Source organism: Hirundo rustica, chromosome 18 (genome assembly GCF_015227805.2).
Source record: "Hirundo rustica isolate bHirRus1 chromosome 18, bHirRus1.pri.v3, whole genome shotgun sequence".
Lineage (NCBI taxonomy): Eukaryota > Metazoa > Chordata > Aves > Passeriformes > Hirundinidae > Hirundo > Hirundo rustica.
Genome location: NC_053467.1, coordinates 3,561,856 through 3,677,931, shown reverse-complemented (window position 1 = coordinate 3,677,931; position 116,076 = coordinate 3,561,856). Strand labels below are relative to the sequence as shown.

The window sequence follows — 116,076 nt, the reverse complement described above, 5'->3', positions numbered from 1 at the left end:
AGCTGCTTTACTCATTTTCTTGGAGGCTGTTGCAGCTTCAGAGGATTTTGATGGACCAGGGGAAGCTCAGCAGCTGTGATTCCTTGTGGGATGGCTGCTGGCCCCATTGTCACTGCCCTCAGGAGGGAGGGGAGACAGAGGGGTCCTGCCCATCACCTTCCCCTTGAGGCTGAGCCCATGGCCATGGCCAGCTGTGGCGGTGTTCCTGCGTGCTGTCACCCTGAGCCACATGAGGACAACAGGTCAGGACCATCCAGAGTGAGGAAATCTGTAAGCCCCCCACTTGGCTTATTTCCAGAAGGAAATAATCTGATTTTCCCCACTTGTTAAAATTTGATTCATTTTTGAACAGCTTTTTTCAAACTGGAAAAGGGGGGGAAGGATCCTGAGCTCTTCCAGAGCTGGGGGTGCTCAGGAAATGCTCTGTGTAATGTGGTGAAAGCTGAGAGCTGCTTTCCCTGGAGCTCAGCTGGTGCCCTGTGAGCAGCAGAGGATGGGGAGCCCTTCCCTGCAGTTTCCCCAGTTTTACACGAAGCCTGGGATGCTGCAGCAGACAGTGATGGTGCCCATGGCAGTGTGCACAGTGCTGGTTTGGCAGCTCCCACAGGATCCCCAGCTAGAGGGCTGGGACCCATCACAGGAGGAAAAACAAAATCACGTCTGTGTCAAAAGCAAGAACTGAATCTGCTCTGCTGATTTCCCAGGTGAGATCTCTGCCAATGTTTAAAAAGGATAAATGAGACGACCTGGATAATTACAGGCCTGTCAGCTCCACTTCGATCCTGGGCAAACTGATGGAGTGGCTGATGTGGGAATTGATTAATAAAGAATTAAAAGAGAATAACATCAGTTAATGAAAGGAAAGGCCTCAGTGTCTATCAACAGGTTGAAGGCAGTAGGATTTGCAGCAGCGGCTTTTCGGGGCTGAGCTGCCTGCTCTGGAGGGAGTGGGTTTGTGTGAGGTTTTCCACTTGGAGCACAAACAGAGTGGACATGGGAGTGACCAGCCCAGCAGGGCCACAGCTGGATGTCACCATGGCCTGCCAGGTCCTTGTGCCTGTATCTCCATCCCAGCTTCGGCCAAGCCGAGCTCCTTCCAGCATTGCCACATCCTCCTGTGTGTGAACACAGCAGAGCTGCTCCGAGGTGAGCAGGGGACACAAAACACCAGGAAAACCTGTTCCTGCCCCACTTTTTCCAGCACTGTGCATCCCCCAGCGCTGTTGTGGCCTCCTGGCAGGCGGGAGGGATCCATGCATCCACGCAGGATCCATCCCAGCGCTGGCTGCAGCGCTTGCCTCCTTTTGCAGTTGCCATAGGAACAGACGAAGGCCTTTAAAGCATCACTGTGGGGTGCGTGTCTAGGTCACGCTGTGGAGCAGGCAACCATTTTATGGTGATAATAAATTCAGGGAATTGGGAATTTGGCCGAAGTAGCACGCAAGGAAAGGACTTGAAAAGGCAGAATGGAGATAAATGAATGAAAATAATTTTATGACGGATGGCCGTGCGTTGTGCTAGACTTGACTGAAATCCTTCTCTGGAGTTCAGGCGAGAGGAGCTGGGAGCACAGACTGGAAGGAATTATTTGTCCCTGAAGCCTGAAGATAGAAAGGCAAAGGCAGCACCTGAAAGTGTTTAGGGACTATTGGATTTCAAACCCCTTCGTTATCTCCAGTCCCTGCTCTGTCTGGCTGTGAATTACTGCTGGTCAAAGATTTACTATCCCTACATTTGCATGACAGGAACCCGGGAGGCTCCAAATCATCTGGGACCGGAGCTGGTCAAGCAGAGACAGCCCTGTGAAGGTCATCAAGAATCTGCTGAAGTGTCTGCACAGATGGCCTGGGTGAGCTCTACAGCTCCCTGAAGGTCTCTCCAAGCAGTGCCGGGCTGGGGGCTCTGGGATGTCCCCCTGGGATCCTGGGGAGCTCCTGGGTCAGCTGATGGTGGGAGCAGGTTGGATTCTGGAGCTCTCCCCACGTGCCCATGGTTGGCTGATGTTCTCCTGCAGTGTGGTGTGGAGCTGCTCTCCTGCTCCAGCCTGGGACTCTCTGTGGGTGCTTCCCACCATCCTGGCAAATCCCCTCCCTTTCATACCAGATCCATGTGTGTGCAGCATCTTCCTGGCTTTTATTTTTTCCCCTGCCTGGCGAGGCAGAAGCAAAAACTCTGCCAAAATGTTCTTTGTTGACAAGAGCCCAACCCGTCTGTGTTAACAGCAGCTTTAATGCACCCAGTTTCTGCTGCACAAGCGTGGCAGCAGCAGAACATGTGGGCAGTGGGTGTGGGAGGGGGTGGCAGGTCACTGACCCATGGCAGCAGTGTCCTCGCGCACCCTAATGAGCTGGGGGGCTGAAAGTGGGTGGAATCACGCATATCAGGCAATCTTTGTGCTTTCCTAGCCCTTGGAGCTGTGGGTAAATGCAGACCCCCTGTTTGCCCCAGTCTGGCACGTTGAACCCATGCAGGTGTCCCCCTCCCCAAAACCCTCTGCATCCCTCCCCTAGCTGAGCTGAGATTTGGATCTGGTTTTAGGTCACCGTGTCCTGCTGGCTTCGGGCGGCAGGATTTCTCACGCTGATTTAATCACCTTGTTATGTCAAACAAGTTTGGGTTATTTTGGGGACGGCTAAAAGATGGCAATTTGTACCTCCTGGCAGCACGAGGCCTGTGCTTTGCCTTAGCACTTGTTCTTGGCAAGACAATGAAAGCCTTGAGCTGGTGCCTCATACGGCAAACAAGGCTCATGTGGGACCTGGGACATCTGGTGCCGGTGCTGCTGCTATCACTGGTGCCCAGTTTGGTTTAACAAGGCGATGGGAAGAACTTGGAAGTGACTGAGCTGGGATGTGGCCAGAGCCCAAGTCAGGCAGGCAAGGGCTGCAGCAGCTCCTCGAGCAGAGGAGAGCTGGCTGCGGGCTCTGCTCCCCCCGGGAAGGTGCAGAGGGGCCTCTGAGCCCTCCCAGATGCCAAACCTCTGCCTGGCTGCTCCAGCAGAAGGAATGAGACTCTCCTCATGCTTCTATTAACCCATCCACAGCCCTGGTTACTGGGCACCTTTCCCTGTGCTGGCTGGAGACATCTCCTCCCTTTCCTGGGTGCAGGAGGATGATGAGGACAAGGGATGAAGCTCAGATGCTCAGGTCTCCTTTTGGGGCCATGGCAAGGGGCAGATGGAGGGGACAGGGCAGGCACAGCTCTGTGGTCCCACTGCAGGCTCCAAGTGGGGCTGGAGAGTGGCCCTGGCTCCCCTGGGCGTGAGCACAGAGCCTGGGCACACGGTGCCTGCTGTGGGCATGGGTGGCCCTGTCACTTGGCTGTCCCCAAGCAGGGAGGCTCTGGAGCACTCCTGTGCCAGCCATGGAATCGTTAAGGTTGGAAGAAACCTCTGAGACCCTTTTGTCCTAAAGTTAGTCCAGCAGATGCTCAGCGCCTGGAGCCAGCCTGGCTGTTGGAATGTGGGTGCCTCTCCCAGGGGAGGAGGCGGCGGTTTTTGGGATTTCTCTCTCTGGCCCTGGTGACTTGCTCAGAGATCACCTCTCCCCCATGCCCAGCATCTCCCAGAGCCCTGTTCAGATGCAGCAGTCGATGTCAAGACAGGAGGCTGTGCCACGTGGGGGTGGGCGACAGAAGTGTCCCCACTTCCCAAGCAGATGTGACCCTGGGGTCTCTCAGCTGGCTGACGATGGGAAATGCCCCTCTGAATCCTCCTGCCCCTTCCCAGCAGGTGCTGGGAGCTATTCCCAAACAAACAAAAACATAGGGCACCTCACAGTGCTCTCACCCGAGCCCTTTCCTTGGAACAGGGACAGGGAAGGGGAATGTTTGCTCTATTTCGGGATTTCTGTGCTCCGGAAAGCTTCTCCAACTGCACAGAGTGTCTGCCGCTATTTTGAGGTCCCTTTCCTTCCCTGCCATCCCCAGAGGCTCCTCACTGAGCAATGGAATAGAAAACAACACATTATTGCTACATTTTGCTGAGTTTCTCTGTTTCAGAGGACAGAAAGCTGCTCTGGCTTGCTGGGCAGTGGGGTGTGCTCTGAAAGAGAGTCAAAGCCAGAGATGCCAGGAAGGAATTGGATTTTTTTTCCTGAGTGTCTTCCCAGGATGCTGCCACCGCCAGTGGCGAGGTGCCTCACCATGACCCTGAGCTGCCCCAGGTCCTGCTAAAAGCCAAAATTCTCCCTTCAGACTTCTCTCCACCCACTGCTCCTGAGGAAGAGGAGTCCCTTTGGAGTGGAGAAGACCACAGCAGCCTGGCGTGGAGGCATGTGAAACCTTCATTGCTTCACAGTCGTGGCAAACCCCCAGGTGGTGGCAAATCCAGGTGCCAGGGGGTCTTGGCACGAGTGGCTCTGTGAGACTTTGTGCAGCCCTGGGCTCCCCACAGCATCCTGCCAGCCATGGCAGCAGGAAGGTGGATCCATCTCCATCCAGGAGGGATGGATTTCCAGCTGGGGCACTGCAGTGGGGCTGGCACACAACTGCTGCCCCTTCTCGCCTCATCCTGCTTGTGGGATGCCTACTTGGGAGGATCCCTATGACCATTTTCCTACAAAACTTGCCCATCCTACCCATAAAAATCTCAGGAAGGGGTGGATTCAGTGTCTGCAGGGGCCAGGATCCCATCTCCCCACTCCAGGGCTCTGGCCCACCCGTCAGTGCCTGAACACCACGGGATGTGCAGCAAAACGGAGCATCAGCCACGAGTCTGCTGCTGTTGTGTGCCCCTGGCTCTGCCCAAATCCCAGCGCTCTCTCCTTGACCCGGGGATTCAGGGAGAATCCAAGCATGGCTGTTTGATGGAGCTGGGACTGGGGAGGATTGAGTGACCTGGTCAGCTTTGGGCTCTTATAACTCAGATTTTTTTAATCCATTCTAGGCCCTTATCATTTAGGTTTTTTTAATCCATGAGAGTTCAGCACCATCCTGAAGTGCCCTGCCACTGTCCCACCACTTCCAGCTGCGTCCCTCATTCTGCCAGGGCCGCCTCTCACCCTTCCCAAGCTTTTCCTGGGGTGGAAGGAGTTGAAAGCTGAAAACTCCAGAGATTATTTATTTCAGCCGCCTCTTTTAATGATGTTTTGAATGAGCAAAGCAGAGAGCTTGGTTTAAATTACCAGCTTTTAATCTTGTTTCTCATTTGTATGTTTTATTTATTCCCATAATTTGATTCTTTATTGGTAACCACCAACCTGCAGCTTTGATTCTTCTAAAATTCCTGTTTTGCTAAACAGAAGAAAACACTTTGTATGTGGGAGGTTACTTAAGCAATTATGTAGCTTAATGTACATTTACAGCAATTCTTTGTGTTTGCATTTTATTGTATTATAATATAGGGAATGATGCATTTCTTCTTTATGAGATGCTTATTAAGTTTGGACTCACACCGTGTGCCATGGTCTGTTTGGACAGAAATCAGTTTTCGATTTAAGATGCCCAAAAACCAGTAAAAAAAAAAGGGTTTTATTAGTTAAATAAAACCATTTAAAATGTGCTAGCAGCAGATGAAAAAAAATTAGCTTATCTGAGCTTTCATTTAAAGCTGATTTCCTAAACAAGATAAGCAGTATCTGCCAGGAGGGAGCTGAATGCTTTGTTCCCACTTTTCATATTCTTTATAGGTTTAAAATTAATATAATACTTAGGATTTATTTGCAGGCAAAAAAAAAAAGGCAGAGGAGCTTTGCCACTTTTCCTCATCCCAAATTCCTAGGGTTTGCAAAGACTGAATTACTGGGGAATGTTTATGCAGAAGGAATTTATTTTGCCTGCAGTTTCGGAGGGTAGGGATGCTGGGAGGTGCTGGATCCACCCCTTCAGCCACTGAAACTTCCATGGTTTTAGAGCTTCTCTATAGAGCTGACAGCACCCATGTGCTGCCTAATGTTTTTATACAAGCCACTTAAATGACAGGTGGGTACTTCTCAACAGCAAAATCAATTTTTAATTAAAAAAAAAAAAAAAAAAAGTGCATTTCAGGTAAAGAGAAACCACTCCTTAACTGGAAACACTCCAAAAATAAATGTGGAGAGCTGTGGCAGAGCAGGCAGGGAGCACTTCAGCCCCCGATCTTTTCAGGCACAGAGAATTATTATTATTTGCCTTGCCACAGCGCTGAGTCCAGTCCATAACTTCTCGTTCTCCTTCCCGGGAAGGGGAATTTTTCCCCATTTGCAGGTCAGAGCCGACAGTAATTGCCCACTACCGCCTGCTCGGGGTTCTCACTGTAACAATCCCGCACAAAATAAATGGCCCTGTGCTGTTATCAGCACTTTTCCGCCCAGCAGATCCAGGGGGGGATTTTGTTATCTCAAGGAAAAGAATTCCGCGGATTGCACATAAACAGGGACAGGGCCGTCCTAATAAAGATAACGGATGATGCGCATCGTGCCGGTAAAAACGCCCCCAGGGTGGGTGAGATGTCCTGTTTGGAGAGGCTGGAGCTGCTTCAGGGCACATTCCTGATGCTGGAATGGCCTCTGGGTGAGGGGGAATTATTTGGCATTTCCAGGCATGCAATTCCAGTGAGCTCGGGGATGCCAGAGGAGCAGCCCCGGTCCGCACCATAACCTGGGGATGTTTTGGGAGCTCCTCGTGGGTCTGTCTGCAGAGGAACCATCTGCCTCCCTCCCTGGGCATCGCTCCCGCCGCAAGAATTTAATAATGAGGAAAGGCGAGAGAAGGAGAACAGGAAAACAAGGCACTCCTGTGCTTCCAGTTCTCCGGCAACTGGCAGCGGTTCCGTGTGTGTGTATCACTGATGCTGCTTCGTGGGCTCCAGTCCTACTGGCATCATTCTTTTAAAAATCCCTTTTCCAGAGTAATTGCTGTTTGTTTTGTCATTTCTCAGCGGACAATTACAGTTCAAAAATGAGAGTGCCTTTGAAGATTGCGGCGGCGGGTGAGGCTTCATTAACACGCGATTAATGCTCCATCGAAACTCACTTGAACTCCACCTGCCTGGGGCCTGGGACAGAAAAATCTGGCTTTGCAAAGCGAGGTTTATTTGATCTGTTTAAAACACTCATAGTACGGTCTCCTGGATACATTTCAACGTCAGCAGTTTGGGAGGCTGAAATATCTCCTGTGGGTTTGTGCTGTTACTTATCATTCAAAAAAAAATCATTGCGAAGATTTTTTTTTCCCCTGAAGAAGGGGAACAGAGCGACTAATCTGAACCTGGTTTGTCTCAGGATGGGGTCCTTTACCTGGGATTAAAGTAGTAAGAAGAAGAGAACAATTTTGATTCAAACAAGCAGCTCCCCAGCCAAGAAGAGCTGGGGTCACCCCACCGAGGTTGTCAGGGACTTGATCCTTTTGGGAACGTATTGGGAGAGTTTCCAAGGCCTGATGGTACAGTGATGTCAGGAGTGAGAAGAGCTGTTAAAAATTTAAAAAAAGAGAGAAAATCAGGAAGTTTCCTGCTTAGCTCATTTTTATGATTTTTACTGAAAGGGAAACTCTGGTAAATCAGGCCTTTGTGGTGCTCACCACCCACCTGTCCATTCATCCATCTGAGGTTACTCTGGTGTTTCACTGCTCATCAGGAATGTTCTTCCTTAATTAGTATTATCCATCATCCATGAGTGAGGCTGTTTGCTGGGAGCTGGTGCTCGGTGCTGCTGCCAGAGCTGGGCTCCTGACTCTGCTCCCAGCAGGGTTTGGGGAGGTTCCATCACCCCAAGCTCCAGCCTTGACTGGGAGCTCAGAGCTCGATGATCATTTCTATTAAAGATGCAAATGTGGCTCTGCACTCATGGCCCAGGGCACAGAGATTCTCCTAAAGGGAAGGAAGGGTTTTCTTTCTGCTGTGCCGATGCTTTAGGATTTCAGCTTTTATATTTTTCAGATATATTCTATATAGAGTGTTGGTTATTGTCTTCAGATTTTGGTCAGACAAAGCAGTTCCTCTGGGCCTGACATTCAAGGACATCCTCAAACAAAAGGGAATTGGGGGAAGGAGCAGAATGGGGGAATCTGACTTCATTACCTGAACCTCTAATTGGAGGATTAACCCTTGATGTGTAAATGGACCAAACTTATAATTGTCTGAAAAACTCATGACCGTTGTCCATCTTGGGTGTGGCCTCGGGGAGACTTTTGGCTGCCCAAGGTGCATCTGTTGAAGGCCTTCAATAAATACCCACTTTAATAAATGCCCACTTTTATTCTCTTAATCTTGTCCAGCCTCTGTTCTAGGTAGCCCCTCCGAGGCAAGCAGGGAAGGTGGCCCTGAGCAGGAAGGTGTTTGCCCAAGGCCTTGGAGCACCCAGCGCTGGTGGGAGCAGGGCAGTGAAGGGCTGCATCCCTGGAGGTGCCGGGCTGGGATCTTTGTGTCAGCCCTCCAGGGGAGCTGGGGCACGATGGGACAGCAGCACCAGGGTTGGATTTGTGCGTAGGCACAAGATTTTGGCCACTTTCTTGTGATTTCCAGCCCGCTCCTATTGCAAAGTGCAACCCTGGAGCCTGCTGAGCATCGCTGGGCAGGGGATGGAGAAGGAGGAGGGAGAAGGGAGCTGCTGGAAACAGCTGCCATTAAGCCAGTCTTATAAACCTGGAGAAGCTTCCTCCAGCCCACCTGAGGAGGCTTAAGAGACTCTGTGTAGCAGGGAGGCAAGCAGCCCTGGAATTATGCCCTGGAATTACGGCACAGTAATTGCTTGGTGCTTACAGTCCGGGTCTAGAAGATCTCCAAGTCATAACTCATTGGAAAGATATTGAGCTCTCATCACCAAGAGGAAATATGGTCTCTAAACAGGCAGCTAATGGTGTGCAATTTATCTGATGGCAAAGCACCCACGTTCATTACTCTGCAGCACAGCCAGAAAGAGAAATACAAAATTAGCTGAAGGAGAGGGAAGGAGGGAAGGACACATTTCCTTCCAATGTTCCTTCAAGGTGGCTCTTGGAATTAGGGTGGCAGCTCTTTATATCCAGGGCTGCTGCCAGCACAACCCAGCCAGGAAAACTCCCATTATATGCATCTTCCTCCCTGGAGACGACAAAAATGTTTTCTGTTATTATTTTCACACTATTCAGAGTTCTCACTGAGAAAAGCCTTAACACTCATACAGGAAAACCCGGGGACTGGTGGAATTTTTATTGTTCTTGCTCAACTTTGCCAGCACTGTGGCTCCAGGGGTGAACAAAGACCAGATACTCTTTTATGCCTTTCCAGCTCCTGAGCATCACGGTGTCGAGGTTGGGAATGCCTTCCAGCTTCCTCTGCTTTACAGCTTCCTTCCTCTCCACTTCTTTTACTCTCTTCCAGGTATTTCTGGCAGAGGAAACGGCTTGCTGGCTGCACCAGGCTTTTCCTGAGGGGTGGGTAATGTTTTCCAAGCACTGCAGTGGGTGCCTGGTGAGGGCACTGCTCTGCAGGAGGTGCTGGGTGAGGAACAGGAACACCCCCAGGAAACAGCCACGGTGTCTCCTTCCATCATCCTTGGTGTGATGAGCACACATCTAACTCACCCCTGCGTGTCTTAGGAGCTGTGGTTTCCCTTTGCAGCCTGCAGCAGATGGGGAGCAGGGGGGATGTGCAGGGTTTTTCAAAGCTGCCAGCGATGCAGGACTGGCAGACTGCGGACACTTCTCCTTCCTTCTGCCTCAGGGTGATGCTTAGGGTGGAATCACAGAACTGTTAAAGTTAGAAAAGGTCTCTAAACCCATGGAGTCCATCCAGCACTGCTAGGTCACCACTAACCCACGTCCCTCAGCATTTTTGGAGCTTTTGCAGGGATGATGATTCCACCACAGGCCTTGGCAGCCTGTTCGAATGCCTGACAACATTTCCCATCGAAATTGTTCCTGGTATTGAAATAAACCTTCCCTGGCTCAACTTGGAGCCTTTTCCTTTTGTCCTAGTGCTTGTTATGTGGGAGAAGAGACTGACCCCACTTGTCCACAACCTCCTTTCAGGGAGTTATAGATCACTTGGAGCTGAAATGTAGCAAAACTGATCCGGAAAATCCTCCTTTGTTCCACGAGCTACTGTGGAAAGGCCTGAAGGACTGACCCCTGCCCAATACCTGCCCAGGATCCCTCCCCCAGCAGCAGCCCCTGGGATCACTGAGAGTTTGCAGGTTGCACACACTGAAAGAAAAAAAAAAAAAAAAAAAGCTAATTTTAGTTTGCAGAGCAAGCGCCTTCATCAATTAATTATCCTTCATTGTGGGGTTATGGAGGAAGGTTGGGAAAAAAAGCTGTAGCACTTCTTAACTCTTAATTTGCCTTCTCTAGATAATCAGAGGGACACAGTGGCTTGGGGGATGTTTGATTGAGGTTGCTGTGGATTTTGCCTCATTTTTTGATGGCCAGCAGGAAGTTATAAACCCCTGAAATAACCTTGATTTCTTTGGAGGGGATGCTTTGCTTCAAAGAATTCCTTCCACTTCCTCCCAGGGTGACTGTGAGAACAATCTAGAAACAAGGTGAAATCCAATTTTCTGTTAGTCATACACAAAGCACATCCAAGTCATCGCTTCATGCTTGGAAATTTGTCATTTTAATGCGACTGGAGATCCTGCTGCAGTTCTGAGCCGTCACCTGCCGGTGCCAGGGCCAAATCCTTGCTGGGACTTTCATTTCAGCCTTGAGCCCCTCTGGAACCCTGCAATTCATCTGATCCTGTGCCTGGAAAAAAAAAAAAAATGAAGGCAGGCACCTTTTCTTTCCTTTGCTTGGCCACCATCTGTTTTGCACCTCTCCAGAGAGGTGGCTGCTGTTTTCCACTTTTCATCCCCTTTCCTCAGATTCCCAAACAATTCCTACCCTCTTCCCCTGGGACAGGTGCATTTGGGTGATGGACAGTTGTCCTTGGAGTCCGGAGATGGGAATTCATTTGAGATCTGTTTTGGTGATGGACAGATTCCCTCAGAGTCCAGAGCTGGGAATTAATAAATGAGGTTAAATCTGGGGGCAATTCTAACAGTCTTTTCTTGGAGATTTTCCTGGCAGGGCTGGCTGCTGGCAGGAATCCTGCTTGACTCGGGTCACCACCAGCTGTGGACGTGATGATCCACATGACACCAGCAAAGCTGCCCCAAAGACTTCCCCACCCCACCCCAAAGACCTCCAAATTCCATCCCCATCTCAAAAATCCCTGCATAGCTTTTAATCCCCCAGGGCTGGGGCTTGAGAAACATCAGCAAGGGGGGATGCCCTGGGCCTGTGGGGAGCAGAGGGACAGCCCAGGCGCTCTCCTGAGGAAGGCAGAGGGATGCTGGCACCCGTGGTGGCCGTGTCCCCTGGTCCCAGGAGAGCTGGAGTGGTTTCACAACGGGAGCAATGATTTGCAGTGTATGCCAAGCCAGGAACATTAAGAATAAATCACTCATAACTGGGAAGACGATAATAACAGAAGCCTCTGGGGAAATCTGTACTGCTGAACAGCATCTTTTCTTATTTTTTTTTTTTTTTTCTTTTTTCACTTGAAGTCACTTAATGAACCCTCATGTTGAAATCTTCAAGAAAGACTCACCTCAGGAGGTATTGGGAAACATTGATAAATAGTGTTTGGCGCTCCCGGGGCTCTCAGCGAGCGGCACCGACGCTGTCACAGCAGATGGACTGGATGCCTCCAGTTTTTGTTTTCCCACCCTCTGTGGCTCTTCCTACCTGCAAGGGGCGGGCAAGGTCCAGCAAGAGGTCAGCAACCCCACACAGCCTAATTCCCAGGGAAAGGGGCTGTTAGCTCAGCAGGAAGATCCATTTAATCCCAAACTTTCCCGAGAAACAATATATTAGCTGTAAAACAGCTTCCACACTTTATTTGCTGGTAATTTACAGCCCACACCGTGAGACAGTGCAATATTTGCAAGCAATTAAAGAGAGGATGACTCAACAGCAGCCACCCCGGGTCAGATTTTCAAGTGTTCATCGTTCATAATTAAGAAGGGATTTGGGAAGCGGCGGCTGCTGCCCCGCTCCCTGGCACTGCCGTGTCCCCGGAGCTCCTGCCATCGGGCCTTGGGGCCTCGGGGCAGATCCGGCACTGGAGGGGAAGGAAGAGCTGGTTAAAGACGGGAGGGATGGTCCCAGGGAGCCGTAGGCAGGGATGATCGGTACAGGGGGAGTTTGGGATGGGGTCGGGGCTGGTTCAAGCCAAACCTTGCCGGGGCAGGGGGGATGAATTTAAGGGGCTGTGCTGGCTCCGGCGAGGGAATTTCCATGAAACCTTTGGGGCAGTTTCCTTCTCTCCTCCAGCCCGGCAGCCCCGAGCACCCTCCGGTCTCCTCCCGCCCGGCTCGGCTGCAGGCGCCGCAGGGAAGCGGGGAGGGGCTGCTCTGGGCTGAGCGGCCGGCAGAGCCCTGCCGGCAGACCCTGGGCTTCTCCGGCCTGGCCGCGGCGGACACCGCGGGGCTCCGGAGCCGGGCCCGGCTCTGCCTCCCCCCGGCTGGGTTCTGCTGCCGGAGCTCAGCAGCGCCCGCTCTCCCGGGAGACGCGGAGGGGGAGCGTTTGACTGGGGTTTGCATCCCTCACCAGAGACTCTGGCTGCGCTTTGGACGTGTGACGAGTCACCGCCGAGGCTGTGACAGCGCAGAGCGGCCGTGGGGGCCGAGCTGGGAAACTGAGGCACGGCACTGAAGCGGCACCTTGGCGTGACCCAGCAGAGCCGGTGGCTGTGGACCACATGGAGCGATGCTGAGGAGAGCTCTGGCATGGGGGAAGCTGCCAAAGCCTTTCCCGGGCTGTGGCATCCCCCTGGAGCTGTCCCGGGATGCTCAGGGCAGTCTCAGGGCCAGGAGGGCTCAGCTGCACCGGGGGCTCCTGGGTTTCAGCGATCCCTGGGTGTCCCCAGGGCCACTCCAAGCTCAGGACTCAGGGCAGTTTCGCTGCTGGGTGACATCCTCCTGGCGGGGCGGGGTGATCCCGGACTGCTCCTCTTCCACCCGAGGGATGCTGTTCCCTCCCTCCCTGCCCATCACGTCTCCCACAACTCCTCGGTGCTTTAAACAGCTCCCTTTGCTCCTCTGATGTTCGTTCTCCCGCTAAACTTGCTCCAGAAAATGACTTTGTTTACCAGCTGCTCTTCCTCATCACTGCCTGCAGCAGCCAAACAACACCCTGGGAAGAGATGGGGGGGCTGGAAAGGGAAGAAATGGGGTGGTGCCAACATGGAAACACAGCTGGGGGAGGCAGCTGGACTGCAGGGGAGGGTGTCTGGGTGGGGAGGGGTTAGCGGCCCCTCCCTGGCTCAGAGAGCTGTAAAAGGGAGGGAGATGGGGTTTGCATCTCCTTTGTGTTTCGGGGGAGGGAGGAGGCCAAAGGCAGGTGCTGCTGGTGAGCGGGGCGGGGTTAAGGATTCTCCAGCAGTTTTATCCCCCCTGCCCAGCCCCACGTTCCCGAGGAGTTTTGGTGCTGCCGGAGATACCCTGGTGCCGTCAGCTGGAGCCACCGCTGTCCCTGGCACACATCTGCCTCTGGAAACTGGAAACCTTTCTCTGGAAACGTGGAAAGAGCCCAGGGTGACGCTGATGGCTCAGGCACAGGGGAGGAAGCAAACGCACACACAGAAGTGAGGCCGCCTTGCTCTGCCTCGTGGCCCCTTCTGTAAACAAACAGCATTTCACAGCCAGGGATAAAATGCTGGAATAAATCACACAGCCACCAGAGTGGGTAGAGCTCCCTGGCCACGGCAGGTGGGCAGGGACATCGTCACCCCTTGAGATGGCTTCGTGCCACTCTCCTGGAGCCCCCTGCTTTCCAGCCCGCTGGTGGTCCGTGGCACTTCCAATGATTACAGGAAATCCCAGAGCCGGTGCATACAAGAGCTGCTGATTTAACAGTTTTGCCACAAACCATTCTTCATTATCTGGGTTTCACTGGATGACCCAGGTCCTGCTGAAGAAGTGCTATTTCTTCTGCAGTCAGCTGTATTTTAATAAGTTACGTCGTGGGTAAAACACCCTCGGAGGAAATCCATGCATTGTTCCATTCATCGGCCACAGCAAGTTCAGAATGAAAATATTCCGAGGTGAGGTAATGTACTGTGACACTGTGTGAGTTAATTTATAAGATAATTAACTATGTTTAGAAAAGAGGATGAAACTTTCTCCAGTGAGCCAGGATTGGAGGAGCCCTAAAATGAAACGTGCTGGTAGAAAAAAAAACCAGCTCTTCCTTAAAAGATGGGTTGGTTTGGGCACGTTTTTTGGGTTTTGCTTTTTAAATTTTGAGTGCTAGAAGTGTAAGTGGACTGGAAGTGCAGCTCCCTGAGCTGATTGAGCTGGGGAGCTTCTGCTGCTGCTTTGCTGATTCCCATCAGCTGGAGCACTGCTGCCCTGCCTGGTCCCCTCCTGGCTGTCACTTAAGCAATGCTGAGGAGAGCCCTGGCATGGGGGAGGCTGCCAAAGCCTTTCCCAGGCTGTGGCATGCCCCTGGAGCTGCTCTGGGATGCTCAGAGCTGTCTCAGGGGCAGGAGGGCTCAGCTGCACCGGGGGCTCCTGAGGTCCAGGCTTCTCCCAGCCAAAGTTTACAGGAATTTGGCCACCATGAGCTTCCATGAGCATTGGCTTTGAGGTCCCTGAGCAGGGAGGGGACACGAGCACCGCTGTGCGTCCAGTCCAAAGGGAGCTGCAGGCTGTGGGTGCCAGCTCTAAAAGGCCTGGGATCCCATTATCCCAGGAGATTTCCATGCTGCTTTTTGCAGCTGCACTTCCCTGGGTGCCTTTGGGACACGAGATCTCCGCTGTGAAAGTCCTGGCACCTCCTTGGGCTCCTGTCCCCTCCCCATCAGATCCTGATCGCTGCAGCCAGAGACTGGGACACATCCCGAGGTGACAGCGGGTGGGACACACATCACACCTTGCTGGGGATGACCCCCATGGCCTTTGGGTCTGGCTGCAGGGATTCCCTGGTGCTGCACTCCTGATCTCCCACCAGCAACGATGGAAGGACCCTCCAGGCCTTTTATTCCGATGAACATTTGCAAATTCTTCCCCCTTATCTGGCAGCTTTCGCCTCAGCTTTGCAGAAGCAGCGAGGAGTCTCTATTCTGTAGCTATTTCTCACCATAATGATTTATAATAGATGACGAAAATGAAAGTGCTGGAGGAAGAGAGGCCCAGCCCGGGCACACGGATGGCCCTAATGAAGTCCCATCCAAGTTCCCATTTGTTGTCAGCTATTAATTCTCTCCCCAATTCAGTCCCCGAATTACTTTCCCTAGAACTGAATCTAAATATGAAAATCAATTAAGAAGGGAACGAGTAGCTACATCTGGGAGAGGAGGCAAATATAATGACAAATCACCTGGTTCCTTTCGAGCATGCAAATTAACATTTAGAGTGTATTTTGAGGAAGGGGAGCTTGGAAACGCTGCTTCACAGAAACTGCTAGATCAATTTTCCAAGCCTGAGTGCTGGAGATTCTTCAAAGTTACTGAGGGCTCTGTCTTGGGATAAAAATATAAAAAAGGCAAGAAATCAATGCTGATAATTAATTTAGCAGAATCTATTCGTTCTTTCTCCTTCCAGTCAATGCAAAGAGAAAATCATGCAGGCGCTGAATTTTACATTTCCACAGAGATTGTGCCGGGACAAAATGGATAAATGCTCATAAATTAGTTCAAAAGCTCTGCTATGTTGTTGAAGTGGGTTTTTTTAATTAACTGGAGGAATTTGTCATCACTTTTCCCCCTGCCCTTGCAAGGGGAAGCGAGTGCCATCCAATATGCCTGGGCAGCCCTGCCCTCTGGAGAGCCACACTGGAATGTGGAAGAGCTTTAAGCTGTGATTTTTTGTTGTTGTTGTTGTTGTTTTAGGTCTTTGATGTGCACCTGATGCATTGCAAAGCCCAGAATCCACACTGGGAGCTCATGTCCCAGCCAGGATCCTGCTTGTGTCCTGCAAACAGGAGCTGGCTGGGAGTTTGTGGGATTCAGACTTTTGAGAAGGGCTTGTGATGGGACAGGAATGATGTCTTTAAACTAAAAGAGGGTTGATTCTATGTAAGATAGATAAGATAAGATATAAGGAACATATTTATTTATGGTGAGAGTGGTGAAACGCTGGCACATTTTGTGTTTCTGTAGATAGTTTGGGGTTTTGTAGGGTTCCGAAATTGTTTAGAGGAGCCTCGGTAAATGTTTAGGGAGGTTTCAGGGTTGGTAAATAGTTCAGGGGGGTTGCAGGGCTGGGATCCTGGAGCAGAGGCAGAGCAGCAGCACATCCTGTGCTCTGCCCAGCAGCAGGCAGAGAGGAGCCACGCTTTAATTATTCAAAACTCATCTTCCCTCCCATTAGCAACAAATGGGAAGTGGATGGATTTTGGTAATGAATCCTCAGGAGGGTACTTGAGTTCAAAGCAAAACCTGTCCAGTTAAATCCATCCTGTGGAAATGGATTTAAACACTCTGATCCTCCAAATTCGGTTGGGTGGGAGCACATTGTCAGAAAGAAGGGCTGGGCAAAAATGTGAAAGTGGAAAATAGGAGGGGGAAATGGTCCTGGGCAAGTTTTACCTTTGGTCTCAGCCTCAGCAGTGACGGGGGATGAGGGGGGCTGGGGACACGGGGCTGCAGCACCCTGAGCCCTGGCAAAGGGAAAGGTCTGCTTTGGGGTTTCAAACCTGTTTAGGGACAGCCTCGGCCAGGCTGGGGCTGCGCAGGGACGCGTCCCTGCAATGCCAACAGGGACAAAGCCCGGGGTGCTGGTGGAACAGGGGATGTGTAAAAACCAGGGCTGGTGAGAGGAGTTTGCCGCGGTTCTTGCGGGTGTTTGGCCCTTGCTCCATCTGCAAGTGATTCATTTCCATGCAGATATCCTGAATATCTCGGTTAATGCGTGGCAGATTCGGGGGGTTTGCTGTCTGTGGAGCCCCAAGAGTGACATCCCTGGGATGCTGGCCCACACCTCCAGCAAATCCAGGCTTTGCCCCATGCTCAGGCACTGAAACACAATATTTTGCACATATGCAAACAAAATTTATGGTTTTCACTTTGTGTAAGAACACAGGGATTTTCCCCCTGCAGCCCAGCGATGTGGGATGTGCTTCTGGATCCCAGCTTACTGTTATCACTTTGATAACATCCAGGAAGAATTAATACAAAATATCAAAACCAAATTCCTCAAAACAGTTTTTTTTCAGCCTGGATGTCCCAGTGAGGAGTGACAGCTGCTCCTAGATTTACACCCTTTGGAAGGATCCAGTCCCTGAGATCAGATTCAGATGCTTTGCTCCAAGCTGGGAAAAAAAACTCCTGCAGTGCCAGACAGCTGAACTTTCTCAGTGTTGGAAAAGAGAAAAAATTCACTGGTGCTTTAGAGCAAGGGATGGTTTCTGGGGCAGGAAGGACAGCTGAGGAAAGGTTCATTTGTTATCCTTGTCATGGATTTTATTAGCAAAGGTCTATTGTAGGCATTTTTCTCTTTCTGCTTGCTCACTGTTTTTCCGTAGGAGTGGCTGAGCTGTCCCCCCTGAGCAGGTAATGAGGTGCAGGGAGCAAACCCCATTAATCAGAGCTGGAGAATGGGAACAGGGACATTGCCCATTCAGCCTCTTTTAACCCTCAGTGCTCCATCAGCCCAGAACAAACCATCACTCCCAGTCCAGCCTGAGCCTCCAGGACTGGTCCCTGTGCCCCCTGGTCCCAGTTCACTCTGTGAAATCCCCACGAGCTCCAGGGCCATGTTTGGCAGCAGAACCGAGCTATTTTCCCTCCCTCATTAACAAATAAATCTTGTGGATGATGTTTCTGTGCTGGGTGTTGGCCAGGATCCGAGTAGAGCAGACAATCATGTTCAATTATTTCATTAGCAGGACGAGGCTCATCCCGGTGACTCCGTGCATCGGCTCAGGCTGGGGCAGCACCTTGGTGCTCCAGAGGGGTTGGATGATGTCTGCTCCAGGTTTTCCAGCCCTGTCCACCCTCCCCAGAACTTCTGAGCTGCCTCTGCCTTACCACTGGCCTGGGCCACGCAGCAGCTGTTTGAAATGAAGGAATTTCTGTTTCCTCCGTACATAAATGATCTATCGAAAGGATGATCAAGGGTTAAGATTTTATTGGACATTTCGGTTGCTGTGTCTGTGTTTGGAGCTTCCGTGGGTTCTGCCCCCAGTTTGATTATCATCAAACCCCAGCACGTTTGTCATGGGGAAGGAGAACATCAGCTGACATTTTTAGGCCAGGGCCAAATTCATCACTTGTCAGGCAGCTCTGCAGCTGTGCCTGTGCATTTGCTGGGGATGTGAGGGGCATGCTCACAAACCACGCAGGTTCCTGAGGGGAACAAGCTGCTCCCACGCTGCCTGGCGTGTTCCCTGTCCCTTTGTCCAGTCTGTGTCCCAGCACATCTTGTCCAGACAAACCTCTGAGCCAGAGCCCTTGGGAGCTATCACAGACGTTACTGAGCTGGATTTCTGCAGCCTGGGAGGGATCCTGTCCGTGCACAGGGATGCTCTGGGCTCTGCAGGGAAAGGCTGGTGCCCAGAGGCTTTGCACGCTCTCCATGGCCCCAGCAGCAATGGAAATGTGTGTCTGAAGGTGGAGCCAGCTCGGGCTCTGCTCTCCCTGCACGCAAAGCCAAGGCAAAGACAAAACCCGCTCCGGGGGTGTCACAGGGCTGGCTGAACCCACAGGGCAGGACCCTCCCCAGGTATGCTTCATCCTTTTTTTCCTGCACCACCCATCCCAGAGGGCTCATACAAAGCAGTTTTTGTCCCTTGCCACCCTCAGAGGAACCCAAGGTACTTCTGAGTCCCACGAAGGGCCCTGCTGCTCCCGTCCTGACCTCGACTGGCTGGAGGAGCCACACGGGGCAGGAGCACATGCAGACCTCAATATTGCCCTGGAGTGAGCAGCAGGAGAGGAAAGCAGGGATGGAACATCCTCTTAACAGCCTAAGGATTACATTCCAGACAGCACAAGGCCTGGAAAGCCAGAGAATTTATTGGAAAAGACACTGTCAAGCTGAATAGCATCAGAGGGAGAGGCATCGGGGCTTGGCATCTCGGTAGCAGCAGCAAAGTCTTTGAGGGAGCTGCTGCTCCTTCACTTGTATTTTGGCAGGTCAGATCCCACTGATCTGGGGGAGTGTTGGAGGGTGTTTTGTCCAGGCCTGCAGCCTGGCTGGATCAGCTCCTTCTTGGGCCGCAGAAAGTGGCAGCTCTGGGATCTGTCCCCAGGTGTGTGACACTGGCAGCTCTGGGATCTGTCCCCAGGTGTGTGACACTGGCAGCTCTGGGTGGGATCTGTCCCCAGGTGTGTGACACTGGCAGCTCTGGGATCTGTCCCCAGGTGTGTGACACTGGCAGCTCTGGGTGGGATCTGTCCCCAGGTGTGTGACACTGGCAGCTCTGGGTGGGATCTGTCCCCAGGTGTGTGACACTGGCAGCTCTGGGATCTGTCCCCAGGTGTGTGACACTGGCAGCTCTGGGTGGGATCTGTCCCCAGGTGTGTGACACTGGCAGCTCTGGGGTCTGTCCCCAGGTGTGTGACACTGGCAGCTCTGGGGTCTGTCCCCAGGTGTGTGACACTGGCAGCTGTAGGATCTGTCCCCAGGTGTGTGACACTGGCAGCTCTGGGATCTGTCCCCAGGTGTGTGACACTGGCAGCTCTGGGATCTGTCCCCAGGTGTGTGACACTGGCAGCTGTAGGATCTGTCCCCAGGTGTGTGACACTGGCAGCTCTGGGATCTGTCCCCAGGTGTGTGACACTGGCAGCTGTAGGATCTGTCCCCAGGTGTGTGACACTGGCAGCTCTGGGATCTGTCCCCAGGTGTGTGACACTGGCAGCTCTGGGATCTGTCCCCAGGTGTGTGACACTGGCAGCTCTGGGATCTGTCCCCAGGTGTGTGACACTGGCAGCTGTGGGATCTGTCCCCAGGTGTGTGACACTGGCAGCTGTGGGATCTGTCCCCAGGTGTGTGACACTGGCAGCTCTGGGATCTGTCCCCAGGTGTGTGACACTGGCAGCTCTGGGATCTGTCCCCAGGTGTGTGACACTGGCAGCTCTGGGATCTGTCCCCAGGTGTGTGACACTGGCAGCTCTGGGATCTGTCCCCAGGTGTGTGACACTGGCAGCTCTGGGATCTGTCCCCAGGTGTGTGACACTGGCAGCTCTGGGATCTGTCCCCAGGTGTGTGACACTGGCAGCTCTGGGTGGGATCTGTCCCCAGGTGTGTGACACTGGCAGCTCTGGGTGGGATCTGTCCCCAGGTGTGTGACACATCCTCCCTCGGCGGTGATGGGTGGAGGGGTGAGTGCTGTTCACACTCGAGAAAGCAGAATAAGAGACGTGTAAAGACGTGGTAAGAGGTCAGCTGTTTCCCTGAGAGGGGTTTTAAGCAGAGCTTTGAACCCCAGCAGCACTTGTTTAGCCCGTGGTGCTGGTCAGGTTTATCCACCTCCCATCCTGTCCCAGCAGGATCCAGCTTCACCACGGAGCCAAAACCCACACCCAAAACACCCTGCTGACAGGGATGGGGATCTGGGGCCTGCCTAAGGGTGTGTGGGGTGAAGGGGTGAGTCCTTGGGACAGGGAAACACCAGCATGCCCGAGCATCCTGGCAGAGCAGTGCCCTGTCACCTCACCCCCCGCAGGACAGACCTTCCCAAGGGTGGAGGAACAGCTCAGGGAGCTTGTGCACTCCAGGATTTTATCACTTCAGGCCTAAGGTCTGGGGTGGTCTTTTGGATGGTCCTGGGAGACCCCTGGCTGCTATTCCAGAGCAGAGGGAGCTCACCTTTGGGGGTTTGCAGGGATGGAGCTGCAGGTTCCATACCTGGTGTGGCACACGGGGAGCCCACACACCACGGACCCTCCCCGCCTGAGTCAGCAGGAAACACGGGCACAGCTGAGCAAATGCCATCTCCACACGCAGTTACTAATTGGGTGAACCTCATCTTGTGCTGTTTGCAGAGCTCTCTCAGGGAAGGCTCAGCAGCTGGGGGGTTATTCCTCCTCACCCAGCTGCTCTGGGTGCTGCAAGTCGTGTGGGGACCTTGCTGCACCAGGAACTCAGAGAATGAAGGATCCCCATGACCCTGGCAGGCTGCATCCTGCTGCCCCCAGTATCTCCCAGTCCCCTTCCCAAAGGGCTGCTCCAGCCATTCCCAGTGCTGCTCCCTGTTTGCCCAGCATGGTTTCCCAAGCACCAGCCCAAAACCCAGCTTAAGTGACCCCAGAGGGTGTCCTGCACGTGAACCCAAATCATCTGCACCCAGTCCGGGTGGAATGATGGAAAACCCTGGGGCTCACAGATCCCACCCGGACCCAGCGCCCACCGTGGCCTCACACCAGTCACTTTCCTGGCTGTTTGTCCTGCCTCCTGCTCGGCTTTGACTCAGGAAATGCAACTCCAGGCTGCAACGCTGTGACCCCTTCTCAGCGTGTCTGTCCTGCACCGCAGCCAGAAATTCCCATTTTCCCCCACTATAAATAGCATTTATGTATATGTGTGCATTTATAGATATGGAGACAGCCTTGCGAGCTGCAAACCCAATCCTGCAGTGCTGGGTTAGCAGTTGGACTCGATGATCTTTAAGGTCCTTTCCAACCCTAACTTTTCTGTGCTTCCATAATTATACACATTTTTACACGAATGAAATAGATTTGCAAGCTGGTATCCAATCGTGCAGTGCTGGGTTAACAGTTGCACTCAGTGATCTTAAAGGTCCTTCCCAAGCTAAATGATTCTCTGCTTCCATGATTAAATCTGTATCTATCTATATATCTATATCTATATATCTATATGTCTATCTATAAATAGATATCTGTGTTTATTTAAATAAGCCCAGTTACAAGTTGATACCCAGTCATGCGGTGCTGGGTTAATGGTGGCACTTGATTTGAAAGGTCTTTTCCGACCTAACGGATTCTGTGCATCCATGCACCGAAGAAAACAGCAGTGGGATTTTGCAGCAGGGGAAACTGAGGCCCAAGGTGGCTGTCATGTGCCTGAAGAAATCAGCGTTCCTCACATTAATTCAGTAATTCAGGGAAGGGATGGGTCACCCTGACTGCTTTTGTGCCAGCCCTGCTCTGGATTTCAGAGCAAACTGCTCATTTATTCCCCAAGTATTCTCCAATATATGAAAAAAGGAGATCTGCATTGGGCTCTTGTGGGGGTGAAAGGCACCGGTGTGAATTGGGATTAAGGTTTTGGTTTGGTTGGTTTTGCTTCTTCCTTTATTTCCATGAGAGATGACAGCACTAGCACCGTGGCTGCAAAGGCAGAGCTTGCTTGGAGAAAATCCAGCCTGCTTTGACACTCTGCTGCCCTGAATGACAAGAATGAAATTAAAACGGGAGGGGAAAAAAAAAAAAAAAAGGAAAGAAAGAAATTCCAGCAGCCACCACCTCTGGCATTGCTAATCCAACAGCCAAAGGTTTATTTGTACTGACTAAGCTGAAGTGAGCAACTTAATTCCCTTTTAATTCCCTTCAGAGAGCTTCAAAAAGCCTAATAGCTGTTTTCCTGCTTGCTGGGAACTCTGAGGCAGCCCCCGGCCCTCCCAGGCTCTGGGGATTCCAGGATGGTGGCTGGATTTTCATCAGCCCTTCCCAAGAATGAGTGGGATTGGAGCCTGGAGCAGGGCTGCTGGAGCTCTGGGATGGAGTTGTTATTCCTGGTGATTTATACATTATTCAGCCTGGGCTGCTCCGGAGGCTCTGCCAGGGGGCCCAGGGGTGGCATCGCTCTGTCCCCCTGCCACGGGGCCACCCTGAAATGTGTCAGCCAGGACTTGGCCAAAAGTATCTCTTAAAGCCTCCCCTGGCCCCTGGGGCTCCAAAAACATCTTGGAGGGGAGTTAATACACTGCAAATCCCTCTCATGGTTTACAGCATCCCTGTGTGCACCTCCAGGCCTGGGTGTGGATGTGGCAGAGCTGCTCAGGGCTGGTTTTACCCTGGCAGCTGTCTTGGGTTGCAGTGTGTAACCACAAGTGTGTATTCTGTTTGCCATCTGTTGAAACCGGTTGGGGAGGTGTTTTATTTCTTTATCTCTCGTATAACCCATTCCTCATAACTCCAGGGGGAGGGGGCGGCTGTGTTCTGTTAATGGCAGCTGTTAATCCAGCTGTGGCAGTGTTCTTTATCCCTTCCAGGACCCATCCTCCCTGCAGGGATATCTGCTGTTCATGGGCCATCCAGGCTCACTGCATGGCTGAGACAATTCCAGCACCCATTGGGAGATGCTCCAGCCAGGGGGGGAGCCCGGCATTCCCAGCTGGATAAAACCTGGGATTGGGAACAGCAGCACAGAGGAACACCAGACCCATCCCACCACCACTGGTAACATCCCCATTCCTCATTTTCCGTGAAAACAAGGCGTTTGCCATTTATTTGTTAGGTGTCAATGCCGTGAGGGAAGCCCAGCCTGCTGGAGAGGGGACAGCAGCAAAGCTCCTGGTCCAGACCTGAGGAGAGGGAGGATGCAGGCTCATCTTGGAGGGGTGGGGATGGGGGCTCTGGCCTGGAGCATCCCAGCCTGGCTCGGCACTGTGACGTGTCTCATCCTCTGGGAGAAAGCAAAATAATCCTTCATGTGTGGGGAAAAGCCTATTGCAAAGGAAAGCAAAGGATCTGGCAGGCTCAGAGGATTTATGAGGGTTTTTAACAGGGGTGGGTGATTTTAGGGGGAGGTTAAATGGCCAGCTCATTCTTGCTGGTGACAGGAGCTTGGGGACAGTGCAGAGCTCAGGCTGGGGGCACAGCTGACCCCACAGCTCACTCCATGCCACAGGGTGTGTGCAGCACACCCTTCAAAGAAAGGCCCTGATTTCTTTCCCCGGCTTTTTCCACACCCCGTTTATTGCCTAACCAGGAGCAGTTGAGCTCGGATGAGGGATGCTCAGTGCCAGGGATGGAGAGCTGGGACTCCTGAACCTCCAAACCAATGCCTGGGGGTGGCAGGTCACACGAAGTGTCCCCGAGCACTGCAGGAAGGGGTACAACAGGATGACCCCTTCCTTCCTTCCCTCCTTCCCTCCCAGCACAGATCAGCCTTTCCCGAGCCATCCCAGCTCCAGTCTCCGCTGACATCTAGCGGCAGTGCCACAAGGAGGGCTCAGCCTTTCCTGCGGGCTCCCATCCCGGCTGGGATGTCACCTCCCCCGGGGACAGCCACCCTGTCCCTGCCATCACCTGGGCTCTGCAGGTGGGGACATGGGATAGGGAGGGGTTGCGTGGCTTTGAGCCCCGATTCTGTCCTCTCGTCCCAAGATTAGGGGGAAATGATGGGAGGAGAAGCCTCAAACCCGCTCGTGCGAAGGATGTTTGCTAATCTGAGGCGCTCAGCAGGAGGATTAAATATTCCAGGGTGAAAAGGCTTTTCAAATTTATGGTCCAGGACGAAAACGCTTGGTGCAGAGCTTTTTAAATACCTCGGCAAACCCCTGCTGGCTGCAGTTCGCCTGCTGTGCCGCCCTTTTTCCAGCTCCTCAGCAGTGGGAGCACGGCTGCTCTCCTGAGCCAGGGAGGGTTTGAAACGTGCTGCTGGAGGCATCAGTCCTGAGGGTGTCTCACATCTTTCCCATCTAAAGGAATGAAAGTTTTGGCAGGATGGGTCAGCTTTGATCTGCTCGAATTGAGATAAAAGCTGTAAAATGGGACGGGGGAGGGGGGGCAGGTGTAAAAAAAAAGAAATAAAGAAAGAAGTAGCAGGAGAGGGACCTGTGAAGAGGATGTTGAGGACAGAGAGGGATGGAGGTGGGTGGCACATCCCTGGTCTTGTCACCCCACCAAGGACAAGGGATGCACCTGCAGACAGAGTTTGTAGAGCCTGAGCTGGGGCAGACAGCAATGCAACCCACCCTCAGCACCTGCACGGGTGGAAGGGCTGGAGCTGGCCCTTGCTGCCTCATTTTAGCACTTCCTCAAAAATAAAAATATAATAATAATAAAAGAAAGCAGCTCCATAGACTTTGTTGCTGCACAAACAGAATTTTATGCTCTGTTCAGAATTTCCCTCCCAAAGTGCCGCGGAGCCCAGCGCGGCCTCCCCACTGCTGAGAATCGCTCGTACAGGAACACATTATTTGATAGAGATCTCCCTGGGTTCTTGTATTTTTTTTTTTCCCTTCCCACCGAGCATCCTTATCGCTGCCCGGCGCTGCGTGTGCGCGCAGGGAAGCGCTCCCTCCCCGTTCACCTGCTGCAGATCGTGTCGGTTCGCTGCCCTCCGAGGACCGTCAGAGCACAATGGTCCAGCCATCCCCTTCTCTGCAGCACCAGGAGAGGAATTAGCAGCTCAAAAGCTCCGCTCCCAGCTCCACGGCAGCGAGGGGCAGAGCAAGGAGAGCCTGGCACGATTGTAAAGGGGAAGGTGGAACTTTAGCAGAGCTGGAATTCCCTCCCCTCTCAGGACTCCCCATCTACAGAGGAACCTCATCTAATTTGTTGGTTTTGAAGTAAATTAACTCCCGGGCAGGTCTGTCGCTGGCTCTGTTAAATAATTTCTGCCCCAGGAGGGAATGGTTTCCCAAGGAGGCAGGAGCAGTTGGCAGGCTCCGATGCCCCTCGCTCTCCACAGCCAGAGCCCGGCATCCTGCGGCTCGAGGTGTTCAAAGCTCGGAGCTAAATGCTTTTTTAATGGGATAACATAGCCGTGGTATTTATTTGAGCATCATGCTTTGCATGCAGGATGGGCTTTTTTTTTTTTTTTTTTTCCTGTTTACTGTTTGTGTGGTTTTTTTTTTTTTTTTTTTTTTTTTTTTTTTTTTTTTTTTTTTTTTTTTTTTTTTTCTTTCTCTCTCGCCACTGGAAAGAAGAAAATTAAAGCCTGTAATCTGCAGCTGGCAGAGGCCGAGCAGATGAACTTCAGGTGCCTCCCGGGGCTCTTGGAGGAGTTTTGTCCTCCCTGCTTATCTCCACCTGCAGGTCGCATCATCCCGGGGATCGGCGCAGCTCCTGGGGGCGGCGCAGAGGCTCCCAGGGTGGGCTGCGATCCCGAGCCAGGCAGGCAGCAGCGTGTTTCCCGATGATAACCCCGGCCCCAGCTCAGGCACCACGCGCAGACACTGCCGGTGACAGCACAGAGCCTGGCTCCCAGTCCCAGCCTGGCAGGAGCATCCCTGGAAGGGCTTGATGAGCATGAAGAAACCAATTTTCCTCATCTCCTCAGGTATTGGAGCTTTCAGTGCTAATCATTGTGTGTTTTAATTCATCCATAACTGATATGGTCTTCAAAGCTTAAATGTCTTGCTCTAATGTTTTAAGGTTTTTTATTCTTTTTTCTCCTTTGAACTCCTGCAAGGGAGCCTCTGGGACTCCACAGCTCTTAACTTTTTGTTTGCTTTTAATCAGCTGGCTTTTCTTCCCAAAAACAAAGACAAATAGCGCTGCCACGGTTTCTCCTTGGAAATTTCTCCACAGTGAGGAGAAGAGAGAGGGAAAGCGTGACTTGTTACAGGCTGAGTTTCCTGATGTCTTTCCGTGTTTTTATCTGGCTGGCTGTAAGACAAATGACTCTCTTAATTTAGCTGAGAAATTGAAGGGCACACATATAATTTGGGAATGACCCAGCCTGTGGGAATGTGGTGGAAATGAGGGATCAGCAGGCCAGGGAGCCTGGTCCTTGTGGCAGAATCATCGTGGCAGGGGTGCCACTGGTCCTGGTGTGAGGGAACTCTGGTCACTGGTGCAGTGAAACAGCTCTGCAGGTGCTGGGAGGTTGGGGTGTGCTGCTCTCTGTGGGCTCAGGTGATGCTTGGAGAAAGCAACCATGGGTGCTGTTCCTCCTGGCTGAGTTTCCTGGGGTTATTCCAGAGGATGGATTTGATGGCCAAAAGCACAAACCCTGTGCCAGGCCTGAGGACGGTGCCGTGGCAGTGCCTCCTCTCCAGGCAGGAATGAGGAGTGGCTGCTGAGTGCTCCCCTGCCACCAGCCAGAGAGCAGCCCCCAGCCCCTCCACAGCTCTGGGGGACAAAACCTCCTCATTCCGCAGCCCAGGCGGGCTCCAGGGGGACGGGGGGCTCATGTGGGCACTGACAAAAGGTGATGGAAGGAGATGTTGGAGGTGACTGTCCAGGCTCATGTGGGCACTGACAAAAGGTGATGGAAGGAGATGTTGGAGGTGACTGTCCAGGCAGGGCTCAGAAACCACAGCACAGCCCCAGGGCGTGTTCAGGCCAGCCCACACAACCCAGGAGAGCATTTTTTTGCCTTCTCTCTCCTCCTTCCAAAGGATCCAAGCAGAATATTTTGGGTCTTTTTTCTTCTTTTCTCATCTTTGCTCCCTGCTGGAGCTGATTTATCCCTCCGGCTCGCAGAGCTCCATCCAAGAGGGACATGTTTTGCCTTTGTAGTACATGAGATTGCTATAAATTATTGGCTGCTTTGTGTCAGCCAGAGCCCGACACAGCCCATAAAACTTTCTGGCCATGATATTGCTCTTGAACCTGGCTGCTGGTGCTGAGCAGGCACAGAGCCAAAGGAAGGGCTTGGAGCTCCAGGGATGTGTTGTTCTCCAATGTGACAGCCCAGCCTTGTTCCTGAAGTCACCCCTGGGCTTTAGGAGTCCATGGAGCCTCAGAAGGAAGAGCTCTGTCCTTGCTGTCACTTGTGCCTCTGGACAGCCACTCTTGCTCCATTCTGCAGGGGATGGTGCAGGGAACACTCCCAGACTCTGTTCAGGGGTGCCCAGTGACAGGACGAGGAGCACTGGCCATGAACTGAAACACCAGGAGTCCCACCCCAACGCGAGGAGGAACTGTTTCCATGGAGTGGGCAGCTGCCCAGGGAGGTTGTGGAGTCCCCAGCTCTGGGGACATTCCAAACCCACCTGGATGTGTTTCCACGTCCCCTGCTCCAGCTGACCCTGCCTTGGCAGCAGGGTTGGACTGGGCGATCTCCAGGGAGCCCTTCCAACCCTAACTATTCTGGAATTCTGATTCTGTACCTCCACTGTGGACAGGTGGACAAAGAATCCAACAGCGTGTGTCTCCAAAGCTTGCAGGTGTAGAAGTAGTAGTAATAATAGTTGTTATTATTACTACTATTATTATTAGTTGCCAAGCACAGAACCAGAGAGGTTAAAACTCAGCTGTCTCAAGGCGAGATTGCTGCCTGTTCACTTCATTATCCGTAAGTGATGTGTGCAGGAGGGCAGTGGGAAGCAAAGGGGGCCTCCTGAGCACCACAAAAACTGGACTTTTAATTTAAAACTACCCTTTCCTGTTGGAGTGTCTCTCCTGCCAGTCCATTTTTTATTCCTGCTACTCAGCAGTGATCAGCAGGTAACAGGGGAGAAAGGAAACCGACGGCTTTGCAGCGCTGTCGGGCCGGTTCCAGTGCTGTAAATTTTAGATATATATGGCACAAAGGGGTGCTGGGATATTAATTTCTGTTGTTGAAAATCACAGACCCTCTACTTTAATTTACTGCTAAATAATAAATGACTTTGCGAGATACTTGGCGAAGATAAAGACACCTCGGTAAATCAAACAGCTCATAAGCACTTAGGGCTCAGTCTGTCTTGCATGTGTACTTAAGTGGTTTATATTGTTCTCAGAAAGCAGAAATAAGCGGGCGTTTAACTGATGCTATCTGCCAAAATAAAGGATGAACCCGTGAATCAAATGGTTTCCTGCAAATCCTCATTTGCATTTGAAGAGCGGAACGAAGAGCGGTGCTGCAGGGATCTGGAAATATTTAGGTACAAGGCTCAAACGTGTCCCGCAGGAGCCATGGGATGCAGGCAGCGGGGCCGTCACGGGGAGCAGCAGGTGGGTTTATATAGGATTTGTATGGGGTTCATCCACAGCTCAGCAGGACGAGCGCAGGATTTGAAGCCGTCTCTCCTCACCCTGGCACCTGTGAAAACGCATCCACGTGATTCCATTCTCGTGGCACTTGACACGGTGCAGAGCAAGGTGAGACAATGGTGAGACCGGGGACCTCGACCTGCGGCGTGGATCTGCCACAAAGAGCCAGGCCCCCGTCTGGTTCTGCCTCAGTTTCCCTCTTGGCATGCCGAGGAGGCCCTCCACCTCGCCAGGCTGCTGTACAGCTCTGCCTCCTGGCTCAAAGCTTTCCTCCCTGGGCCCGCTTGTGCCAGGCAGCAGTGACAGAGCCGCTAAAATTGCATCTGCAGGGAAGGCAGGAGCTCTGGGGTGGCCCGAAGGAAGCTGGATGTTGGGCTCTGGCAGCCCAGCCCCACGGATCCAGGGAAGCAGCAGCCACGGAGTGCCAGGCTCCAGCTATTTGCAAAGGCAAGTTGGAGTCAAAAAGATGCAATCAGAGTCTGAACCGAAAATAAGATAAGGATGTGGCCGATTTTGACATTTATAGCTCATGTTTATTATGCAAATTGGCCACACTCTATAGGAATGCAGCAGAAGGAGATTGCAAAGGGCACCAACTCATCCTTGACGTCTGTGTTGGAAGCGCCTCCCGTGCATCTGTGGCCCTGTTAAGCAGATTTTTGGGGTGGTGGGGAGGCAGCCAGGGGTGTGGGGGCTCTGTGAGTGGTGCCAATGCCTGGCTGAGGCTGCGGGATCTTTAGGGATGTGGGTTTGGTGGAACAAGAGGGTGTCAGGGCAAAGCATCTCAGAGCTGATCCCCAGGATGCAATACAGAGGCATTTCCCTGGGATAATTTCAGCAGCCAGAGCTCTGGCTGTGCCTCGCTCTGAAGGGTACAGGAAGCTCCCAAGTGCTTTGGAGTGTTTTAGAGCGTGGCTGCCTGAGCACAGACTAACAGAGATTGCCATGGCCCTTTATTGAGTCACTTGAGCAGTGCCCAGCCTTCCCCCTGCTCAGGGTCTGCTGTGCTTGGAGATGGATGTTGACCCCGAAGTGCAGACACACTGAACACCCCACTGTCATCCCACAGGTGCCACAGAGCCAGCAAACGTCATCTCAGGGATCCCAGGGGCCAGCACCCTGTGGCATGGACAATGTGGGTTTGGGGATGGACTCTCCAGCCCAGCCAGCTCCATGGAGAGCCCTGAGGATGCTGCAGTGCAGGTGTTAATCCATGTGCCTGACAGCAGAGAGGAGCTCAGGGTGGGCACAGGTCTGTGACTGAGGAGTTTGTCCATCTCCATGACACACTGCCTGCTGCTGGCTGTGGAGAGGACAAACCATGTTGGAGTCCAGGGCATTCCTTTGTCTGCCCTGGAGGGTCAGGGACCTGGACAGGGGGGTCTGGGACCCCAGCCCAGAGCCCAGAGGGACACTGGCTTTGATCTCAGTCCATGGGAAAAACTTCCTACACTGAGAGAAGGTTTACAGGCCACAAGAATGTGAAAAATAATAGTTTAGCTTATCACAGGGTGAGAAAATAGTAATTTTAGGTTCCTAGCATTGAAGTGAATGGGGACAAGATGGAGAATCTGGAGCATTGTCTCCTTCTCCTTCCCTCACTCCATTGCTGCATTGACGTGGCACAAAGTAGTTAGTGAGGATTGGGTCAGAGTAAAGATGACCTTTTTAGTAATAGTGATAGACATTGGTAAGAAATAGTAAACAAGAAATACGTAGTAATTAGTATAAAAGATAAGGACAACCCAGCTCGGGGGGAGACGTGAGGAATCCATGCAGCTGCGAACATCTTGTCGGACTCCAAGAAAGTTGTAAGATAAGAAAAAATAAACGAAGTATGCAACATTGAAAAATCTAAACCTGAGAACTCCGTCTCTTCCTTCGGTTTGGCTCAGAGCTGTGCAGGGGAGCAAAGGACCCTGAAACCACCTGAAAAACGGGGAAAGCCCCTGACATCTGGCGTCCCTGAGTGAGCAGAAACAAAACCACACCTGGTACAGCTGATGTAAGGGGAGCACAGCCACACAGAGCTGGATCTGGAAGAAATTTTGCCACAATGAGTTATTATTCAAGAAAAGGAAGCCCCTGGTAGGTGGGAGGCAGCAGTGGGGATGTGCTGCAATCAGCACACTCCTGGCCACAGCAGTGCTCCTCAGCAGGTCACCAGCTCTTGGATTTGTCATCTTTGGAGTAGAGGACACCAGCCCAGCTGGCTCCACTGGCTTGTGCACACAAACTGCCCAGCTGGCAGGCTGAGAGGAGAGGAACCTCCAGCTGGGGACAGCGACAAGTGCCTGAGAGAGAAAACATCTTTCCCCAGCGCAGCTGGATTTGGTCAGGGATGTTTCCCTACAAGCAAGTCAAGCAAATGTGTTTGAATAACAATTTATTAGATACACAAACCTCTTCAACCTTCTCTGCAGCAGGGGGCTGGGGACAGAGGAGATGCTGATGGGAGTAATTCCAGATACAACTGAGTTCTGTGGAGCAGGGAATTTTCACTTAGTTTTTCTGGAGAAGGCAGAGATCCCTGAGCTTTCAGCTCATCACTGATGGGAGGGATGCATGTTCTTCGAGTGCCTTGGGCTCAGGTGTCCAGGTGACATGACACTCTTTCCCAAGGGGGGACACCTGCTTTTTGGTCTCTGCTGGATGTGCTTTCCAAGTTGGAGAAGGGCCAGGGTTGCTCACAGCCCATTTCCGAGGCAGCAGGAGCTGGAGCACAGTGATGGTCCCCAAGAACCAGGGCACTACAAGATGGTCACTACAGAAAGGACATTGAGGGGCTGGAGTGGGTCCAGAGAGGGCCAGTGGAGCTGGGGATGGGTCTGCAACCACAAATCTTATGAGAGGGAGCTGGGGAGGCTGAGCCTGGAGAAAAGGAGGCCCAGGGTGACCTCCTGGCTCTGCACAGGTCCCTGACAGGAGGGTGCAGCCAGGGAGGTGCCAGGCTCTGCTCCCAGGGAGCAGGGACAGGATGAGAGAGAACAGCCTCAAGTTGCACCAGGGAAGGTTTAGATCAGCTGTTATGGAAAATTTCTTCACTGAAAGGGTTGTCAAACCCTGGAACAAACTGGCCAGGATGGAGGGGAGTCACCATCCCTGGAGGGATTTAAAAGGTGTGTGGATGGGGCGCTTGAGGACATTTCAGTGGTGAACACAGTGGTGCTGGGTTAATGGCTGGACTCGGTGATCTTAGAGGTCTCTTCCAAGCTTAACAATTCCGTGATCCTCTGAAGTCCCTCCGTGTGAGCAGCCGTGGGAGAAGCAGGAGTTTGGGTGGTGGGAGGAGGCCAGGAGCAGCTTTTCACGTCAGAGATACCCAGAGTACAAACGTGGACGGGCCAAGGGCTCAGCTTTATTTCAGACCCTGGTAAAAAAAAAGCTTTACCTGTGTTTACTTACTTTTACCTGTTGAACTCCACACCTGAACACGTGAGACCAACTTTCTGGCACAACTGGCACACCCTCAGCATTTCTGACCTTGCCAAGAGGAGGACCCAAAGGGATTTTAAGGGCTCGATGCACTGAGATGCTTTGTCCTGTGCAGATCTTCTGGCAATGCTCTGGTGGCAGCAAACCCTCTGCTCTGTGCATTCATTCTCCCCTGGTGGATGAGCTGCAAACCCTCCGGTTGATGGTGCATCCCAGGCTTTGCTCCCAAGGAGGCAGAAAGGTTCCACTCCCTGCCCCCAGGCGCTCCCACCCTGGAGCCAGTGTCCCCTCCTCCCATGGGATATTCCACGGGGGGCAATGGATCAGCTGGGGAAACCAATGACCCCATCCGGAATATCCGTGATCTGACACATCCCACACCACAACAGTGACCCCGAAGGCAGCAGGATCCAGCCCCAGCAGGACCAAGCTCCCAGATCCACGTTCAGTTTTTTCCTAACACTGTTTGAAAGCCAGGGCAGCTCCAGTGTGCCCGCAGCTGCCCAGGTGTGACGTGGCACCGTGGGCAAGTGCCAAGCCCCATGTCTGACAGTGAAAGCATTCTGCTGGAGCGCGGCACGAGGAAAGAAAATGACTGTGGAGTAAACGAGAAAATCCATCATTGGTGGGAAGAGGAGGAGGGAACTGGTTGAAGGATCCACGTACAGGAGTGTGACAGCAATCAAACAGCAGCCTTTTAAATGTCAAGGCGGGGGGAGCGTGGTTTAACAGCAACCAACACGCTGCCAAGCTGGTGACGAGGAACAAAGCAGAGGGATGGAGACATCCACCTATTATCTGCTCCCTGGAGAAAGAGAGGAGCGAGATAATTCAGGTTGATGCTTGATCTGCTGTGGAAATCTCGGAGAAGTAATGTTTTCCCTTATCAAAAAGGAAAAAAAAACAATGTTTGTTTTCAGCGCCGTGCCTGCCATCAGCCAGGCAGCTCGAGCTCGGCTGTACAAATGAGATACACAAGGTTTGCAGCCGGCCAGAGCTGGGCAGGATTGCACCCAGGAGGGATGAAATCCTGCGGGGTGTGGCTGCTGGCCAGCCCCTGGCTCCCTGGGAGGCAAAAGACAGAGTATGAGGGGGGCACAGGGGGATCAGCAGGACACACTGGCTTGCAACAACGGCCTGAAATGCTTTTACCTTCACAAACAGAACTCGTGGGAGGGTGTGAAATGCTTTTGTTCTGCACGCACCTGCCCTGGAGGGAACGGGTGGCTGTCCCTGCCCACAGTGGCGTGGTGGGATTGTCCCTCACCTCCCTGCCAGGCCGGTGGCAAACAAGGCTGTGAGGTGTCCTAGCCCCTCTGGCTCGGGTGTTAAAGTCCCTTTCTCTCCTGAGCGTGCCTGGGGAGCCAGCACAGCCCGGCCAGCTCATCTGGTCACTGCACATTTGGCTCCAGGGCTCTCCCTGGGTACCCAGCACCCCTAAAGGATTTCACTGCAATCACAGTTGGATTTGATGATCTTGGAGGTGTTTTCCAACCTCAAGGATTCTATGAAATCTGTAAGGAGAAAAAGAACACTGAGCATTACGACTTCAGCATTAAACCAGCAATGCATGAAAAGCGGGGCTGTGCTGGGAGAGGGGATATCCCTCGGCATGTGAGCGCTGCTAAGGGGGCAGCAGGGATGGGTTTTGTGCTCTGAGAAACACAAAAGCAGCTTTTGCAAAGTCAGCTCCTCATATCTGCAGGTATTCGTGTTTTCATTCATCCCCCTGCATCACAATTCTTTGTGCAAAGTAGGGATCATGCCCTCTGCTTTCACAGGGACCGGGAAGATGTTCCCCGGTATTTGTAGAACACTCCTGCTGTGTATTTACAAGTGGCAGAAGGAAAAAAATCACAAGGAAATGAAGAGTTTAGCATTCAGAACAGGCTCTGAGCAGCACAGGCACCCACTCCTGGGGAACCTGAGTGTGGAATTACCAGCTCAGCTGGCTCTGGTGGCACAAACCTGTCCCTGTGTCACTCAATCCCTGTGTTTGGATGTGCCAGCACCCAGGGGCCACACTAAGCTTTAATGGGCAAAAGTGAGTTTTTGTTTGTTGGTGGTGCGGTGCTTGGTTTCCCCAGCTGCTCCTCCCATCCAGTTTTTGCACAGCTTGGAGCTGTATGTATATTTTATAAGAGGTCTGCTAAAATGTGTTATTGCAGAAATAAAACTAAACACTGCTTCATTTTTAATGAGCCATTGGGGAGCGAGTTATTGCTTGTGTGTTGGAGTGGTTTTCTGCTCCCAGGCTGTTTATACCAAAATGTCTTGGAGGGAAAATTGTGATTGAATTTCTTGAGAGATACCTGTATTTGTGCTGAAAGCCTCTCTCCCAGCCGGGAGTGGGGCTGTCAGTCACTGAAAGTGAAGCACAATTCAACATAAACAGGCAGCCTTGAGAACCATCAGCAGAATATTAAACCAAAATACTGATTTACTCTGTATTAACTGCTGTATTAACTGGTGTGGTTTCAGCTCCAGCCAAGAACGGCCTCTGAACTCCCTGTGTGCAGAGATTTTGCCTTTTGGGGGGATTATAATAACAGAATCGTGGAATGATTTGGGTTGAAAAGGATCTAAAAGCCCATCTCATTCCACCCCTGCCATGGGCAGGGACATCCTTCAGTGTCCCAGGTGGGACAGCCTGGCCTTGCGCACTTCCAGGGATGGGGCAGCCACAGCTCGGGGCAGCCACAGCTCGGGGCAGCCTGTGCCAGCGTGTCAGCATTCTCCCAGGGAGGAATTTCTTCCTCACTTCTTTTAGCGTAAAATTATTCTGTCTCGTTCTATCGCTATGTGCATGTGTAAAAAGTCCCTCTCCGTCTTTTTATAAGCTGCCTTTAAGCTCTGGATGGGGCTCTGAGGTTTCCCTGAAGTCTTCTGCAGAACACCCTCAGCTCTCCCAGCCTGGCTCTGGAGCAGAGGGGCTCCAGCCCTTGGAGTATCTCCGCGACTCCCTTTGCACCAGCAGCTCCAAAACCGAACCCCGCCCGGTCGGGCCGTTCCCGAGCTGCACGGGAAGTGCTCTCTGCCGGTCCCGAGCCCCACAGCGCCGGGCTCACTCCCGGCAGATCCCGCCCCGTTCCCGGGCTCACTCCGGGCAGTTCCTATCCCGTTCCCCGGCTCCACTCCCAGCAGTTCCTGTCCCGTTCCCGGGCTCACTCCCGGCAGTTCCCGGAGGATCCCCGGGCTCACTCCCGGCAGTTCCCGGAGGATCCCCGGGCTCACTCCCGGCAGTTCCCGGAGGATCCCCGGGCTCACTCCCGGCAGTTCCCGGAGGATCCCCGGGCTCACTCCCGGCAGTTCCTATCCCGTTCCCGGGCTCACTCCCGGCAGTTCCCGGAGGATCCCCGGGCTCCACTCCCGGCAGTTCCCGGAGGATCCCTGGGCTCACTCCCGGCAGATCCCGGAGGATCCCCGGGCTCACTCCCGGCAGTTCCTATCCCGTTCCCGGGCTCACTCCCGGCAGTTCCCGGAGGATCCCCGGGCTCACTCCCGGCAGTTCCCGGAGGATCCCCGGGCTCACTCCCGGCAGTTCCCGGAGGATCCCCGGGCTCACTCCCGGCAGTTCCCGGAGGATCCCCGGGCTCACTCCCGGCAGTTCCCGGAGGATCCCCGGGCTCACTCCCGGCAGTTCCCGGAGGATCGCCCAGCTCGCACCGCACGAGGGCGCTGTCCCTGGCGGGCCGTGCCCCGCGCGGCGCTCTGGCCCGCTGCTGCTCTCGGTGCCCTTCCGGCAACGCTTCCGCTCCGCGTGGCGCTGAGGGAGGGTCGGGGAACATGGCGGGCACGGGGGAACTTAGGGAAGGTTGGGGACGTGGCGGGCACGGGGGAACTTAGGGAAGGTTGGGGACGTGGCAGGCACGGGGGCGCTGAGGGAGGATTGGGGATACGTGGGGTGTTGGGTGCGGGGGAGGTGGAGTAGGGAGGGATCTGGAGCGCCGGGGGTAGTGAAGGTCTGGGGGGCAGAGTGTGGGTGCAGGAGGGGCTGTAATGGGGGCTCCGGGTAAGCAGGGGCTGGGGGTGGTGTGGGAGGTGGGGGGGGGCTCGGGGGACTCGGGGTTTGGGGGGGCTGGAGCGCTGCAGGGGTGCGGAGCGGGGGGTAAGCGAGGTGCTGGAGTGCAGGGTATGGAGGTTTGGGGGAAGCTGGGGGCGGCTGGATCCGGGTGGGGGTTTGGTAAGCAGGGTGGAGGGTATTGAACGGGTGGAAGGGTGTGGGGCTGGAGGACGGTCCGGGGGGGCTGGAATGCTGGGGGCCATGTGGGGGGCTTGGGATGCAACGAAGGGGGGTAGTGGGGGCATGGGGGGCTGCAGTGGGGGCTGGGGGAGGCAGGGTTTGAGGGGCTGGAACTTTGGGGACCACAGGGTTTGGGGCTCTGTGGGGGCTTTGGGGCTGTGTAGGAGGTCGGTAGGAAGGCTGGGGTGCTGTCCAAGGACAATCCTGGGGTGTGGATATTCCCTGGGGAGGTGTTGGGCCCACAGCAGGGTAGGGGAGCAGGGGGAGAGCTGAGTGGGGCCCGTGGGGTATAAGGAGTGTAAGTGTCGTGGGAAGGGGGCTGCAGGGCCAGCCCCAGGGCCAGCAGGCAGACCAGGGCTTTGTTTTTGCTGTGAGTGTCCCAGCACTTTGTGTGTCACAGGATTTCCTGCTGGGGCTCATCCCCAGAGAAGCTGCACCCCAGAGGGTGACACAGGTGGGACTCGGTGCTTCCATTCCTGCGGTGAGGGAGCACCAGGTGAGTCGTGGGAGCCCCGTGTGCCCCTCCTGGGCTGGGTTACAGGGTCTGTGGGCTGGGGAAGGGCTGCTGGGTGGTACCAGCCAGCCTCACCCGCGCCCGAGAGCAGCTCCCAGGTGGGCTCCGTGCTGGGCCTCACCTCTGCAGTAACAGGTGTGAACATTCATGAAGCATTTTGATGGTCATGTATGATACTGCATACAACAGCTGCATCCCTAATCCAAGGGAAAACGAGTTAGACTGGGTTTTTTTAATGTATACTGATTCTTCCTTTGAAAATGTTTTGCAAAGTCAAACTGGTGCTCTCTCAGGTGTGGAAATGAGAGCCTTGGTACTTGATTTATCACGAAATACTCTTTGAATTGCAACTTTGTTCTCCACGTAGCAGGGAATAGTGATAAGGTTGGTTTCTGCACTTGAGCAAATGTAAAGCTTTGTTGGAAGCTGTGTACTTTGCTCTCATTACATGTTTGGTTTCTCTCCTGCAGCGGGGGGTTCACCTGGGGACAGCTCAAGGGACTGTGTGCCCTGGCAAGTGTGGGAAGGGAGAGGGGAAGGGCTGTGCTGGGAACCTGGCACTACAGTGATCCCAGCTCCTGGCAAAATAAGAAGTCCTTTTGTTGTTGCTGGGGTTGGGTGATGTGGCTCTGGTGTGCTTTTGGGAAGGATTTTATGGAGAGCTGGGGTGGGATGGTGCTTCAGTTAACACTGATCCAGGCAGTGGGTCTGTGTAGCATGGGGGGCTCTGGCTTTAGCTGCATTCCTGGCTGAACATCCTGGTTATTTATTTTCAGGTGCCTGGAGCAAGAGGTGATTCTGCAGTGCAGGATGGTGAGAGCTGCTCTTGCAGTTTGGTTATACCTGTGTGGTCTTTTTGGGTTATCACAGAATCAGAGAAGGGTTTGGGCTGGAAAGGACCATAAAGACCATCTCCTTACACCCCCTGCCATGGGCAGGGACACCTCCACTATCCCAGGCTGCCCCAAGCCGTGCCCAGCCTGGCCTTGAACATGTCCAGGGATGGAGCAGCCACAGCTTCTCTGGGCAGCCTGTGCCAGGGCCTCCCCACCCTCCCTAATTCCCTAATACCCCATCTAACGCTTCCCTGTGCCTGTTGAAACCATTCCCCCTTTCCTGGCACTCCATGCTCTTGTAAAAAGTCCCCCTCCACCTTTCCTGCAGGTTATAGAAAGTTGTGCCTGATTGGATGGTGAACATGAATAAAATCCATTTCTCAAAGTTGACTTTCTTTCTTCTTATTTAAGGCTTTTGTGCCCGAGCACAGCAGGCATGTGTCGAAGTGCTGCAGGCGGCAGAGAACTCTCACACCCTGCAGATGTGCACTGCCACAGCCCTGCTTGGGGAGCTGTTGGCAATCCGATCCCGACCTGAGCTCAGCAGTGCTGTGGGGTTTGGGAGCATCTCGGTGTGCCGAGCTCCCACCTCCACTAGAGGGTGTGGAGCTCCGCACAATCCTTTGTTTTCACGGAAATGGGAAAGCTGGGAGCCTTTGGATGCGCAGGCAGCGAGGCCACGGCAGGATTACATCCCTCGGCAGATCCCTGCTCTGCACCCTGGCAGCAGCCCAGGCTGCTTGTGCATTACACAACTGGCAGCAGGGCTTGGAGCATTCCATGGGATGTCCCTGGCCAGCCTGCAGCCAGGAAGAGCCGCTGGAGTGTGCAGGGGAGGCAGCTCTGCTCTAGGCTGGATCAGGTCGTGCCCAGCTCCTGGACGAGGTTTCCTGAAGGGAAAACTTGCACATTCCAAGTTACCTCTCCTTCCTTGGGCATGTATCTAAACAGCAGGGACAAATGTTTCACTTGCACAATAGCCTGGCTCCTAGATTTCCCTTCCTAGAGAAAGCTTCCACTTGGACTGCAACATTCCTAAGCCAAGCCCAACACCAGTGTGCTGTGAAATTCCGTAAGCCCGAGCTGCTTGCTGGGCTCTGTGTGCTCGCTGTGCTTTCTGGATGTGCTGCTCAGCTCAAGGTGCCCACGCTGGCTGCTTGGCCAGGTACAGGATTTCTTCCTTGCTAAATTCTGCCTCCAGGTGTCTCATTAAGAATGAAATCCAGAGCAGAGCTGGACCCAGCAGTGCTGCCTTTGCTCCAGCTCTCCCAGAGGAGAGATGAGTGGGTGAGCAGGTGATGCTGTGGCTGGGCATGTGGAGGAACACAGGCTCCACTCCAGCTGCTGGTACTGCAGACATTTTGGAGTTGGATCCATCTGGGAGGGGAGCAGCTCCACAGGTGGGTGGGATGTGCAGCTCTCTGGGGTCAGGAGGGCCTGAGGCCTCTGTGTGTTGCCAGGGATGTCCAGTCAGAGCTCCAGGCATGGGAAGAGTTAACTGGCCTCTCCAGGGACCTTCTTGGAGGAATTCTATGGAAAATGTCATAGAGGGAAGAGGGGTCCCAGAGAGCAGGGTTATATCCAAGGATCACTTCTTCCAGACTCAATAACATCTCTATGGGCAAGGAATGGCGCAAAAGGGACAGGAGGGCTGCAGGGATGGACATGGAACTCTGTCAGGAGCGACAATGAGGTGGAAGAAGGGTCAGGATGAACACAGGGATGGTGTCTGAGTGTGCTCTGGTGTGCTCATCCATGGCCAGGAGTGCTGATGGGAGGGAGATCAGGGACCGTGACCCCCTGGTACAGAGCCAGCTGTGGAGCAGCAGCCAGGATCATAACCCAGCCAAACAAATGCTCCATCAGCTGAGCGTGAAATGGATATTTATGTGTTAACGAGGAAGGAGGCAGAGGTGTTTGCACCTGTGTTACATCTCAACTGCACCCAGGCCAAATTCCCAGCGCTGGGGCTGTGCTGGGATCTGGTCAGAGCCTGTGGGAGGGAAGCAGGTCCTGTGTGGACAGGGGAGATGCCCAGGCTGCGGGGAACAAGCCGAGGGCAGCTGCCAAGGTGGAGCGGGCTGCTGAGCAGTGGGGAAATGCTTTGTCCTCCAAAGCACAGCCCTGGCCGTGCCTGTGGTGTCTCCCCTCACCCTAAACCTGGCCCTGCTCCAGGGCTGCCTTCTGCTCTGCCTCGCTCTGCTCCTGATTTGTGCTGAGGCTGGAAGAGCTCTGAACTCTGTCCCTGGCTGGACCTTGAGCTGGGGCAGCAATCAGCTCACACTGTCTGTGTTATGTAAGGGTTTGAACTTTGCCTTGTTGGAAGCGGAAATGTCTGGCCTGCTCTGATCTCTGCAGGAATTGTGAGTGGAGATTAGGGGCTGTGGCCACTTCTGCTGGGTAAAGAGCCAGAGAACTGCCTGTTTGCCACCCTTCCTCTCTCTCCACCACTCACTGAAGCTGCTCTGATATCTCTTTTGGAGTGTGACATCTGGGAATAGCGCTGGAAACCCGCAGTGCAGCCCAGACCCTTCCACTCAGCATCGCTCAGCCTTGCTGAAAGCTCACCTCTGCTAAGAGGCTGCTTTTAGCTGCTCCCTCGAGAGCTGTTTTTAGGTCTGGCTGTAGCACTGCTCTTCCTTCAGCAGCAGCTGAAGTCCTTAGGGCACAGGCTGCAGGAAGGACAACGTCTGGTGTCTCACTGCCCTGACCCTCGGGAAGGATGGTGCTGAGCACAGCCTGAGCATCCTTGGAACTCACAGCTCCCACCAGAGCCAGGATTGCATGGTAGGAGTTGATGCCAATCACTGTGCTGTGGTGATGAAGGGAGGGGGCAATCAAAGAAAGCTTAAAAAAAAGATATTTTTAAGCCATAGCTAAGAAATCTGCCACAGCTCCAAGTTGGACCTTGCAGTCAGAGGTGAGCAGGCTTAATTTGACAGCTATTTCTTAAATATTTTAAAAGCTGCCTGGAATAAACTGAATGCTTCCGAGTAGTGACCTAAATTCCACTTGCTGTAAATTTCATTAGAAAGTGGATTTGTGTGCCTGCCAGGCTGCTTTGCAGCTTCATTGATCTGCCCAAACCATGTGCTGTGCAAGTGCCTTCCTCAGCAGATTTTTAAAGAGCTCACTGCTGCATGCTGCCAGCCCAAAATGTGACTCGTTTTCTTTCTTTTCTCTCCTCTTCCTTTTTTTTTTTTTTTTTTTTTTTTTTTGTTTGTTTGTTTCCTGGTGCAAATGCATCATTTGTTTACTAATCACGTTGCATCATTAGTTGCACGGAGTCATCCCACCGCCTGTGTGGGCACGGATGGAGCAGCTGGGAAGGAAAATGTCGCTCTCCTCAGCTTGCTTGTTGTGCTTTGCTCCCAAATCCCCATCCCACGCTACGAAGGCCAAAAGTTTCACAACCCTGGGAGCTGCAAGCAGCTCTCTGCTCCTCAGCACCATCACCTGTGGGTCTGACACCCCCTGGAAAAAGCCTCCTCCCTTCCTGCTGTCCCCAAAGTGCCGTCTATCCCTGTGCAACCACGGCTTTGGATCTTGTGGAGAGCTGTGATGGTAGCACAGATGGCACAGGCTGAGCCTTACCAGGGAAAATAGCCTGGGGAGATGTGGGACTGCCGCACCTGTGGATGCAGGAGCAACATGCACCTCCCCAGGCCTGAGCAGGGTCACACAGGTGATGCTGAGCTCCCTTCCCGTGGCGGTGCTGGGGTTAAAGGGAGTGGAGAGGGGCTCTGGGCAGCACCACAGGGACTCTGAGGGCGGCTCTGCAGGCTCGCCCGTCTGTGGCTGGCAGAGAGGCACCAGGACTGTGCCAGCCTGGCCATGACTGGGTGCTGGGATGGCACCAGGAGCTTCCCTGTGTCATTCCCCTGTCCAGTGCAGTGAGGCTGGAGCAAGTGCAGCTGCATTTGTGAGTGCTGAGCAAGGGTTGGTCGGGGGGAGCTGCCAGGGACAGTGGGATTTAAGTGTTGGGAGTGCCACCAAAGCAGCAGTTTCTCTCTGCAAGCCATGGGGGCTTCTGTGAAAAATGAAATTTCTGTCTATCTCCTTCCTTGTGCTTTCTCATCTCCGCCAACGGTGCTGAAGATGAGAGAGGATTTTTTTCCCTATATTTAGCTTTAGAGAAATTGCTATAACTAATCGGCTTTTGGATTCTGCGTTCTCTCTTTTATTTTATCTTTTTCTGTCACTAAGACCTTGTCATGTGGCTGTGGAGTGCAGCTCGCTGGCTCTCTGTTTGCTGGGCTTTCATGGAGTCAATTAATAACCCGTAAAAATAACACCTCCAGCTGTTCCACTTGCAGCTGCCAGGCTGGAGTCTAATTATGGGGCCTTGAATCCCAAATCCTGCTTTGCATGTAAAAGTGCCAGTGAATAGGAAGAGGCAGAGGAGGTGGCAATGCAAAAAAGGAATGTGGTTTGGGGTCTATTTTTAGCCTTTTCAAGCCAAATGTAAAAAGACCCTTAGGCTGCTTGTGTCCTGCTGAATGTGATCACATGCACAATATTGTTCCCATGGCAAAGCGCAGCAGCCAGGGAGGGTTGGGGGTTATTTTTGGCAATTAACTTGCCTACATTGCAAACCTCCTTCTGGGTTAGTTTGCACAGTGCCATGTTGTGGCTCACATCCATGTGCTAATGGGTTTATTGCAATCAGCTCCAGTTCTCTCTGTGCTCCTGAACGTGCCAGTGCAGTGATGGGGAGGGGAGGCACACAGCTGCTCACCCAGGGCGTCTCACAGAGTGGTTGGTGGTAAAGGGGTGCTCAGCCTCCCTCAAAAACTCCTTTCCTGGTGACTGTGACACAAAATTAATTTAGCTGGGGCTCTGGTGGACAGGTGATGGTCTCTCATATCATCCTGTCTGTTGTGCACCCTCCTCTGCTTTCCAAGCTGGATGTTGTCTCTGGGTGAACTGCTGGGCAGATTTGTCCTCTGCTTCTCTGGAGCCGCTGCTGGGCTGGTTCTGCCTCAGCTCCCACCACTGCCATATTCACCTGCCTCCTGCCTCCTCCCGGCTGCTCCAGGACACTCTCTTTTCTTGCTCCCCACAGAAGTGGTGCAGCAAAGGCCCACAAGGGCCCAGGAGCAGAGGGGGTGTTGGGGATTTGGCATAAGGAAAGCATGGGGCTCATTTCCAGTCTCTGCCCTGGGAGCTGTCTGGGGGTATTTCTGTCCTTTCCATCACTGGGCTCTGGTTTAATTCAGACTCAGCCTGATTGTGACCAAAAGCAAATCAAACAGCTATTCATTAGATAACTTAAATACTTAGTGGTCACATGTTAGTCTGTAGTCACCAGTTTGAAACCATGGCTGCAAATAGGCTTCCTGTGCTGAAGACCATCCCCTTTGTCAAAACAAGTTATTTGGAGACTGATACTGAAACCTGCCCTCAGAAAAGACACCTCCCACTTGCACAGGGGTTGCAATGCCACCGCTGTGACAATGCCACCTCTTCCCTGTCTCCTCAGGCTCCCCCTGACAATCTCCAGAGGCAGGAGGTGTGAAACATCTTCTCTCTCAGCCCTTGGGGGATGGAGCCACACTCTCAGAGCGTGTCTCTCCAGTGGAGCTCTGCTATGACTTCTCTTAACCAGGGAGAGGATGCCATCAATCCATCCAGCCTCGCCTGGCAAAGAGATTGCAAACGTGGCTCTCCATCACGCGCTACATTAGCCAAATTAATTCCAGGACAGCCAGCCAGCGGTGCTCGAGGCTGCGACAGATTAATGCTGCAGCCGTGTCAGAATCAGCAGAGCTGCTGCCTGCACTGTGCCAGCTCCCCGGCTGCAGCCAGCCCTCTGCTCAGCCGTGCCCTCCGCCTCACACCTCTCCGGAGCGCTGAACTCTGCAATCACTGACACAGACAATTCAATTGGAAGGAACATCTGTCTCGGAGTTGTGCTCCCATTCAGGCTGCCGCTGCCGCCACGGGGTGACATTTTTCATGCGTCTTGCCTGCTTTCTTCAATCTCCTAAGCACAGGCACGCCTGTGGAGCACAGGAAGGTTCCTCCCCTGTGAGAAGGAGAAAGAAATTAGCCAGCAGATCGAGTGTGTATAGCAAATAATGAGATTGCCTTGGATACAGGACCGGAATTCATGCAAAGCATGATGCTGATCAGAGACGATAAGTAGCATTTCTGGGGTCTGCAAACGGCGTCACGAAACTTGCATTTCTCGAGTTCTGAGGCAGCATGGACGAAGGCTGCCAGCACAGGCCTGGTCCACAAACTGCAAGTTAGAAAATAAACCCTAAAATAGTAATACTGGTAGTTATTTTGGTGTGCAAGTGCCTCATAATGCCTCGTTTTCCTCCAGGCACAGGAATAAGCTGTACAACACAGGCACTGTGAGGCTGGAGGAGAAGGAGTCACAAAAGCAACTTGTCCTGACAGAGCTCCACTGGAAGGTGCTGTGTTTATCCCCACAGGGTGCAGACCCAGCTCTAGTGGAGTCAGTGTGTCCTTTAAAAGGAGATGGATTTGTGCAATACTTTTAATAGTAAGTAATTGTTTCTTATTACTCCTCTTTTATTTAAAAAAAAAAATAGTAATTATCAACATGTTAGAGGCAAACAGGGACAAAGTCTCTACCCGGTGAGTGACCCAGCAGCTTGATTCAGTGCTTGTTGAAGCAGTTGAGAGTATTTGTACTGTCAGACTCATTAAATGGAGGGATGGTAAACAGCCTTTGTTTTTATTTTTATAGGAAATTTACTCATCGTTTCTGCTGAGCCTTTGGCTGAGACTCCTCTATTTCTAAGGAATGAGTGATCAGATCCTGGCAGTGCTTTAAGACATTTAAAGAGACAACTGGAAGCAGGCTGTTCTCTGGGAGGCAGGTACCAGGCAACTCCCAAGGAGTGGCACATGGACACAGGGGCTATTTCCAAAGGCAAGTAGAAAAGCTGAGCATTCCCAACAGCCCAGTGAACCCTTCCTCACTCACAGCTCCAGGTCCCTGTATTACAAGCTTGACATCTTCAGCATCAATAAAACACCTCAGCAAATTAGTTATTATCCAAGTGTTTTTCCCTTTATTCCCTTTACCTTTATTTCCTTTACTGGAAAAAAAGTCATGAGGGTGAGTTCTCTTTAACCTGTGCCACATCCTGATGTCTGGGGGATAAAATAACCTATTGGGAGCCCCTGCTCCTCACAGTCCCCTGAGAAAACACTGCTATCGGGCTTTCAGGTGTTACAAACATCCAACACAGGTATTGGAATAAATGTTGGATCTGATTCTTCATCCAGAATATCCACTCCACCAGCTCCTCACATTTAATTATCTCTGCACAAGCAGCCCCCCCTGCACCACCTGCTCACTTTTGTTTCAGCATTGCAGGGCTCCTGAGCAGCGACACAGAACTCAAGGCAGGGAGCCTTGGACGGGTACAGGCTTTGCAGGGAGAGCATGGGAATAAGGGCTGGGACATGTGCCACAAGCTCATCCTGACTCATCTATTTTATGAATTAGGACTTGGTCCTATTTGCTAATGTTTGTCTGCGTAACCTTTGCTGTCAATGGGCCGGTGCTCTGATGTCATCTGCTGGACTCCGAGCGCTGGCAGCTGGTGTTCCTGGCCAGCTCCCAGCCTACAATTCAATTTTCCTACCAGTCACTTGAGAGGACAGAAAAAAACCCCATGTTTCTGCCTGTTTGTGGCATCAAGACATAAAAGGCTCCAGTCTACAGGTCATTTAGGGCTTTTCTGTGGGAAAGCTCAGATAAATTAAATAGTGGTATAAAGTTAATACACCTTCACTTGTGGTGCAATAAACTACGGTAAACAAAGGCTGGTTTAATCCTGAAGAAAATCTCATCACGGAGTGTAACACCTTCTAGGGATCATACATTAACATCCCCGCTCTGAACACAGGCCAGTCTGGAGATATTTTACCCTAATCCCAATCTTGCGAATAGTGGAAAATTACTGCAGAGCTAAAAGGCAGGGATAGCTGGAAATAAGGGAACCACCCAGGAAGTGAGGAGCTCTGGTCTCCTTTCTCTGACTTAGTGTGTGACTTTTCCTATGGCATTTTGTGAGCCTCAGTATTTATACTGCGTATTGGGATTACTAGTGTCTTCCCTGCCGTTATGAAGGGCTTTAAGATCTCTAGAGATACGTGGAGAAATTTTTCCTCCTGTTCATTGTTTCCCCAGCACGGACTGTCCAGGGAGCTTACAAAAATATGTACAACTGTAATATGGACACGTTCAGGTCTGAATCTGGAGGGCTGAACTTAGGGGTCACAGTTACTTTTGAGAGAAGTTTTTCTCTCCCTAGACTGACAAGGGAAAGCAAAAACGGTGACACCTAGTGAAATACATTAAATAAAAACTGTGCAAACCAGAATCAATGTCCCCAGGGCACAACTCTGTTCCATTAACTGTTTGTCACTCATCATGCTTATTATTATTTCCATCATGCTGGCAGTGTTGTCATTTGGGACCATTTCCATGGTTTAAATGTTTAGGAAGCAGGTATTTATTTCAATGCAGCCAGTAGTTCTTAAAAAATTCCACTGATTCAGACAGGACTGATTTGTTAGGGAATGGCTCTTGAAGCCCTTCAGTGTGTCTGAACCCGAACTTTCATCCCTTTTCCACATATTTTAATAAATGTACAGATTAGCAGCAAGACCTTGAGTGAACACGTTCTCTCTTGTCATGAACTGCTGACAATCTCCTCTCTTTAGCACAACAGCTCTGAAGATGAGACTTGATGGACAGTAAGAAGTCAGGATCGCTTTACTGCCTGGGATGCAAACAAAAAAAACCAGAGCAAGTTCCTGCCTGTTGAAATTCCAGGAGCTTGAGCTGCATTCCAGCACGGCTGAGAGGGGTTTTGAATCTTTTCTCATATGCATCAGCCCCGCACTGCTCCCAAGCAACTGCACTTTCAGTTAGTTATTATTAATAGTAAAGGATTGACTACCAATAGTTCTCATTAATTTCCATGGCAATATTGCCTGAATCAAGATAACAGCTGCTTTGAGTTGTGTAACTAAAGTTCATAACGTGAAGGAATGCAATCCAGGGAAAGTGCTCAGATGGAGGGAAGTGACCTACCTTGCATAACCTCCCTAAGGCCAAACTTCCCTTCGTATCTAGCAGGCTGTGTTCCTAATTTTCCAAAAATATGGAATGGTTTGCACTTTCAGCCTGTGTCCTCTGGGCTTCAGTCTCCAGCACACCTCACAGCTTTCCTGAAACATTTCACCCACACATTTATTCATTATATTCCTCCTAACGATGGAAGCTGGAGCTTCCATAAGAGAAGATGTAACCGGAAAATAAACAACAGTAGAAAAATTTAAACCCATATTAATTTCCTCTTCTTCATCTATCTTGTTAAGATTGTTGTTTCTGCAGAAAACACCTGAGACTATGACTGATTTAGACATTAAATTATGGATTTTCACTCTATCAGTAAACTCCAAACACCTTTAAAATTCCAAATAAAGCTTTTCTGGTTACCTGGCCATTTGATGAAGTAGAATAGAGGCAGTCAGTAAGAATTAAAACATTTCTCAGAATCTAAAGAGGGAAATGTTATGAACAAAGAGGAATCTGAGTGGGCGTAAATTCCTCACCCTGCTACACCGGTAGGATTATATCTCAGGCTTTCAGAGCAGGAAAAGGATGTTGCAGGCATAATGGCATGGAATATCAATCAGATAACTAAATCTAATTACAGTTAACTAGTTAACTCCTGCTACACGAAGACAACTGGCCAAGTGCCACAACCGAAACAAGATTCAGAGGAACAATTTCTCAACACATTAAACAACTTCTTGTAAGGACTAGTTCAGATCAAACAAGAGGCTATGCTTGACTAACTTTAAAAGACACAAGGTTTGTATAAGAAAGAATGGTAGCTTAATCCCTCATTAGTGGTAACCAAATTCAGCTTTCCGAGGGAAAGAATTGCATCAAAATGTCAGGACATGGCTCTGAATTTTAGCAGATTTATTTTCTGAGGGAGTGAGCCATTAATAAAAGATATTGTCGGTAAACAAACTGTCTCAAGAGTGCTGCTGAAAGGAGCGGAGACATGGGTCCCTAGCTTCCAAGTCCTTATTTTAACACCATTTGTGATACTCTGGTACTGTAAAAACCACAACTGTACTTCTTGCTTTTAGTACATCCCAGTTAAGCCACACATGGTGTGAGACAGAGCTCTCTGAGGCATCCCAGGCTGCAAATACCCTGAGCTGGGTGAATGTTGGCTGATTACAGAGACAGAGAAGATGCTCCAGCAGTGACCGAGCTGGGTCTCTGCGCTCCCATGGCACCATGGCCCTGGAGCACCGTGCTGTGCTATTGCTCTAGGCTGATCTTGCCCCTGATGGTGCCTGAAACCCACCCAGAGCCGCCCAGGCTGAGGGAGCCATGAGGGGTGTGGGACCACAGGATGCTCAGGGGGCTGAGGAGATGGGAGGTACCTGCAGAAGGTGCCATGTCCCACTGTCCCTGCCCTCCTGCACCCAGGGTGTGTGTACATGACTCTGTGTGTTACAGGGGGACGCTGCCCCTCTGCTCCACTCAGGTGTGACACCACCTGGAATGCTCTGGGGCTCCTGCACAGAACATGGACCTGTTGGAGCCAGTACAGAGGAGGAACCAAGATGTTTGGAGGGTTGGAGCAGTTCCGAAATGAGGAAAGGCTGGGAGAATTGGGATTGTTCAGCCTGGGGAAGACTTTGGGATGACCGAATTGCAACCTTCCAATATAGAATCACAGAATCACAGAATCTGCTGAGTTGGAAGGGACCCAGCAGGACCATTGAGAACTCCTGGCCCTGTACAGGACACTCCAAGAATCCCACAGTGTAAGAGCATCATCCAAATGCTCCTTGATCTCAAACAGGCTCAGTGCTGTGATCACCTCCCTGAGGAGCCTGTTCCAGTGCTCAGCCACCCTCTGGGTGGAAAACTTTTCCTCATATCCAACCTAAACCTGCCCTGGCTCAGTTTCATGCTGTTCCTGAAGGGAGCCTACAAGAAAGACGGGGGGAAGAGTATTTACCAGGGCATGTAGTGACAGGACAAGGGGGAATGGCTTCACAATGAGAGAGGAGGTTTAGATTTGTTTAATCTCATTCCTGGAAAGTTTAAAGGAAAGACTGGATGTGGCACGTAGTGCCATGTTCTAATTGGCAAGGTGGTGTTAGTCCATAGGTTGGACTCGGTGATCTCTTAGTCTGCTCTATCCTAACTGACCCTGTGATTAGAGACCTGGAAGAAATTCTTTGAGGGTGGTGAGGTAGTGGAACAGAGCCAGCTGTGGCTGCCCCATCTCTGGAAGCGTTCAAGGCCAAGCTCGAAGCAATGTGGCCTAGAGTGAGCTGTCCCTGCCCACGGCAAGGCGTGAAACTCGACGACCTTTCGGATTCTTTTCCACGAGAACCGCTCCACCGCCTCACCACCGCCTCACCACCGCCTCTCCCCTCACGGCCGGCGGGCAGCCCGCGCCGCCCACCGCGCATGCGCCCCGCCCGTCCCCGCCCCCGGCAGCGCGCAGGCGCCGGGCCCGCCCCCGCCCGGCTCCGCGAACGACGGGCGGCGGCGCGCGCGCCCCCCCCGCGCAGGACGGCGCTGCCCCGGCGGCATGAGGGGAGAGCGCGGCCGGCTCCGAGCGGTAAGGACGGCGCGGAGCCTCCCGGGGCTCCCGCCCGCGCCCCGCGTTCCCCGGCCCCGCCGCTCTGCCCCGCGGCAACTTTCCCATTGTCCGCCCGCTCCCCGCCGGTTCCTCTCGGCGCTGGCTGCGGGCAGCCCCGAGGAGCGGTCGGCGCTGCCCGTGGTGGACGGGGGTGGTGGTGGTGGTGATGATGATGATGATGATGATGATGATGATGATGATGGTGGGGCGGGGGTCGCGGTCCTCGGAGGGGTGATGACGGCGCCGCGGCCGCTGCGCTCCGGCCGCCCCGGGCAGGCGGCTCTGGCCGGGTCCCTCCGGGGCTGTCACAGGTGTCCCGTCCCTCCCGGAGTGTCCCGGAACCCTGCGGGGCAGCGCGGCGCTGTCACCGGTGTCCCTCCATCCCGTCCCCTCCCGGAGTGTCCCGGATCCCTCCGGAGCGGCGCGGAGCTGTCACAGGTGTCCCTTCCGCTCCCGCGGTGTCCCGGTCGCTGCGGGGCTGTCACCGGTGTCCCGGAGCGTCCCGGATCCCTCCGGGAGAGCTCAGGGCTGTCACAGGTGTCCCCCCCATCCCGTCCCCTCCCGGGGTGCCCCGGTTCCGCCGCGGCCGGAGGAACGCGGAGTTTCTTTGTTGTGTAACTCTTTTTGTCCGGGGATTAGAGAGGGTTTGAGGCTGTTTGTGCTGATTCAGGTGGTTTTTTAAAAAAAATTAAAAAAAAAAAAAGGCGGGGTAGTCACGGGTAAATTCTTCTCGAGGCTGGGATGTCGGAGAACTTTCCTGTGGCTCGGGGGGTTGTTCTTGGCTCCGGCCGGAGCCGGGGAGCTGCCGAGCCGCGCTGCCTCAGCTCCGGGACCGGGAGCGCTCCCGCAGCGCCTTACGGGCAGAAAAGTGAAGCGAACTTGCTGTAGCAAACCCATTTCTCGCTAAAATGAGGCTGGCTCGCAGCCCGCGATTCATATGCGAGTGCTACTGCCAGAATTTTTCAATAAACGTAGATTGCGGTCGAGAGAGTTCGGGTCAAGCACTTTGCTGGGTAGAGCAGGCACGAAGCCTTTGGAGTAATTCCTGTCCGTGTTGCCAGTGAATCTTTTCTGGCTGTGTAGTGGAATTTCTCTCGAAGCTTTTTCCCCCCCATCTATCTCATAAGTTTCTCTACCAAAAGTTTAATTTTTTTTGGAGATGATCAAGGAATCCCCTTGATCCATCAGTGTGCGTTAATAATCCATTTTTTCTTCCTTCTTTTTGCAAACAAGCATTTTTAACACTTATTTTTTAACCTCTTTTTGTACTTTCTGTATTTCTTTCCTGTTTTGTTTATTTTTTATTTTTTCTTTTTTTCTCTCCTACCCAGTCCCTGCTCTGAGTAGGGCAGCCCACATACTGTGCTGGGGGACTGGGAAATGCTTCTCTGCCTGTCGCTGGGATGTGTCAGTGTTTGGTTCTCAGCAGCAGCACAGGAAGTGTCACCATCCTGACAAAGAGTCATAAAATATGCTGAAGATTTGTTACTAAAAGTGGATTAAAAATGTGCTAATTTTATGTTGTCTTTGGAAGAGATGATAAGTCATTTCTGACAGAAATGTATATATATAGATTTTCAGGGCCCCTCTTGGGTCTTAAAAAAGGTTGTCAGGGAATTGTGAAGGATTTCCTGTGGAATTGCTAGCGTGGTACCACGCACAGACTAATTGTAAGAGAAAATTGAAAATGGCTTCCTACGTCTGACAGATGGTTTTAAACATTTCTTTTTCAGGTTTGAGTTGATCTCACTAAGCGGCAACCATGGTGCAGAAGTACCAGTCCCCCGTGCGGGTGTATAAACACCCTTTTGAGTTAATTATGGCTGTAAGTATTAATTTTTGCTGTAATTTCCTTCTTGATAGTTCCTTATGTAGCTGAGTACTTGCTGGGCGTTGTTTGATAGATGCTGTAGAACATACAAAGCTGAGAACAAAATATAAACTATGGGAGCTGTGTGTTTCAATGATTTCTTCTCTGCCCAGAGTGGTTTTTTTAAATGTAATGTGCTTTCCTCTTCTGCCAAAGTTTAGATAAGATTTACAGATGTATTTGAAAGTCAGAGCAGAAGTAGGATTGAATGAAGTATACTGGAGGTTGGTTAGTGGGGGCAGACTCTTCTAGAACAGGAGGAAATGTCATATATACTGATTAAAACATTGCTATGGTGGTGTTTTCACACAGAGAGAGTACAGAGTAGAAAGTACAGAGAAAGCCATGAAAGCAAGGATTTGCCTGAATGAAAAGGGAGAAAGGACACTGGAAACATTTTGAGGGAAGGGAAGAAAAAGCGTGGTAGGAAGACCAGAGAGATGAACAAAAAGCCTTTTGGGTGCATTTTGCTAATTGGTGTGATAGTGGTACAAATAGTAATGAAAAGAATGAAATTTAATTAGGTTCCCTTTTTTTTTTTTTTACTCTCTCCTCCTCTCCCTCCCTTTTCTTTCCTTTTAGAAAACAGAGTGGAAGTAGGTATTTGACATTTTAAAGTATATTCAATTTAAACCACAGCCGTGGGGCTCTTATGAGTTAGAAAGAGCAATTAAAGAGCTTTTCCTTGATAAAAACAGTTAAAAGTGAACCGTAATCTACATAATAATTGTTTGATTTCACTTGCTGAAAATACCATGTTTAAAGCCATCGGAGGAGAGTTTTAATAGTGCTCATAGTGTAAATATTTAGATAGATCACGTGGTTTGGAGTGCTGGGTTCCTTACAGAAGTGATTCTTTGCAGTCACAGGGTAAAAAAGGATTAGATCACTCTACAGGGAATACTTGCATTTCTTTTTATCTCATTGCTAAGGCTGCCTCCAGTGTTACACATTAGGTCTTGCTCTTGCAGACACTTCAAGGCAGAGTTGTTATTTTGCTGAGCAGTGAAGAAGCCAACTCTGATATGTGTAAGGTCTTTTATGACTTCAGTAACTCTGACAGCTGGGCTTCAGGTGGTCTCTCAGTGAAATTGGATGGTGTCTGTAACTTTAGCCTTCAGGGAAGTTGTACTGGCTCTTAGATCAATCAGCCAAAATTGATTTCTTAAATTAAATTCCCTGGCTGTTTGCTAAACTGATGAGTCTTTACCTTGCTGCTGAATTGAAGGCAGAACTTCTTCCCCTGAGTTATTTCTTCAAGGGTATGTTGAGTCAAAATGCTGACATCAAAATTGTCCACAACGCTTTGCTGGGTGTAATTAAAAACACTTCTGACTATTAGTATTAACTGAGAGTTCTCCAGCTGTTCAGTGTCTTTGGGGTAATATCTGAAGAATAATATTTAACAAATATAAAGTCTTCCCTCACATTAAAGCTTTTCTTTTGGAAGCAAGCGGCTATAGTAGGTATGCAACTAGGTTGCAAATAGTAGTTAAAAATTAAAAGTGAACTCAGAGGAGAAGAATGCTTATAAAAAGAAAGTCAAACGGGATTCTTTCTGAGACTGGAAGCTTAGCTGAGCAATAACACATCTGATTTATTTAGTCTGTGTCAGAGCAGTGGGTTATCACTTGTACTTGTTCAGAATGTGAGCGCTGGATGAACATTTTCTCCCTGCCATGTTGCTGCTGTTGCAGATTTTTAAAACTTGTAACATTCCTGCTGGTGATCCATCAAAACTGTCCATGCATTTTCGAAGTGTGTAGAGGAGTCCCTGAGCCAGTTCTGTGAGGAATATAAACAGTATATGCAAGCTTGATGCTTTTTGTTCCTGTTTTGTTACTGTTTCCTCTTGGTTGAACAGTGATTGCATAAGTTGATAAAGTATTTCTGCAAGGAATACTTGTGTCAGATTCTATGCTCGCTAAAGTGGAAGCACTATGTTGCATATTCTCAATTTAAAAAAAAAAAAAAAGCAAAAAAAAGCTATAATGTTATTTTAATAGTGCCAGCAGCTCTTCTGAAAGGAGGAACAGCCTGACGTATACCAGGCTTGGATTTAAAGCACCCAATAAATGACTTACGTGTTGTATTTGTTTTTCCTCTGTCCCTCTCTTTTATTTGTGCCTAGCCCTTGAGAGAATGTGTCCTCAAACAGAGGTTTAAACCTACACCCGGGGATACTCATCTGTCAGTAAAAAATCTCTCAAGAAAACTTTGGTCAATGGGGCAGCAGTGTTCTGTGTGCTGAATTGTCTTAACAAAAATCACTGTTTCTAGCCTGGCTCTTGTATGAGATCTCAACTTTGTGTTCAGGTGCTGAGTACTTTTAAAATTTTTATTTGGCCAGTTGTCTTCTCTTCCCTGGGTGTTCTGTGGAACTCCAGAGATGATTCTTTGGAGTAGTTATGAAGTTCACCAGTGTCAATGAACCCCTTGTGCACTGGGAAGATTCCCTGGATTGATACGCGTTTCAATTGCGAATTGGAACTCATTAAGTCAAACTAATATTTAGCCTTCAGATAAAGAAATCAGTGTTAATTCTTTTCTAGAAGCCACTGGGTGAATGCCGTTTGCAGAGTGGGTCATTTACAGTGCAAACTTCCGATTTGCCCACTTTCCCCTTCCTGGCTTTCCAAGAGGTACTTGAGGGAGAATGGAGCACAATCAGCATTCCATTCATGCAGCTCCAGTGTGTTCCCAGGGAACTTTGTTCTCTGGAAAGGGTGACTGCAGCTCTATATTAAGACAAAAAACTGAATTTAATTCCACTTTGATCTAAGCCAAGATTGTCAAGGCAAAAGTGTTTTGCAGGCAATTAAAATATAAAGACTTTTAAAATAGATGAGTAAAAATTCTTTTCCTAAGTTGAATTCGTGTTGAAAATAAGTTTCTCTGTTATGCTTCCTCCACTGACATCTAAAACTCATCTGTTGAACCCTAACATAGCTCTATGACGATATCCTTAAGGCATGACCCCTTATCTCCCAGCTGGGAATTGGTGAGGTGCTGAGGCTGGGAGGGAGTGGCGACATCCATTGCTTCAAAGCTTCCTACCTTCCCTCATCAAAGTCCAGCTTTGTAAAATCTAATATAAGCTACTTCTCTTGAAGATTTCCTTCTACTGGCAAATCGTGTGGTTCCAGATAATGTTTAAGATGCAAATCTTTTAATGCAACCATTTCCTAAACTTGAAAAGATTCTAGAATCATAGGCTAGAAATTACCACACTTCATTCTGACGCACCTAACCCAGGCCAGATGATTTCACCAAATAGTTTCCAAAGCTGACATGATGATTTTTGGCTGCTCTGTGGAATATCTGTCATAATTAACTTCTTGGAATTTCTGTGTGTTAGTGGATATGTATTTAAAAAAGCGCCCAGAGCAGCAGCTTGCACAGCTGCTCAGGAGACTGAAGAGGATCTCGCTTCTCCTCCTGTTCAATGTTTACATAACGCTGGAAGCAGCTGAAATGTGGAAAAATGGCTGTTTACTTAGACTCACTTGTCAAGTTACCAAGGTTAAATATACTGGAGAAAAACTGAGAAGCTGCTTTTAGAAAACTTCTAAAGATTACAGATTTAATTTTTTTTTAATATTAGCTTAAAGAGGTTTACATTTAAAGTAATACAGGGACTTTGCTGAATAAGTAGTTCTTAATATTAAAAGGCAGTTAAGAACTTGAAGCTTCCTTAACACACATGAAGCTAAAATTAACTTTGGAGATTTGCAACTCATTTTCAGTCTGACATACTTTAGATAATTCTCCTTGAGTTTAATTTCCAAAGTAAATTTAAATAATGAATAATCAGTTGCAATGGCATTTCAAGGGTGAAATTTATGCAAATGGAAAATAAATAAGATGTTTGAAAAAGCACATATTGGATTGAACCATTGACCAGTGGGATTTTTCTTTTTAAGTTTCTGAAAGCTCGGTGGAAAATGTATTGCTCTTCAGCCCATTTAGAAAATGTCCTATTTACAGTCACAAATTACTTAGTTTCAGAAATAATGTGAATTTAAAAAAAATCGATCTCACATTTTGCCACTGTTCTGATGGAATATCTGAAGTATCTCAAGCATGAATCTTTCATAGTAAGTATAATGTGTAGTGCCTTTGATTGTATTATCATTTTAATGGTTCGAATTTGCTGCTTTTGGACATCAGGTTGACTGACTCTCTTTGGCAATATAGATCTAAAAAGTAGTTCTAAAGGTATATCTCATGAATTAAAATATCCCTAAATTACAGGTAAGCAGTAACATTGTAAATGGGATAAATACACTTCAGTGATTAGAGTAGATTAGAAAAAAATTACCTGTTTTTACAGATTGACAAATCAAAGTATAATGCCTTGATCTAGGTTGTAGTGAGCTTTCTGATCAGCAGTACATTATTATTTCACTATAGAAGTTATTACTTTAAAAAGTAATTTAAAAAAAATTCAAATTGTATCAAGCTAAGTGCCTCACCTGGTCATAAAAACTTGCCATTTTCATTCCTTCCAGTCTCATTTTGTTTTCCTGGAAAAAATGCATTTCACATATCATGTGAAGAGGGCCTGAGAGGCTGATGAGAAAAAGGAACCTCTTCTGCAAGTGCTTTTGAAAGCGCAAAGTAGGCTTTAAATATATAGGGAAGTATTTTATTCCCCTGATTTAGTGTACTTTGCTGAGAATTTGTCTTGGATACTTAAATCCTCGGGAAGGGAATGAACTTGAGTGTCTGCTCCCAAAACCTCTGAGCTGTTTTCCCTTCTGTTGTAGAACTTCCAGAATCTCATCTGTTTGCTTCCTGTCTTTGTTGAAAACTTAGCCTTATTTGCTGTTGGAAATGTATTGGTAAAGCCATGGTGGAACACAGCCTTGTGTGGAATTTCTGAATTTATATTCACTGCTGGTTGATGGTGGTGGTGGTTCCTGTGTTAGCACACGGTGTAAGAACAAATGATTATTTGGCCACTTGTTTGGAATGAGCTGTGGGGAACAAATGGAAGAGTTCACTTAAGCACTAGGGGAAAATATTGACTTAGCAGCCTGCTAACAGTGCAATTTATGTGTTATTTCATGACTTGCTTAGCTATTTCCATGCTTGGTTTCCTGGGTTTTTTTTTTTTGTTTGTTTGTTTGGGTTTTTTTGGTTGTTTTGGTTTTTTTTTTTCCCTTGGGAAAACACATGACCTGACTGTAGCTGACAGCTGCAGTTCTCTTGTTCACCGAAAGCTTTGAGTCAGTTTTTAACACTTTACACTTTAAAAGCTAAGCCACCGCTACTGTCACACTCTGAAAGGTGTCAGAAGAAGGAAAATATGTATCAAAACAGTTGCTGTGTTTTGTTCTGAAAGCACTCCAAGCTTTTCACCCTTTGCAGGTGTTTTAGCTCTGGTGTGAAGTGCTGCTCCAGGATCTGTTGATCCAGCCAAACCATGCTGCCTTTGAGTTAAAACTCTTAAAATATGTGGGGATCTGGCAGAAAAGAAGTGGTTACACATCCTGCAGAGTCCTGGACACTCAGGGTTCTACAGTTACAGTCTGGAGAAGGTATAACGTCATGCTCATGGTCTAATGTGTGGTTAGACAGTAAGAAGCATGTGTAAAAGCCTTCAAAACCTTGCAGGAAGGAGATAGGGTGAATGTTTTTGGGGATTGATTAAAAACCATATCCAGTGGGAAGCCAGAAGTTGCTTAAGAGATCAGAATGAGGTGTTTCCCTGTTTCTTGGGCTGTCTGCTGCCTGAGGACTTCCTGTAATGCACCTTCAGTCAGAGTCCAGAATCTGGAATCAAATTTGAAGGGGTATTTGTTGTAACCAGGGTTGCTTTTGCTTTGAACGTCATTTGGACGTTTTGTATGTTCTTGGCGGGAGGCCAGCGATGGAATCTTTAAACTGTTGCATTCTGAATGTAGAATGAATCTTCAGAGAATATGCAAGGAAAGCTGTTAATTAGCTCAAGTTGAAATTAATTACAGGTTGGTCTTAAATGGTCTATTTCCTTTTCTCCCAAGTGAATTAGTCTTCCAGTTTTTTTCATATAGTTTAAAAATACTGTGCAAGTATTCTAAATGAAGAACTAGGATGTTAAACGGAATTATTTAACACTTTATTTCATTTTTGTGATAGAGTTAGGTCAGGTTAGCAGCTCACGTTAAGTAAGGCCTATTACAAGTAGTTTAATAATTTGAGTTTCCCACAGTCAAGCTGCAGCTGGTTCCAGCCATCAGCGGTCGGTCAGTGGTGTTTGAGATCGGTGCCCTGCCAAGGCCCCACGCTGGCGGCAGCGGGGCTGGGGGGACAGCCTGGCGTCCCCGGGCTGCACCGCAGCGTGGGGCAGCGCTGCCAAAAGAGTACAGGCCAGCACTGCCAGCACTGAGCTGTCACAGGCGGAGATCAGCTCTCAAATCCTTGCTTTTGCTCAAGTCGTGCTGATTGCAGCCCAGTCCACAGAGGTTTTCAGCTTGTGGTTCACAGCCGCTGCCTTCTCAGGGTCAGAGAAATACCGCCAATGTGTGGTTTCCCATTGTAGCTAAGCTGATGCGCCAGGCTGCTGCTCTGGCTTTCTTGCGAAGACATGTTCATCGGCAAGCCAGCCTAGGGACACGGACTGGGCCGGAGCTGTCTTGGAAAAAAGGAAGATAAATTCCTTGTCAGCCCAGTTTCCTTGCTGGGCTCCCTTGAGGCTGCTGAGCTCCCCTGTGGGAGCAGGTGCTCGTCCCCCCCGTGCTGTGGGTGAGCTGCTGGCAGCTGCCTGCAAGAAAGAGGAGTCAGCAGGGCATCTGTCACTAGGGTTGCACTCTGAGAGCCCTCGATCCCGTTGGGAAATAATTAGGGATCTGCAGTTTGAAAAATGCAGAAGCTGCTTGCTGTAACAGTAAATGAGGGGGCCATTAGAAACCTGATTCAGCAGTCTTCAGGTATTATTTAGCAGTGCAAAATACTTGCAAATTGCACTTAATGGCTTGGAGTTGTGGATTCTGAGAGTTGCTTTGGCATAAAGGGGGCTCTGTCCTTGCTTCAGAAAAATGAAAATTAAAAATGTCTATGTTGTATGCTGGAGTACAATCACACGTGGATGGACTGACTGCCTGTCTTGCTTTGTATTCATGTATAAAATTTCACATTTGAGCATTCTCCATCTTGGACTTCTCTTGGGTTTTACTTCATTATAATTAGTTTTGGGTTCTATATATCAGCAAATTTGAAAATAAAAATATCACTGGGCTACCAGCTTTAACTCAGGAGACAGCAGAGGGATCGTGGGAGGGAGCAAAGAGAAGCTACTCTTTTGCATTAAAAATGATTTTTTATTTAAGCTGTTTTAATTCTTAATTATACATGTTTGGGCTCTGTTAAGTTACTGTTTCAAGGTTTTGTCATGGTCAGATTGATGAAGTTAAATATCTAAATCTATGGGGTTATGGATTACTGGATAATTACAACTGTTTTCATTTTGTTGGTATTTATGCTCTCATAACTTGAATACGGATGCTTGTTGGAATATATGCAGATCAATTTGTGCAGGAGTTGAAAGCTACACTGCAAACCTCACCATCTCAGCCTGTCTGATAACTTTCTGCCGTGCCTACTGCTGCTGTAATATTAGATCATATCGCTGTGACAATAATAGATCTCATTTTGTGAAAATGAGCATTTCCCTGGTGATGGTCGGGGTGGCCACATGCCATTTAGAGTTGTTTATGCCGCAGCAGAAGGGAGCAGCTTCCTGATGAGAGCACTTCCTTTCTTGTGTGCATTGTGTCCCTTCATTTAGTGTAAAATTCAGATGCCACAGACATTCTGTCCAGTTCAGGCATAGCAGGCAGCAGAAGCCTTTCCAGAGGATGCTCTTTTCAGGCTATTTCATTCAATGTGTAAATTATACTGTATAATTTGCAGAACTCTCTTTGCTGTGCAATTCATTGGCTTGTAGATAAGTTCTTCATTACTGAATTCAAGGCTCTATGAAATTACTTATTTCTATTGAAGTGTTTCGTGGTGTGTGTAGTGCAGGCACTGAAGTTGTAATGAGCAGGATTTAAAGCAATTTCACTTGAACTTGTTTGTTCTGTGTTGACTAAACTGATTCATGCTTTTGTTTGCCTTTCTTTGCTGTAAAGGAGAGTGAAGAACAAAGAAGTGATTGTCTAGAGTCTGTGAATTTAATTTCATTTAAGAAAATAATCAAATTACTTTTGTCTCTTGTTTTTATTTATTTATTTATTTTATTGGCTTATCTTTTGAAGCGAGGTGGTGTTTTCTGTCTGTGTTTTATTGGGGAGCAGATGCAGGGGTGCAGAAGCTGTACCAGGCCAGTGATGGATCTTGCGCTGGTATTACCTGGTTATTGATATCTGGATGATGAATTTGGATTTTTATTCTGTCTCTTAATTAGAAGCACAGAACCAGATTGCACCATGAGGCCTCTCTAGCTAGTGCTGCCTTTCAGGCAGTGGCCAAGGGCAGTATCTGCCTCTTGGGGGGAGGGTAGGAATGAGATAAACATATGGTAACACTCTCTTAGGATACTCTCTCATCTTCCAGCAATGCGTCTTGACAGCCCTTCTGGTCCAGAATGTGCCGTTGTCAGGAATAACATCTCACGTGCTTGATTTCTTGTGCTCCCAATTCCTTTCTGGAGCCCAGTGAACTCTGTGGTGACACTCTCCAGCAGGAGCTGGTGCTTCATGACACGTTCTGTCAAGAGATGGATCCTTGAGCCTGGCAGAGCTTGCTCAGCCTCACGCCTCCTGCTCCTTGTGTCAGGAGAGGCGGCGCAGCCTGGCTCAGGCTCTCTGTGCTGCCTGCCCTCAGATCTGGCAGGTGCCTCCCTCAGGTCTCAAATGACTCATTTTTATGGTGATGATCTTCAGTAGTTTGATTTCACATGGGGAGCTGCTGCTCTGTACTCTTGGTTTTCCACCGTTGTTTTTTTTTACCTTTTTGAGGGTCTCCTGATACTTCAGACATGGATGTAAGGTATTTTTTGTTACACTTCCTAGCTTGAGTAAAAAGTGCGCAGTCTCCAGGCCCTATCATGCTGCATTTTGATGACATTCCATTGACATTAGTCAATGGTCAAGACATAAAATGATGTACTTAAAACTTTTTAATTGGTTTGCTTAACAGAATATGGCTGCTCTCTGCCTGGAACTTGATATTTTGCTGCTCCAAAAGCCAAACCAAGGCCTTGCTATTTATCTTGAATTTTGTGTTCTTCTGGTGAATCTCACTGTACTAATGATAGTCTTGGAGGAGTGAAATCACTGGTGCAGTGCTTACAGGCCAATTGCCTCTGGGCCAAATGAAAACCTGGTGGGTGAAGTCTGAGGCAATGAAGTCAAACCTGTTTCACTGAACCTTCATGGAGGGGGGAAAAAGTCTGGAGATGTTTTTCCTTGTGGTAGTACAAGTCTTTAACCTCTCAGGCAATGGTTTAATGAGGAATTCTGAGCCCACACTGTAGCAGTGCTGTAGTCATCCTGTCCTCCTCCACTCATAAGTTAGATTTTGTCTGCACCATAATAATTTTATTTAAAATAGCCTAACATATTCCAGATGTTAAACATGTTGTAACAGACCTTATTGAAAGTGTCTGTAATTCTAAAACCAAACAAGTGACGAATACTAATTATAGGACTCACAAAAGTGAGACTTAAGCTTGGTACAATAGAGCAGCAAGGAATATTTGACTGTTCTAAAAATAGATCCTCAGTGGACACAGTGGGATTGCAGCTGAATTTTTAAAAACCGACTGCAGAGGAACCAGGCATGCAATTTTGTTAACTGGAAAAGGAAAGGGGAAGCCAAGCACCAAATTCTGCTTTGTGTGACAATACCCTGGTGCCTGTGAAATGCCTGTTGGCAACACAGAACGTGCTTGTGATTGTTCAGCTGCTATAAGGCAAGGAATGGTAATTAGAAGAAATGGTAGGTCAAGCTTAACGATTTGCTGTCGGTTTTATGTGTGTCTTTTAAAAAATTCACGGGAAGATATGTACCGGATATGTTATGTAAAGGGTTGTGTATTGCCTGTGCTGCAGAGAAATAGGAAGTGCTTGGGAATAGCTCACATTCCTCAGTAATCACATGTCGGGTCTCCAGGCATTTAAGCTTTCCCTGGCCTGTCGCCAGCCTTTGCTGTGATGCTCTTTTGGAGGTCAGCCTCTTCTCCAGAGTACTTTAACCTTGAGCCAAAACAGTCGTGTCCTGTGCAATTGGGGTCAGAAGCCAAGTTTCCTCTCGTAGGAACTACTGCAGTTGACTTTAATTGCAGGGCACATTCTGTCAAACAAAGTGTTGTGCCTGGAGCTACGTGGCTTCTGGGCCAGACTGATTTCCATCTGTCCTGCTTGGAACACGGGCAGGGCAGGCAGTTCTCTCTGAGTATAGAATAGTGTTGCAAATGCGTTTGATACAAACAAGTTACAGTGACATTGCAAGTCCATGTGGTATTGCTGTTGCCCCCACGAGGCCAGGTAAGATCTGTCTGTGTGGGGAGCAGCTTGGAGCAGCACAGCTGTAAAGTCTGTCCTCAGTGTTCCACCTTCAGTCTAGACCAGAGTGATGCCAGTTGTTTTCTAACCAGCAATTTGATCTTGGTCTCTCAGTCATAAGCCAGCCTAACCTGAATGATCAGGCTTTCCCACCTGACTCCAAAGGAAAGGAAGATGAAAATTACTTGCATTCAGCTTGGTTGTTGGGTTTTCTGTCTTTAACCTTTTTTTTGTTGTTTTGTTTTGTTTTTGCTGGTGGGTTTTTTTTGGGAGGAAGGAGTGCCACTTGCCCAACTTCTCTATTCCAGCTTCTCATTTTAGAGATTTGTGTCTCAAGATTGTGCAGAGGCTGCAGTTGAAGTTTGGCTTGCTCACTCTTTAGTGGAGTGACACTTGGGCACTTTGGGCTCTCTGGATTTCCCAAAGGGAGGAAGAGAATTAATGATTCTCTTGTGTGTGCCTGGAAGGCAAAGCAGGTGTAACTCCAACTCCTACACAGGCTGTCCACTTTCTCCTCTGTCCTGCCCTCATATTAAGGTGTCCTCTGAAGATGGATATTTAGGCTTCCATACAAGAATCAATTATTACACAATTCCACCTGTGCAAATTTATTTAAGCAAACCACAGATGACTCAGATCTGTTTTAAAGCAACCACTCTTCAGATTAAAGTTATGTTGAGGCATATCTGTGGTTATTGAAGATCATCTTTTACAGATAGAAAATTGAATGTTAGCCCTTGTCTTCGGGTTGCATCCTTTATCCCGATTTTGTTCTACCTGCTGAATTGCTGTGCCTTTTGCCATCAAAACTTTGAATAAAATTGCATTAAATCATCAAAGATTTAATTTTTATCTGGAAGAAGATGGAATGTCTTTGTGTAGCAAAGTGGTTCTTAAGCAGTTATGAGCCACTTGCCTTCCAGTGTCATTCCATGTAACGTCAGGCCACTGTATTTAGCTGGTGAAACTTCTCTCTCAGCACTTTTCTGAAATGAAAATGCCCCGATGTTGAATGGGAAGGGTGCACTGAGGGGGATAGAATAGTGATCTGTGTAGAAAGAGCCTGCATGGGTGGATTGACTGGTCACAGCCCTGATGAGAACTGAGGTTTCTGTGTCTGGCTGTTTCTTTCTGGTGCAGAAAGAGGCTCTTTGCTTGCTTTGCTGAGTTGGTGACCACAGCTGAATATCTCAGCAGTGAAATACCAGTGTGATAAACATTAACTATTTTTTTGTTCACTGAAGATCAAATAACTCAAGATAACAAGAAGTTACTATGTCACTATCTAAGCTGATAGGCAAACAGACCCTTGCTCATTCCTTCTCTACTTGCTTAATCAGCTTTAAGTTTCAGGAATTCCAGCTTACAATACAGCCTTCATCTCTGCGACCACCGAGGGACAGAAAGAGACCCTCCCAGCAACACGTCACACATACATCATTGGAGGAAAGAAGCAAGATAAAAGCAAGACTGAAAAATCTACCAATTGACGGCAGTTGGTGGAGCGAGACTCCCCTGCCGTCCAGCGCTGTATTTGCCTTTGCTTTGCCTGCTGTAATGTAATAAATTCCTATTGGAACTTTTCTTTGTGTTCATAGTCTATTACAATTTGGTGCCGTGACTCGGATCCACCTGCAAGATAGGACTTTTGGTTCTGCCTGGGGGGCGCCCCGCCGATCAGTCGGCGGCCCTGGTAGACCCAATTCCTGTCTCGGTTGGACCGACGAACCTAAATTCAAAGCATTAGGCAAAGGAAGCCGGCAGACCCTATAAACTTTGTGCACAAAGGTCCGGACGAAGACGCAAGACGCGTGAGTATCTGTGTGGAAGATTCCGTTCGGTCTGGGTCGGGTATCCTGGAGTGCTGCGAGTGTGTGTGTGAGTGAGAGGAGAACCGGCAGCTCGGATTTTCCAAGTGATTGTGGACCCTCAGTAGTGCGGTTCTCATTGCCCGAGAGGGCGTGAGCCACGAACAAGGGGAAGCGAGTGATTTCCGCACCACGCTTGTGTGAGGGCACTCCAGAAGATGGGACAGGGGAAGAGCAGGCCCTCTAGTCCCATAAAACAGATAGCCCACTGGGGTTCATATTAGACAATTGGAAACATTACCCTAACACAGGGGGTAAAGATAAAGCTAAAATGATCCATTATTGTGTGGTAGTATGGGGTGGAAAGGAGATTTCCTGGAATATTTTTTAGCCTATTTTTGGATCATCAGAAGATTGGGTGAGGCAAAAACTCAACTTGTGAGTAAACACTAAAATTCCTTTTAGACAAGAAGAAAGTGAATATGCTAATGTATGAGTTACAAGACCTGGGGGTGAAGTGCTCCTGTTTCCCCTCAAAGAGGGAGGACAAAAGAAAGATAGGAGTAAAGAGGAAGAAGCCTTACTAATCCCACCTCCTTACATACCCCCTCAGAACCCCCAGATTCCAGATGCACCTCCAATAGAGCCTCATGAAGCAGGGAGTAATCCCGAGCCCCCTGAGGAAGTGCAGGGACCCATAACCCGAGGTCGGGCTAGACAGCATAACCTATATCCCCTAAGAGAAATGCCTGGGGGGGGGGGGGGGGCAGGGACCTCACCCAGTGATAGGGTTTGTTTCAGTACCTTTGAGTTCTGGGGATGTTCGGGAATTTAAGAGGGAGATGGGGAGCCTCCTAGAAGATCCTTTGGGGGTGGCCGAGAGACTGGACCAATTTTTGGGACCCAGTATTTATACTTGGGGCGAGTTGCAAGCCATATTGAATATTCTCTTCACGGCCGAGGAAAGAAATATGATTAGACGAGCGGGGATGCGGATATGGGATTCACAACATGCACAAGGACCTTTAGCAGACACCAAGTGGCCTTTGCAGGATCCCAATTGGAATCATCAGCAGCAGGATCACAGAATCAATATGCAGGATCTGAGGGGGATAATAGTACAGGGGATCCGGGAAGCGGTGCCTAGGGGGCAGAACATCAACAAAGCATTTAATGAGAGACAGAAAAAGGAGGAGACACCTACGGATTGGCTAGAACGCTTGAGAAAAAAAACCTGCAAATGTACTCGGGCTTAGATCCTGAGACACCATTAGAGCAAGCACTACTAAAAACACAATTTGTGGCTAAATCGTGGGAAGATATCAGAAAGAAGTTAGAAAAATTAGATAATTGGCAAAATAGAGACCTAGATGAGCTATTGAAAGAAGCACAGAAGGTATGTGTGAGAAGAGATGAAGAGAGTCACAAGAGACAAGTAAGAATGATAGTGGCAGCAGTAAGGGAGACTAAGAGAATTGATGCCCCTCCCAAAACAAGTCAAGTGGCCCAGAGAAATGGGGGAGGGGTTCTCCGGGTAGAGAAAAGGATAGAGGCGTATGTTTCTACTGTGGGAATGAAGGACACTTTCGGAGAAACTGCAGGAAGCGGCTGAGGGATGAGAGAGTCTTCAAAGAGGACTGAAGGAGTCAGGGGCTTCATTTGCTGGGGACACGGAAACATCAGGAGCCCTTGATAAAATTAAAAATAGGTCCTCAGCAGCAGGAATTTGAGTTTTTAGTTTGAGCGATCGACAGTCCAGGTACTACCAGAAGGATGTAAAATATCAAAGGAAACTGCTCAAGTGGTAGGGGCGAAGGGGGAGCCCTTTAAAGTCCCTGTTATTAAGAATGTACTGGTGGAATTGAGGTCCAAAATGAGAATAGGGAACCTTCTACTAGTACCAGAAGCAGATTATAATTTGTTAGGGAGAGACTTAATTATAGAAATGGGTATTAATATAGAAGTAGTAAATGAGGAAATCAAAATAAAACTCTGTCCCTTGAGGGTAGAGGATGAGGAAAAAAATTAACTCAGAAGTATGGTACACTCCTGATAGTGTAGGAAGGTTGAATATACCCCCCTTCTCGGTAATCATTAAAGATCCAGAGACACCGATAAGGGTTAAACAGTACCCCATCTCCCCAGAGGGGGATAGGTTGTTTGTAGATGGCTCATCGCGAGTAATTAATGGAAAAAGGGTCTCTGGCTATGCAATAGTTGGGGGAGAAAGACTTGCAGTTATCGAATCAGGCCCTCTAAGTGGATCTTGGTCGGCGCAGGCCTGTGAACTTTATGCTGTACTGCGGGCATTGCAGTTGTTGAAGGATAAATCAGGTACCATCTATACTGACTCAAAATATGCCTATGGGATTATACACACTTTTGGGAAAATATGGGAAGAACGGGGGTTGATAAACTCCCAGAGAAAAAAAACCTGGTTCACCAGGATCTAATCAGGAAACTGCTGAAGGCCTTGAGGGGACCTAGGAAAATTGCTGTTATTCACCTGAAAGGGCATCAAAAGGGATTGGATTTTAAAAGCAGGGGAAATAATGCAGCAGATCAGGAAGCAAGAAGGGCTGCTTTGCAGATGTCACAATCTACCCCCAGAAAGATCCGAAGGCTAAAAGAAAAGAGCATAAGATTAGCAGAGGGAATTTGCAAAAGATATATAGTTTTACTATGCAGGAAGAAGAAAAGATGAAAGGAATGGGGTTGAGAGAAGACCCAAAAAGAGAATGGCAACTTCCAGAGGATAATAGAACTGTACTGCCTAAATCCATAGCTATGGATATTATGAGGAGAATACATAGCAAAACACATTGGGGGGCACAAGCATTAGTAGATCAATTCGCCACCAAACATATGTGTATTGGGGCAGATGACTTGGCAAAGCAAGTAGTGAGGGGGTGCGTTACCTGCCTAAAAGTAAATAAAGCCAATTTAAGAAAAACCTTAATAGGGGGGACAACCTACAGCATACCGGCCACTTGCTAACATCCAACTAGACTTTACTGAGTTACCAAAGACTGGGAGGTATAAATATCTATTAGTAATAGTGGATCACCTAACCCATTATGTAGAGGCATTCCCTACAGCAAGGGCAACGGCATAAACAGTGATCAAGACCCTATTAGAGCAGATTATTCCCAGATATGGGGTCACAGAAACCATTGACTCGGACAGAGGCCCCCACTTTACATCCAAAATAATTAAGGAAACCATAGCAATAATGGGAATACAATAGGATTATCACACCCCCTGGCACCCCCAAAGTTCAAGAAGAGTAAAAAGAATGAATGGAGAAATTAAAAAACAATTGACCAAACTTGTGATTGAGACCAAACTGTCATGGGTAAAATGCCTACCATTAGCATTGCTAATATCCGGACACAACCTAGATCGGATATGGGAATATCTCCATTTGAAATGTTGTATGGAATGCCCTACAATATAGAGGAACCGCAAGATCATCCAAAGTTGAGGGATCAAAATATGAATGTATACATTACCAGCCTAATGAAATATAGGGAAAATCTATAGAATAAGAGAAGGTTAGCTCAGAGACCCCCACTAGATTTGAAACTGCACCAGGTGCAACCAGGAGATTGAGTAATGATAAAGTCCTGGAAAGAAGCAACCTTGACCCCACAATGGGAGGGCCCTTACCTTGTATTGCTTACTACAGATACTGCAGTCAGAACAGCAGAAAAGAAAGGGACCCATGCTAGCAGAATTAAAGGGCCAGTGAGCAAACCGACTCCTGAGTTGCAGGTGACAAGCAATCCTGGAGACCTGAAGTTACGGATCCAGAGGAGAGATCATCAATGAATGGACACCGTGTAGAATATGCACCAGAACCACACTACACGGAGGAAAGATTAATTTGTAACTCTGATGTTAAGATAAAGTGTAGAGACCCAGAGTGCAATTGTTATCCCTTTGTTATATTTGTAAAATCTGCGGGGACAGGTGGTGGAGTCATTGTAGGCGAGGAACCTCTCCTAGAGGAATTTGCAGCCCCTGTTGGGTATTGCAGCAGAACATAACTAATTGGATTCTAGAATATAAAGTTAAATATGAGGGATTAGTAGAAGAATCAGAAGAGTTGTGGAGGATTTTTGCATTAGGGATTGAACCAAAATATTATTGTTATCACCCTAATGAACCCATCCCGTTCATAGCTGAAATTGTTGACTGCACCTGCCGCACACGCCTAAAGGGAATCCGGTGTGATACACCCCCAGTTAAGTATCGGAACTGGGATTCCTATGTCAAGAGGCAACAGAGTCGCCCCCAGGGACCTCCTGAAGAATATCCCTGCTGCCGAGAAGATGGTACCCCCCGTGGCTCGAGGCAACCGAGTCGACGGGAAAGGCAGAGGGGTAAAAAGCTGTGGAGGAAAGAAACCCCAGGGGTGGGACAACAAAACAATATTTGAGGAATTGCCTCAGGAATAGGAATTAGAGCAAGGACCCTGGGCAGAGAGACAGGTTGCGGTCTATGAAATGGAACAATCCTCAAATATACTCCCATTCCTATGCCCCCAATGATGCTCACCACGTGACCCAGCCGATTACTTTTCTTTTGCTGATGTTATACTTAAGAGGGATTAATGCCTTAGACAATCTACCACACCAACCCTTTAAATGGTCACTATGGCGATGGGATGACAATGAGATTTTGCAAACTGTAACTACTGTAGAAGCACCCAGTTTCAGAGTAGGATTGTGTGATCTGACCAACATAAATCATTGTAGAAAAGTACTAAACCTAACGGGATTTTACATGTGCCCAAGCTCAAATCACAGTAAAGGATATTGTAATTATCCTGGGGAATATTTTTGTAGATATTAGGGCTGTAAAACAATCGCCTCTGACTGGACATCCAGGGGAGGGCATGATAAATATTTGCAAGCAGACTTTAGACCATGTATATTTAATAAACTGATTACTATAGTGAAAAGCTAGCTGGAAGCGGCACATCTTATGCTTCTTAAGACTAAGTATGATCAGATACCTGAAGAAGAAAATTTAAAAACTTTAGAGTTAGCTAGACAAGAACTGCAAAGATACAGTGAACAAAAATAAGTAAGAACAAGAGAAATGGGGGAATTGTGATAAACATTAACTATTTTTTTGTTCACTGAAGATCAAATAACTCAAGATAACAAGAAGTTACTATGTCACTATCTAAGCTGATAGGCAAACAGACCCTTGCTCATTCCTTCTCTACTTGCTTAATCAGCTTTAAGTTTCAGGAATTCCAGCTTACAATACAGCCTTCATCTCTGCGACCACCGAGGGACAGAAAGAGACCCTCCCAGCAACACGTCACACATACATCATTGGAGGAAAGAAGCAAGATAAAAGCAAGACTGAAAAATCTACCAATTGACGGCAGTTGGTGGAGCGAGACTCCCCTGCCGTCCAGCGCTGTATTTGCCTTTGCTTTGCCTGCTGTAATGTAATAAATTCCTATTGGAACTTTTCTTTGTGTTCATAGTCTATTACACCAGTAAAATTCCACTTATCTAGAAGATTGCTTCATAACCTGTTCTGAATCTCCTGTTTTATTTATAAGGCCTAGGTTATTTTAATGAAATATTAAATATTAAAGTAACTTTATGCATGCTTGAAAACCCTGAACACCGAGACTGAGATTCCTTAGGTCTGTAGCCAACACATTTATGCTGCCATACAGAGGAGGTTTGCTGCAGACCTTCTTGTCCCCCAGAAACTTTTTTTTTTTTTTTGCTCCTTCTTTTTGCCTTTTCTTCTATGCCCTTCCTTGCTTTTCGTTTTGGGCAGTCTTAAGTGAATCTCTGCTTTTTTTAGTGTAACTCAGATTTGTCAAGAATGCTTAATGAGCATACATTGTCAAGTATTTCCCTGGATTAGCTGAGTGTTTTATTGATATTTCGTTGCAGAATGATAGCATTCTTTCAATAAGCTGCCTGTGAAATCCTTTTGATTTCTGGTTTGTGTAACTGGTAGAAAAACACTTATTTGCTTCACATTTACTTTGCAGAGAATGTAATCTAAAACTCTGAAATGTGTGTAAACTTCTTAAATCACTACAAGGATATTTTTCCCCCTGAAATTGTTACTATCTTTTTGATAGTAGGCAGGGTTTGATGTCTGCTGTAACTTAGCAGCAATAGAAAATTAGTTTTAAATCCTGTTCATGAAAGTGATACTGATATGCATGATTCTATCTAGTTGATTCTTAGCCTGAATTTCTCCAAAACATTCTGTGCAACAGCTACCAGAGGTGAATTTGTTTCAGTGTCCTTTGATTGACAGCTGAGATAATGTCCCAAAGTCCACATGGTTTGGGTTTATGTTTTGTGCAGTAAGAATGTTTTGGTTTCAGTAGGACTCCTGATGTGATGACCTCAAAGGAAAGAAGTTTAAACACGAGCAAGACAAGCTAAAATGGATTCCAAAGTTTGGGAAGATGGTGTGGATGCTGTGCTGAGTTTCCTTGGAGATCTGTCCGGTTTCAGTGACATTTTGCAATGATCTGGAGGATGTAATGAGCAGTGTGGTATTTTCAGGGATGGACAGGGCAGTGCTGGGTTAATGGTTGCACTCAGTGGTCTTAACAGTCTTTTCCAACCAGAATGAGTTTATGATTCCAAGTGCATTCCACCTCAGGGGACTCAAAGCCAAGTTACAAGAACTGGCCTGCAGGGTTGCCTTTAGGACTGTTTAAAATGCCGAGCTGTGCGTTTGGTCTGGATTTGGAATGTAATCAAAGCCAATAAGTGATCAACATCATAACCATGGAAATGCTGCCTGAACCACAGAAAGGAACAGAAATGCCAGTATTTGTATATTGATGCCGTTGCTTTCCCTTGGAAGTGCTTTGTAGCAGTTTAACACATGAAAGGTCCTGCTATCAGAAATCCAAGGTGGCGTGTGACGTGCTGTGTAAGCAGCGCTCTGTGAGCTGTCGAGCTGCAGTTTCCTTTATAACTCCATGTCAGTGTATTTCATGATTTTTGTGATTGGCTGTGTGTATCAGCTATGGTTATGGCTGAAATTTAACATGAAGCTGTTCCTTTTGCACAGCAAAGAGAACAAGAAGAGATTAAATAGGTGTGAAGCAGCCTGGATTGTGTCTGCAGAGCTGTGTGGAGATAAAGCTCTGCTCTGTCTCTGTTCTGAAAGGTTGTTTTGCTTCCCCATGCACATTCCTGGTGTTCTGGATAAGTGGTGCTAAATGCTGTTTGAAGCCAGGAACCAAGAAAAAATTGTCCAAATTTTTACGGTCTCTTAGGGTAACTTAGTGGAGCCAAAGCACAAGAATAACTTCTCTGCTGTTTCCTGTCTCCATAGAGATTTTTAATTTACTGAATCAAAACCCTTCATACAAGATCACAAAGCAGTTATTGAATTTGAGTTTGGTCTGTATAGTGGGTTATTTTGTAGTGGTTATGGGCAATGTCCTCGTCGTTTTCAGGAATTTGCAGAATGGATGTGAAGCTGGGAGTTTTCTTGCTGTGTTTCTAGGATTTGAGCAGCAAATTGCCTGCTTGGCATGTGGCAGGGCTGTTAACCTATTTGGTAGAACAAATAGGTATTGTTTGTTCAGTGGTGACATCCTCTGAAGACAAGATCACTTTAAGAGGTAGAGTCTATTTGAAATGTGCAAGAAACTTAACTGGGTATTTACTTAACTTGCAAGTACTGTGGGCTTCTAATACAGCTAAATGTAAAAATGGACAGAGCAGTCTTGGCCTCTTTATAGGAAGTAATAAAATCTGAGGCTTTATGTAGTTAAGCTAAGGGTGAATTTAAATGTATTGAAGTAAATCTGCTCATCCTTTCTTCCTCTTTCTTTATAGACTTTTGCAGGGCACAAGTGGGTTGTTCATAGCAGTGTAAGCCTGAAATCCTTTTCAGTGAAACCTGACTAAATCAAGAGAACTCCTTAAACAAGTATAGGCAGCAAGAGAAGACAAGGACGAGCAGGGATTATGCTCTTCTGTACACTTAATAAAACCTTTTCTTCCATGCAGGACTCTTGAGTGGCAGAGGAGCTGTTGAGGGCAAGAATTAATGGCTTTGGTAAATGCCAGGGGAAAAAAAAAGTTTTCTTATTCACCTCTGCTTACAGATGGCTTCATTTTCCTCAGCTCCTGCTTTCATAGAAAATTTCTCAAGAATTTCATTTCCATTTCACAGAAGGAGAGGTGAGCTGAGGAAGCTCAATTTGCTGGTTGCTAAGCCAGTTATGCTTTCAGATGCTTTCTTGAGACAAGGATACTGAAAAGAACAAGTCCTTGAATCACTTCATGATTGAACAAGGCCCAGGGAAGCCCTGGTGGTGTTGCTGAAAAGGTTTCTGCAGTGACTTTCAGTGTTTGTAGCGTGTAAGGGCAGCTTAGAGCACGGGTTATTTAACAGCTGTGGGTGTTGGACGCCCAGGGAGTGCCTGGAGACTGTGCAGGGTCCTGTAATATTTGGGAGGTCAGGACTCAGTCAGTGTGAGAATTCTCTCCTGGATCTTCTGAGAAGAGGTGTAGACCTGGGCTGTAAATTTGAGCACTGCTTCAGTGCAGTATCATAAATAAAGCATTTGAAGAATCTGAATATCATGCTGCAGTAAGTTTTTGAGCCACTGACAATTTCTCTTCCCAGATACTCTACCTGGAAGCTCTGATCTCTGCATTGGAGAACATCTAAGGTTGTTTTTCAAGATTGCTTCTCTTGCTGTTTGAAAAATAATTAACCTTCAATTACAACTTGTGAACAACATCTGTGCAAAGTAGATTCTTGTTAGTACTTGTCTGATTTGTATAATAATGTGTTTGTGTGGTCTATTTAAGAAAAAAAAAAAAGCTAAACCCTGGGACTTCAAAAACAAAAAAGACATTGTAATTGTAGTCCAAAGATTTGATGCATAACTATATAAAACTTTCACAGCCTCTTTATGAAAATTTTAGACTGTCTCCATTGTTTATGAACTTTAAGGCGGGATTGTACTTCTGTGAAGTAGAAGGAGTTGGGCCATTTTGGACAATTACTTGGAAATGCTTTGCTTTGGAAGACTGGATATGAGCAGTACTGTAAACTTATACTCCTAATGCACTAAAGACCATTTAATTAGAAAGTTCCAGGTCACTTCTTACTTGTGTAGTAAACAGGAACTTTTCAGCCTCTAAAATGGAGCAGAATGTTTGTCTTATGGATATCGACTTGTCCTATTGGTTTTTCGGTGTAACTTACAAGAAGGGTTATTTATTTTATCTTTGATACACTTAATAGCTATCATTAGTACTTAGATTGCCAAATTTCATTGTACCAGAGAACAAAGAGTGAAGACAATCTATTGTGCTTCTGAATGACTCCTGCCACTCCAGAGTAAAATGCTTTTTTGGACTGTAATGGAGGGAGGATACAAGAGGGACAAAGTAAAATAAGGTCGGGATGCAGTTGTAGGGAAGCGTGATGGGGAGAAAGGAGAACCGTGCAATTTTTAATTTTTTTTTTTTTTTGTGTAGCTTAGAATAAGGGGCCACTCACATTTGCCAGGTGAACATCAGCTCTCATTTTGGGAACCCTTCAGAATGCATCCCAGCACATGGTGCAGCCGTGCCCTCGGAGCTGCCCGCTCTTGGCTGGAGCCAGCTCTGCTCCTCGCACCCAGCCCAAGTACAGCTCTGTGTGGAAAGGCAGGATTTTCCTCACTTCTGTGGGATTCTGCTCTGCATGGAGTGGAAGAGCTTTTTCCTGTTGCAAAATGAACATATTTAAACAAAGGTGTATTTGAATGTGGGGCGTTGTGATTTAGTGTTTTTAAACAAACCAAGATGAAACTGAGCCTTCCTTTTTAATGAATGCTTGCTGCCTGCTTCATTTGTCTTAATTCTTAAAATCTCTGCAGTAGCTCTCTTTCAGGTGAAGAGTTATAATTTTTAATTCAAATTGCTTCCGCACAAGGTATTTCCTGATGTACTTTCTGATTGCTTTATCCAGTTCAGTGATAAATTGTTAAGCAAATATTTTGTTTGTTGATCTTGCTCTGATAGCCAGCAGGTTCACCGTTGGTGAATCTTGCGGAAAACCTATAATATATTTGTTCTGGTTCTATTTGAATACTTTTAAACACTTTTTTAAAGTAGAAATTGCAGTGGTAGACTTAAACCCTGGGGTTTTTTTCCTTTTAAAGGAAGTCCTAGTGTTCTTTACACTCTGACTAGTCATATTTTGTTGGCATAGACTGTGCTAAGATTTACAGAGAAGTCAGAGGACTGTTAAACAGCCTCATATTTGTCGAGGACCAGAAATGGTACATAAAGGAAATTTTTGTTTAGATGATACGCAGCCATTCACTGCCAGGTCTGACCCTGCCTCTCCTGCTGGGTTATCTGTAGTCCCTACAAGCCCTCAGCTGTAGTCTGTGTAATTAAAGCCATCTCCATCTTTTCCAGAGAGAGTTCTAGAACTGCGTGCCTGCCAAGCAGCCTTTGTTTCCCAGCAATAAGAGAATAACTCCTCTCTTTGTAAATGAGAACATTTAATGAAGTGAAAACACTGCGGAGAGAAAAACCACTTAAGCCGCCGGAGCAAGGGCTGCTGTGGAGAGCTGCTCTGAGGGGAAGGTCACTGCACGAAGCCAAGGGCAACTGTGCTGCTGGGAGCAGGGCCTGCCTGGGACCCTGAACGGCTCCTTGGAGGACTGGCTTCACAGGGGAGCTTCTTCCCAGAGGGCTGACTACCTGTATGTTAAAGATGTTTGTGCTTCTCCAACGTGCAGCTCGCTTCACGTTCCCTCTTCCCGGTGCCTGGGAGTGTTACCTTAGCCAAACCCCTATTTCTGGAGCTTTTCGAGGTGTATCCGCTGTAACCATCTGCTCTCTTGCACGCACGCCCCCGAGCTGATCACTCCCATGTGAGCTAACATCCCTCACAGACACCGAGAGCACGCTGCTTTGTTCAAGGCTGACGATTTTTATACTGCTTTGAGCAAGTGTCATGATTTTTATACATATGGATGGATTGCAAAGGGAGTGATCGAGAGCTCTGAACAGCAGAATACAGGGCATGAAAGGTTATTTGCTGATCTGTGTGAGTTCATCCAGAATTGTTTCTTTCCAAGTTCAGCTGCCAAAGATTTGAAACCTCTTGGTTACCCTGCTGTGAGTCTCTGCTTTTCCTATTGATCTGCAGTGCTCTGATGCAAGGGGAGGAAGGGATAGAGTGCTTGCAGGAACGATCAGGCTGCTGGAATGCAGCCTGTGGAGCCAGGGGAGCATCCTGCTTGAGTGACCCTTCTTGTTTCTTGTGTTCGTGAGTAATTCAGAAATCCCACACGTTGGAAGTGGATAGGGGAGCACAGTGAACTTTGGTATTCACTTGCACATTGTTACCCACACATGGTCAGGAGCTGCAGGCAGAAATTAAAGTTAGCACCAAGTGCTGCAGACAAGATTGGGCTGCCAGGATGAATCTTGAGGTGCCCTTGGAGAATGTGGTGCTGCTCCTGGAATGCTGCTCTGCCAGCAGTTTCAGACAGAAAACATCAAAAATAAATAAAACATCTTAACAGCTTGATTCATGCCATTAAACTGTTAAAGCACTCAATATGCTTCATTTTCCAAACGGTAATTGAAATTCCTCCGTATTTCACCAAGTTAGAATTTCTGTTTGGAGGATTCACCTACTAGAACAGCACAGCATAAGATTGCCTGGAATATTTTTTTTTTTTCCTCTTTTAAGTGTAGAAGTTAGTTTTGAGTCATTCAATGGACATACTAAATAATCCCTGTCCTTGAAGGCAGGAGACTGGGAATATATTAATCTGGCCAGAGAAGCTGAGTAATTTATTTGCATGCATGACTCTCCCTACTGAGGGCTGAGCACATGCTTATTATCAAGGTATTTTATTAGCCCTAGGCATGGTTTGAGAAGCAAAAAGCCAGAAATCTTTGAAAACTGGGTTGGGGGTCATACTTAAGTGCTGTTTTAAAGGTGGTATTTTGAAAGGAATTTGTTATTCCTGATACTAGAATTCCAAAATCTAAGGGCCATGGCAGCAAGTACAATTCCCATGGCTATGAAAAACGACTGCAATGGGTTTAAAATAGTCTGACTTCTGAATTGCTTTCATGTCTTCACACTCAGCTGAAATACTAGCAAGGATAAAAGTGGAATAAATCCTGTTATTTTGACTCTACTCTGAGCATGAGTTGCTAAGGGAAGCAGTTGGAAAAGAAGCTTTATTACAGTGCTATTTTGGTTGAAATTGTGCTTGTCACTGCTCTTGCTGTTAACGTGCATTAAGAAAGTTAAATTTGCAGTTCAAGCTGCTTCACCAGACTGGGTTTTTCTTGATGCACAATGCAGCTTCTAATGGATCAGAGTACAGAAATGTTCCAGAGGCTGGTAGGAAATGTAAAAGTACGTTACTGAGGAACTGCAGAAATGCAGGCTCAAAATCACTTTTTGAAAGATCTGTACACAGGTGCCTCAGCCACGGAGGTGTTGTGACTTCATGTCAAGCCCAGCAGCTGCTGCAGAGTTTTGAGGATGAGCACATCTGTGCTTTTGACTTGTGCTCCGTGTCACACCCTGTGTGTTAAATGTGACTGGGAAAACAGTAACAGTGTCACCTCCTTGAGACACCATTCTTGGGTGCATTCAGCGCTACAGCAGCAGCATTTCACTGCTGCATGGAGCCCTTCAGGATCTTCTGCAGCTGCTTCTCTTTTGAGGAACTAATTGTCTTTGATTGTATCTGTACAGTGAAATTGGAACGCTGAGACAAAAGCGTGGAATATCTGATTTTATTTGTGAAGAGAGACCTATCTGTCCAGGTTTGACCACAATGCTGTCATACACAGAAGGGGCAACATTTTATAATAAACTGTGCTTTATCAACCTGCTTGGTGTAATGCCATTCAGTTATTTCCTGTCTGCCAAGCTGGATTTGAGACAAAATTTCAGGTTCAAAACACTTCAATAACGCAGCAAAATCCCTTCAGTTCTCTTGAAAAATAAAAGCAGCGTTTGATCTTTCTTTAATCTTCTCGTGCTCCTTGAATAGCTCCAGTCTTGGCCATGCGTGTGCTGCTCTGACTCACGTGGCTTTTGCTGTGTTGTACCACAAATTGCAGGTTTTGCTCCTGCGCTGTGTTGGTTCGTGGGGAGAGATGTGTCAGTGCCCTGTAGCCTTCAGCAGCTTTTTCCTGCCCACTCTACACTGTGACAGAGAGCAGTTTGTCCCTTGTGGAAGGCACAGCCGTGCTTGAATCAGATTAAATATTTTGATGTGGCCGTGGTTTGCTCTAATCACCTTCTATTCAAACGGGGCTGTGCTGAGAAATGGTGCATTGCAAGGATGTATTGGCAGTGGGACATAAAGAAATAAAACCAGGCTGATTTAAGAGCCCAGTAAAATTGACTGAACAGTTTTCTGTGTGTATGTTCTGGCGGGAGAAAGAACGGTCGGTCGCTGAGTCGCTGTTAATCTCTTGGAAATCCTCAAGTACTTTGCTATGAGCATTCAGCTTGCCAACTTTTGGCAGATAATTATTTCATTCTCTTCCAAATTGAACACATTCAATTCAGTCTTGCCATTTAAAACAACACATTCTTCTTGGGCATTTTTTTGTTCACAGTTCAGCGAACGCTCATGAGCAGGTAATGCTTTGAATTGCAAATGTTCACAGGGCAAACATGAAGTGTTTGGAGGACTAAGATGAGAAAATCGTCAATATGTGCAATGAAGGAGAATTGCAAAGGCTTTGGCATAAAGGGAGCTGTTCAGATGGGGAAAACTTGTCATCTAAATATAAAAAAGACTTTGAAAAAAGTGACAAAAATGTTAGATACCTACTGCCCCTGCTCTCCTGTCTATAAAATAATCATAACATAAGGTCCTCAAAATAAAAGTATTAAATGAAGCAATCTGAAAATCAGAAATACTTCTAAATTCTGCTTCTTCTAGAAATGTTTTCTTTTTTCTGACTTTAACAGCATTTAACTCCAGTTATTGCAGTTAAAATAGAGATTAATTTTGAAAGAATGCTGAGACTTTCTCAGGGAGAGAGGCTGAGATACCTGTGAGCAACTACAATGTACAGCCTTCTGTCCAGAACAAGAGCCTTGTGAAAGAAATATAACTTCTTTGCCATATCAATAGGGCTAAAGAAATTTTTTGTTCCATGTTAATAGGACCCATCCTCCCTTTGTCTCGGAGCTGTGAAAGATTTTCTCCCCCAGTGCTGACTATTGTGTTAGAACACTAATGCTCTGTCCCTGCTATTGTGCACACATCTCTGAGCCCAGGAATTATTGCTGTTCTTCAGTCAAACCGAACCAGCTGTGCACAGATGAGGGCTGGAGCAGGGAGTGTGTGTGACCCCTTCCCTGGCTGCACTTCTGCTGCCTTACAGAGCAGCTTTATGAACTTGGGAGAGTCATGCTGCAAAAATGGTTTAAAAATATGCGCAAGGGGAAGAAAGGCTGACACTGTTTTAGTGCCTTACACCACTGTCACCATAGTAACACTGCCTTCAAACTAGGTTTGAACGCTGGTAATAAACTGAAGTATTTTAATTGTTGTAAGGGGAGAATTAAGAGACCTTTTCCGTTCCAGCCCCACCATCGCATACTTTGTGCAGCTGCTGCTTGTTTTGTTCCCCACCCTCTCCCTCTTGGTGCTGCAGCCCAGCTGTTCTCTGAGTAGTTGAAATGATCTAAAAGGACAGAGTGGATATTTTACCTCTTTTAAAGAGTTGTTTCATGATGTTCTCTCAGATTTACTTTGTCTAAGCTTTCTTATGCTTTGGGACATCTTGCAAATTCCTACCTGTTCACCAGGTAGGATAGTAGCAAAAATGAAGGAATGCACAATATGGAAAGCAAGCTAAAGAATTAGTTGCTGCACTGCTACCCCGTGAGGAAAAAAAGAGAAGCAGAGATACATTAGAGACTGTGAAAGAAAAGGAAAAATAAAAGACATAAAGAGCTGTCTTGTATTCTCCAGCCACAGTGGGTTTAAAATCAAGATCCAACAAGTTTACTAGCGGGGATAACACCCTCTTAGTTGTTTTACTGATCCCAAATCCTTACCTATCCTGTGTCTGATTTAATACCACCTTCTCCGCCTGTCAAGTGTATAAGAGATGAAGTTATTTACACGACTGTTCTTTAACCAAAATCAAAGCTGTTGCTAGTTCTGCATTATTGCAAGAAGTTTTACATTTTCACAAGTGTGAAATGAGCTCATTGTATTAGACTGACTGTTGTTGGACAAAACTGTGAACTGATAAACTGCAGTGAAATCATTAGGAACACTCCGTGCCCAGGGAGCTTGAGAGCTCTATTAGCTTAAGAAATAGCTTTTGAAATGTTTTTATTAGACCTTGGGGAGCTGTATGAAATCCCTCTAGACAGCTTGGTGAAACACCGGTAATTAGTAAGTGGGTTTTTTTTTAATCCAAGACATAATTGTTTTGTCTTGTGGTATTTTAGAACTGGAGGGTCTGATTTTCCTGTTATCAAGGGGGTTGTCATGGTACAGAATGAATAACTTCCTTTTCAGAGGGAGGGGAGGAATGGATTCTTTTGCATGGTTTAAAAACTGCCTTACTGGCAAGGAACATATTAATAAACGGATTGCTTGGAATGCATTGTGACTCTTTCAGCTGTAATGTGGATTCAGGAGGGCTCAGCCCCTTGTAGGGAAGCTCTGAAGGGCATTGAGCCTCCAAACGCTGGTGATGCCAGTGAAGGAGCTCTGCACACCATGAGGAACTAACGGTGGTGATTGTTTGTTCTCTTTCCACCATGACAGGCATATGAAAGGAGGTTTCCTACGTGCCCTCTGATCCCCATGTTTGTAGCCAGCGACACTGTAAATGAGTACAAGAGTGAGGATGAGGCCATCCACGTGATTGAGCGGCGCTGCAAGCTGGACATCGATGCGCCACGCCTGCTGAAAAAGGTGATGAGCTTTGGAGAGCCTGGTTTGTTCTTCTGGGTATTCCTTCACCTGAATACTGTCCCTTAACAGAATCTGTGCCTCCTCCCCAGATTGCAGGAGTGGACTACGTCTACTTTGTCCAGAAGAACTCTCTGAACAGGCGAGAGAGGACTCTGCATATAGAAGCCTACAATGAAACCTTCTCTAACAGAGTCATCATTAATGAGCACTGTTCCTACACAGTGAGTAACAGCAGGCCTTTGGTGGGGCTGCAGATGGAGCCGAGGCAGTGTTCAGATCTCAGGATTCAAACAGAGCTTGGGTTCTTCCTGGCTTTTGCCTTGCAAGAAAAAAATAACCAACACACCGCCCTGAGGGGTGATTGTTAGTGTTAAATGCAACACACTTGCCTTGAGAACTGAGACACGTTTGGCACCCTCCTGCTTGAGCATCTTCTCAGAGAGCAGAGCACAACATAATTTGCTGTGTTTGACAGCTCTGTTTAGGCAAATCTGTGCTTTGTAGCACCAGTGTGGGACTTGGTGAGGCTGATGACACCCTGACAGAACTGTCAGAGGAAAGTTCAGCTTATTTGCCTTCTGCTCAGCTCAGACAGAAGTTCACTGAGTCAGCTATGTTTTAACCTATCTTTTTTCATTGTTCTTAGTCTTCAGTGCAAATGTTGATGCAGAGGAGGCTGGTGGCAGGCCTGCTGCTCTGCTCTGGTCATGGTTTATTTCTGAATGGCTCAGCCCATCCTCGTGGGCTCTTACAGCACATACTGTAGCAGTAGAACTTCAAATTGATGCTAAAGGTCAGATCAGAGCTAACAAATGTGACTGATTTATTTGTATTGTAGCACTCTTTTTAGGTCATAACATTTTCTGTTGTGTTTAACTTGTGTTTAAAAGGTCACCGGGTGCCAAACCCACTTGACACTATTATCTAATCTTTTTATAATTATTTGTGCTGTAACTTCTAGGGTAAATTTAAGAATACTCTTCCACTTACCTGCAGTTTTTATGTGAAAGCTCTGTTTAGATGGGGGAAATGCTGTAAAGAAAAGTGCATGTGGTAAATATATACAAAACACAGTACTTCTCTATGCTCATTTGCTCTACTCAATTGAGAAATTAGGTAAATGCAAAGCCAGGTTTTTAATGGAAGAATAAATTGTTCCTAAAAGTTCATTTTTATTAAAGGTAACGTATAATTGAATTTATAAAAACACAGGAAGATTCTCAAATGGTGTTGTTATTATTATGAGTTGTACTTACTGAGGCTGTACAAGCTGTTCTTGTACCTCCCATTCCCTAATACAGAAACAGAAAATGGAGGGAAAAGGGGTTTTTTCTGTAGTTGTCTCCTTATAAAGTGTTGATCCTGTTCTTAGCCAAATTTAGCATGTTTTGAGGGGGAAGGGAACCCTAAGGCATCAGGCCAGTTACATGCTCAGAAATCCAGCCCTTTGTGATGTTTGTGAGCTCGGCCTAGAAATTGCTTGCACAAACCTATTTTAGCTGAAGAGAGTTTAAAACCCAGCTTTTTGTAACAGTATCAGCATCAATAGTAGAATTGTTTAGGTTGGAAAAGCCCTTTAAGATTGAGTCCAACTAAAAGTCTGTTTCAGGATCATGTCAGTAAAGCAAGAGATAAGCTGAGAGTGAGGAGTGTCCACTTCTGCTTGTGGCATTATCATGGGAGAACAAGCTAAAAGAGTTTTCATTCTACAGAATGCTAAAGTACCTCCTAGGTGAGTGAGGGAACAGTGTTTTGGCTGTCTCTTGGAAACATGTTGGGCATGCTGCCCCTGCCCTTGCTGCAGGGCTCAGCCTGGCTGAGCTGGCCCTGTGCTATCAGCCACAGCAGAGGCTGTGGAGGCTTTTACCCTGTTCCACATACACCCTGCACTCCCAGCCCTTATCTAGACTGAGACAGTGTAGAAATGTGCAGTCCTCTGGCTCTTGCCTGGTGCACTTGTGTTTCTCCACCCTTCTCTTTCTTGTTAAGACAAAAAAAGAAAAAGGCTGTGGGACCATGGAAGGGCTTCTCAGCTTTTTATCCTTTGGTGTTGCCTCTTCCCAACAAGTGAAGCAAAACACCTCAAATTCCACTTGAATATTTTTGACTGTGTGAACTTGTAAAACAAAAAACATTTCAAAAATTATGAGAGAGAAAAAATCCTTAATGGATAGCTAAGCTGTATGATCTGTTGACTTACAGGTTCATCCTGACAATGAAGATTGGACCTGTTTTGAACAGTCAGCAAGCCTGGATATCAAATCTTTTTTCGGTTTTGAAAGCACAGTGGAAAAGATTGCCATGAAGCAATACACCAGCAATATTAAAAAGGTGAGCCTGCAATTGGGAAGGATGTGCCTGGCTCCAGGTTACCAAAAGACAATGAAAATAAAGAAAAGCTGCTGCTAAGTAACAGGCTGCTCTGCTCAGAAAGCTGGGCTGCTTTGCTAAAGGCCTGGGGCAGTGTGTCTGTGTAGGGCTCTTTCAAGTGAAATCTTTAGAGGCCTGACCACTTAATTTTCAGCCCAATCCTTTCTGTGTCTAAATGTGTGGGTTTTTCAGTAGCTGAAGTAAATGTTCTTTTTTGAAGGGAAAAGAAATAATAGAGTACTACCTGAAGCAGCTGGAGGAAGAAGGAATTACTTTTGTCCCTCGCTGGACTCCTCCTGTTGCGTGTAAAACAGAGAGCAGCACATCCCACCCAAGGAGACCAGTGTCACCTGCCATTAATATCCCAGAGACTGCCACAAAGGAGGGCTTGAGCAACAAGGAGATCCTCAACACCTCCAGCAGCCCCTCGGAGCCCACCGCAGGAACGCCCGATGGTATGGGGGTCTGATGTGTTCTACTGGGAAGCGCTGTACTGGAGAGGCTCTCAGCACTGGGCAGCTGAGGAGCTCCACGTTGGCTCCTGAGCTGGTGACAGGCAGTGTTAAAGTGTGGGCTCACCCAGCAGTGACACGTGGCAGAGCTCAGCTGTTACAGGCTGAGCTCGTGAGTGGAGATCAGGTATGAGCAGAAGAACTCTTTGCTGTTCGTTGGGTTGCAAATGAACAGGCTGCTCTTACCCTGAAATTTAAGGATGGGTATAACTATAGGAATGATGGGGAGGAAACAGCTGAAACTTCCCTAGACACAGTCTTCTGGGAATTTGGGAAGATTCTGCACTGGCAGACCAAAGCTTCTCTAAGGATTTCTAGAAGCAGCAAGCCCAGTGGTGCTGTGGATTGATGAATCTGAGTATTCTGGCAAAATGCGTTTACAAATGTCTGCTTTTGTTCCTTCCTCAGCTGCAGAAGGAGAATTTTATCTTCTTCATGAAGATGACTTTGTTTGTTGCCTTGCTCATCTTTTCATTGATTCAAAGGAACTTTATTCAGTTCTGACTGCGCTGAACACAGCAGCCACTTTGAGACAGCAGCAAATCAGATCACTTGGTGCTTGGCCTAGGTCTGGTCAGGACCACTCTGATCACCTGCAATCTCTTTTTAGATAAGCTGGATGCAGACTACATCAAGAGGTACCTGGGGGACCTGACCCCGATGCAGGAGAGCTGCCTCATCCGCCTGCGGCAGTGGCTCCAGGAGACGCACAAAGGCAAAGTGAGTTCCTGGGGGTGTCCCCTGCCTCACAGTGTGTGACACGCAGGGTGGGCCTGAGGAAATGTCCTGCCACACCCCCTGGGGCTGGCTCTTTCTGCTAAGGGGCTCTTCAAGATGAAGACCTAAATTTAAGCAGTGGCAATAGGAGGAGTTCGTCGTGACTGTCCAGCTGACTGCAGCTGAGGTGCTTCAATAATTAGACTCAGACTGTCAGTTAAACTGCCACTGGGAAATAACATCAGATTTATAAGTCTTCCTGGTTCCTACAGTGACCTTATTTTTATGTTTGTTTGTTTTGGCCAAACATGAGAAACACTGGTAGCAGTGGAGCACTGATAGCAAGGCTGGGGTTTTTCCAGTGCCTTTTGATTTGCATGTGTGCCTCAGCTTCCTCTAACTTAACAATAAAACAAAGGTCTGTGTTTTGTCCTGGTTTATTTAAATTGGACTGACTTGGTATGGTCATACAGGTGGAAATGATTACATTAGAGTTCATGAAATTTTTATATCCCTTATGAAGATAGCTGCAGTGCCTGACAGGGCTTATGTTTTTGTTTCAAAGGCTGATTTTCTTGAGTAACTCCCAGTGTTACACACCATCCTCTTGCATTGGTGCAGGGCTGCACATTTTTCAGCTTCTGTTGTTTAGGTTTCTGTTCTTGTTTCAAACCTTGAATGCAAAATTGGGTTTGGTTTTGTTAATAGATCCCAAAGGATGAGCACATTTTAAGATTCCTGCGTGCCCGGGACTTCAACATCGACAAAGCAAGAGAGATCCTTTGCCAGTCACTGACGTGGCGCAAGCAGCACCAGGTGGATTATATTCTGGACACCTGGAATCCTCCCCAAGTGCTGCAGGATTACTATGCAGGAGGCTGGCATCACCATGACAAAGGTATGGTTTCAGTACAAAATATGGACTGAACAGCCTTTTTACGTTTTGAATCAAAGGTGATAATTGTCCCTCTGTTGACTAGAGGTGGCTGTTGAGAGCTTCTCAGTTGTTATATACTAAAGACTATTAAATTGATAGAATGTTTTGGGTTGAAAAGGAATTTAAAATAATCTTGTTCCATCTCCCTGCCATGGGCAGGGACACCTTCCACTAGACCAGGTTCCTGAGAGCTCTATCCAACCTGACCTTGAACACTTCCAGGGGCATCCAGAGCTTCTCTGGGCAGCATGTTCCAGAGCCTTCTCTGGACAGCCTGTTCCAGAGCCTTCTCTGGGCAGCCTGTTCCAGGGCTTCTCTGGGCAGCCTGTTCCAGAGCCTTCTCTGGGCAGCCTGTTCCAGGGCTTCTCTGGGCAGCCTGTTCCAGAGCCTTTGCCAGCCCTTAGCTGCTGGAGGCAGAGTCCTGGATCAGAGTCTTTCTGACTAATACTGACATACTTAAATTTGCTTTGCCAGGAGCTTAAAAAAAGTGATTAATTGCACTTCCATAGTACTCTGAGATGCTTAGAAGGGTGTTAGGCAAATGCTGAGTGTGCGCTTTCGGTGATTAAAAGGTGTTTGTAAATAAGTCTATCTTTGTAATCAGTTTATTTCTGATGTTGCATAAGTCTGCTGATGGCATAAATGAATATTTATTTGGCATTACAATCAGCTTAATGATGAGAAGTGGAATGTTGCAAAAACATCAAATAGAGCAGGTTTGCTTGAGAAGAGAAGCAGCTTTGGCTGAATTCCCTTTGTACTGTGAGCCACAGCCTGACACAGTCCCCTGTCCCTCTGCTGTATCGTGCACTGATCTCCTTGCTAATACATACATAGAAATGAAACATGTTGGAATTTGTGGCTTGAGGCAAGCTGGCCTCTTTAGATAAGGAAATGATCTCTTACTGTGAGCGATCTGTGCTCTGATTGCGTCTTTTCCCACCAGGCACCATTGTTTCTGCTCAGCTCTTCCTTTTTCTAGCAGCATATGAAACAGGGCAGGATGCTGTCAGCAGTAGTGGCCAGGAGACGGGGAGGATGCAGCAGAAGTTTAATCACAGAGCTTGAATGGCTCTTCCCTGCTGGGTTTGACAGACCCCGAACTGAGAAAATGGAAAATGAGAACGTGCTTGTAAAGATTGTAGGGAAAAAGACCTGTTAATAAGTTCTCCCTTTCAGCCCGTTCCTTGTCTGTCCTTTGCAAAGACTTCCTCTGTCAATAGCACACAACCGGGTCCTGCTGGTGAGCAGAAAGGTGCAGAATGCATCAAAGGCTTGTTTAATGTTCCTCTGAGAAGTTCTGCAGTCTTGTGGTGAACTTCATGCCCCCTCCCTTCCCCTGCAGTTCCTTTGATCTCTCTTGCAGCATGCCCACAAGTAAAGCATGGCTTTGTCAATAATGGAAACACCATTTCGGAACGGAGTAGTTCTCTGTAATTTAAAACTTTACAGTGGTAGGTTCTTTTTTTAAACTCTCTTTTCTAGTATTGCTCCTTTCCTCCTACATATGTGAAATGTGCCCAACTTAAGCTGGCTGAACGCTGTGTGGCTTTCAGTGCTACAGCAGAGGCAGCAGTGATAATAAAGCATGTTGTCTAGAATGAGCTATCAGTGCTAAAGAAAAGTTATTATTATTGCTAATTGGCTTGCAATTAGCACAGATTTCTGTACATCTGAATGGCTGTTATTTTGACAGGAATCCGTCAATCTAATGTCTTTTTAGAACCACAAAGCTCTAATGGAATATAAATTGTGCAGTGATAACAAAGAGTCAGCTGAGACTCTCCTTCATGTGTCGTTTGGGTGGACCAGGGTTACTGAGCTGTTAGTTTGGGTTTGGAGGCATCTGTGTCTGGGAGGGAGGGAGGGAGACCTGCGATGAAGCTTAATAGCAGTTTTTGTTTAGTGTTTCAAAAGCTAAACAGTACATTCCAAGATAACTGTGTGCTGATGTTAAAATAATATTTTCTTTTAGTCCACCTGATAAAACATAAAACACTGTGAACTTCCACGGGGGCAGTGTCTTTGCCAAATAAATAACTTGCCTTGACTTTGCAGTTTCGGTTGTTTGTTTGGTTGTTTGTTTTTTTTTTTAATAGTGTGTGTTTTGCAGTTTTTCTCCTTATGTCCCAAAGGACTTAATGATAATTTGATAACCTCTCTTGCAGCTGTTAGAGGGGAGTGAAACTGCACGGACAACAAGACTTGAGGGAGATTTTTATGTAGACAGCTTCCTTTCTTTTCTTCTTTTTATATTGTATGCTAACAAATTCACTTTTATAGGCTGGTGATTGTTTAGAATAGATAAAACGAAGCTTAACAAGTGCATCACAGCTTTAGGAGGAGGCTGGGAGCTGTTCAGCCAAGAGCCAGAAATGCAAACTTTGATTCTCAGTAATTCACCTTAATGCCTGAGTACCCTGCCAGTGTCAGGCCACCCCTGTGCAGGCTGTCAGTGGAAAGGTGGGGGTCTAATGCAGAGGGTCCAGCTGAAGCCCATCTCTGGAGCAGAGTCTGTTCTCACCAGTTTAACCTGCATTAGCAGGGCTGTGTGCCAGTTCTGCACTGTGTGCAGTGACAGAGCTGGAGTGTGACTCCATCCAGCAGACTCTGCAGAGGGCAGGCTCTGGGTTAGCACTTGGTTTCATTAATTCTCAGATGTCAGGATGGCTATTTTTCCCGAAATGTTGCTGTAAACTCTCCAGAGCACTATTGCATCACGTGTGATAAAAGCCTCACAGCCTTCCTCGCAGCTCTGCAGTTACAGGAAAAGCTTTAGTTCACTGGTGTACCTGAGCTATCCTGGAAGCTAAGAATAGTCTGTGTCATTAATTGTGTATACCAAGGTCTGGAGTATACTGATGTACTCAAAGTCCTTTGAACTTTCCATGAAGGTCAGGGAGCTATTTCTGAATCAGGATATCTCCGTTTTTCAGCTTATCTACAGGTAATCTGTCGGTACGGCTGCACAGAGTGATGTTTATGTTGCCGTCTGCTCTTGATTCTTCCTTTTGCAGGGGAGGTTTAACTGTTATGGTTTGTTTCCACCTGAATTTCTTGAAGCAGCTCTCTCAAGTGTCCCTCGCTGTGTGCTTTGTGTCTCTGTGCAGACGGGCGCCCGCTGTACGTGCTGAGGCTGGGCCAGATGGACACCAAGGGCCTGGTGCGAGCGCTGGGGGAGGAGGCCTTGCTGCGCTACGTGAGTGTTCCTAACAGGGGCAGGTGTTCGCTTAGGGATCCCCTCTGCCACGGCATCCACCCTCAGGGGGTTCTGATGGGCTCTCTGGCCCTCTCTCTTTTGGTTGGAGTACGTCTGAAAGCCCCTGGTAGCTGTTCCTGGTGCGTTCTGCAGGCTGATGGGAGTGCAGGGTTCCTGGCAGATCCCGTGGTTATCGACTGGCATTTGCACAGATTCTTCTGCACTTGTGCAGGGCTTCCTTCAGACTCCAGGCTCTGCTCTTGTACAGAAGAGAAAATGCCACGCTCAGGATTTTGTCAGGCCTGTACTCCAAGGATAAGAATCACGTATTTTTTAAAGGAAAAGTGCTTGCCTGCTTTCTCTAAGGAATCACACAGTGGATCTGCTCAGCTTCCAAGCAGAAAGCTGGCAGAATTCCAGGTTTGCACTAACTTTTTTTGACTCCTAGTAATGACAGGAGTAGCCATAGTGACTATTGGAAACAGGGACTGGATTTTATTTTTCTCTTCTAGTGGCATTTCCAAGCAGACACTAACTTTTGTTTGCTGGCACTAGTTCTGTTTCAAGGCTGCTTTCTGTGATTTCAAAAGGGGCTTTAATTTCTGAGTAATTGAGGGTAATTTTAGTGATTTTTAGTTCATTCTTGATGGGGGAAAAGTTTATGCTGGTTTGATCTTGTAGTTTTAATTAGTCTATGGATATAAACATATTTTCTTTATACCACCTACTGAGTTCGAGACTGTCTTTTCTAAACTCCACTCTTTCTTGTGCAGGTTCTTTCAATAAATGAAGAAGGGCTGAGGCGATGTGAGGAGAATACAAAAGTGTTTGGCAGGCCAATAAGGTAAAGTCTGCCCTGTGGGAATTGGCTGCTTTCATGGGGTGAGGGAAGGGAATGTCAGACAGTGGAGCAAGCAGAGAGTAGGCTGTGTCTCACATGCAGGTACAATCATACAGTTAATTAAGAGCCTCCCCAATTAGTGGGGCTAGAGGGAATGTGCCTGAGGAAGCCTGAGGGACACACAACACCTGCCCCAGCAGCCTTGGTCTCGTGCTCTCAATAGTTCTGTTGGGGCTGTTTCTCTTCTGCTCCCTTCTACTGCTGGATATCTGCAGAGCAGCAGTGCAGCCTAACTCCCACATCTGTTTGGGGGTTGGATTTTACAGGCACTGGGTGTTGGTGCAGGCTGCCAGAAAATCAGGCCATGATAGTATCATGAGTAACATTTCCAGTAGTTTAAGGTGTGGCTTCCATGTCGCTTGTTCATCCATAGTCCACTCCAAGGCTCCTTACGCTCAGTTCTGGTTTGCATTCTCCATGTATTATGTGTGGCTACTCAGCTGTTGATCCAAGGTGAGGTCATGAAGCTCCTGTGGAACCTGGGATCTGGTTTTCCAGGTTCTGGCATGACTTCATGTGAAGTTCAGTCAAAAGTGGTTTGCTAGCCCATCTTTAAGTCATTGTAGGGGTCACTTGTGAAAGTGGTAACTGCAAAATGGATTTAAGGGTGTGGAATGGAGGCAGAGCCAGCCTTGAAGAGATGCCATGTTTCTTGGACTCTCTCCAGTTTCTTCCTCCTTCCCCTAATCTGTAAGGTCCAGAGATGTGGGGTGTGCCTCTTTATCCTTTCCCTGTTACAGAACTTCCTGCTCAAGCTCTCTGAGGGAGGCCAAATCCAAGGGAGAAGTCTGGTGTGTAACAGTGGAATGGTGCTGCCTGCTGGCTCTTCATTTGTAGCCACAATCCTAAAGGGCTGCATATTAAACATTTAAAGTGAAACAAAGAAGGGTTTGGTGTTTCATAGAAGCCTTATGCATAATGTAATGGCTGCTGGCTGGTGCAGCACAGCTGTAAATCTTGAATTCCGGCCCAGGGTGAGACCTGAGCTTGGAAAGAAACTGAAACACATGCTGCAGCTCAGTTGTTAGTATTAAGAACATATTTCTTCCTATAGAAAAGGTTTTCTTCACTGAGATCTGACAACAGAATCAGCTTTGATGTGTATTGGCACCACTGTGCTCTGTGTTAGTAGAAAATCTGCGCTGTGAATGTTAAACTGCTTCAGAGAAGCAGCGTGGCCACTTAATTGATCTCCCAGTAAAAGCAATGGTTTAATGTTTGGGCTGGCTGTTGACAGGATTTTTTTTTGGCTTCCTGTGAACTGAACTTTTATCTGGAATCTAAAATGTCTGTGGGGAAGTGTGCAGGATGATCATTGCACACCCCTTAAACTCCAGTGTCTACAGGCAGCACAAAGCGAGGAGGTAAAACAGAAGAAACCAAAACACACAGAGGGGGCTTCACATTTCAGTGTGTTGGCCACTTACATAAACAAGGAGAATGTTGATGTTATTGAGGTTTTTCTTTTTGTCTCTCTCAAATTCAGCTCTTGGACCTGTCTAGTAGATCTGGAAGGTTTGAACATGAGGCATTTATGGAGACCTGGTGTCAAGGCCTTGCTGAGAATCATCGAGGTGGTTGAAGCTAATTACCCCGAGACTTTGGGCCGTTTACTTATCCTAAGAGCACCTCGAGTATTCCCAGTTCTCTGGACACTGGTATGTGTGTAATCAAGGTGTTCCTCAGTTTGTAAAAGCACTTGAGATCAGGTGTATGTGCAGCAAATGTTGCCACTTGGAAGCATGCCCTTTATATAGGATTTCTGGAGTGGATTAAAAACCACCACCTAAGAACCTGATTACGCTGTTGGTTAATTTGGCTTCTTTGTGGTGTGGACTTTGCATAACCAGGATCAGTGTGATCAAAACTGACTCCTTCAAAATTGATTTGAAAACAATGTAAATTGACTTGAGACAAACGTGAGGGCCTGATCTGTTCTGTTTTTCTTTCTTTGTAGGTTAGTCCGTTCATTGATGACAACACTAGAAAGAAATTCCTTATTTATGCTGGAAATGACTACCAGGGTCCTGGGGGACTGCTGGATTACATCGATAAAGAAATTATCCCTGATTTCCTCGGTGGGGAGTGCATGGTATGAATATAAAGTATTGCATATAGCAACTTATTTGTGGTTTTTATTTTAATGATTATTTTTCCTCTCCCTTAAGCAGAGAAGTCTGTAAGCACAGAGTGATTCCTGGTGAGGTTTGGAGGTGGGGGCTATGGTGTAGGATTCCAGGCTCAGTGCTGTTTTCTGCATCCACTTTAAAAAGAACAGTGCAATGCTTCTCTTGGACAACTATCAAATACCTTACCAAAACATCCAAGCACAGCTAAAAGCCATAGGCTGTTCCCTGGAAAGTTCAGGCAAACATGGTAGCAGAGCTCTGAGCAAGAGCTGTCACTGTCAGCTGATCCAGAGAGTCTGTCTCACCTGAAAAACTGATCCCATAAGGAGCCCAAGGAACACGTGGCACATCTGCTAAGAGGGCTCAGCAAACAGCCCAGTCTCCCCACACAGAGTGTGCAGTTGCCCTCAACAAACCAGAAAAGTGTTTTTACTGCAGGATGCTGTAATTTCTCAGTCCCTTGTCACGTGCCTTGATAGCTGTTTCCTGCCTGGACCTTGGGTGTCACTTGGATCTGGCATTTTAATGTCTGATAATGTAAGGTTTGTTTCACCTGTAACGCTTTTGGCAACACAGGCTGGGTGTGTTTTCAGCCCCTGTACACTCTCTAGATTAATTTCTGTACCATTCTTGAAAATTCACCTGTGTCAGTTCCAATGGTCTCAAATGATAACGAAGTACAGTTAGATCTGTTGGAGTAGAGCATGTGTTTATCTCCAGGGGCTGGTTTTTGTTGCAGCAGTAGCTTTCAGTGTTATCTAATTTGGAGCTTAAAGCTGGCAAAATTCACTACTTACCTAAGCAAAAGTGAATGTTACCAGAAAGCAAATTGCTACAATACCTTCTGCCAATTACAGGCAGTGGCAGCCTCTCTCTTCTTCTTTACTTCTGGGTATTTGAACAAAAATTACTTCTCTGAGATCTTTTCAATTCTCTGTTGTAATTCAGTTACCAAACTTTTATTTCTCCAGACACCTCTGTGGAACCTGTTGTCATCTTCATTGCTACGGGCTTCTTAAAGCAGAAGTTTGCTTAGGGAAGTTGTGTAACCACTTCCAGTACTGAGCTGTCAGACAGCTGTAACTTCAAAACTGTTAACTTTCCTGGCTGCACTGTTCTTTTACCTGCTTGGAAACTTTCTATATCTCCCTACTATCCACCCTTAAATTTAGCTACCCCTGTCCTTTCAGGTCTCTGTAGCTCTATTTTTCAGATTTAGTCACTATTTCCACTTCCCTCAGGATTCTGAAGTGCCTCCCATCTTTATTCAGTGTAAGGTGGTGTAAATGATAATTACAGTCTTTGCACAGTCCCTTTCTGGGATGCTGACTGTTGTGTATGTGCAGTTCTGCAAACTCCTCACCCAGATCATGAAAAAAGAATTACATATCGTGTACAAGCTATAAAATTACTTTCAGACTGTTCCCTTCTCCAGAGGATTGCTGAATGTTTGTTTCTGAAGCTGGAAGGCAGACAACATGATGGGATGGTCACAGGAGATAATTTTTAAAGGGGCTTTTTTTGGTTTTAGTGTGAAGTACCAGAGGGTGGGCTGGTTCCCAAGTCCCTCTACCGGACGGCAGAAGAGTTGGAAAATGAAGACATCAAGCTTTGGACTGAAACAATCTACCAGTCTGCAAGTGTCTTCAAAGGAGCTCCACATGAGGTACAGCTCCAGCTGCCCTTTGCTTTCATTTTCATCTCAACCCTCTGCTCCAAATTTGGTCTCTTGGCCTGGGAATGGTTTATTGCTTGTGTATTTAGTTCCGGTGCTTCCACCTTCCAGAGCTGGTGCTCGGTGAGGCTTTAGTAGCTGAGCTTTGTGATTGTCCCTCCTGTTATTTTGTTGCCATTTAGAGAGTATCACTGGTTTTCATTCTACTCAAGGCCATGTTCTTCTAAGGAAAGCAAGCAAAATTCTCAGAAACTGCTTGAAAGCTTCCAAAAGTCATATGTTAGAATAGACACTCCATCAGGGAGGAATTTGTATCTGCAATGCCTCTTTTTTGACTATTAAATAGCCTTTTAAAAAGCCTTATTAACAGTAGAAACTAAGCCCAGCAACAAAAAAAGCTCTGTTCCTTGTCCTTTTTTTTTCCTGTAGGAGTTTACTGAGCAAATTGCTGTTGTCTAATGTGGCTTTCCTGTCTCAGGTTCTCATCCAGATCGTGGACGCCTCGTCTGTCATCACGTGGGATTTCGACGTCTGCAAGGGCGACATTGTTTTTAACATCTTCCATTCCAAAAGAGCCCCACAGCCTCCCAAAAAGGACTCTCTGGGAGCTCACAGTATTACATCTCCTGGTGGGAACAACGTCCAGTTGATAGACAAAGTCTGGCAGTTGGGGCGTGACTACAGCATGGTGGAGTCTCCCCTGATCTGCAAAGAAGGGGAGAGCGTGCAGGTGAGGCAGCCAGAGCCTCTGTGGGGGCAGATGGAGCCCAAAGTGCCTGTTCTTATCACAGCACTGATGACTGAGTGTGACTCAGTGCTGGGCTGGCTGCTTGCTTTTGGCCAGCATTTCAGCTGCTGTTCCAGGCTGGGTGCTGCAGGGATGGGATTTACATGGGATCTGCTGGGAGAAGTTGTATCAGTTCTGCTAGTGAGTGAGATGGATCAGTAGGGGATGTGGGGAGGCCACCTAAAATGCATGTCCAGAAAGTAAAAATCATGCTTTGTGCTGTAATTCTGACAGTTATTTACTGTAGCAAATATTCTGTGTTTGAGGAATATCACAGTGCCTGCTCTCAGTAACAGGAGGAGACTGGAAATCAAGTCTGAGCTTCTGTGTGTTTGCCCTCTAATGGGCAAAGCTCCTGATGGCCAAAGCTCCTGAAGGTTTTTTTATGCCATTTACAACCTGTCCTTTAATTCCAAGTTTGATGTAACATGCAGCATGTTTATAGTCACAAACTGCCACTGCTGTTCCTGTTGACTTGAAATGACTCAGCCTCTGAAAAAGCAATTCCTTAAGTCATTTCCAAGATGGAAGTGTTAAACTGGAAATGTGGACAGTGACCTCTTGAACTGTGAGGCAGAAGTCTTGACTGCTCTTTTCATGGCTCAAATGACAGCTGTGAATGAAAATAAATGGAAAAATGGATATTGTTTTAAAGCAGAACTTGTCCTTTCAGCATATTAAATCCTAACCCCTGGGCACTGTTGAAAAGCTGGAGGAACTGTGGGTGTTCCATCCCAGATTCGATAAGGATGTTGTGTGGGGAGAGTCTCCCAGCACTGTCAGTTGGCTGAGGAGCTGAAATATGGGCATTGGGCAAAAATCCTGGGCATGTAGGCACTTCTTCTAAACTTGGAAAAGAAACATCAAGCCTCCAAATCTCTGTTAACCAAATTAATTTTTGATTTTTGTTGTGTCTGCTTGCAGGGCTCCCATGTGACCAGGTGGCCTGGCTTCTACATTTTACAGTGGAAATTCCACAGCATGCCTGCCTGTGCTACAACCAACCTGCCTCGTGTGGATGATGTGCTGGCATCTCTACAGGTGTCCTCTCACAAATGTAAAGTGATGTACTATACAGAAGTGATAGGATCTGAAGATTTCAGGTATGTCTGGCCGAGGGCAGCCAGTGTCAAACCTTTCTGGTTATTTGCATCATCAAGTCAATGTCCACTTCACTTAAATACAAGTAAATTGTGAGGGCCTTAAAAAGTTGCACAGAGGGCAGCTAATGTCTAAAAGGGGTTAATTAGTTGTCTCCTGGTGATGTCACTGGTCACTTGGCTTTGCTTTGAGAGCTTCTTGGGCTTGGCAGGTTGTTCTGTAGAAGGGAGTGCAATTCAGATTCCCGTTGGTGAATTTCATTTTCTGTCAGTGGATAAACTTGACTGAAATTTAATCTCCAGCTCTTTGAACAGCATCTGGTTTTTGAAAGGAGTGCAGCATCCTCATTACTTTATGTGGTGAGGCAGAAAAGCTTCTGAGTCTCTACACCAAAGCTGTTACTTGCTTTTTATTCAGTGTGCAAACAAATACAGCATAGATACAGAGCAGAAATCAAAATCTTTGTGTGTTCTGAAGCTTAAAACTGCTTTCTTCCTTTTTTTTTTTTCTGCAGGGGATCTATGACCAGCCTTGAATCAAGCCACAGTGGATTCTCCCAGCTCAGTGCTGCCACCACCTCCTCTAGCCAGTCCCATTCCAGCTCCATGATTTCCAGGTAGTGCCACAACAGCTGAAAAGCAAATGGATGTGATGGCTGGACCCTCGCCCGTGGCAGCTGACTGCAATACAGCATATTCAACTGGCAATTGTGCAAAAAACCCCACCCCAAAAAGCCTTTTATAGATAGTAAAGTAGCTGTTTGAATTTTACACTTAGTGGTTTTGGTCTTTGTTAGATCCAACAGCTTGTCTCTTAACCCTTTTTCCTAACTCAGCCATAACTATTTTTGCAAGTGTGCTTGCACAAATCCTAACTCTGAACACAAGGGCTCTTACTGAAAAGGAAAAACAACCAGTGCATCAGTTAAGAATGATTTTTTTTTTTTTTTAAACTGTGTAGATGTTAAAAAGCAAAAAAGAAAAACCCTACCAAAAATGCTCCGTAGTGCATTAGAGATCAACTGCAAGTCTCCTGTCAGGACATTCCTTGCCATCCTGAGAAATCCCCTGTGATCTTCCAGTGCTGCAAACTGTTCTCCCATTGCCACTAGTGATGTCCGAGACAAAGAACAGCAGTTGCTGGATACTTGACTTTGTGAGTCCGTTTTTTTCAAAGCATGCCCACAGAGCTGTGGCCAGGCTGTGACACTCACTATACCTTTTGTATCAGCACATTTCTGGGGAATTGGAGCTCTGGGTCTTGCTGGGTTGAAGCAATTTGTTCTTTCCTTGGATTTATGTGTGGAACACTGCAGAGAGAGAGGCAGAGAGCAGGTTCTCCCTCACTGTGTCACACTGGGCTCATCCAGAGCTGCTTGGAGCTTTTATTCCCAGCTCTGTGCAGTGCATTCCAAGCAAATGGATTTTACTGAGACTCTCTTCTTGTCAGGAATTTATGCAGAGCTTCAGCTTGCTGCTTAAACCAGTCTGAAGGAGGTGTGGCTTCCATCTTTCCTGAGCACTTCTCCCTCCCTGGGGCCTCCCATCCTCCCCTGTGCCTGGCAGAAACAGAGCACCTCCGTTCTGGTCAGTCTGTGTGAGCAGGGAGCACAGAGATCTTCCCTCTCAGTGATACCTCAGAAGATACTCTAAGGATTTTCTCCACTTTCACTACTGCCACTGCCAGAGGTGATCTGCCATTTGGGATCCTGTCCCTGTTTGCCAGGCCCAAGTTGGACCCTTGCTGAACTCTGTTCAGATGTTCTTCCCTCTCAAGCCCTTTTCTCTATGCACAGCAAAAGGCTCCAAAGACTGAACTGTCAGACAAATACAGACCACACCTAGCAGTGGAGCAGAGAGGATTTTGGTCTGAAATGCAGCAGGATTTGCACAGTTAGATCCCTGATCTTTCCTTACCCTTGGTAGAGCTAAACTGTCCACGCAGGCACTGGAGCTTCTGTGGCTGCAGTCCCTGCTGGGAAGTGGGATGGGGTCTGGCTCAGGTGAGTGGTGGAGGAGCTTACAGAGGTGTTGCACTTGGAAAGCACAACTCACTTGAGATTCTGGATCCCCTGCCTGAGCAAAGCTGGCTCTGAACTCTGAACTCTGAAAAGTGTGAAGCTTTTTTATGCCTGCAGAGCTCTGGAGAGGCAGGTGCCAGACCCCTGAGAGCAGCTCTGCTGCAGCCCTGCTCTGGCTGTGGGTTGTGGCAGAACTGACAGATGTTTTAGTAGCAGGTGTTTAGAGACCAGCCTCCTTAAACTGAACCAGACTGATCTGTTCTGGAGCTCTTTTAGGACTCAGAAGCTGAAGATGGAGGTTAGGCTGTTATTTAGGCTGCCAGAGTGACACAGGTCACTGCTTTGGTGTCACACAGCTCGCACCCGGTGTCTGCACAGCAGCCTGCACAGGCTGTGGCTCCAGGGCTGCTTTCAGGAGCTCTGCCCAAATTCCTGACACCAGGAACCAGGATTTCAGCACAGGGAGTGCAGCTGGAGCACAGTGAACTTCACCTGCTGACACTCATGGCATTTCTTCCCATTCACCAGGCTGTAAGGGCTGAAGATGGTCCCTTTCTTTCTCTCTCTCTCTCTCTCAGATGGCGATTTTGCTGACAGCTGTAAAAAATCTGCTCCATTCAACACTCCACATCTGTCCAGGTGTCTGGCTTTGTAGACCTTTTTGAGTTGCAGTCCCTTTTCAAGTCTGAAGATCTATATTTTCTGTTTTTCACTTGAGCTGGCTCAAAAGTGGCACTTTGAGTTTTTCCTGCTGTTGATCTTAACACACCTTTTAGAGCTCAAAGCACATGACAGCACAAACAGCCGGGGAGATAAAATTCCAGAAAAACAACAGTTAATCTTCCTGTAAGCAAAGTGCTGTGGCAATATGACTTGATCACTGCAGTCTAATTAATTTCCCACACCCTGGTCTTCCTTTGTGTGATACTGCTCTTCCTTCTCTCAGCCAGTGACTCTTCTCTTGGCACCTTTCCTGTTAACAGTGTCCTTCACTTCCCTGTCCCTCCTCATGAACTGCATATCAAAATCTGTAAATGTTTTGTATACATAATACCTCATTCTTGGTAACAAAATACAGATAGTCTTTAAAAGATTTTTTTATTGTTATCAATAAATGTGAACTGTTTGGGAAAAAAAAAAAAAAAAGAGGGCAGTCTCTTTATTTCATTCATCTTCTGCAAAGCTTCCAGGTTATTTTATTTGCTGGATTCGGGTTTGCCAGTGCTGGGTGAGGGAGGGGCTCCTTGGCTGCCTCCACCACCGACACCTCAGGCAGGAGGCTGAGACAGTCACACTCAGAAAATGATGGCTTTTAATTAGTAGAAGTAGACTAAGCCTCAGCTATTTTAAAAACAGCAGCCAATAAACATCAGACTCTGGGTTTTCTAACTCCTGGAACTGGAGCAGAGGCTACATGTTTATGGTCAGTCGTTCCAATTTGATCCAAGCTGTGAAGTTTCTCTAAATGAGAATCTTCAACCATGGTCGTGGAGGTCTGTCAGCAAGACCAGATGGCTGCATGACCTACTTCAAGCTTTAACATGTGGTCAATATTTCTATGCCAGCACATGCTAATGGACCAGCTCTCTGCTGCTCAGGACCTTGCTGAGTGCAGCAGTCCTTGAGAAGGTGTTGTGCAAGGAGACGTGGGGGAGCTGCCTTTGTGGCCAGTGCCCCTCTGAAATGGCAATTAAATAAACCCGAGCCTCAGCCCCTGCTTGAGCTGGGCAGGTGATAACGGTGCAGGCTGCATCAAACGGCTCCTCTGGGCTCTGGGAGAGCTGTCAGGCTGCTTCAAGTGTGTGGCTTAAGTTTGGATTCCTGGAAGAAATGGCACCTGTTTTATTTTTCCCCACCAGCATCCCCTGCCTCCCCACAAAGCCGAGGGCTCCCTGTTCTTCAGGTGTCTCCATTTGCAATCTTGGCTTGCCAGCGAGTCTGTAAATTCCCGGGGAAGGATCCTGAGCTGCCATTCCCCAATCCCCTGAGTCTCTCCTGCTGGAGCAGGAGCTGCCCCTGGCTCGCTGGCCCTGCCCCAACAGCAGCACCCAATCCCCGCAGGAGCAGCCAGGGCTCTTTGCTCCTCCATCCCTTCGCAGGCTGAGCTGATTCTGCACTCTGTGTAGACGGGCAAATTAAAATGCTGATGGAAAGAAGAATTCCGCGAGCCTGGGAGTGCCCTGGCAGTGCAGGGTCCCTCAGCCCTCCCCTCCGTGCTGGCTGTGCCGGCCGCATCCCGCATCCCCACTGCCCTCCGCAGCTCCGGGGGAGGCCGGCGCAGCATCCCTGGAAGCTGCTTAATTCTGCTGAGAGAGACAAAGCCTTGGGCGGAAGCGTTAGCTTTTGGCTGGCTTTCCATAGTTGTCAGCAGCCAGCTCTATCATTCAGGCTCTAAAAAAAAAAAAAAAAAAATTTGCCATCTCCTGGGTTTTCTTGGAAGGGTAGGAAGGCACTGATTTCGCTAACTCATGCTGCTGTTGGGATGCTGAGAAATAGGAGGTCGGGATTTTGCCACGTGCTTCATTCCCTTCCCTACGAGCAGCTCCTCCCAGTTTGTGCTGTCAGCCTTGGTCCCTTGTGGTCCCCTGGCAGCCACAGGCCAAGGGGAGCAGGGCAGGGACCCCACATTTGGGGCCCTTTCCCCTGTGCCCAGGAGGGGAACCAGGAGCTAAGAGAGACAGAGCTGGGCCTCCCCCAACCCTTCCCTGGCCTAACAAACCCGCAAATAAATAAATCTCCAGCTTTTCTTGCTGCTGGTGGAGCCCTGGGGCAGTTCTGGGATGGGCAGCTCGAGGGGAATCCTGGATCCCAAAATCCCTCAGGTGTGGCTTGGGATTTGCTGTGACCCCAGCACTGCCCCACACCTGGGGACTGTGCTTTGAACTGTTGGCCAAGAAAAGAGGGAATGAAGGAGAGGAATGAAGGAGGAGGGAGAGGATGGAGGGGAAGAAAAAGGGAAAGAGGAAAAAAAAGGAGAAATGAGTTAATGTCACACACCCAGCAACAAAAAAGGTGCAGGGCAGCCCCAGCCCCCAGCTGTGCCCCCAGCCCCTGGTTTGCACGCTGCCACTTCTCCTAACAGCGTTTTGTGCAGGAAACTCCAGCTGGCTGTTGGGCAAGTGCAGGGGGGACCCTGTGTGCCCCCCCAGTCCGGGCTGTGCTGGGGAAGATCCAGCCCAGGATTGGGGTCTGGATCCACTGTGTGGGGTCAGTGGCTCACCCAGATGTCACCCCACAGCCCGGTGTCCCCTGCTCACCCCCCAGGGTGAGGCCAGGGCTGAGCCAGCCCAGGGGGCCCCAGCTCTGCAGGCAGCTCCTGTGCCCCCAAATCCACCGTCTGTCACCTCTGGCACCGTGGGGCACCCACGGGGGATACCGGGCACAAAGCCAGTGGGGGAGAGTCCCCAGGGGGATCCGGGGCCGTGCCGGTGCCCCAGGGACAGGACACGGACACGGGTGACCGCGGCACGGCGGCTCCCGGCACAAACCCCACTAGATGGTGCCAGCAGCCCGCGCACGGCCCCGGGCACCCTCGGCCACCAGTGCCACCACTGTCCCTGCTGCCCCCGGGGACACTTCCCTGCTACACGGCAGGGACACTGTCACCACTGCCACCACTGCCCCTGCTGCCCGGGGGACACTGTCCCCAATCCCGGGGGGGACACTGTCCCCACTGTCCCCACTGTCCCTGCTGCCCGGGGGACACTGTCCCCAATCCCGGGAGGGACACTGTCCCCACTGTCCCCACTGTCCCCACTGCCCCTGCTGCCCGGGGGACACTGTCCCCAATCCCGGGGGGGACACTGTCCCTTCTACACTGTCCCTCGTGCCAGGGGCTCGCCGTGGAGCTGGGGCTGGTCAATACTGGTCACTGGTCAATACTGGGAGCCACAAACAGGGCAGGGGACCCCCGTGTGACCCCCCCCACACCCCCAGCAGGGACAGCACGCTGCTCATGGAGCAGCTGCCACTCCAGACCCGTGGGGTGGCCAGGCTGGGACACCCCCAGACCCCCAGAGCCTCTCCCCGTGCCCTGCACATCCCCGAGGATGCTCCACTGACCTCCAGGCACCACCCTGGCTGTGGGTTTGCCCTCCCACTGCTGAGAATCTTCCAGAGCAGTCAGCATCTCCCAAGAGTCCTGAGAAACTTAATCACCACTGGAGAAAAGCCTTGAGGATCTGCTGGGAGAAATGCTGTCGAAGTGAAAAGAAAAAAAAAATCGTGCTTATTTCTTGGCTCCAGTATGCCTTGGCCCAGGAGCAGCAGTTCGGGCTGTCCAAACATTGAATTTTAATTATCAGCAGGATTCCACCAGGGACAGGGAGATGAGAAGAGGAACAGGGCAGTGAAAAAGATGCAAACTGAAAAATGCAAGTTCTCTAAAAAAAAAAAAAAAAAAAAAAAAAAAAAAGCCTTGAAGCTCTTTTTTGAAGCCTTTGTTCTGCAAAACAAAATTTATCTCAAGCATTTGTGCCTTTGCAGAGTGATTTATTATAATAATATTCATTGTTATAACATACTGCCTCTTCTTGGGGGTGCTGGCACAGCAGCGAAGGGGTGGGAGGACCCTCGGGTCCAAAATGTGTGTGGCAGAGCAGGGAGGGCAGGAGCCGCTCCTGTCCCCATGGCTGGCACTGGCACTGCCAGCTCCCAGGTCAGTGCATCCCTCCCGGGAGTTTGTGCCATTCCCTCCAGCCTGGAGAGGCCCCACAGCTCCAGCTGCTCCAGCCACATCCCACCGGACCCCTGTGCAGGACGGGGGCTGTGCTCGCTCCAGGGATTTCCCTGGAATGCCTCACCGGGCACTGATGGATGTCCTGTAACAGCTCCCACAGATCTTCTCCCATCAGTCTGTGGCAGTGGAGCGTTGCCAGGCTCTCCACGCCCCGGCTGTCCCCAGGGGTGAGGCTCCCCAGGAACCTGCCAGGACAAGGTTCCCAGCTCAGGCTGTGGTGATGTCACTTGGCCACTGGCATCAGCCACTGCCGTGTGCCCACCCTGGGCTCAGCCCCACCCCAGAGCTGGCACATCTTGGGGTGAGGGGCCCTGCCAGACCCCCGCAGACCCAAGCAAAGCAGCCTGAAGGTTTTTCTTGCTGGACACGTGTCACTCTGGGGCTCCCAGGACATCTCTGACCCCACAGAGGAGCAGCTGCAGATGGAGGCTGCCCTCCACACCGTTTCCCCTAAAACCCCTATTTCCTGTGCAAGGGGGGGTCCATTTCTCCATCACCCATCCCAGCAGCCCCTCCTCAGCATCCTGCATCCCTCCCCCAGGAGCAGCCAGGACACACTGGCACCATGACCCTGCTGGCCTGAGCCAGCCTTGGGCAGCCACGCACCCGGGGGTGTATTCATCCTTCACAAGAACCCAAAAAGAAAGGAAGCAGGGAAGGACCATGTGAGCTCCCTTTGAGGAGGGCTGGCACTGCCCAGCACTGCCAGGACATCACCCAGGGCACGGTCACTGGGCCCCTCCAGCCCACCCAGCCCCTCCCCTGCTCACCCCAACAGAGCTGCAGCTCTGGGGCTCCATCAGTCCAAGGAGTGCATCGGCCTGAGCAATCCTCTTTGATTGTGTGCGCCTCAGAGAGGAGGGGGCCTGCTCTCCACCTGCCTCTCCAGCTCTGGGGCCTGGATGCTGCTGGGAGGAGCTGCAAAGAACTGAGGAGGAGGAGGAATAGAAAATCCCTTCACTGGGACAAGGAGACCTCTCCAGATCCAGCAGCAGCTCTGCCCGCCTGGAATGAAGCAGGATGCTGGTGAGCAGCAGCTGGAGCTGCTGCCCTGGGCTCAGCAGGAGGTTGGAGCTGGAGCACCCCAACCCCTGTGGCTGTCAGTGAGAGCAGCAGGCACCACCAGAGCCACCCCACACTGGGAGCACTGGAGTGAGACACACCACACTGGCAGGGTGACAGCTGTCCTGCAGGACTCAGCAGTCACCTCTGCAGGCCCTTCCCCTGGGGACACGGAGCAGTGACACCAATCTGTGCAAGCAGGTGCCCCAAACCCCGCTGAGCCCTGTGCCACCCCCCGTGGGACACGGCGCTGCTGGGGAGAGGTGGGGAGGGATCCCAGAGAATTCCACTGCGCCCCAGAGCGTGAGCATCACCAGTGCTGGGGCTTTGCCTCCCAAAGGAAGAACAAACCCACTCAGGCTCAAGGGCTGTGGTGCTGTTCCAGGTTTGTTTTGCTTCACCCTCTGAGGCAGGGAGGAGCCCACGGGAGTGAGTGAGAGCTGTGGGTCTGGGTTATCAGCCCTGGGAATGGTGCTGGGCCCCTCCTGGGCGAGCAGAGCTCTGCCTGGGGGGCAGGAATGGACTGCTGGACTCGCACAGAGCCTGGCACAGGACCTGACTGGACCACAGGACCACAGGAGCTGCTGGATACCGAGGAGGGGGTGAGCGTTAATTGAGGGGATGGGTGTTAATTAGCGAGGGAGAGTGGGAGTGAGGCAGGTCGGGGGAGAAATGCACAGCACCAGCTTCTTGGAAAGCTGCTGGAGTTTGTGTCGTGTTGGGGAGCTGGCGGTGCCTGCAGCCACCACAGGGCTGTGGAGAGGGGTCAGGAGACACCATCACCCCCTCCTCCAGCCCTGCCCCAAGAGCAGCACTAACCCACACCCGGGGAAGGGGAGAAACCAGTTCAGGGTGAGAACCCAGTCCAAGGAGCCCGTTGGGGATGAAGAGAAAGGCCGTGGGGACCTGGGGTGGCATCTGGCACACACACACCAACCTCCCCCAGGGGGGCCAGGGGAGCTGGGCATTCCCAGGCGGGCAGGGCTGGGTGGGGATGGAGCAGGCAGGGCCTCGGGGCTCTGAGTCAGGCCACGGGTGTCACAAGCTGCTCCAGAGAGCCCCCAGGGCAGCCCGGAGATGCTGCCGGGTCAGTGACCCCTGGGAGAGGCTGAGGGAAAACTGCTGGCAAAGACCTGCGGAGCCCAACGCAGCAGAGCAAGGGGAAAAGCTGCTGCCTTCATCCCACAGGTTTTGGTCTCCTGGTTCAGGGAGGGCAAAGTCAAAATCTCAGCTGTCTGTGGTCTGCAGCTCCATGGGAATTGCTTCCAAAAGAAAGGGTTTTCAGCTTGGAGCTGAAGGATGCTGGAGCTGAACCAGTGCCAGGCTGCAGCAGGGCTGACTGGGGTAAATTTAACCCCTTGACAATGTGAGTGCTTTTCCTGCTCTGCTTGATGAGGAATTTCCTAAAGTGCAGGTTCCCAGGGCAGTGAGGTCTCACTGGCCTTGGAGCAGCGTCTCTCCATGGGCAGAGCATCCCTCCATGGGCAGAGCATCCCTCCATGGGCAGAGCATCCCTCCATGGGCAGAACTTCCCTCTATGGGCAGAGCATCCCTCCATGGGCAGAGCATCCCTCCATGGGCAGAACATCCCTCCCTGGGCAGAACATCCCTCCCTGGGCAGAGCATCCCCCCCCAGCCCTGCTCCAGGCTGCCTGCCCAGTGCTGCCTGAGGGAGGACAGCAGCCATGTCTTCAAACACAAATTTTGCAGAGCTCTTGTATCTGGCCCATGGATAAAAATACATTTATAGAGGAAATAGGGGCAGTGGGCTTTAGGATGGAGCAGGCAGGAGCAGGATGGAGCAGGCAGGAGCAGGATGGAGCAGGATGGAGCAGGCAGGAGCAGGATGGAGCAGGCAGGAGCAGGATGGAGCAGCATGGAGCAGGCAGGAGCAGGATGGAGCAGGGTGGAGCAGGCAGGAGCAGGCAGGAGCAGGGTGGAGCAGGCAGGAGCAGGATGGAGCAGGCAGGAGCAGGCAGGAGCAGGCAGGAGCAGGGTGGAGCAGGCAGGAGCAGGCAGGAGCAGGCAGGAGCAGGCAGGAGCAGGCAGGAGCAGGATGGAGCAGGCAGGAGCAGGATGGAGCAGGCAGGAGCAGGCAGGAGCAGGCAGGAGCAGGATGGAGCAGGCAGGAGCAGGATGGAGCAGGATGGAGCAGGCAGGAGCAGGATGGAGCAGGATGGAGCAGGCAGGAGCAGGCAGGAGCAGGCAGGAGCAGGATGGAACAGGCAGGAGCAGGATGGAGCAGGGTGGAGCAGGATGGAGCTGGCAGGAGCAGGATGGAGCAGGCAGGAGGAGGATGGAGCAGGCAGGAGCAGGGTGGAGGAGGATGGAGCAGGATGGAGCAGGCAGGAGCAGGGTGGAGCAGGCAGGAGCAGGATGGAGCAGGATGGAGCAGGGTGGAGCAGGCAGGAGCAGGCAGGAGCAGGCAGGAGCAGGCAGTAGTGAAGAGTGGCTGGAAGCTGGCTGGAGGACATCCCAGCAGCCCGACCTCGGCAGGGTGCCGTGCCCTGCCTTTGCTCAGCGCTGGCCCCGTGGCTTTGCCATCGCGGTTTTACCGTGCAAACCCTGTGCACAAACACCCCGAGGCGTGTGCAAACCCCTCCCTCGCAGGTGAGCGCAGCTCTCCATCCCAGCCCAGCCGGGGGCAGGAGCGGAGCAGCCCTTGCCCGCAGCCGTGCCCCCCTGCCCGGCCCCGGGCACACATCCTGCGCCATCTGGAGCGCGACACGGCGGCGGCGAGTCCGATTTATGAGCCAGAGGATTGCCGAACACATCTGGCTGTGCCAGGTCACCCCGCCCCGCCGGCGCTGCGGCACGGATCCGGGACAAAGCCTCGCCTTTGCTCGCCGCAGCTCGGTCACCGCTGGGCACCGGGGGGAGGCAGCCCGGGAGCATGAGCTCACCGTCGGCTCGGTTTGTCTTCGTGCTAAACCCTTCCCGGAGATGTCAGCTGCCAGAACGTGTCATTTACGCTTCATGGCGCTGCCTCGGCGCCGCACGGATGTGACAGAGTGACAAACAGCAGCATCCTTGGAGGAACGGCTCAGTCTGCACGGTTCTCTGAAAGAAGCCTGAGCTGGGCTGGGCTGAGCTGAGCTGAGCCAGTCACCGGGACTCTGCAGGAGCCGGGGCTGCCCCTGGAGGTGGCCGTGCTGATGGGGACCTGCTGCGAGCTTTCCTGACACAGCCTCGGTCACTGGGACGTGCTCCCGAATCCAAATGCAAGGCTGGGGCTGTCACAGCTCGGAGTCAGAGCCGGCAAGTGCGGCTGGATCCTGCCCTGCCAACCTCCAGGGATGTTCCCCGCCCTCCTCCACATCCCGGGTTATTCCCCGTCCCATTCCACATCCCGGGATGCTCCAGTGACTCACAGCACATCGCCCTGGGATGATACTGGAAGGAACTGGGCTGCTCCTCTCCGTGCAGTGGGCAGGCTGGAAGGGCAGAGTCAGCTCTGGGATATGAAATCCTGGGGGGTTCTGCCCTTGTATCTGTATTTATTGTGTTCATGGGGTTCTTTCTCCCCATCCACAGCAAGAAAGTGCTCCACCAGTGTGAGCCTGCCCCCAGAGCCCCCAGCACAGCTCTTTCTGGAATCACAGACTGGTTCAGGTGGGAAGGAATCTCAAAGTTCATCTGCCAAGGGCAGGGACACCTTCCACAGACCAGGCTACTCAGAGGTTAATCCTGGAATTTGCCTCTCTGATCCTCCCCAAGCTGGAACACACTTCCCAGAGGTGCCAGTGCTGAGTGTGGACCAGGGGACCAGCACAGAGCCGGTCCAGCAGGTCACCCCTGCTCCCCCCAGCAGGTCAAGGGATGTTGGGGGGCAGTGGGGAACACTGAGGGGCAGTGGGGTCCAGCACCTGGGACATCTCTCCACTGCAGCCCAGAGAACAGCTGGCATTTTGCAGTTTTGCACTTTTATTTTTACCCTCAGAGAAGCTGCTCCAGTGGGGGGGAACACAGCAGTGCCTCGCCCTCCTTGCCTCAGTTTACCTTGTGAGAACAAATCTCAGCTCTCTGCCCGTGCTGAGGTTTGCCCTTGCTCCTGCGGAGGATTTTAGCGGCTCCCTGCCCAGCCTGCAGCACTTGCCCAGAGGGATGGAGCTGAGGAACTGGAGATGTGGATTGAAGGCCGGGGTTTTCCCATCCCACATTCCTGCTGTGAGAGCAGAAGGAAATTGGCCAGCGCCAGCACAAGGAGCCACATCCATCAGCGCTGGGTAAATAGAGCTGATTGTTCCCAGCGCTGCAGGAAGGACAGGAGGGGAGCACAGGAGCACCCACACGGGTCACTGCGCCAGGAAAACACAGGCAGGGGGATTGGGAGGGCCTGGCTGACCCATGGCCTCACCTGGGAGATGGGAAGAGGAATCCAGGTCCCGGTGTTAGAGCAGCATCCCCTTCCCTCGCGGTGCCACTTGGCCTGGACAGAAATGAGAGCTGAATTTGCACAGGGTAACTCACCCCAGCCAATGTTTCACTCCACTGCTGTGGAAGTGCACAGCATTTCCCTTCTTCAGAGCCAGGGAAGAGCCACAGAGCTGTGCCCACGCACTTGGAACAGCTCTGACGCCAGGAGCCACCGCAGCTGGCAGCCCTTCCCTCCAGCCCTGCAGGGAGGGGACGCTGGGCCCCCGTTTCCTGCAGTGTCCCCAGGCTGGCAATGTCCCCGGCTGTCCAATCCCCTCCTGCAAATGTGACTTGGGGTTCTTCATCTTTCAGTCCCAGAACATCACCTGCACACCCTGATCTAGTGGGTGGCCACAGCAGGAGGTTGGAACAAGGTGATCTGTGAGGTTCCTCCCCTCCCAACCCATCCTGTGACCCCATGGATCCACAATCCCATGGTTCTGTGGTCACCCCTCCCGGCTCAACTGGCAGCCTGTCCTGCTGGGGACAGTCCCCAGTGTCCCTGCTCACAGAGGGACACCCTCGCTCAACTACAGTCACAGGTTTACAGGTGACAGCAGTGTCCTGCAGACCTGAGACACGGCACAGCTCATCCTTCAGGGCAGGGACAGCCCCACCACAGCAGATTCCCACCACAGGCAGCCAGGACAAGGTGCTCTTTATGGCTCACCACCGCTGCGACTCCTCCCAAGCAGAAACCCGAGGAACCCAAAAGCTCAGGAGCTGTGTGGACGCCAGAAGTGAGGAGCCAGCTCGGAGCTGGGGCTCAGCAGGGTGGTGCCCCCGGGCACAGCCAGGCCTGGCTGCTGCTGATGCTCCCCGACAGGAAATATGTCACAAACATGAGATGTCCTGACAGGCGGCGGCTGCACCAGAGCCCCCGGCAGAGGCTGCGGAGCCGTGACCGCGACAGCGCTGCCTGAGCTGGGCTGTCAGGAGCTCTCAGGGTGACAGAGGCTCCAGAGAGGGGCTGGCAGGCACTGGGGCTGGGCAGAGGTTTCCTCCTCTGAACCCAAAAGATGAGAGGTTTTGGGGGCAGCCAGACCAAAACGCCCAGGCTCCACAGCTGAAGGCTCAGTCAAGGAGCTGCCACTCCATCCCCAGCTCGCAGGTCATGCAGCCCACGCTGTGGGAACACAGGGACATCACTGGGAACATCCAACTCCCCTGTAAAATAAATGCAAACCTAATTTTATTTTAACCTTGCTTTTGGCTAGATCCGTCCTTCGCTCCCGCCCTGCAAAGGAAGGAGAAGTTTGACCATGAATGTGTCTATGGCAAAAATCAGCTCAAATCCAGGACAACACTGAGGTCACTTCTGCCCCATCATGTGAAGTTGATTTGGTTATTTAAGGACAAGAAGTCACTGGGGAAAGAGCTGGGAACTGTGGCATGAAAGCCCAGGGAGCCCAGGCCATGCAGTGAGTGGGGAAGGGCCCCATGGGCAGTGACGGGCGGCCCCGGGCAGGCAGAGCACTGGGGGATGTTTACAAAATGACATTTTCATACACTGTGGAGAGGAAAAAAAGGAAAAGCAGCAGTTTGTTCTCAGGGCAAGAGCATCATGTCTGGCTGGCTTTGCATGGCGTGGAGCGCTGCTCCCAGCAGGATGGCAGGGGAGGCTTGGCTGCCAGCACTGATCCAGGCAGGAGCACAGCCCGGCTGCTGGGAGCTGAGCTGATGGGCACAGTGTCCCTGACAGCCTCGGTGACAGCCTGGCACAGAGGGATCCTGGCTCAGTCCGGGCTGCAGGAGCACCTTGGATGGGTGAAGAACCTCTTCTGTGCTCCTGTCACCTAAACCTGGGGTGTTGGGCATGTCCTGCCAGCACCACACTCCCCTGCGCTTTGTGTTAATGCTGTGGATCTGCTGAAGATCCCATCTTCTTCTGACACTGCCATGAGGAGCCACATATCCACTCCTGGCCCCCCAAATCCGCCCAGCCATCCCTCGAGGGTGCCAAGCTTTCCCTGAGCTCTGGAATAGCTCCTCTCTCCTCTCTCCCTTCTCCTCTCCTCATTTCTCGGACCCCATGGTGCATGTCAGGCATGTTCTTACCTGATTTGCCATTTTTTTTTTTTTCTCCTGGAAATCCCTTGCCTCTAGGACATGTGTCAGTCATCCAGAGATGCACAGCCAAGTGCATCCTGCAGCCCTGCCCTGGTGAATGCTCTTACACTTTGTACCATTTCTTTTCATGCCTCTTTCACATTCAGCCCCACTGATCCATCACCATCCCTGTTCCCCTGTCTGCTCCTGACTCCCACCCTCCCCCTTCCCCACTCCTACCCTGAAGCCAGGAACAGCAAGGTCTTGATTTGGGGTTTTCATGCCCACAGTAGCATCAACCAGACAGCCCAGAGCCGCCTGTCCCCGCCTGTGCTGATTTAATCTCAGTGCCAAGGGTGAATGGAGGGGTGCTCCCTGCCTTGGGGCTGCAGCTGCACAAGGAGGAAGAGACTCAACCCCACCTAGAGGAGGCTCAGGGCTCAATCCCTTGTGGAAGAGGCTCAGTCCCACATGGAACAGTCTCAGGGTTCAATCCCACATGGAATAGTCTCAGGGTTCAATCCCTCATGGAGGAGGCTCAGTCTGGCTCAGAGCAGGGTGCAGAAAATCAGCTAAAACTGCCTGCCCGTGTACCTGGTAACACCCCATCAGTGTTTACTGGCTTTACTGGCCCTCCAAGCAGACCAGCACTGATATTTAGCCTTAGCTTGTGTCTAGGGAGGTTAAGGCACTTGCCAGGTCTGGGCTTCCCTCCTTGATGCCACTGCAGTGGGCAAAGCCGGGCAGAGCCGGGCACGGGGAGCAGTGCAGCCTGCTGCAGAATGGGCTGCTCCGGGGCTCTGCTCCCCGTTTGGCACCTCGGGGCTGCAGGAGACCTCAGCGTCACACATTTCATCTCCTGATGGCCTGAGAGTTCTGCTCTGTCACCCCATGTCACCCAAGGAAACGCCGTGCTGGTGGCCCGAAGGGAGGCGAGCTCTTTGCTGAAGCAAATAATCCAGCCAGAGCAAGATAAGAGATGTTATAGGAACTCCTCTGAGCCTGAGAACAGCTACACTAAATCCCTTTAGTCCCCGGCGAGATATTTGTTTACGGGAGACTGGATTTTGTTACCCGAGGTGGCTCGGTACAGGCTGTGCGGGGCTCCCCGGGGCTGTGACAGGAATCGCGCCTGGGGTCAGGGAAGGGTTTCAAACCCCGCCATGATCCCTTTGGCATGGCAGAGGTCATCTGGAGGAGGGATGGGGGAAGAGCAGCCATGCCAGCTCCCAGTGCCTGAAAGCGGGTGCCACAGCCGTGACCCCGGGGCTGAGCTGTGCCGGCGGCAGCACGGGTGACGCTGGTTTCTGTGAGCCTGGCTGTGAGCTCCATCAGCAGGAGCTGCCATCAGGATGCAGTTCCCCTGAACTGTGATGCCAGCAGGGATCATCTCCCACGCTTTCAGAGGCACTGGAGGACCCCAAACCCAGCCCCGCTCTCCTCCCTCCGCACAGACACCCAGCCCGGGGCTGGGGACCAACCTCAGCCCTCCGCTCTGGCAACCAGCCCCTGCCCCAGCTGGCACTGCGGGGCACTCTGTGTGACCCTCCCTAGGGCCAGCACCCCCGGGCACCCCCCGAGCCGGGCTTTCCCCCCCTCGGGGGAGGGCGGCAGGTGCCCTGTAGCGGCCCCAGCGGAGCCGGGAACAGGATCCGTGCGGCGCCAGGCTGTTCCAGACAGCAGCAGCACGTATGGCTGATCCATCTATGCATCCGAAGGGGGGCCGGCAGCTATAGGGTTCGGGTTTCGCCTCTCACCTGTCGCTAAATCAAAGGCCATTTGGATTTAATCTCCGGGAGAGGCAGGTTTAACCCTCCTGGGTGCAGCTCGTGCCCACGCCGTGAGCAGGAGCTGCCTCGCTGGCCCTGTCTCTGTCTCACACAGCCCAGGCTGGCCCCTTGCTCTGCCCACACCAGGCAGCAGCTTCTCCTCCCTCTCCTGCTTTCACCTGCTCTCCAGCGCGGGGCTCATTCCAGGTGGGAGAAGCAATGATTAATCCCTGGAGGCTGTTTGGCCACTGCCAGCAGTGAGGGGCAGCAGCTGGGGGCAGCAGGCAGCGCAGATGGGATTCCTCATTACTGCCCCTTTCCTTCTCCGCACCTCCGCTGGGACAGCGGGAAAGCCAGCCGGGAACGCAGCCGCCCTCATCCTCCATGAATTTATCCACGGGCAGAAGCAGGGGCAGGAGCGGGTGGGGTGGTTTGGGGTGGGAGCACCCACCCAGGCTGCGCTCAGGGCCCGTGCCCTGCCGCGGGGTGCACGGGCAGAGGGGTGCCGAGGCAGGGGGTGCCCATTGCAGGAGTCAGCGCTGCAGCAGCTCCTGCAGCCTCCAGAAGCTGGCTCGGGCTCCTGGGAAGGCACCACACCGACAGGGATGCTTCACTGCCTGCCAGCAACGGGCCAGGGCTCCTGTCACCCCCCGTGTGAGCAGCAGTGCCGATCTGGGGCACCGTGTCCAGGGCTGGAGCAGTGCCCAGCAGCGGAGAGCATCGGAGCCGCCGCTCCCTCTGAGCCACGAGAGCCGAGCGCTGAGGTGGGAGCTCCCCAGAGCACACCCAGGCACAGCACAGGCTGTTCCCGAAGGTGCAAACTGTCTCTCTCCCATCTGGGAGCAGCAGCAGAGCTGGGGAGCACGTGGCCAGTGGGAAGGGGTGCTGGGCTCTTCTGGCTTTCCCCTCACTCAATCACTTTCAGGCACCAGACGTAAGCTTAAAAGCGATACAGAATCGAATCTTTGTACAAGATGTCGCAAACCCTGTCAGGACTTCAGGATGGTTTTTGGGAGAGCTCCGCACACCCCTCCAGCAGCGGAGCTCTGTGGGCTGGTTCGGAAGAGGCACCACATTGTCCCACATTCCCTGTGGCACACAGCCCTGTGACGGGAGCAGACCCCAGGTGCTGAGTGCCGTTGGCTTTTCCCAGGAGCAGGGGTTCAGCCCCTTCCCCTGCCCTTGTCCCCGTGCTCCCTGGTCCCTGCAGCAGCTCTCTCCCAGCAGCACGTGGTGGCAAGCAGCAGCTCACACGCCATTTCCCAGGGTTCTGACCCAAACTGCCTTCTCCTGACTGCCAAAGGCTGCCCAGCCACGGGGCTCAGCATCCCAGGCCTGCCTGATGGCTCTGCCTGAGCCCTGACACTGACTGGGGCCCATGGGACCACCCCTCACCTCCCACAGGGTGCCCCACGACTGTCAGCCCTGCAGAGGGTTGGCTTTGGGGTAAGGACACCACAAACATCTCCAGGAGTCCCTTGCTCCAGACCTGCCTGTGAACGTGGGGCTGTGACTCCACCTGCCCAAACACACCCCACATCTCACTCCTGCTCCACCCCAGCTCCTGCCCAACACCGCTGCCATCCCTTCATCCTTCCTCCCGCTGCCTGCCCTCCTCCCTGCCCTGCTCAGGGCTCTTTCCCCTCCCTGCTCCTCCCTCCCTCATTCCCTCGGTCCCTGGGGCGTCACGGTCCCCTCTCCTGTGGGCACAGCCCAGGGCACGCTCTGGCTCAGCACTGGCAGAGGCTTTGCCCCTGCCACGCTCCAGCTCCTGTGGGTGCAGCATGTTCCCTGGCTGGGGGATCCAAACTCCTCCTGGATTACAAAATCCCACAGGGATTGTGATCCTGGTCACTCCCATGAGCCATCCTGATGGGCAGAATGCAGGGCTTTTCTGCAGAGATCATCCACCACTGTGCCCAGAAAGGCCCTGTGAGACTTTCCCTGAGGGAAACACAGACTGAAATAATTTTTTTGGGGGGGATAATACTTGACCCAAGCTGGCCAGCCTTGAAAAATTCAGAATTTAGGGACATTACTCAGAGCACAAAGGGCTGCAGTGGAAAACAAGTCACTGTGTTCATCCTTCCCTGTCTCTTCCCTTCCTTGCTGTCAGGGGCCATAAGCTCACAGGGAACGAGCTATCCATGCAAAAGGCCTTTGGAAATATTCATTGCTCATCTCCTAACAAGATTACTCTGAAATCCTCCATTGCTCTGAGGGAGATTTAAAACCTCTCAGGCTCTCGGTAACCATAGCAGCACAGATGTGAGAACCGAGGGGAGACAAGTGATGTGAGAAATCATTGGGGATGCAGAGCCCGGCTGTGTGTGACTGTGGGTGTGACTCCGAGTGCCCACGCTGCCACAGCTCTTCGTCCCAGAGCCCAGGCTGGCCCTTCACCTGCCCACACCTGGCAGGACACGTCCACCTCTGCAGAAATGACCCACACCAAGGACAGCAGCTGTGACGTGACCCAGTCCTGGCTCCCACAGCCCCAGGGCCCCTTCCCAAGCCCAGCTCTGGAAGCCCTCATGGATGGCATTTCTGCCTGGCATTTCCAACATGTCCAGGCTGGCTCCTTCCCTGGCTGCTGGCAGTAAAGGGGATGGTTTAGAGTCAGGATGGGGTGCTGGGAGCCTGGGGTTCCCATTCCCTCCTGCCATGGGTTTCTCCTTCACCCTGGGCATCATTTCTGCACCTGTGAGAGAGATGCTGGGTGTTGTGAGATCGAACAGATCCGTGCTTTGAGGCCCTTTGGAATTAAATGCTATGAAAACGAGCAGCAGCAAGGGCACCACAGCCCCCCAGCACATCCTGAGAGCCTGCAGAGTTTTGGGGAAACATTTTCATCTGTCTTGAAAACCAAACATGAAGAGGAATTAACCAAATTCTTTCCTATTAAAAAAACAGGGGTTTGGCTTTAAACAGCTTCCAAAGGCTGGCTTGAGATTACTGATCCTGCCCTGCTGCCTCGCTGTCTTCAGTTCCTCATTTCCACTTGCACCAAACCCCCATCACTGCTTCCTTCATGCACCCTCTGCTCATCCAATCCCTCCTCCTGTTTTTTAGCCTGCCATCGAATCCTCTGCATCCCCAGCTCCTTCCAGCTCCCAGGGCTCAGTCCTTGACATCTGGGATCTCCTCGTGGCTCAGGAAGCGTCCCCAGAAAGAGCTTCATGTTGGTGAGGGAAGGTGCATGACCAGGTGATGCTGTGGGGCACTGCACACCAATCCCATTGTCAGTCCTGCTGGGGACCCAACCCTTCCCTTCTTCCAGGGCAGGCTGACACCAGGACAGGACTCTGCTCATCCTGATATAATCTCTTGGCTCTCCTGATAATAAGATTAGCTGGGAAAGCTCCTAACATGGCCAAAATGCAACAATAACTGGAGAATTAAAAGGCAGGAATAATTCCAGTGAGAAGCATTTTGGAATCGACAGAACAAATTAATCCAGAACTAAACACTGGAAATGGTACTTGGCCATGGAAAGAAAACCAACCGCATGAGACCTCCAAAAAACCACACATCCACAAATTTAGCACAGAAACCTATTTGAACTTCTGTGCAAGTCCCCTTCGTGTTTGCACTTTGCATAAATCAGCTTCTGAGACAGCTCCAGAGTGGGTTGGAAGGCGAGTGCTGAGCAAACACACCTGGATGGGGCAGCCCGCACCTCCAGAGCAGCCGCGCTCCTGGGTCAGGGCCGTTCCTCCCCACGGCTCCCGGAGAGCGCCGTGCATTGTCCTCATGGAGATTTTATTTCCCCCTCTGGTTAAATATTTCACAAAAAATCACCGGGTAACTGACAGCTGAATGAGGAGGTTATGACAGAAGGGAGAGCTTATCTTCCCCCTCCGGCCAAATATTTCATCGCTTCACTGGAGACTTGGGCACGTTCGCAGCGACTCCGGCCGCAAACGAGTCCCCAGCCCTGGGCGGGCGCAGGGAACGCCGCGGGCGCCGCCGTCCAGCCCCCGGCCACGAGCCACGCCACGGGTGGGGATCCTCACCGAGCGTCCCCGCTGCCAGCAGCCCAGGCCAGGCAGCTCCCGCTGCTCTGTGGGGAGCTGGCGGTGCCGGACGGGCGCGGCGCCGCCGGCTCCCCGCGCTACTGGCAGCAATGCAGCGCTGCTGCGCCCCAGGGCTGGAGTGGCTTTCCAGGACTGAACTCTGCGGATTGGCCCGGAGCACCCCGCTCTCCTCCCTCCCTGCCCTCCCTCCTCCGGCACCCACAACCCACAGAGATTGGACAGCTTGGTGCCACATGGCAGAGAGGAACCAGCATAAAAAAATGAGCCGGACTCGGGGCTTGTAGAGTCCGCGGCGAGGCGGGTGGGGAGAAGTTTGCGGAGCGGTGGCACCGACATCCCCTGGCTGCGCTGAGTCAGTGCAGGGAGGACGGACAGACGGACACACCGGGGCTGCAGCCACCCAGGGACACCTGTGGGGCGAGCAGCGGCTGCGGAGCATCCCGTCCCCTCTGTGCCAGCCATGTCCCTGGTGGTGAAGGAGAAGAACCACGTCCGGCTGGTTTTCCTGGGAGCCGCCGGCGTGGGCAAGACGTCGCTCATCCGCCGCTTCCTGATGGACACCTTCGAGCCCAAGCACCGGCGCACGGTGGAGGAGCTGCACAGCAAGGAGTACGAGGTGTGCGGGGCCACGGTCAAGGTGGAGATCCTGGACACCAGCGGCAGCTACTCCTTCCCGGCCATGAGGAAGCTCTCGATCCAGAACAGCGACGCCTTCGCCCTGGTCTACGCCGTGGATGACGCCGAGTCCTTCGAGAGCGTCAAGAGCCTGCGGGAGGAGATCCTGGAGGTGAAGGAGGACAAGTTCCCTCCCATCGTGGTGGTCGGCAACAAGGCGGAGAGCGGCGGCGAGCGGCAGGTGCCGGTGGAGGACGCGCTGTCGCTGGTGGAGCTGGACTGGAACAGCCGCTTCGTGGAGACGTCGGCCAAGGACAACGAGAACGTCCTGGAGGTGTTCAGGGAGCTGCTGCAGCAGGCGAACCTGCCCGGCAGGCTCAGCCCAGCGCTCTGCAAGAGGAGGGAGACGCTGCCCAAGGAGCAGGCGCTCAGGCCGCCCATGAACAAGACCAACAGCTGCTCCGTGTGCTGAGCCGGCCGCCCGCGGCGCGAGGGAAGGCGCCGGCACCGGCTGGAAACTCAGGTGGGCTGGGTGGGGAGAGGCGCTGCCGCGGCCAAAACTTCCCCTGCTGCCTCCCACCCCTTCCCTCCTCTTCCCCAGCCAGCCCACAGGAGCAGAGAGGGTTGGAGGTGACAAGAAGACGGGAGCTGGAAGGGATGCTGGTTGCTGGATGGGTGTGGGGAGTTCCCAAAAAAGCAGGAGGCTCACCTGAGGAGCAGCCAGGGCTGGGGGGACAACCGCCAGGGCTCTGGCAGATGTGGGCACCTGCAGCTGCATCAGCCCTGCCAGTGCCGCTGTCCCAGGGCGCTCAGGTCCGGTGTCACCTCGTCCCAAGCACCCACAACCTCCTGGCGTGGCTCTGGCACCCGCTGCACGTCCACTGTCCCAGCAGTCCTGAGTCTGTACCTGGTGTAGAGCATGTGATAGGGTGGTCTGTGCATGGGTTTGGTTTTCTCTATTCTCTGTTTGTTTGGTTTTTTTTAAAGCATTCCCAATAAATAAATTGTTGCCAAGTGGAGCTGGAAAACGTCTCAGTTTCTTTCTCCTGTATTTCAGGTGCTGCAGTGCCCGCTATCAGTGTTTTACGCTCTTATCACTGCATTTTGCCTTCCCTCCTCTGTGCTCCAGCCTCATGTGAAGTGTCCTGGCACTGGAGGAGCTCTCCAGTCTCCCCTGGCAGTGTCAGGACGTTCAGAGCTGTGATTTTTCTAATAAATTACCCACACTGAAGTTTTTACCAAGCAGCAGAGACCAACAATAAAACAACTTCTCACCTCTGAGCACAGAAAATAACAACCAGCCATTAAAAGACAGCTGATCCACAGAAATAAAAACACGAACATGTTAAAAGGAGATAAAAAGCAGCACGGGGGGGAGGCACAGAAAGAGCCGTGTTTGCTGTGCTGAGCGTGCCCTGAACTGATTTACTCTCCCCTCACACAGCCCAGCCTGGCTGTAATGAGCACTTAACCTGCTCAGCAGCCAC

The 116,076-nt window shown here is 49.8% G+C and overlaps 2 protein-coding genes, 1 long non-coding RNA gene and 1 other non-coding gene across 6 annotated transcripts; all 4 read left to right on the top strand.

Moving 5' to 3' along the window:
* Positions 1 to 36,941: 36,941 nt before the first annotated feature.
* On the top strand, positions 36,942 to 37,097 carry LOC120761154 (small Cajal body-specific RNA 16). Its single transcript, XR_005703566.1, has one exon. It is a non-coding gene; the product is annotated as a small Cajal body-specific RNA 16 (non-coding RNA).
* Positions 37,098 to 41,385: 4,288 nt separating this feature from the next.
* On the top strand, positions 41,386 to 44,758 carry LOC120761041 (uncharacterized). Of its 2 annotated transcripts, XR_005703539.2 has the most exons (4): positions 41,386 to 41,667; positions 43,228 to 43,995; positions 44,077 to 44,259; positions 44,467 to 44,758. It is a non-coding gene; the product is annotated as an uncharacterized LOC120761041 (long non-coding RNA). The 2 variants fall into 2 exon arrangements; XR_009208422.1 differs by having other exon boundaries at positions 43,228 to 44,259.
* A 4,569-nt stretch (positions 44,759 to 49,327) lies between these two features.
* On the top strand, positions 49,328 to 97,032 carry SEC14L1 (SEC14 like lipid binding 1). 2 transcript variants are annotated; one of them, XM_040081588.1, is made up of 16 exons: positions 49,328 to 49,402; positions 51,157 to 51,248; positions 79,406 to 79,555; positions 79,645 to 79,776; positions 81,758 to 81,886; positions 82,146 to 82,380; positions 83,048 to 83,157; positions 83,863 to 84,052; positions 87,202 to 87,290; positions 88,064 to 88,134; positions 89,678 to 89,849; positions 90,149 to 90,283; positions 91,852 to 91,986; positions 92,474 to 92,725; positions 93,707 to 93,885; positions 94,398 to 97,032. In XM_040081588.1, the coding sequence occupies exons 2-16, from the start codon at positions 51,186 to 51,188 to the stop codon at positions 94,501 to 94,503; spliced, it is 2,148 nt and encodes a 715-aa protein (XP_039937522.1). In that variant the 5' UTR covers positions 49,328 to 49,402; positions 51,157 to 51,185; the 3' UTR covers positions 94,504 to 97,032. The 2 variants fall into 2 exon arrangements, with proteins under 2 accessions (XP_039937522.1, XP_039937523.1); XM_040081589.2 differs by lacking the exon at positions 49,328 to 49,402 and adding an exon at positions 49,735 to 49,861.
* Positions 97,033 to 114,272: 17,240 nt separating this feature from the next.
* Positions 114,273 to 115,526, top strand: LOC120761010 (GTP-binding protein Rhes-like). The gene has a single exon (XM_040081838.1). It carries the CDS (start codon positions 114,435 to 114,437, stop codon positions 115,059 to 115,061), a length of 627 nt encoding a protein of 208 aa, XP_039937772.1. The 5' UTR covers positions 114,273 to 114,434; the 3' UTR covers positions 115,062 to 115,526.
* Positions 115,527 to 116,076: the final 550 nt, after the last annotated feature.

Excerpts from the sequence above, each read along its gene's own strand:
- SEC14L1 (XM_040081588.1), top strand. The coding sequence starts at position 51,186 with ATGGTGCAGAAGTACCAGTCCCCCGTGCGGGTGTATAAACACCCTTTT. Across the intron at positions 51,249-79,405 it reads CTTTTGAGTTAATTATGGCT|GCATATGAAAGGAGGTTTCC; the intron begins GTAAGTATTAAT and ends CCACCATGACAG. Across the intron at positions 87,291-88,063 it reads AGGAGGCCTTGCTGCGCTAC|GTTCTTTCAATAAATGAAGA; the intron begins GTGAGTGTTCCT and ends TTTCTTGTGCAG.
- LOC120761010 (XM_040081838.1), top strand. The coding sequence starts at position 114,435 with ATGTCCCTGGTGGTGAAGGAGAAGAACCACGTCCGGCTGGTTTTCCTG.